This window comes from Lethenteron reissneri, chromosome 10, assembly GCF_015708825.2.
Source record: "Lethenteron reissneri isolate LAM-NWPU_2019-01 chromosome 10, ASM1570882v1, whole genome shotgun sequence".
In the NCBI taxonomy this organism is placed as follows: Eukaryota; Metazoa; Chordata; class Hyperoartia; order Petromyzontiformes; family Petromyzontidae; genus Lethenteron; species Lethenteron reissneri.
Window position 1 is genome coordinate 432,482 of NC_083788.1, and position 144,179 is coordinate 576,660.

At 52.6% G+C, this 144,179-nt stretch overlaps 4 protein-coding genes across 4 annotated transcripts; 1 reads left to right on the forward strand and 3 right to left on the reverse strand.

The window, feature by feature from the left end:
• Positions 1-1,892: 1,892 nt before the first annotated feature.
• Positions 1,893-23,259, reverse strand: LOC133340697 (recombining binding protein suppressor of hairless-like protein). The gene is made up of 11 exons (XM_061549087.1): positions 23,229-23,259; positions 22,060-22,114; positions 21,364-21,428; positions 18,604-18,722; positions 17,468-17,642; positions 16,585-16,722; positions 16,155-16,267; positions 15,413-15,553; positions 14,662-14,850; positions 9,506-9,609; positions 1,893-5,472 (listed from the first exon to the last, which is right to left on the reverse strand). Exons 1-11 carry the CDS (start codon positions 23,257-23,259, stop codon positions 5,073-5,075), a joined length of 1,530 nt encoding a protein of 509 aa, XP_061405071.1. The 3' UTR covers positions 1,893-5,072.
• An 8,287-nt stretch (positions 23,260-31,546) lies between these two features.
• On the reverse strand, positions 31,547-39,734 carry LOC133340783 (large ribosomal subunit protein eL30). The gene is made up of 5 exons (XM_061549171.1): positions 39,650-39,734; positions 39,503-39,550; positions 35,758-35,903; positions 34,932-35,062; positions 31,547-31,750 (listed from the first exon to the last, which is right to left on the reverse strand). Exons 2-5 carry the CDS (start codon positions 39,518-39,520, stop codon positions 31,689-31,691), a joined length of 357 nt encoding a protein of 118 aa, XP_061405155.1. The 5' UTR covers positions 39,521-39,550; positions 39,650-39,734; the 3' UTR covers positions 31,547-31,688.
• Positions 39,735-59,487: 19,753 nt separating this feature from the next.
• Positions 59,488-78,510, forward strand: LOC133340749 (potassium voltage-gated channel subfamily S member 2-like). The gene is given in 6 exon segments (XM_061549137.1): positions 59,488-59,586; positions 74,315-74,824; positions 74,919-75,167; positions 75,316-75,738; positions 76,262-76,994; positions 76,997-78,510. Coding segments are annotated over 5 exon segments (1,962 nt in total). The 5' UTR covers positions 59,488-59,586; positions 74,315-74,402; the 3' UTR covers positions 77,132-78,510.
• Positions 78,511-94,255: 15,745 nt separating this feature from the next.
• On the reverse strand, positions 94,256-112,723 carry LOC133340786 (serine/threonine-protein kinase 3-like). Its single transcript, XM_061549173.1, has 11 exons — positions 112,564-112,723; positions 108,514-108,594; positions 105,918-106,046; positions 104,374-104,488; positions 103,645-103,809; positions 102,779-102,946; positions 101,297-101,434; positions 100,560-100,682; positions 98,950-99,238; positions 98,121-98,293; positions 94,256-97,354 (listed from the first exon to the last, which is right to left on the reverse strand). The coding sequence occupies exons 1-11, from the start codon at positions 112,584-112,586 to the stop codon at positions 97,196-97,198; spliced, it is 1,563 nt and encodes a 520-aa protein (XP_061405157.1). The 5' UTR covers positions 112,587-112,723; the 3' UTR covers positions 94,256-97,195.
• Between the last annotated feature and the right edge of the window lie 31,456 nt (positions 112,724-144,179).

A 144,179-nucleotide genomic window follows, 5' to 3' on the forward strand; every position in this document is an offset into this window, starting at 1 on the left:
TGTGTGTCTGTGTGTGTGCGTGTGTGGTGTGTGGGGAGCGGTAGTGTAGTGCTTAGCGTGCTGTCTGTGTGTCTGTGTGTGTGTGTCTGTCTGTGTCTGTCTGTGTGTGTCTGCGTGTGTCTGTGTGTGTGTCTGTGCGTGTGTGGTGTGTGAGGAGCGGTGGGTGTAGTGCTTAACGCTACGCTGCGCTACCAACCCGGCGAACCGAGTTCGATTCCCGCTCACGGCCACCACCGGTGACGATTATTTGAACCTCCCCTAGGTCGACTCAGCCTCAAACGAGTAACTGGTGTGGCGTATTAACATCGGCACTTGGGAGACAAAGGCGGCCGGGCGTGGTGGATCCAAGTCCCGGGCGAAGCCGGGTAGTACAGCTAGTAGATATACAAAGAGATACATAGATACCTTATAGTCTTCTTGTAGTTCATATAGATGCAGAGCCAAAAATGACTACAATTTCACATGCGGGTGGTCAAGCCAGCAGATAACCGCGTCAGGAGCAGTAGCGGAGTAGTGGATCATCATCATCGCTGTGACGTCTCCTTCGTATTTGTGGATCGGGAGCATTAGCGTGGTTCCACGCTGCACGGTCTTTCGATCTGGATGACCACAGTCGCCACCCACTACTACCGGAGAGTTTTTAATTCCCCATGTGTGCATCATCATTATCAGGTTTATCTACTGCTGCTGCCACGGTTTGTGCAGTGGATGATGCGGTTTAGGGTGGACTGTGAGCAGCGTCGTGGAAGATAAAAAAAACGCAGGGAATCATCTGCGTTGGATCTTTCACAGAAAGGTGGTGTCTGTTCGTGAGTTCTGTTGACCTCTGTTCAGCTCTCCCAAGCTTCATCGTGGAGTTGAACTCGCATCACTGAAGGTTAAGTGTATGGGGTCCAAAAAGGGGGCTTGCTGCGTGACTTCAAGCGATGTCGAGGGATGTTATTGAGGTCCTGGCAGATGGGAAGGGGGCGACTGTTGTCCCTGATGATTCGCAGGGGACTTCCCGCAGGGTTGCTGCGTCGGGCGGATGGCTGGGGGACAGATTTGGTGAGAGCACGGGCAGCCAGGGTGGTTGGGGTCGATCTGAGGGTTACAGCGATACAACACCGCGTTGCGGTGTTAAGTAGTGATGGCTAGTGATGGTGACACGTGGCGATGATGGCACGCGATGTTGTTGATCGTGATGTTCACGATGGTGGTGATGTTGATGATGGTTCTGTTATATATCAACAAGTTGAGTGGAAACTACTTCTGATCCATGCTGGTGCACAGTGCTCGGCTACAGAGTATGCGAGGGCCATCGTTGATGTCCGTAGCGCCGAAGGTGATGAGGCTCCCCGGCTTGTGGATTGCCACACCACGGACCATACAGAGAACCCATAGACTCGGGGAAGAACATAGAGACACGTAGAGACACGTAGAGACACATAGAGACACACAGGGACCTATATCGACTGATAGATGCATGGAGACCCATAGAGATACACAGCAACGCATAGAGAATGATAGGGATCTATAGAGACTCATAAAGAAACACAGAGACCTATAGAAACCCATAGAGATGCACAGTCTCATATATATACGTAGAATCCTTAGAGTAAACTCATTGTGGTAATCTGCGCTCTGTCATTGGAGGAGGAGGAACAGCGACACGACACGATCTCTCTCTGCTGACGTCATCTCGTCGTGGTAGCAGCAACAGCAGTACCTCAACATTGGAATCGAGATCCTGGACCATAACACATCACTGCTGCTGCTGCTATCGCGCGCAAGAGCAAGAAGTGAGTGCGACACAGCGGATAAATAAGATCACGAGTTTAATAAATCCATGGGCGAATCAAATAATTTCATTTTAAATACACACGCAGTGAAAATTATTTACTTTTATTATCTCTAAATCAGAGGGACAATTAACATGTAAACCAGTTTAACACGTATTAGGAGGCTTTCGCGACCAATATCATCCATAATATGGGGGGGGGGGGGGGGGGTTTGTTTAGATCGCGTAAATATAAATGTATTGTTAAAACCCGCCACCAACCGACACAGCCGTCATATTAGTAAGGTTTGTCACGTAAACAGAACACGCCAATTCGTTACAAGTTGTCGCGGGTTTAACGACACATTTATATTTATGCAATCTAACCCAAGAAAAGAAAAACCTATATTATACATGTGTAGTGAGCGACTTCCGAGACACGCCGAGTAGAAGGCTTCTTATTTATGAAGAGCACACTGGGAGATACATTATGTAACACAGCTACACATAGGCGATCCTAATACTCACAGCCCCATCGCCGGCATACATCTACGCAGCTGTCAGACTAGCGTAGCGACAGCAGCGAAGAGGGTCTTGCAGCAGATCAGCCATGTGGTCGGTGAACGAAGAAATGATGCTGGGCAGCCCCGAACCTCTGGTTCGGTCCTCCGTATATCTGCCCCCGGCACGGCCTCTGGCCACGCCCCCTTCCAGAACCCTCGAGCCAGTTCCCGGAGTTTCTAGACTGACTCCGCCTTTCACCTTTACCCCAGATACGCCCCCTTATAATAAGGCATTACGTAATGCACCCATAACCGCAATTACCACTCCAGGCCGACAGATGTCACCCTGTCATTACACATGTGTAGAGGTGGTACGTACCGGGATGTAGCGAGCCATCGCGTAGCCAGTGTCTACATCACGGTCCGCACATGGGTGGCTACACCGACGTCCGCACTAGCCCCGCCCCTCGGGGAGCAGAGGGCTATATAAGGCGATGCGCATGAGCGCTCGGGAGTCGTTGAAGCCAGTGAAGAATGAAGACGGAGTAAGCTACATAGGACCCTGGGACCCCTAGCCCCGCTGCCCTTATCAGGGCCGGGACTCTGTGTGGCTCAGTGGTGAGACCCTGGGTACTCACGGCCCGACGTCCTTATCAGGGCCGGGTTTGATGAGCCAGTGGTTGGGACACGTACCCTGGCTAGGTCGGGTCAGATGGCCTCCTCTAGGAAGGACATAGCCGGAGGACCTGAGAGCGTAGCCGGTGTCAGGCACGCGTAGCCGTAGGCTGTGTTCCTAGGCTGTATAGATGACTGTTCTGTAGGGTGTTATAAATAAATACGTGCTGCCTCCGGCAACTCGTCTCCTGCAGTATTTAAGCCGTTACACATACAAACCGATCGTCATATTTTTTGGTGATTAATCGGCAACGCGGTTTTCCTTCTAGTTCAAAAATATACGGGGGTCAGCGGCCTCTCCAAGTATCTCCAAGTATCATCTTCCCCTTTCTCACTCTAAGAGTAAGCAGCAAATGCGATTTAAACCCAGCGGTATCTCAACCTTTTACCGCTGCCTATTGACTCCTTTGGTTCTCAATCTTTGAAAAAAAATATGTAATGTTCATAAACCACATAGGGTTTGATGGAACAAAGTCTGTTACTTAACGTGTCCGATGCTTAATTTGTGTTTTCGATGATTTACCTTCTAAAAAAGAAATTTGGCCACATCTCACACGCCCACCAGAAAGAGCATCTCGCACCCCCAGGGGACGCGTGCACTTCAGGTGAAGAACCACTGGTTGAAACAAATAAAAGTTATACATCTCATCTAAAGATTTGCAAAAAATAAACCACCCATTGTAAGTTTAACATCGTACCAGCATAAAACATTCCTGGCCAAATATCTAAATATAGGACCACAGAGCTCGGGCTAATTCTTGGCGGCGTCCATTCTGGCTGGCCGCCTTCCACTCCGCTGCCTACGGCTCCCTGCACCGCCCTGCGAAAACTGCGCGCGCTGCAAACTCCCTCCGAGCACTCCGGGATGCAGTTCGCACGAACGGCCCCACGTACATCATTGGTCTACTATCAATTATGACGATTAACTATCGATAATAACTATTGATGATTGTCGTTAAGTAAGCACCTTGTTCGAGACGCAGACGTCATCGCGCCTCCTACTCGTCTTCTCAAGAGCCCCCATCGATCTGCTCCGTCCTATCTCGCTGATCATTGGTGTACCGGCTTCAACGGACCCCAATCGACTCCCGATGACAACCCGCGGGCTCGCGACGACCTCCCACTTGCTGTGCTGTACCCTCTCCTGTAAACACGAGACGGCTTCCGGCCCAAAGACACTGGATCACCGCTACCAAGATCACGTTCGGGATCCATTCCTGAGTTTGAGCCACAGTTTCTGCAACAGACTCAACACGGTTGTTGTTTTAGATCACCTACTTCAACAACACATGAAGTCTCTCTCTGCCCTCTCTCGTCGTGTCAATAGCATCAGCAGCAGACTTCGACATTGGCATCCAGATCCTGACCCCCACGTAACGCTGCCATCGTGATTGTGAATGGAATTGTGGTTCAGGGAGCTGGTAGCGTCGTAGCGGTTCGTGCTGCGCTGCGCTACGATCCCGCGGACCCCCGAGTTCGATTCCCGCTCGCGGCCAACACAAGTGACGATTATCTGAACCGGTCCTGGGGCTCCCCTAGGTCGACTCAGCCTCAATTAATTCCCCAATGTGTTTTTCCTGGTAGGATGTGGATGGTCTAGTTTTCTTTGTTTCTTTTTGTGTGATTTGTTTGCCATTCTCGTACAATGCACTACTATCGTGTTTTTGTACTGTTTGTTTTTACCCCGTGCCCCTACTGGACATCTGTGAAAAAGAGCTTTGTAGCTCATCGGATTCCGCCAATAGAAATACATATTCTGATTCTGAAAAAGTACCTGGTGCGGTGTGTAAATATCGCGACTGGGGAGACAAAGGCGGCGGGGTGTGGTGCTGGCCACCCACCCCCTCGTGTGCCATGCCGGCCTCCATAGGTGCTCACTAACAGCACTTACCCCAAGAGTCTGTTACAGGCTACAGGGGGGGAGGGGGTCTTTGTGTTTGGTTAAGCCGTAGTGGCCGTGGTGGCTGTGTAGGGGTTCCAGTTTTAAAGTTTACAGCCTCATCTTCGGGGGAAATTCACATCTTAAAAAATATATTTTTCTTGCACATTTTTTTTTCTTCAGGATTTTTATGAATTTGTTCGAGACGTTTTTCCCAATGTGTCAGCGCATGAGCGAGCAGACGAAGTCTGCATCTCTAGCTCTGAGCGAGCAGATGAAGTCCGCATCTCGTGAACTCCTGGTGAATGGAGCTCAGGATCGTATCTCCTCCTCCTGATGCTGCTGCTGCCTCCACGACCCCCAGCCCCCCAGAGGAGGCGAACAACGACGAAAACGAGGAGGACAAAGATGGTGGCAACATCGACGCGTGGCTCAGGGCGGGCTCCGCCGTGGGCGGAGGGCCGCCGTCGAGCGAAGAAGCCGCCGGCAGGGCCCACGCAGGCTCCGGTGTGTAGCAGAAGCTGTAGGCTGTTGGGTACAGGAGGCCGTCGGGGCGCCCCAGCGTGAGGGGGACCCGCGTGGGCTGGAGGGCCCAGCGCCACTCGCCGCCGTGGGCCGACACGTCGGGGACCGCGCACAGGAGGCCCCGCGGCGGCCTTTGGGGAGGTGGCAACATTCGTAACCTTTTTTTTTTAATGTACGTTGTGGTAATTAGATTACGGTATTCCCTCATTATTATAAACACATTACGATATTCCCTCATTATTATAATTAGAATACGGTATTCCCTCAGTTTTATAATCGCATAACGATATTGCCTCATTATAATTAGATTACGATATACTCTCGATATTATAATCACATCACTGTATTCCATATTATTATAATTAGTTTACGGGATAATAACATTACGATTTCCCTCATTATTATAATTAGATAACTATATTATAACCACATAACAGTTATGACTATAAAGTCATTTAACAGTTATGACTATAAAGTCATAACTGGCTGTGATGCTTCCATCCTACCTTCCTATGTTTAGCAGTTATTTCTGACTCTCAGAGTTACATTACCTTGTTAAATGTCTTTACATTAACAGGATAAATGTCTCACTAGCGTAGCCGCTGCTCCCTTTTCCTCGATGCGCCGGTGGCGCTCGTTGTTTAATCGGCTGAATGTCTCTCATTAACACAGCCGCTGCTGCGGGAAGCGTCTCACATTGACATGCTCATCTCTAATCTCGAGCAATACAATGGCTTCTTCAGCACCGTAGCCGTGGGGTTACATTAACAGATTGACATGCTCATCTCTAGCAACACAATAGCCGAGGTATTCCTAGCTCTGCGATCTTACATTTACTTGCAAATCCATTTCTAGCCCCGCCCACTTACCCTTGGGTTGTACCCATCTCAAACCTCTATGACCTTTGGCTGCAGCAGCTCTCTCGCTATATTTCTTCCTGACTCAGCAGTCCGCCTGCTGTATTTTTTCACCTGAAGACGATTGCTTGTGTTGCGATCGAAACGTCGTGATTTTATTATTCTTTTTCTATCTACGTGACTTTACCGAAAGACCCAAAGAGTTTGAATTCCTGCAGTCACGAAAGCTTTAAGTCAAGATTATAGTATTCCCTCGGTTTTATAATTACATTACGATATTCCCTCATTAATCTAATTATATTTCGGTACTAGCTGTACTACCCGGCTTCGCCCGGGACTTGGATCCACCACGCCCGGCCGCCTTTGTCTCCCAAGTGCCGATGTTAATACGCCACACCAGTTACTCGTTTGAGGCTGAGTCGACCTAGGGGAGGTTCAAATAATCGTCACCGGTGGTGGCCGTGAGCGGGAATCGAACTCGGTTCGCCGGGTTGGTAGCGCAGCGTAGCGTTAAGCACTACACCCACCGCTCCTCACACACCACACACGCACATACACACACACAGACACACGCAGACACACACAGACAGACACAGACAGACACACACACACACAGACACACAGACAGCACGCTAAGCACTACACTACCGCTCCCCACACACCACACACGCACACACACAGACACACACACAGACACACACACAGACACAGACAGCACGCTACGCACTACACTACCGTTCCCCCTACACAACACACGCGCGCGCGCCCATAGGTACACATACACGCGCTTGCTGCAGACACACACGACTTTCAGGGTGCGTAAGGCAGTAAACGACTGAAATAATAAAGCGGCAATGCTGTGCGAGGAACGCCTTAGACCAGCAACACATTTGTGTAATGCGAGCGTAAACACACAAACACATACAAACACATACACACACATACATACACACACATACACACAAACACATACACACACATACACACACATACAAACACACAGACATACACATACACACAAACACACACATACATGCACACAAACACATACACAATACACACACACATACATGCAGACACACAGACAGACACGTAACACACATACATACACACACATACATACACAGAAACACATACACACACATACATAGACACACACATACATACACACAAACACATGCACACACGTACATACACACATACATAGAGACACGCAGACATACACATAAAGACATAAAAAAAAACCCACATACATACACACACACATACACACAAACACATACATACACATACATACACACATACATAGAGACACACAGACATACACATAAACACAAACACACATACACATGACCCGGCTTCGCCCGGGACTTGGATCCACGATGCCCCGCCGCCTTTGTCTCCCCAGTGACGATGTTCACACACGACAGCAGTTACGCTTTTGAGGCTGAGTGGACCTAGGGGAGGGCCAGGTCCGTTTCAAATAATCGTCAGCGGTGGTGGGCGTGAGTTGGAATCGAACTGGGGTCGCTCAAGCAGCTTAATGACTGTTTGTACAAAGAACATATAAAGAATCGATTATAATAACCAGGCAAGAGTCCACATTATAGACTGCCAGTACACGCACTCAGCTTCATAAGCAGGCTAGAGTGTACATGATAGAGTGGCAGTACGCTCACCGAGCTTAATAAGCAGGCTACAGTGTACATGATAGACTGGCAGTACGCTCACCCAGCTAAATGAGTATTTGTACAGTGAACATTAAAGTAATCGATTGTTGGCGCGTTGGGTTTAAAAGTAATATTAATAGCACACATTGTGGTGGGGGTGTAGTGAAGAGTAGGAAAAACTTTGATGAATTTACCTCAGAGTGGCGTGGTGGGTGTCGAGGCCTAGTAGCGTGCAAAGCCTGCGGCCTCGCCTAAAATTGTCGGCTTGGAAAAGGCAGGGTACGGGTGGCGTTCCTTCCCCCCCCCCCCTAGCGCTCCAACAATATTGTGTAATGGCTATTATTTAATTAAATACGGAGCTTATGAAAGTGGCGAAGGCGTGGCTAGCCGTTGGCAGGGGCAACCGCCGTCCAATGAAACTGCAGCCCTTGGCGAAGGCGTGGCTAGCCGTTGCCAGGTCCAATGAAAGCGGCGAAGGCGTGGCTAGCCGTTGCCAGGGGCAACCGCCGTCCAATGAAAGTGCGTATGGGCCAAAGTCCACACACACACACACAGACAGACAGACATGAACGATTTTATATATATAGATTACGGTATTCCCATGGTATTCACGAAGTTGGCTGTCCGCGGATTGCATCTGGAACTCTACGCGACTGCATTCCAAAGCTTGGTAGCTGCACCAGTTACATTGTACCCACTGTGTGTGTGTCGGTGGGGTTGGCTATGGCAGGAAATCGGAGAACCCGGAGGAAACCCATTGCAGAACTATCACACTCAAAGACAAAAAGACAAAATCCCCCGTATAGTCTTCACAGACTGTTGGGGCAAGTGCTGTTAGCTTGACGACGGGGTGGGTGGCCAACGTCACGCCTGGCCCCCTTTGTCTGCCCAGTACTCATTTGAGGCTGAATCGACCTAGAGGCCCAGGACCGGTTCAGATAACCGTCACTGGTATTGGCCGTGAGTAGGAATCGAACTCGGGTCACCGGGTTCGTAGCACAGCATTCTACCACTCCCCACTATCACACTACCACTCCACACACTCACACACACTCTCACTCTCTCACACACTCTCACTCTCACACACTCTTACATTCACATACATTCACTAACACACACACTCTTACTCTCACACTCACTTACTGGAACACACAGACTCCACATATTCACATACTCAAAAACTGTCATTCACTCTCACACTCACTCACTCACCAGAACACAGACTCCACACACTCTCATTCACTCTCACTCACGAGAACACACATACTCTACACACTCACACACTCATTCACTCTCACAATCCCTCACTGAAACACAGACTCCACACACTCTCACTCACTCTCACTCACTCACGAGAACACACATACTCTACACACTCACACACTCTCATTCACTCTCACACTCCCTTACTTAAACACACAGACTCCACACACTCTCACACACTCTCACTCACTCTCACTCACTCTCACACTCTCTGGAACACACAGACTCCACACACTCTCACTCACTCACACTCTCACTCACGAGAGCACATACAATTCCCCAACACAGACTGGCGCCCGAGAGTCGGGGGACCGACCCCAGGGCTCCTTCTTGTTTGCTGTGAAGGCGTCCACGGAGTGTCGTGGCCCCCTCACCTGTAGAGTGTTTCAGCCTCCACTGCGCCGAACCACACCTTGAGGCCGGGCTCCAGGTGCTCCCCGGTCAGCTCCAGCGTGGCCACGTCACCCCCACCATGCAGCTGTCACGCAACAGCACCCGCGTACTCCCCATGTCAAGTGGTGCACCCACACACCCACACACGTACACAACAACCGCCATTCGCCACTAAGTGGCGGTGACGTCACCACGATGCTTGTGCCAGGCCATGTGCACCTTGAGGCCACGTGAAGTGTCGAATGCCCGTTGGCAGGAGGTCATGGGGCAGACCCAGGTGCCACGGGTCGACTAACCGAGATGACCGAGATGACTGGCTGATGCACCACCTGTGCCCTCTACTGTACCAACTTGCTGTACTTTAGCCACCCGGGGATCCGCTCGTTGTTGTGAGCGTCGCTCCTCCGCCCTCCGTTGTTGTTGGAGGGCGACTGCCTCCAACTGCCCAGTAGCGTCCTTCACGAGCCTCCTCCACAGAGGCCGATCTTGACACCGCTGGTACCAGTCATCGGCAAGTCCACTCAGCTCCACGTCCTCCTGTACCACATCACTCCATCTCTTCTCTAGCCCGTGCCGCACCCGTTTAGCCCCCTCGATCCGGCCGAACAAAAGCTGTTTAGGCATGCGGTGGCTGGGCATGCGGGCTACATGACCCAGCCAACGCAGCCTTGCCTGCCGGAGGAGCTCACCGATGGGACTTTGCCCAGATCTTTCAGGGATTTGTGAGCTCCTCACACAATCCAGCCTGGTTAAATCCAGGATGGATCGTAGGCAGGCCAGCCTAAATGTTTACACACCCACCCACACATACACCCACATACCCCACACACCCACACCCCACACATCCACACCCCACACCAAAGATCCCCCGCATAACCTTAACAAACTGTAGGAGCAAGTGCCGTTAGCGAGCACCGAAGACATCTGGTACAGGACACGATGGGGAGGGTGGCCAACACCACGCCTTTGTCTCCCCAGTGGCGATGTTTGCACACCGCACCAGGCACGAATTTGAGGCTGAGTCGACCTCGATTCCCTCTCACGGTGTTGGCCGTGAGAGGGAATCGAGCTCCAATTCGACGGGGTTCGTAGCACAGCAGAGCGTTAACCGCTGCTTCACCACCGCTCCCCAGTACACACGCACACTCATTCTCGTTCACTCACTAGAACGAGGGGCAGAACGTACAAACTCCACAAAGAGAGAGGCGCCCTGAGTCAGGAATCGAACACAGGCATCTTTCTTGCCACGAGGTTGCACCGACTGTGACCACTGCGCTGCCACCGAACATACTGAATAATAACAATTATAATAAATAATTCAATCATTACCAATAATGATCATTATAATTATAATTACATAATTCTCACGATATATAATGAGACTGATAATCATGCAATCATTGAATTATCATTCTGAATTCAATTGAATTATCAATCGACTATCCTTCAATTTATTATTTTAATTATTGCTTTTCTAAATAATACTTCAACAATGATTGGATTATTATTATAATTATTGTTATTCTGATTATATATCACTATTTAACACAATTTTTGTTCCTGGGTACTAATTGTTATTTTTTATGCCTAAAAAGTATAGAAAATGGCGATTATTCCCCATAAACTTTGCTTTTATGTCTTTCGTGAACAAACTTTGCTTCTATGTCTTTCGTGAACGAAAGACAAAAGCAAAGTTTGTGGGGAATAATCGCCATTTTCTATACTTTTTAGGCATTAAAAAATAACAATTAGTACCCAGGAACAAAAATTCGTGAACGAAAGACATAAATGCACACGTTTTCTCATTAAAAATTGAAAAGTTTGTAGGTAATTTTATGTACTTTTGAGACATAAGCAATTAGGACATGACACTTACTACCCAGGAACAAAAAAAATGTTTTGTTACACAGTGAATTATTGCTATTCTGAATGATACATCAATAATGAGTTAATTATCATATTCTTGGGTCTTTCGGTAAAGTCATGTAAATAGGTTCAAAGAAAATAATAAAAAATTACAAAAAACTACGACGTTTTGATCGGAACACAAGCGGTCGTCTTCAGAAAAAGGGGGGTTAGTTTCCAAGGCAAATTGTTTATAAGGGTTTGAAATGGGCGTAGCCCAAATGTCAGCAGCCATTGATAATGTAAGTGGTGGCTAGCCACCCCTACGGTGGTTGGTTTTCCACCAATCAAAGGGCTGCCAGGTAAAAATTAGCATGTTAAAGAGAGATTAGCATGTTAATGGTAGATCGCAGAGCTGCAACCAAGGGGTCGGCGCGCGAAGTGACTGTGAAAGCGCAAGTTTGAAATGGGTGAAAAGCACAACTAACATCGGAAGGTGGTAGGATGGGATCATAGCCAATTATGACTTAAACTGGTTGATAACGTCCTTCCAATTGTAGTGACATCGGGGATGGCACTGTATGGTGCCGGCCCGGGAGGGGCGTGCATTTTATGTCCTTACGTCGCGGACAGCACCGCGTGGGTTGCTGTGTGATGCCAGCTTTAGTATAGCACGGCGTGCGATGCACCATCATCGCGTACACCCCGTAGATGGGTGTAGTACCAGCCCTAGCGGGGCTTGGTGAGAGCTGGGATAGCGCGGGCACCACGAATCGCGTGTGGTGGGGGCTTCCACAAGGGGGAACGGGAGAGTGTCAGCCCAGGGACAGGATTGTCCCGGGCCATGGCACTCTGGTTGACCCCGTAGACACGTGATCTGGAGTGTCCACAGAGAAGGCTCCAGGTGGGGGGGCTAGGGGTGATCACGTGTCCAGGGAGAGCTCTCGAGGGGTATCGAGCAAAAGCTAGAACGCTCGAGAAGGTGGGCGGGGCCGAGGGCAGAGCCCGCCAGAATATAAGGTGGGTCCCTGAGAAGGACCGGGGTCGCTTTGTTCTACGAGCTGGAAGCTCTACGTCCTACATCTGAGGAGGCATCAATACGTTGCCAGGGACCCGAGTGAGGGTCCGAACCTTCGTAGCTGTAACTCCTAAGTATAGTGTAGTTAGCTGGGTGGTCACCACCCCAGGCTGTATCTGGTAAAGGGGCAGTTACCCCTTTGTACATAAGTGTTACAATAAATGTGTTGCCTCTGAAGAATAACGTATGCGACTCAGACTCACTACACAATGATTGCTCAGTTTGTACCCATCTTCTCGGTTGAAATTGTGTCTGTGTTTATATATATAGATGGCTTCATGAACGAATCTTTGTTGATAGCCAGTGGCCTTGCAAAGTACCTTTGTCTTAGAGAAATACATTTCGTGTGAGCCCACCACATTAAAACAATGATCAGCCACAGCCGAGGTAGTGGTCCTCCCGTGTTTCAGATCAGTTCACGAACACGGTCCGAGACATGTCGCTTAGTTTCCCCAATGTAACTATTGCCGCAGACACAGCTTAGTTTGTAGACACCGGGGTATTGCATGTCAGGGATCACATCCTTCACAGATGGGATCAGATCACGAATTTTATGTCCTGTGTTAAATCGAACCTGAATCTTGTGTTTGCTCATGATTTTGGAGATCTTTTTGGTGACCCCTGCTATGTATGGTAAGGTGATGGTTTTGACTGGGTCCTCAGATGGTTCTTTCCTAACGGTTGGGGTGATAGCTTTACGGATTATGTAGTCTGATATATTCATTCATCTTGACAGCTTGGTGTACGTATTCCAGTTCACTGGCTAGGTGATAACGGTCGGAAATACATCGAGCTCTATGGTGTCGAGTTTTGATGAGGGAATTCTTCTGGGATGGATGGTGGTGGTAGTCAGGTTTTAGGTGGGCATCCGTATGGGTGGCTTTCCTGTAGACAGTGTTCAATTGAGCCATCTGGTCTCGTTTCGATTAAAACATCCAAGAATGGTAACTTGCTATCCTTTTCCACCTCCATAGTGAATTTGATGGCTGGGTGTATGGAATTGATGTGGTTTAGAAATTGGTTCAGAGCTGGTCGGCCATGTGGCCATATGACGAATGTGTCATCTACGCACCTCTTCCACAAGGACTGACGTAGAGTGGATACCTGGATGGCATCTGTCTGAAATTTTTCCATTAAACCATTGGCTACAACTGGAGATAAGGGAGAACCCATTGGGGTACCTTCAACTTGTTTGTAGAATGTTCCATTCCAGGTGAAGTAAGTGTTGGTGAGGCAGTGTCTCACCAGGGCCGGTACATCAGCATTCAGTCTTTGTTGGACCAATTCTTCAATGATTGCAATGGTGTTGGGCACAGGAACTTTGGTAAACAAAGAGACCACATCGGAACTAACGAGCAAATCACCTGGAGATAGTGAGATGTCATTAATTAACGGTACCAAGTGAGCTGAGTTGAGTACAGCTGAGGTGGTCTTACCAGTGAATGGTTGTAAGGTCTCAGACATAAATCGGCCCAGTTTGTCGGTGGGTGAGTCAATGGTGGAGGGAGACGATAGGATGAAGGGGTGTCCCTTCTTTGTGGATTTTTGGTAAGCCATACAATCTGGGTGGTCTAGAACCCAGTTTAAGTCATAATTGGCTATGATGTTCCAATCCTACCACGTTCCGATGTTAGTTTTGCTTTACGCCCATTTCAAACGTGCGCTTTTACAGTCACTTCATGAGCCGACCTCTTGATGCGGCTCTGCGATCTCCCATTAACATGTTAATCTTTCTTTAACATGCTAATTTTCACCTGGCAGCCCTTTGATTGGTGGAAAACCAACCACCGTCGGGTTGGCTACCCACCACTTACATTATCATTGGCTGCTGACATTTGGGCTATGCCCATTTCAAATCCTTATAAACAGTTTGCCTTGGAAGCTAACCCCCCTTTTCCTGAAGACGACCGCTTGTGTTGCGATCGAAATGTCATAGTCTTTTGTAATTTTTTATTTTCTTTTAACCTATCTATGTGGCTTTACCGAAAGACCCAAGAATATTAATTGCTGCAGTCACGATTGAATTATAATTATAATTATTGTTATTCAGAATGATACTTCAATAATGATTGCAATATCATTCTAATTATTGTTATTTTAATTATTGTTATTCTGACTGATACTTCAATAATGATTGGATTATAATAATTATTATCGTCGGGCAGAGTGAGCGCCTGCCCAACAGGCTGCGTGTCTCTGTAAGTAGGGGCACACCTCTAAGCCGGTGATGCTCGGGATGGGGGTGACTGGCCCCAGCTGCGGGGGTGGGGGGCCGCCCCCCCCCGGCCCCACCACCCCAGCGGGCTGCAAGAAGCTGTGCTCCACGCGCTCCGTGCCGATGATGGTCCAGCAGGCTCCGTCGCCCAGCAGCTCCCGTGCCGGGTCGCGGGTGCACGGAGAGGCCTGTGGCGCGCACCACAGGCGAAGGTCCCCATTCCGCTCGTACTCTTTCACGGGCCGTCGGGGAGACGTGTGCTTTTGTGCGTGTACGTGTGTGCGTGTGTACGAGATTCTCGGGCATGTGTCGTGACCGCCCCGGGGTTACCGCAAGATCCGACAGTGTGCGAGACCCACGAGTGCATGTGTAAATGTCCGCCCACGCTCATTACATGCGATAGAGAGGCTCGGCCACAAATGGGCCGCGATGCGCCTTGCACGGTCGCGTCAAGGAGCTTCATCACCACGTGTACTCCGGCGGTCATCCTCGTGGTGACGGAGGTGGGGAGCCCATGGAGGGGTGGGGGGGGGTGACTGAGGGGGTTCACGGGGGATTGGGAGGGAACGATGGAAGGGTGGGGGGGGGGCGACCAGGGGGGGGGGCGACCGGCGACCAAGGGGGTTGGTGGGGCGACGATGAAAGGGTGGGGGGGGCAACTTATGGATTGGGGGGGGCGACGAAGGAGGGGGGGGAGCGACAATGGAGGGGTAGGGGGGGCGAGGGGGTGAGGGGGTGGTGGGGAGTCACCCGGTAGAGGACGATGCGGTCGTTGGAGAGGCACAGGTAGGCACTGGCGCTGCCCTTCACGAGTAGCGCGCACTTGTGCAGCTGGGACACCGGCTCATCCACGGCCAGCAGGGCACTCTGCTTCTCCACCTTCCGAATCACCTGGCGGGCGGGGGAAAGGCAGTGCAAGGGGTTCTAAATGTTGAGATGCACCTGGTGAGGAAGACAGACCAAGGGTTCTCAACGTTGAGATCTAGGATGAGGAAGAGAAACGAGGAGATTGATAACGATGGGAGAGACGTGAGGAGGATGCTGATGAGGAGACAGGAGGAGGGCGACAATGAGAGCGAGGGTGATGACGATGAGGATGATGAGGGTGGTGATGATGAGGGTCATGGTGAGGGTGACGATGAGGGTGAGGGTGATGATGATAAGGATGAGGTGAGTTAGGGTGAGGGTGGTGATGATGAGGGTCACGGTGAGGTTGACGATGAGGGTGATGATGATGAGAAGGATGAGGGGGGTTAGGGTGAGGGTGGTGATGATGAGGGTGGTGAGGGTGATGAGGGCGGTGAGGATGGTGAGGGTGATGAGGGTGGTGAGGGGGGTGAGGGTGGTGAGGAGGGTGGTGAGGGGGGTGAGGGTGGTGAGGGGAGTGAGAGGGGTGAGGGTGGTGAAAAGGGTGGTGAGGGGGGTGGTGAGAAGGGTGGTGAGGAGGGGGGTAAGGGGGGTGGTGAGGAGGGTGGTGAGGAGGGTGAGTCACCATGGTGGGCAGTGCCAGGCCACTCTCTGGGCACACGAGCCGCACACTCGCCCCGTAGCGTACGAAGCCATCACGCAGCGAGAAGCCTCCTTGCATAGGCCTCGAGTCCTCCACTGCTCTCGCACGCGACATCACCACCATCATAAAGACCACGGAACTATCACCACCGTCATCACTACCATCATCATCACCACCATCATCATCACTATGGGACCATCATCATCATCATCATCACGGGACCATCCACACCATCTTTACCACCATCACCACCACTATCATCACCTCCATCATCACCACTATGGGACCATCACCACCAGTCCACCACCATCATCATCACCACCATCACCACCACGGGACCATCACCACCAACATCACCACCACCATCACCACCACCAGTCCAGCACCCCCTGTGGGTGCCCCGTGCCCTCACCCAGGTGCAGGGTGAAGGCGCCCCACTGCTGCCCGCTGGCGACGAAGCCGCCCCCCTGTGTGTGCAGGTAGCGCGTGCTCACAGTCTGCGAGCGCAGGCGGTTGAACAGTGCCACGCGTGATCCCGACGGGATACAGACTGGGGCACCACCACCAACAACAAAACAACATCAACAAACAACCAACATCAACAACAAACATCATCAACAAATAATCGACATCATCAACAAACATCACCAACAAACAACCAACATCATCAACAAACATCAACAACAAACAACCAACATCATCATCAACAAACAACATCAACAACAAACATTAACAAATGACAAAGCATCAACAAACATCATCAACAAACAACATCAAAAACAACCAACATCAACAAACATCATTAACAAACAACATCAACAACAAACAACATCAACAACAATCATCATCAACAACAAACATCATCAACAAACATCACCAACAAACAACCAACATCATCAACAAACATCAACAACAAACATCATCAACAAACATCAACAAATGACAAAGCATCAACAAACATCATTAACAAACAACACCAACAAACAACCAACATCAACAACAAACAACCAACATCATCAACAAACAACCAACATCAACAACAAACATCAACCAACGACAAAGCATCAACAAACATCATCAACAAATAACCAACATCATCAACAAACATCATTAACAAAAACATCATCAATAACAGGATAAACAACATCAACCAACATCACAAACAACCAACATCATCATCAACATCGCCAACAAACCATACACAGCCCCAGTGGCGATGTTGACACACCACACGCAGGTACACATTTGAGGCTGAGTCGACCCAGGAGGGCACACACACAGACAGAGCCACGCACGCTCAGCGTTCTTGATCGATTGCTTCTTCTTCGATGGCTTGGAGATAACTTTGATGGTTCGGCTGAGGAAGGAACCGATCTCCTGCCCGTCCACCAACCCCAGTGTGAGCTCCAGACGGAAGTGCTTCCTCTTGTCCTGGTCCGACACGAACAGGGTCTTGGCACAGCCGAAACTCTGCGGTGGTGGAGAGACAAACGGGGAGAAGGGAGAGAGAGACAAAGAGAGAAGAGAGACAGAGAGATGCACAGAGAGAGATCTAGATAGATACAAATATACAGATAGATACAGAGAGACACAAATAGAGAGGAGAGACACAGAGAGATACAGATACACAGATAGACACACAGAGAGACAGAGATAGACACAGATAGACAGATACAGAGAGACACAGATTGACAGACAGATAGGAAGACACGCTATGCGCTAACCACTGCGCCACCACTCATGTGCATGCCTTAATACGGGTGTTTGTGTGTGGGTAAGGAGTGGTAGCTGATGATGATGCTGATGATGATAGTGATGATGCTATGATGATTTTAACGACAGTGATAACGATGGTGATGATGGTCGTGATGTTGATTTTGATGATAGTGGTGATGCGTATAATAGCGATGGTGGTGATGACGATTTTGATGAAGCTGACAATCTTGATAATTATGTTGAGGATGCTGATGATATTGATTTTGATGCTGATGATGCTAATATTGACGATGTTGATTATGCTGATGACGATGTTGATGACGACAATCCTGATGACGACGATGTTGATGATATTGATGACGATGATGCTGATGATATTTACGATGTGATGACGATGCGTATGATGACGACGGTGCCAATGTTGATGACGACGATGCCGATGACGATGTTGGTGACGACGTTGTTGATGACGACGATGCCGATGTTGCCGATGTTAATGACGACGTTGTTGATGACTATATTGATGATGACGATGTCGATAACGATGTTGTTGCTGACGATGTCGATGATGATGTCGATGTTGATGACGATGATGGCGATGTTGATGACGACGATGCTGATGATGATGTTGATGACGACAATGCAGATGACGATGTTTACGATGACGACGATCTCGATGATGCCAATGACGATGCTGATGACGATGTTGTCGTACCATCCCCGCGTGCTGCTGCTGCAGCGGTATTCTCTGCGCCTCCTCGCATCGCGGCCCCGCAGCTGCCGCCCCCTCCTGCAGGATCCCCATGCAGGCCACCACAGCCACGGGCCCCCCATCTGGGGGGCACAACACACAAAGACGTAGCCTTAACAGACTGCTGGGGCAAGTGCTGTTAGTAGCGAGCAGCAGCTTCTATGAGGCCGGCACGGCACACGAGGGGGTGGGTGGCCAGCACCAAGCCCAGCCGCCTTTGTCTTCCCAGTGGCGATGTTTTTACGCGCCGCACCAGGTACTCATTTGAGGCTGAGTCGACCTACAGGAGGAAGGTTCAGATAATCGTCACTGGTGTTGGTGGCCGTGAGCGAGAATCGAACTCGGGTTGCCGGGCTTTAACCGCGACACTAGCGCCCCCCAAACACACTACACACACACGGACAAACACAGAACAATACCAATACAGCCGCCATTCGCCACTAAGTGACGGTAACGTCACCACGGCACCTGTGCCAGGCTATGTGCACGTTGAGGCCACGTGAAGTGTCGAACGCCTGCTGGCAGTAGGTCATGGGGCAGACGCAGGTGCCATGGGTCGACTGACTGAGATGACTGGCCGATGCACCACCAGTGCCCCCTACTGTGCCAACTTGCTGTGATTTAGCCACCCGGCGCTCAGCTCGTTGTTGTGAGCGTCGCTCCTCCGCCCTCCGTTGTTGTTGGAGGGCGACTGCCTCCAACTGCCCAGTAGCGTCCTTCACGAGCCTCCTCCGCAGATGCCGATCTTGACACCGCCGGTCCCAGTCATCGGCAAGTCCACTCAGCTCCACGTCCTCCTGTACCACATCACGTCATCTCTTCTCTAACCCGTGCCGTATCCGTTTAACCCCCTTGATCCGGCCGAACAAAAGCTGTTTAGCCATTCGGTGGCTGGGCATGCTTGATGGGACTTTGTCCAGATCTTTCAAGGATTTGTGAGCTCCTCACACAATCCAGCCTGGTTAAACCCAGGACGGATCGTAGGCAGGCCAGCCTAAATGTTTCTAACCGATGAAGATGTTCCATTAGGGGCGCCGCGTTTCGCAAGCATAAAGAAGGGAGGGCATGACTGTGGCCGAGAAGACCTGAAGCTTCATGTGGAGTGACAGACCAGGTAGCTTCCATACAGCATTACGCAACCGATGAAAAGATAATGCCGCTCAACTGATTCGGAGTGAGACCTCTGGCTGTCAAACCGGAGCCACTCATGAGCACACTGCCCAGGTATGGGAAGCTCTCCACTCTCTCCACAACTGACCCATCACCAATTGGGAGTTGTGGGGGTGGAGTGTCCAATGGTACAAAATACCCAGGCAGGCGCTTAGTTTTGATGGGACTGATGGTAAGGCCCCACCTCTTAGTTACCAGATCATCGACATACGTAACATGCTTGACCAATAGGGAGCCATCCCTTGACCGCACCCGGGCATCGATGAGTCTCCCATTGTATCTGTACTAGATGGAAATTCCTCCGGTGCAGCAATTGAAGGATTCACGAACTACGTAGTCAAAATAGATGTTAAATAATGTGGGACCCCTGTCGCACACCAAGGTGTACAGGGAATGGCTCCGACTCCCGGACATGTAGTTTTACCCGGGCCCGCTCACCATCATGAAGGTCCTTAATGATCGTGAGCAGAGGGTCAAGGACTCCGAAAGCACATATGATTTCCTGCAGTCATGAAAGCTTTAAGTCAAGATTAATCCTTGCCAGGACCTTTCCCGGCACACTGAGGAGTGAGATGCCCCTGTAGTCGTTACAGTCTGTGCGGTCCTCCTTCTTAAAGAGGGGGACCTCCAGGGCATCCTTCCAATCCTGTGGAACCCGTCTAGTGGTCCAGAATGTTATGTCATGTAGGGCAGGATATGTACAAACGCCACCCTCCCTCAGCATTTCGCTTTGGAGATCATCTCTGCTCAGTGCCTTTCCTGGTCTCAGACTCTGGATCGTCTTCAGTAATTCCTCAACAGATGGTACCTCAGCCAGCCATTCACAGGGAGTGACTTTTTCCTCCAATATTTGAGGCACCGCAGCCTCGGCAGAGTCATCCCCACTTTGCCCCATGATATTTTCCATGCTGAGGGATTTCCCCTCCCCAGGACCTCACAAAAATGCTCGGCAAATCTGCAAACCTGTTTCTGGGGGTCGGAGATTGGATAACCATTATTTCCCCTAATGATGGTAATAGGTGTTGCGCTGCAAGTTACTATTTTTATGGAATTAAAGAGCGATTTGTGATCACGGGCCACTGAGGCAGATTCCATCTCACATACACACATGGACACACACACAAGGACACACACACTGATATATACACATATACACATACACACACGGTCCCACAGTTCTAAAGTCTGCGAGGCTCAACCGGGACACACGGAAGTGAGCTGCCACGCCCCTCCCCCTATTACACAGCCCCGCCCACTGCTCCTGTAACCCCACCCACTGCTCAGATAGTTCTGCCTACTGCACGGGCAACCCCGTCTACTGCACGGGTAACCCCGCCCACTACGCACGTAGTCCCGCCCACTGCCAATGTAGCACCGCCCACAACACCAGGAGCTGTTCACTGCTCGTGTAGCCCCGCCCACTGTCCGCATCACAACCAAACGCTGTTATTTTCCAGGGCTCAGCCCCCTGGGGTTGAGAGGCTCCCATTCAAAGCGAAGCCTCCCAAGCGGTGATTTTGGCCCCCAGTGAGCCGCGTGCAGCCCAGGCCTCACCGGGCCCCTGGTGTCTCCTCCAGCCAGGCCCGTGCAGGTAGACACAGGGTGGTGGGCAGAAGAACCTGCTCGCTCGCACAATGCGTACTTTTTACAGATGTCCAGTAGGGGGCACGGGTGGTCGGAACGTTAAAACGACAAATACTACACAGACACGAAAGGAGTGCAAAATATAGGCATTGTAAACAAATCGATAAAAAAATATATACTAACTAAACTATTTTTTATTTTACCAGGTAAGGGCCCACTGAGCTATGTTGCTATTTTTTCAGAAGTGACCCTGGCTATCAAAAATGAGCCCAACCAAGTCGCTTATGATCATCATCATCATGTGGAAATGTATAGTAGCAAAATAATCTACATAATCTAGACAGAATCAGAATATTTATTGACACTGGAAGAATCCGATGAGCTATGAAGCTCGTTTTCACAGATGTCCCCAGTAGGGGTACGGGGTAAGAACGTTACAACAACAAACAGTAAACAGATCACGCAAATACATACACGTAAAACTAAACCATCCTACCAGACAAAGCCCACTTATTAACTTGTTTTGTAACTTATTTAAGGCATTAACTTATTTTTCAGAAGCGACCTGGGCATCACAAATGATAGCTGCTCCACAAAGTGGCCTATCATTTGGGCATTTATAGTAGCTAAATAATGAAAATAATCTAGAGCGGTGGTTCTTCTTACCCTGGGGTGCACGCCACCCCAGGGCACCCCATTGGGGTGCTGCGGAATGCCCTCTCTGGGGGGGGGGGGCGGGCGGGGGGAGAGGGTGTAGCGAGACGTGGCAGATTATTTTAGATGGTAAATCATCGAAAACACAAATTAAGCATGGGCACGTTAATGATGCCAATGATATTGATGACGATGTTGATACTGATATTGACGATGTTACAACTTGCGTTGTTTCATCAAACCCTGTGTAGTTATTAACATTGTACATTTCTGTTAACGACTGAGAACCAAAGGGCTGCAAGGCTGCAGTAAAAGGGTAAGAACCACTGGTCTAGTCGTAGGTTTTTAAATGTGTAGGGAAAAACGGAGGACCCGGAGAGAGAGAGAGAGGTGTGGTTGCTCATCAGCAGGCCAGCCCAGAGACAGACCCTGCACCAGAGCTCAGTTGTACACGCACCGCACCTTTCGTTGATCCACTGCTGGATGAGGAACCTCCCGAGCCTGACAACGCCTGCTGTAGACACCTTTATTTAAGAACGGCACAGGAGGAGGATGTATCCGCAACTCTCTGTGGCTGTCCGCCTGATGATGATGATGATGGTTGTTGTTGGAATTATCGGCAAAACGTCATGTTTTAGTGGGTTTACTCTCCAACACACACTGGTGTAGTGCTGTACTAGTAACGAATCGGCCATATTTTGTTAACGTGACAAACCTTAATTAAATTGGCTGTGTCGGGTGGCAGCGGTTTAACGACACATTTATATTTACGCGATCTAACCCCCCCCCCAAAAACCTAAATTATGGATATTTCGAGTTTGCGTGTCTCTCTCTCCGTGGTCGCGTGGATTTTTCTCCGAGTCCTCCGGTTTTTCCCCTCCACATTTACAATCCACATCACGCGTTTAGAGTATTTGGGCTGCTGCTATACGTTTGCACATGATGATGTTGAGCTATCTATCATCCGTGATGGCCAGGAGCTGCATAGCTCACTGGGTCTTAGCTGGTAAAATAAAATAAACAAGTTTAATTGTTAGCTTGGATTCTTCCAGGACTAATGGAGATCGGAGCATAGATACGTTGCCACATAGTACAGTACAACATTGGGTTTTTGTTGTTGCTGCAACTGTCCCCTGCCGCCTTCAACAACCAGTCTGTCTTACACTGCACGGTGGCCGCACCTGACTCGGCATGGTCCAGGTTCCACCCCATCTGAGCTTCCGAGACGCGGTGAGAGGCGAGACGCACTGCTGGGTAACTTAGCCACAAGTAGTGATGTGTGGGAGTGTGGTCGTGCTCATGACGCGTTATCAGTGTATTTACGGTAGTGATGGGTGGCGCTGCGGTTGGTGGGGCGACTCACCGCTTCTCGCTCCCGTACGACTTTTGAGCGACGCGCGCGTGCAGGATGAGAACCGAGCACCACCCCAGAGCGCCGGGCCACGGCGAGGCCCCGTCACACAACCCACTGCACCCAAAGACAGACAAAGATCCCCCGTGTAGCCTTCGACACACTCTCGTGGTCAAGTGCTGTGAACGAGCAGCAAGTACCCTGTGGCACACGACGGGGGCTGGCGGGCAGCACCACGCCCGGCCGCCTCGTCTCCCCAGTGGCGATGTTTAACACTCGAAGTTGAGTCCGAGTCGACCTACGGGAGGAGGACCAGGACCGGTTCAGATAATCGTCGGTGATGTTGGCCGTGAGCTGGGATGGAACTCGGGTTGCCGGGTCTCTTGCGTAGCGCAGCACGCTAACCGCTGTACCACCGCTCCCTATTGCACCACCATTTCCACCATGTACACCACAGCACCATTGCCGCCGCCACCATCATCATTACCACCATCATCATTACCATCATCATTGCGATCATCTTAACCAACATCATCATTACCACCACATCACACGTAACCCAGCATCACTAAACATCACCCAACATTAACTAACATCACCCAACACCACACAAGAACATCACCAAACACACACCTAACATCACGCAACTCCATCTAACATCACCCAACATCACCTAACATCACACATCACCCAACATGAACTAACATCACCGAAACACCAGTTAACATCACCCTACATCACACATCACCCAACATGAGCAAACGTCACCGAACACCAGCTAACATCACCCAACATCACCTAACATCACATATCACCCAACATGAACTAACGTCACCGATCACCAGCTAACATCACCCAACATCACCTAACATCACACATCACCCAACATGAACTAACATCACCGAACACCAGCTAACATCACCCAACATCACCTAACACCACATATCACACAACATGGACTAACATCACCGAACACCAGCTAACATCACCCAACATTTTAACACATAGGCTTGCATACTCTTCGCGACCAATTTAATATATAATATAGTTTTTTTGGGTTAGATCGCGTAAATATATACATTTTTCGTTAAACCCTTACGAGCCAACTAGTAAGGTTTGTCAAGTAAGCAGAACATGCCAATTCGTCACTGGTACAGCACACCGGTGTGTTGGAGAGCCAAGCCACAACATTTACAATCTGAGTACGACGTTTCGCCAGTAATTAGGCTCCCCTGAACGTCCACTATCGAGGGAGGTACAGCCTCCGGGATAACGTGACCTCACACTGGGTAACCTGGCTCTTAGCCCTCCGGCTATCAGTGGCCTAGGGGATGCTATCTGACCCGACCCAGCCAAGGTACGGGTCCCGTCCACTGGTCCCAGCTCGACCCGGCCCTTACAAGGGCAGCAGGCTCGAGGTCCCAGGGTCCGAGTCTCGCTGCTCTTCAGTCTTCGTGCCCGGGGTGCCCCTTTTATACACCTCCAGGGGACCCTCCGCCCCTGGTACCACCCCCTTTCTGGAACCTTCCAGAAGATCCTAGAAGGCCCCCTCCCAGCCCCCCACCTGGGGTAGGGGAGGGGAACCCCGCCTCTCTTGGGTCCGGCTCCCTCTCTATCCCCTTTGTACTCGCTAGCACACCCTACCGACCTCCTGCTGCAACTGCAGGTAAGTGTATACGGCGAACGGCAGGTAAGTGGATACAGGCGGTATGTGCATATGCGATCCGACGCTACTTCTGCATACGCGATCCGACGCTACACATTGTGCATTATGCGAGCCCTTTGAACGTGTCCTTCCTGTCTATTGTGTGTATTAAAATAGCCGTACCAACGGTAATCCATATTGAAGTATGCTGCCCTTTGTAGGCGCAAGAGCACAGAAGGGTGGTCACCACATCTACGCCTCTATATAAGGAACGAAAAGACTTCTCCACAAATCTGGCTGTCGCCTGATGAAGCTAGTTGTAATTACTGGCGAAACGTCGTACTCAGATTGGAAATGTTGTGGCTTGGCTCTCCAACACACCGGTGTGCTGTACTAGTGACGAACTGGTCACGTTCTGTTACGTGACAACGCTTTACTCGTTGGTTGTGTCGGGTGGTGGTGGGTTTTAACGACACATATATTTACGCGATCTAACCCAAAAACCTCTATGATGGATCACCCAACATCACAAAACCAGATAACCGAACACCACCTAACATCACCCAACATCACCGAACATCACCCATCAACATCACCTAGCATTACCCACCAACATCATCGAACATTACCTCCCATCACTACCCAACACCATCACCGAGCATATCACCCTGACCGTCATCAGTCACCTTTGGCCATCAACCTCTGCCCACGCACCCACCGACCTGTTGCCCCAGGTGAGCGCGGGCAGTGCAGCGTGCACGCAGGAAGCGGCCGGCTCCTCCATGCAGGCGAACTCGGGTTCGGCCTGCAGCATCTCGTACCGAGCCATGGTGGGGGTGAGTGGGGGTCCCGCCAGCGAGGGGCCCAAGGGGAGCAAAGACCCCGCCGCGGACGGATCTGTCTCCTCGTCCGCTGTTGGCAACAAAAAAAGAGGCAATGCAGATAGGCAGGTGGGGAGGATGGCACGGGTGGCATCGTCCCGCCTACCCTGTGTCCACGTCCGTGTACCCACGAGTACCCATATCCATGTACCCACGCGTCTCCAGGTGTACACATCTCCGTGTACACACGTGTACCCACGTCCATGTGCCCACGGCTAGCCGTGTCCTGGGTGCCGCGTACTCGTCGAGAAATGGGGGGCCTCCATTTCCTCGTCCTCGCGGGGCAGCAGCAGCAGCTCCTCCATGAAGCTGAGCTCTCGGGCCATGGTCGACACGTCTCGCTCTCGACCGCCTTTGTATCTCTCCTTCCCCTCTTACAATATCCTCGTCTCTCTCCGTAAGTCTTCCCCAATCTCTTGCCTACTCTACGCGCTCTCTCCCCTCCACTCTCTCGTTGTTTGTTTTTGCCCCCCCCCCCCCTCTCGTTTATGACCTCCCCTCGTTATCAGCTGAGTCTCCAGATGCGCGTCGCCCTGGGGTTCCCACGCGCCCACCCCTCCACTACACCCCCCCCCCACCACAAACCCCTCCCCCCACTACAACCCCCCCCCCACTACAAGCCCCTCCCCCCACTACAACCCCCCCACTACAACTCCCCCCCACTACAAACCCCCCCCACTACAAACCCCTCCCCCCCACTACAAACCCCTCCCCCCACTACAACCCCCCCACTACAACCCCCCCCCCACTACAAACCCCCCCACTACAACCCCCCTCCCCCACTACAACCCCCCCTACTACAACCCCCCCCCCATAGCCTTAAGTGTTGTTAGCGAGCACCTATGACGGCTGGTACGGCACACGATGGGGTGAGTGGTCAGCACAACGCCTTTGTCTCCGTATTGTCAATGTTTTTACGAGGCACTCAATTAAGGCTGAGTCTCCCTAGGGGAGGCCCAGTACCGGTTCACACATTCGCCACTGTTATTGGTCGTGAGCAGGAATCAAACTCGGGTCGCCAAGTTCGTAGTGCAGCACGCTAACCGCAACACCACCACTCCTCACCCACCCACTCTTGCCTACTCCTCCCCTCTCACTCCACTCTCCTCACTCTCCCGCCTCTCCCCTCTCATGTCACTCCATACACTCCCCTGCCTCTCATCTCACTCAACTCCCCTCCACGCACTCTCCTACCTCTCCCCTCTCATCTCACTCCACGCACTCTCCTACCTCACACCTCTCATCTCACTTCACTTCCTTCCAGGCTCCCTGTGCACTCCCCGAGTTACCCTTCATTGACTCAGTGATGGGAGGTCGCTCATTCTCCTCTGCTGCTCCTGTGTCTGGAACTTCCCTCCAGCCGTCCGTGCTCTAAACTCCCGGGCTCCTTCCAAGACCTCCCTCTGCCTACGACCTCCACTGTTCTCTTTCCCACTCACACGGTGATCCACACAGACACCTACCTACGACTGACTACCCCTCTCTCACTGCGGTGGATAGATGCTACCTCGCCTGGTATACAGAAGGTCGTGGATACGATGCCTGCTGTATATTTGGAGTCTGCGGTGTCACTCTCTCCCCCCGTGGTCGCGAGGATTTCTCTGTGTCCTCCGGTTGTTCCCTCCACATTTAGAAACACGAATTTAGAGTATTTTGGCTGCTATAAATTTTAGACACGAGAAGCCACTTTAATGGGCTATTATTTGTGATAACCAGGTGGCTTCTGAAAAAAGAGCTACATAGCTTACTGTGCTTTAGCGTGGCAAAATTGATTCATATCTAAAACCTGATTCCCACCACCATCTGGCACAGAATTCCCTCATCAAAACACTACACCATAGGGCCCATTGCATTTCTGACCAACACCACATAGCCAGTGAATTGGAACACGTACACCAGGCCCTCAAGATGAATGGATATTCGGACAGCATTATCCGCAAGCTGTTTTTCCAACCATGGAGAAACAACCCCCTGAGACGCCGATCAAAACCATCCCGTTACCATACATAACAGGCGTTACTAAAAAGATTTACAAAATCTTAAACACTAGATCCAGGTCCGATGCTGTACATTACACAAAATCCGTGACCTAATCCCATCTGTGAAGGATGTCATTCCTGACATGCTGTCATTCCTGATATCCTGGAGTCTACAAACTAAGTTGCACCTGTGGTGATTGTTACATTGGGGACACGAAACATCATGTCTCGGACCGTGTTCGTGAACACAAGGCAGATCTGAAACACAGCAGAACTAATTCCTCCGCCGTGGCTGACCATTGCTATAACGTTGTGGGCTCTCATGATAGTTTTTTTTCCGAGACCAAGGTGCTCTGCAAACCTTCGGGCTACTATCAAAAGATATATAAACATAACTTCAACCGGGAAGATGGATAGATTGAGCAATGTTATACAGGTAGGAACAAGGTAGGAACAATGTTCCACACTGCCCATCAGGGATTTTTTGTCTGTCTGTCGTGCATAGATATAATATAAACAGCTCTTTGATTGGTGGAGACCTACTGCCGGGTACGGAGAGGGGAGGTGCCTAAGGGAGGAGGGTCAGGGGAGGGGCCTAAGGAAGGGGGGAGTCAGGAGAGGGGCCTGAGGGGGGGGGGGGGGTCAGAGGAGGGGCCTAAGGGAGGGGGGGGGGTCAGGGGAGGGGCCTAAGGATATGGGGGTGGTTAAGGGAGGGGCCTAAGGGAGGGGGGGGGGGGTCAGGGGAGAGGCCTAAGGATATGGGGGGTGGTCAGGGGAGAGGCCTAAGGGAGGGGGGTCAGCGGAGGGGCCTGAGGGGGGTCAGGGGAGGGGCCTAAGGGAGGGGGGTAAGGGGAGGGGCCTAAGCAAGGGGGAGGGGCCGAGAGTTAAGGGGGCTGGCTACTTGGCTGGCTACCTCAAGTCATCTTTTATACAGGTAGGAACAAGTTCCACACTGCCCACCAGGGATTGTCTGTCTGTCGTGCATATTTGTCTGTTGTGCACGAATGCGCTGTCCAACCAAGTTCCTACCTGCCCACTCTGAAGGAACGTGTTTAACCAGGTAAAACCATAACTGCTTTTGGCCTGCCTTCATATCCGCATCTCCAGTTTCCTAACGCTCCCATTCCCAGCCCCGCCCACTTCCCCTCCCCGACATTTTCTGCCGTGCTTGAGTCTTACTTGTCGCATCCACCCTCCCTGGCTCCTCCCCCCCTTCTCTTGCCTATATGGCCTCTTGTAGTAATAGGTTTTACTGGTAGGAACGAAGTGAACCAGCCTACAATAGATTATATCGTCCGTCCGTCCGTGTAGCAACATCGCCCCCTACTGCAAACACTTGGCAGGACCCTACAAAAACCTTTAGACTCAGTGACGCTTTCCTGGCTAAACAAGTGTACACATTCCCTTATAATTCCCTGAGATAGCTTTTTAATTAAAAAACCTTTAGACTCAGTGACGCTTTCCTGGCTAAACAAGTGTAACATTCCCTTATAATTCCCTGAGATAGCTTTTAATTAAAACATTTAAATTAAAAATTAACTCACAGCGGCCTCAAGCCTACAGCTAGGCCTAAATCCTAGAACTAGGACTCAAACTCTCCCTTCGTATCGTACCCCCGCGTGTGTGAAAGGGAGTTAATGTTTAACAATGTTACATTCCCTGATGTTTTTAAATAGAAACATTTAAATTTAAAGCTTTTACATAAATAATTAAAACATTTAAATTAAAAATTAACTCACAGCGGCCTAAAGCCTACAGCTAGGCCTAAAGCCTAGAACTAGGCCTCAAACTCTCCCTTCTTATCGTACCCCCGCGTGTGAAAGGGAGTTAATGTTTAACAATGTTACATTCCCTTATGTTTTTAAATAGAAACATTTAAATTTAAAGCTTTTACATTAATAATTAAAACATTTAAATTAAAAATTAACTCACAGCGGCCTAAAGCCTACAGCTAGGCCTAAAGCCTAGAACTAGGCCTCAAACTCTCCCTTCGTATCGTCCAATTAGGTGTAGCAACATTGCCCCCTACTGCAAACACTTGGCAGGACCCTACAAAAACCTTTAGACTCAGTGAGGCTTTCCTGGCTAAACAAGTGTAATAATACATTGTTTATATTCTTTGGTTATTCGTTTCTACCAGCCCACCCCGCAGGGTCCGGTTTACCCTTTTAACTGGTACAAAATCTGACACCTTTATACAAGGCATCATGTTTGCAATAACCTCAACACAAGAAGTCAAAATGTAAACAATTACTATATTTTGCCACTGGTAAAGGAGATCTCATAGTGTAAATGCTTACCCCGAGCTCTCAATACTCTTGATAGTGCACTGTCATTGAGTTGTACGCCTTTTGGCGTCATCTGGTCCAACACCAATGGAGACTAGAAAGCTGTCTCGGGTGTGGACCAATCAACTTCAAGGACAGTGCATATCATTATCATCAGTTCTTTTTGTTTGCATTTTGACTTCTTGTGTTGAGGCTATTGCAAACATGATGCCTTGTATAAAGGTGTCAGATGTTGTACCAGTTAAAAGGGTAAAAACCTATTACTATATTTTGCCACTGGTAAAGGAGATATAGTATATGGCCTCTTGTTGCAGCAGCCCCTTTTGCCCACTTCAGGAATTGTTTCTTGCCGTCCCACCTGGTGACGGACACTTGTTGCGCCCCAAACGTGATTTAATTTATACCTATGTGATTTTACCGAAAGAACCAAAGAGTATAAGATAAAGGAGTTTAAGTTTAGGCTTTAAATTTATGTTCCCAACGCTTTCTGCGCATTAAGATCCCGTTGCATTGAGATAGGCGAGGCGACAAAACCCCACTCGGCAGTGTTGTTCACCTCATCGCATCTACCAGTCTCCCGTGTCCCTGGAAGCGCCTCGTTCGTCTCCGTTATCCGCGCTGCAAGCGTGCCCGTGTTCGAGCATGGATCAAGCTTTGTATCGTTCGATTCTCGCTTAATCGATCGTTAAAAACGCAATTCCATTTGCAGTATTCCTTAGATGGGCAAAGCTACGCCCAATTACTCCATACATGTGCCTACAACTTCCACAATGTATCAGTCGCGAATGCACTGCATTCTGTAGCAGCGCAATCATTCGCTGGCAAACCTCTGTCCGCGTCTCCTGCGTGTCCATTTGCCCACAATAGCGCATGCTCGATCGAGGGAGTTGAGGGCCGGTGGGCTGGGTGAAGAGATGGCGTGCAGGGAGGAGCATGTGGAACTAAGTTGGGGCTCGTGTACCCACGTGTACCGAGTCGGTCTGTGGCAGAGGCTCGTGAAGGACACCGCTACTGGGCAGTTGGAGTAAGTCGCCCACCAAGTCACAGCACCCACTCACCACACTGCAAGTCATAACATCCACTCACCACGATGCAGGTCCCAACACCCACTCGCCAAACTTTAAAAATTCACTCCCATCAATTATTTTTCCCTCCAAGTTTCTTACAGCCACCTCGTGCTCCATTCAAGGCATGTACACAACACTCTTACAGACCAGAACCTCGCAAAAGCCGCGAGTCACCGCCGATGCCGGTATCTCCCCTTTGCGGGGACGGGAAGCCGGATAAACAAAAACCGGCGCTAAAAGTCAACAGACAAAACCTGGCCAGCCACCACTCAACCGCTCTGCAGCGGGTCGCAAACGCCGGCAAACGCCATCTTTTATTCCAAGCGGCGTTCACGGTACGCGAGGAACGGAGGCAGAAAGCGAACTACGGGACTCGATGGGGGGGCTTTATTGGTGGTGTGGGGGGGGGCGCCGTGGGACCCCCGCCGCTTCACTTGTCCCCGGGCTGCGGCTGCTGCTGCTCCGGCATGGAGCGGATGATGTCCGAGTCACCTGGAGCACGGACGAGACGCACGCGGGAGGGGAGACACGGTGGTGGGGGAGACACGGAAGTGGGGGAGAGACGTGGGAGAGAGGACACGGGGGGAGGGGGATAGACAAGGTTAGCATGCACGTGGCACAATCATCACTCATAGGCCACAACGGTGCAGTCAGGGTTCAAGTTCGCCACATTTTTGTTCAACTACTCCACCAGAGACTCAATAGGGATCACTCAAAAGCCATCACCTCCCCCCACCCTCCCCGACAATGAAAACCTGTTCAGGCCCTCGTGACTGCAGGGATTCATCTTCTTGGTTCTTTCGGTAAAGTCACGTAGAAGGGAAGTAATAAAATAATAAAAATAAAACATAATAAAATTATTCTCACGACGTTTCGGCCACAACGCAAGCAGCCGTCCTCAAGTGAAAACCAGGTCCGTCGAGGCGATAGAGTCTGAATGAAACAGCACACGAGGCTGGAGCATATAAGCTGGGCGCATTGACAAAGGAATTTGCATATCAAGAGGAATATAGCATATTTATGGGAAATGCAGGAATGTGATTAGCACTGCATATGCATGTGCATTATGCAGGATTAACAGCATCAAAGGGAGCTGCAGTTGCTGCTGCTGCAGTTGCTGCTGCTGCAGTTGCTGCTGCAGTTGCTGCTGCTGCAGTTGCTGCCTTATCCATTTTAATATAACACTATGTATTATTCTACCCACCCTAATGTGTATCACACTGCTATATATTTACTATACCATTACGACACCATACATTACTCTGCACACTGCACCATGCCAGTGAGTAGAACGCGGTCTGAAAGCCACCGTAAACGTGAACACAATCAGTTAAGATCCGAAATGGTTTATTACGTCCTTCCAATGATTGCTAAGCCAGAATCCATCTTCTCGGTTGAAAACACTGAGACAATTTCAACCGAGAAGATGGATTCTGGCTTAGCAATCATTGGAAGGACGTAATAAACCATTTCGGATCTTAACTGATTGTGTTCACGTTTACGGTGACTTTCAGACCGCGTTCTACTCACTGGCATGGTGCAGTGTGCAGAGTAATGTATGGTGTCGTAATTGTATAGTAAATATATAGCAGTGTGATACACATTAGGGTGGGTAGAATAATACATAGTGTTATATTAAAATGGATAAGACAGCAACTGCAGCAGCAACTGCAGCAGCAACTGCAGCAGCAACTGCAGCAGCAACTACAGCAGCAACTGCAGCAGCTGCAACTGCAGCTCCCTTTGATGCTATTAATCCTGCATAATGCACATGCAGTACTAATCACATTCCTGCATTTACCATAAATATGCTAAATTCCTCTTGATATGCAAATTCCTTTGTCAAGGCGCCCAGCTTATATATATGCTCCAACCTCGTGTGCTGTTTCATTCAGACTCTGTCGCCTCGACGGACCTGGTTTTCACTTGAGGACGGCTGCTTGCGTTGTGGCCGAAACGTCGTGAGAATAATTTTATTATGTTTTATTTTTATTATTTTATTACTTCCCTTCTACGTGACTTTACCGAAAGAACCAAGAAGACTGTTCAGGCCCCTCCTGAGAACAAGTCACGAGACTTGGCGAGGCTTTCTCCTGGGTCAGACGAGCGGCATGACAGGAAAAGTGCAAAACGACTCTGCATTGAATGACGCTGATGGCGTGGAGCAGGAGTTGTCCGGACACACACAGCAGCTGTGGCTCCCTTCGCACGGTTGGCGAGATGTTAACTACCTCGCCTGGTATATAGGAGGTCGTGGGGTTCGATCCCGACCAACATCTGTTACGTTTGCATGTTTCCCTCTCCCCATGGTCGCGTGGATTTATATTCCGGGTTCCCTAGTTTTGTTCTCCAAATTTAGAATCAACATCACGCGTTTAGAGTGTTATTTGGCTGCTGCTATAAACTTCCACACAATGATAAGCTGCCATTTCGTTGAGCCATCATTTGTGGCCAGAGCCGACCCTCGGGCAACGAACGTTACCCTCGAGTGGTAACGCTGGTAGGGTAAGTGCTGCCCCCTACCGTGAAGGACCAGAGGTTCGCTCTCGTATGGTAGGGCAGGAGAAGTCCTGCCCCTACCGAGGTGGACCAGAGGTCACTCTCGTATGGTCGGGTAAGGGGTAGGGGAAGTGCTGCCCTCTCCTGGGGCGGACCAGAGGTCACTTGAAGGGATCTCAAGAAGGTAGCTCCGCAAGATCCGCTTTCTGCGCTGCTCTGCCTGAGATGTGAATTGTTTCCCTCTCGTCACGAGACAAAAGAAAAAAAACCCACCATTGGTGGAGGGGGAACGTGAAACCAGACGAGTAGCAATATGGCCATAGAGACGACAGCTGGACCAGCCGACCCCCCCTTAAACTTCGGCACGTTGCGCAGCGGCATCGGTCAGAGACCCTCTCGTCTCCTCTGTTCCCACCCCATCACTCGCACCTCAATTCTTCTCATCAATTTCATGCACGATCACTTATTCGCGGAGTTGGACAAACATCACAGCTGTCACCTTCCCCGCTTGTCTGCGGTTTCTGGCGACTCAAAATCACTCTCTCCTCCCTCTCACTGTATCATTCTCTACTCTTTAAATCACTAGACTCTACCCCCAAATCATTTGTTTTAGTTTATCCTTCCCTCAGTACCTCCGATTAGCACAGTGCAAAAGAAGTTAAATATACGTTCCCTTAGGAACCATTTTCTCCATCCCTATTATTCTCTCTCCGACTGCGAACATGAACCGACCTCGTCACAAATGTGTTCAAACCTTTTCAAGCGACTTCACCAGGTCTCGCACGAACCTCTCGGCTATCGTATCATTCTCTACACTTTTTTAATCATTCTGTCTCTCTCTCCCTCTCACCGTATCATTCTCTACACTCTTCGAATCATTCTGGACTCTCCCTCCGAATTATGTGTTTAGTTTTGTTGTCCTTCCCCCGTGGCTCCGATGAGCACGGTTGGCTGCGTACGGTGCAAAACAAGTTCAACATACGTACAATCTCTAATGAATCACTCTCAGGAATCAATCCCTTATCAATCATTCTCTCCCTCACAATTATTCTGTCTCCGACTGCGAACATGAACCGAGCACGTCACAAATGTGTTCATTCGTTTTTCAGCCACTTCATCAGGCCTGGCACAAACCTCTCATCACCACCCGTGCCCCCCCCCCCCCCCTACTCACCGGGGTCGATGATGGCGAGCGTACACACGCGGTAGTATTTGCCGCACGCCGTGCCCATCTCGATGTTGTTGCCGCTGTAGTGGTGGACGCCCGTCTTGGCCAGCATGGCGTAGTACTCAATCTCGGACTTCCTGCATGCAGCAGTAGGGTGGGAGGGCAGTCAGAACTCAAGACTCGAGAGACGCTGGCCAGGAGTCACGACCCATGTGCCACGGGCCTGGGAGCCATGGGGCTGGGAGCCACGGATCAGGAGCCATGGATCAGGAGCCACGGATCAGGAGCCACGGATCAGGAGCCACGGCTCGGGAGCCAAGGGCTCGGAAGTCAGAGGCGACATACGCACGTGTGGAGGGGAGTCGTCATCACCACCACGATCCATGAGCAGATAGCCCCTAGAGTAGGTGTGTCCACTGCAAATTTCGTCATTTGTTGTTTCCACTTTCCTCTCTATGGAGTGCCAAAATGGCTCAAGTTGTGGACTCATCTTTCAATCACCAATCTCTCAAAGTCGTCATCATCAAACCATTATCTGTCAAGGCCCTCCCTCTCTTTCCCGTTCCTACCATTTTTTCCTCTCCAAACGCCACACTTTTCATTTACCCGTTGTTGTCCATCCTAACCTATGTGCCTCCACACAGTGCCAAGTTTCCTTCTCATCACTGTCTGAGGAAGTGGGGGGGGGGGGGTAGGAATAAGCTATGAAGGTAACGGCCAGCACACTTTCTCATCTAGCAGTGGCATCGACGGAGGGGTCCGGGAGGGGGACGGGAGGGTGACAACCATGCACACGCGGAGCCGAGGGGCCTGGGCGCGGTTCGCCACACACCTCAGTGCCGGGCAGTTGTTGGCGAGCAGCACCAGCTTGGCCTTGCCTTGCCGGATCATCTTGAGCGTCTGTCTGTATCCCAGGCAGTATTTGCCACTCTTCATCACCAGCTGGAGTCGCGAGTTGATGGACTCGATGGCCTTTTTCTGCACGCAAGAGAACAACGGCGGCAGCGATGACAGGAGGACTGACGCACCACAGGACACAGCAGCACAGCGACGGACACCCAAACGCCATCACCGCCACGCCAGCAGTGCTACCAATACAAAAGCGCCAACACACAAAGTATGGACAGTAGAACCCCCCCTTAACGACCATACATAAATGACTGATCGCTTAACGACGGGCCTCCATACAGCCCAATGTGTTCACTTACCGACTATTCTTGTGTTAACGATGGACTGTTGTAGGTACAGTAAATATTAATGAATGCATTGATTAACAGTGTTACTTTTAATATTATCTGCTTATGTTGTATAAATATTATGAAGTACTTTTTTGGGTGACCCAATCACCGTCGTTACTACTGTATGCATGCCAAACTTCTTTTGCACCGTACATAGCCCCCAACCGTGCTAAATGGAGGTGCGGAGGAAGCACGACAAGCTAAACACAAAACAGCATTAACCATGACCAACGACCACCACCAACCTCTCTCTCTCTCCATCTCACTCTGCTCCCTTCCCTGGTGGCTGGGCAGTAAACAGAGTGGCTCGCAATTCATTGTAAAGTTGTTTTGTCAAGTTCAAAACTTGCTGTAGGGAGCTTGTTGTCTCAGCCCAGAATCCCTTTGGGGTCGATAAAAAAATCGGTGTGCGGGAAGTCAACAGCAGTCATCTAAACGGATAAGACTCACCCCCCTGTTATAGTAATGCTTCATCCATGTTTATCGGGCAAACTCTGATCACGCTCGCAGCAGCATCGCCTTCTAGGCTAACCATCGAACAAAGACGGTGGTGTGGTCACTGCATCGCGCGGCGTTTTCAGATGCACTTCTGCGACTGTCTGTAACGGTCTGCCTTCCGATATTAGGAATCCACTGTGAGCGATGCAACCTTTTAAAATCATCATCTAGATTGACAAAGTAATTTCGAACTGCTTGTTTGTGTTCAGTTTGTTGTCCTTCCCCTGCACCTCCGATTAGCGCGGTTGGCTACGTATGGTGTGAAAGTTCAACATACATACTTCATGGTGGTGATGTGGATAATGCGGCCGTCTGGAATGCTCTTCCTTCCGATATTAGAAAGACACTGGGTGCTATGCAACTCAAATCATCGAGATCGACAAACTAATTTCTTTAGAACTGCTTGTTGGTGTTGTTTAGTTTGTTTAACACGTAGTAGGCATTCGAACCAATATTTTCCATAATACAGGTTTTTTTAGTTAGATCGCGTAAATATGTGTCATTAAACCCACCCCCACCCGACACAGGCAATTAGTAAGGTGTGTCGGGTGGTGACTAACACTGCAGCTCCAATTTGTACGGTTAACTACGTACGGTGTGAAAGAAGTTCAACATACATACTGCCCATAGACGAACACTGACAATCGACTAACACTGCGCCTCCGATTTGCATGGTTGGCTACGTGCGGCGCAAAAGACGTTCAACGTACACAAAAAAAATGCTGAATTCCCAAAACTGCCTTTAGAGCTATAAATGGGAGACTGAGTAACAACCGAATGTCCATTCGAAGGGAAATTACTTACTTTCTTCCTAGGTAAAGCGTGGTAATAATTAGCGAATAATGCAATCAGATTCAAGTTAAGTGGTCATTGGCTTCTGTCAATCCTGCCTCAATTTCACTTGATCAGAGGCAGCGGTGGCTTCATCAATCCCCTGCATGACCAAGCCTCCCTCCCACCACCCCCACTCTGCCTTCACCAACCCGAACTGTGTGACAAGCACGGGTGAAGTATGGTCAAAAAATCCCCACGACCCGCTCCGAGGGGTCCCTCATCTAGCAGTGCATTGACGCGCAGTGAACGGCTGAGCACAACCGGCCGCTACCCCCCTCGGATATCTTCCGGGAAACGACAGCTCGTGCAAACCTCGCCACGTGTCTCCAACCCTCTCTCATATTTTCAAAAAATACCCCATTGTGAGCAATATCTAAACTTGCATTCAGGTAAGGGCCGGTCCACTGAGCTATATTTCATGGCTTTTTTCACAAGTGACCTGACCAAGTTGCTTATCATCGTGTGAAGGAAAAAAAATAAACCCCGGAGGACTCCGGAGAAAAATGCACACGACAATGTGGAGAGGGAGAGAGGCAGACACGCAAACTACAAATATACAGGTGCCAGGGTCGCGATCGAACCCAGTCTCCTGCATACCAGGACGAGGTAATTAACACTCATAAGCCAAGATCCATCCACTGCTGGATATTAAGCCCCGACCTCCCTCACCACGCCCCGTCAAAGCGTCGCTGCCTCTCAGGATCCTGAGAGGCAGCGATCCATCCAGCACACGCGCCGACACCGGCCTCATTTTCACCGCTCAATATCCGCGGTGGACTTTGGGGTTTAAAAAAAAGCAAACAAATTACTGCACTGTAGTAGTAGCACTGGATTGCGGAGACGACGAACCGGGGAGGCGCCCCAGAGAGAACCATCGCAAGTTCTGGGCAAATTCCCATTCCCCAACTTCATGAACCCGCAACGACTAGCGTGAAGTTATGGCGAATCCCCTCGATTGCCGACATGGCCTTCATCCAGCAGTGGATTGACAAACATGCTGTAGGGATAGTGACGGATAGAATAGAATGCTCGCTGTACCGTCTGTTTCTATTTGCAGTCTTCAGTGGGGATACGGCGCGGAGGTGGCCAACGTGGCGGGCTGAACCACGCGTCTGTCTGCATTCACAGCGACCATCCCGAGACCCCGGGAACACTGAACAGCTCGAAACTATTATAAATTTCACCAGGAAATGCCCACTGAGGCACACAGCTCTTTTTTTAGAAGCAACCAGGCCATCACGAATGATAGTGGCTTATCGTCATCGTGTGGAAATCTGCAGCCAAATAACCTTAAGCGCGTGGTGTTTATTCTAAATGTGAAGGGAGAAAAAAAACCGCAGTACTCGGAGAAAAATCCACGTGACCACGGAGAGACACAAATATAAAGCAGCAGAGACGGGATCGAACCCACGACCACCTGTATACTTGGCGAGGTAGTTAACATCTCGCTACTCAAGGCACAGACGCAGGGGCGGAGACACGAGTGAATATTTCGGGGGCCGCCGCTTGTGGAGATCTTGGTACGAGGGTGGTGAAGACGATGGTGGGGAAGGGGGAATGAAGACCCCGGTGATTTCAGGGTTGAGGGGACCCTGGCACCACCACCATGACACAGAGACGCGGGAGATACCCGGGGATGAAGATCTCTCCCATCTATCGGGGGGGGATCCAACGCTACACGGGGTGGAGGCGCTAGCTCGGACCGCCAGGGAACACGATGGCTGAAACCCTCGGCGCTAACTTGGTTACAGGCGCTTAAAAGACGCCTAGAAACACGGGGGGCCGAGTGTGTGTGGGACCCGGGCTAACGAGGGCCAGCGCGCTGGGGAGAAGTGAAGAGGGTAGAGACACCGAGACCACAGGGCTCCCGTGGCCAAAGTCCCGAGCGGCCACGCGGAGCTGGTTGGTACGCGGGACCCCCACTGGTGGGGGACACGTGGGTAGGCCGCAGGCTTTTTCCGGCCTCGCCTAGGCGACGCCCCCCAAGCCCGCCTCGCGGCAACTCACCGTCTTTTTGGCGGACATTTTCAGTGAGCGTCAAGTGTCCGTCCGCACCTGCAAGGTGACAAAAAGGGAAGCGGAGGCTGCGTTAGGGGGGTAAAGTTCGTCGCGTGAGGGTGGGGGGTAACGCCGAGTATGCGGTGCGTGCCTCACCACGGAGCCGCTGATGCTGCTGCCTCAAGATGGCGAGAGAGGGGAAGAGAGAGAGCTCCCGGCGTGCACCGCGACCCCCCCCCCCCACGTCGCCAACTCTCGCGAGACTCGCGCCATCCCACCCCAACCCCCTCCCCATCGCCAACTCTCGCGAGACTCGCGCCACACCCGCCCCCACCCCAACCCCCCGCACCCCCGTCGCCAACTCTCGCGAGACTCGCGCCATCCCCCCAGCCCCCCCCCAAAAATCGCGAGAGTTTTTTGGGTAGCGTTCGAGGGAGGGGAGGGTTGAGTGTCGATGAATCGATTAATTGTAATCGAAGGATATGTGAGTCTAAGAATTGATTATTAAAGACGCCTATCAAAATAGTTATACTTGGAGGAATCCGATGAGCCAAACAGCTCTTCTTTTTAAACAGATGTCCAATGTGGTCACGTAGATCAGAGACGTTACAACAACAAACACAACGACACGAGTACAAAGTATAGGAAAGGTAAAATAATCACTTAAAAAAAAACTAAAACTATATATATTTCTAATATTACCACGTAAATCCACACTGGGGGTATTGACTTATTTTTTCAGAAGCGACTTGGCTATCACAAATGATTCATAGCTGTCACAAGCCACGTAGTTTACTCCGTATTCTTAAACAGGGAAATTGAGTTTGCAGGTCCATACGGTGCACAGCCGTTTCAATAGAGCAACATTAAAATACTGTAATTCTAGATTTGAAGCTTTCGTGACTGCAAGGATTCATACTCTTTGTTTTTTTCGGTAAAGTCACGTTGGTAAAACATAAAATAAATGAAAAACTATATTAAAACTGTTTTAAAACAGTCTGCATCAGCAGTAGGCCATGCTCTCTCACCTGATGACGGACGCTTGTGTTGCGCCCAAAACGTCGTGATTTAATTTAGTTGTTTTCATTTATTTTATTACATTCTATACCTACGTGACTTTACCGAAAAAAACAAACGTTAAAATAATGTGTCTATTTGTTTGTCCATAATTCATGTTTTTTGGGTTATATCGCACTCAGGAGCTCAGAGTCGCTGTCCCAATGCATTCTTTCACACACACCCCCCCACCCCCGTGATATGGAGAAAAACCGGCCCAGCACTCCCCACCTGAACTTCACGTCTGTTATATTCTTTGGGTCTTTTGCATTCCGACCACAGGTATTGTGGTTAATGCAGACATAATTCGCCGAGGTATTCCTAGCTCTGCGATCTTACATTTACTTGCAAATTTCATCTCTAGCCCCGCCCACTTACCCTTGGGTTGTACCCATCTCAAACCTTTATGACCTTTGGCTGCAGCAGCTCTCTCACTATATTTCTTCCTGACTCAGCAGTTCGCCTGCTGTATTTTTTCACCTGAAGACGATTGCTTGTGTTGCGATCAAAACGTCGAGATGTTTTATTATTTTATTATTTTACCTATCTACGTGACTTTACCGAAAGACCCAAAGAATATTAATTCCTGCAGTCGCGAAAGCTTTAAGTCAAGATTTTCTCACGTCTGTTGTTTGTTCATGTTTGTTCATGTTGTTGTTTGTTGCGGTTGCACCCAAGTGAAGAGCCGCATGGCTCACAGGGCTATCTATATATATAAAATCGTTCATGTCTGTCTGTCTGTGTGTGTGTGGACTTTGGCCCATACGCACTTTCATTGGACGGCGGTTGCCCCTGGCAACGGCTAGCCACGCCTTCGCCGCTTTCATTGGACCTGGCAACGGCTAGCCACGCCTTCGCCAAGGGCTGCAGTTTCATTGGACGGCGGTTGCCCCTGCCAACGGCTAGCCACGCCTTCGCCACTTTCATAAGCTCCGTATTTAATTAAATAATAGCCATTACACAGTATTGTTGGAGCGCTGGGGGGGGGGGGACGAAGGAACGCCACCCGTACCCTGCCTCTTCCAAGCCGACAATTTTAGGCGAGGCCGCAGGCTTTGCACGCTACTAGGCCTCGACACCCACCACGCCACTCTGAGGTAAATTCATCAAAGTTTTTCCTACTCTTCACTACACCCCCACCACAATGTGTGCTATTAATATTACTTTTAAACCCAACGCGCCAACAATCGATTACTTTAATGTTCACTGTACAAATACTCATTAAGCTGGGTGAGCGTACTGCCAGTCTATCATGTACACTGTAGCCTGCTTATTAAGCTCGGTGAGCGTACTGCCACTCTATCATGTACACTCTAGCCTGCTTATGAAGCTGAGTGCGTGTACTGGCAGTCTATAATGTGGACTCTTGCCTGGTTATTATAATCGATTCTTTATATGTTCTTTGTACAAACAGTCATTAAGCTGCTTGAGCGACCCCAGTTCGATTCCAACTCACGCCCACCACCGCTGACGATTATTTGAAACGGACCTGGCCCTCCCCTAGGTCCACTCAGCCTCAAAAGCGTAACTGCTGTCGTGTGTGAACATCGTCACTGGGGAGACAAAGGCGGCGGGGCATCGTGGATCCAAGTCCCGGGCGAAGCCGGGTCATGTGTATGTGTGTTTGTGTTTATGTGTATGTCTGTGTGTCTCTATGTATGTGTGTATGTATGTGTATGTATGTGTTTGTGTGTATGTGTGTGTATGTATGTGGGTTTTTTTTTATGTCTTTATGTGTATGTCTGCGTGTCTCTATGTATGTGTGTATGTACGTGTGTGCATGTGTTTGTGTGTATGTATGTGTGTGTCTATGTATGTGTGTGTCTATGTATGTGTGTGTAAGTGTGTTAATGTATGTGTGTTATGTGTCTGTCTGTGTCTGCATGTATGTGTGTGTGTATTGTGTATGTGTTTGTGTGCATGTATGTGTGTGTTTGTGTGTATGTGTATGTCTGTGTGTATGTGTTTGTGTGTATGTGTGTGTATGTATGTGTGTGTATGTGTTTGTATGTGTTTGTGTGTTTACGCTCGCATTACACAAATGTGTTGCTGGTCTAAGGCGTTCCTCGCACAGCATTGCCGCTTTATTATTTCAGTCGTTTACTGCCTTACGCACCCTGAAAGTCGTGTGTGTCTGCAGCAAGCGCGTGTATGTGTACCTATGGACGCGCGCGCGTGTGTTGTGTAGGGGGAACGGTAGTGTAGTGCTTAGCGTGCTGTCTGTGTCTGTGTGTGTGTGTGTCTGTCTGTGTCTGTCTGTGTGTGTCTGCGTGTGTCTGTGTGTGTGTCTGTGTGTGTGCGTGTGTGGTGTGTGGGGAGCGGTAGTGTAGTGCTTAGCGTGCTGTCTGTGTGTGTGTGTGTCTGTCTGTGTCTGTCTGTGTGTGTCTGCGTGTGTCTGTGTGTGTGTCTGTGCGTGTGTGGTGTGTGAGGAGCGGTGGGTGTAGTGCTTAACGCTACGCTGCGCTACCAACCCGGCGAACCCAGTTCCATTCCCGCTCACGGCCACCACCGGTGACGATTATTTGAACCTCCCCTAGGTCCACTCAGCCTCAAACGAGTAACTGGTGTGGCGTATTAACATCGGCACTTGGGAGACAAAGGCGGCTGGGCGTGGTAGATCCAAGTCCCGGGCGAAGCCGGGTCATGTGTATGTGTTTATGTGTATGTCTGTGTGTCTGTATGCATGTGTGTTTGTATGTGTGTGTATGTGTTTGTGTGTATGTCTGTGTGTGTATGTATGTCGGTTTTGCCGCCGTGGTGGATCCAAGACCCGGGCGAAGCCGGGTCATGTGTATGTGTTTATGTGTATGTCTGTGTGTCTGTATGCATGTGTGTATGTATGTGTGTGTATGTGTTTGTGTGTATGTCTGTGTGTGTATGTATGTCGGTTTTGCCGCCGTGGTGGATCCAAGTCCCGGGCGAAGCCGGGTCATGTGTATGTGTGTATGTGTTTATGTGTATGTCTGTGTGTCTGTATGCATGTGTGTATGTATGTGTGTGCATGTGTTTGTGTGTATGTATGTGTGTGTGTATGTATGTGGGTTTTTTTGTATGTGTTTATGTGTATGTCTGCGTGCCTGTATGTATGTGTGTATGTACGTCTGTGGATGTGTTCGTGTGTATGTATGTGTGTGTCTATGTATGTGTGTGTATGTGTTTCTGTGTTTGTATGTGTGTGTATGTATGTGTGTTATGTGTCTGTCTGTGTGTCTGCATGTATGTGTGTGTGTATTGTGTATGTGTTTGTGTGTGTTTGTGTGTTTACGCTCGCATTACACAAATGTATAATGCGGGTCTAAGGCGTTCCTTACACAGCATTGCCGCTTTATTATTTCAGTCGTTTACTGCCGTATGCACCCTGAAAGTCGTGTGTGTCTGCAGCAAGCGCGTGTATGTGTACCTATGGACGCGCGCGCGTGTGTTGTGTAGGGGGAACGGTAGTGTAGTGCTTAGCGTGCTGCCTGTGTGTGTGTGTCTGTGTGTGTGTGTCTGTGTGTGTGTCTGTGTGTGTGTCTGTGTGTGTGCGTGTGTGGTGTGTGGGGAGCGGTAGTGTAGTGGTTAGCGTGCTGTCTGTGTGTGTGTTTCTGTCTGTGTGTGTCTGCGTGTGTCTGTGTGTGTGTCTGTGTGTGTGTCTGTGCGTGTGTGGTGTGTGAGGAGCGGTGGGTGTAGTGCTTAACGCTACGCTGCGCTACCAACCCGGCAAACCCAGTTCGATTCCCGCTCACGGCCACTACCGGTGACGATTATTTGAACCTCCCCTAGGTCGACTCTGCCTCAAACGAGTAACTTAACTACTGTAGCGTATTAACATCGCCACTGGGGAGACAAAGGCGGCCGGCCGTGGTAGATACAAGTCCCGGGCGAAGCCGGGTAGTACAGCTAGTACCTAATAAAATAAACTGAACTGAACTGAACCACCCGACACAACCAACTAGTAAGGTTTGTCACGTAAGCAGAACGTGCCAATTCGTTACTAGTACAGCACGCTGGTGTGTTGGAGAGCAAATCCACAACATTTACAATCTGAGTACAACGTTTCGCCAGTAATTACAACTAGCTTCATCAGGTGACTGCCAGATTTGTGGAGAAGTCCCGTTTCGGTCCTTAAATAGAGGCGTAGTTTGATGACTAATTGGCTATGTCGGGTGGCGGCGGCTTAACGACACTTATATATTTACGCGATCTAATCCAAAATAAAACCTGTATTATGGATGATATTGGTCGCGAAAGCCGACTAGGTATTCTTGGTTCTTTCTTCAGCTAACAGACTGTTGGGGCAAGTGCTGTTAGCGAGTAACACCTATGAAAGCCGGCAGGGCTTTCCGACCGCTTTTGTCTCCCCAGTGGTGATGCTTACACACCGCCACCAGGTACTCATTTGAGGCTGAGTCGACCGAGGAGAGGCCCAGGACCGGTTCAGATAATCGTCAACAGCGTTAGCCGTGAGCGGAAATTGAACTCGGGTAGCCGGGTTAAGTAGCGCAGCACGCTTACAGTTTACACCGCTCACCACCCAAGGCCACGCACACTCACACACAGACACACACTGTGCTATAATAATATAATATCAGAGCATGTTTTTTTTCCATGTGTAGTGAGCTCAACTTTAGTTGCAGACGTTATTTTGGAAGAAACACTATTTATTATACAACAGCACGCAACATAGTATGATCTACACTCGGGTCTCGAATGCCCATCTAAACACGCTACGGCAGAACTTGACACGGTTCGCTATCCTGGTCTGGACCACAAGCTCGGTCCTGGACCACGTGTGGATCTTCGTAACACCAGCACACGAAGAACCCCGAGCTCCTCACGGGTTCCTCGTTATATGCCCCCGGGCTGGGGCTGGCTCCGCCCTTCGCCCTGCCAACCTTCCAGGTCTCTTGAGCTTTTTCTCGAAGGTTCCTGAGAGCTCTTTTGGACCACGTGGCCACCCCGTGGCCCCCGTCCACCGGTGACCCCCCTCCAATATCACCCGGTCACGTGTCAGCAGGTCAACCAGCGTATCATGCCCCAACGTAACCCTGCCTGGCTGACGCTCCCTCTCGCTCCCTCACCGGGAGCTCGCACCACACACTGCTCGCGGTGCCTCCGCGCTAACCAGCACTCACCCAAGTCCCGCTAGGGCTGGTACTACACCACGTAACCTGGGCTGCCCATAATGACAACACATCCGCCGTGGCTTCATAAGCCCCGGCACCATACAGTGACCACCACAGTCACTACACGTGTAGTGAGTCCAACTGAGTTACAGACGTTGTTCTTTAGAGGCAACACTTTTATTGTAACATCAACCCGTTAACACAAAGGGGTAACTGTCCCTTCACCAGATACAGCCTAGGGTGGTGACCACCCAGCTAACTACGTAGGAGTTACATCTACGAAGGGTCAGACCCTCACTCGGGTTCCCGACCACGTGTTGATGCCTCGTAGGACGTAGAGCTTCCAGCTTGTAGACGTGGAGCTTCAGCTTGTAGGATGCAGCGACCCCGGTCCCTCTCAGGGACCCACCTCATATCCTCCCGGGTCGGGGACGCTCCACCCTTGGCCCCACCCGCCTTCTCGAGCGTTCTAGCTCCTGCCGATCCCCCTGAGAGCTCTCCCCGGACACGTGATCACCCCCTTGCCCCCCCACCTGGGGCCTTCTCTGTGGACACTCCGGATCACGTGTCTACGGGGTCAACCAGAGTGCCATGGCCCGGGGCAACCCTGCCCCTGGGCTGACACTCTCCCACTCCCCCTTGTGGGAGCCCGCACTACACGCTATGCGTGGTGCCCGCACTATCCCAGCGCTCACCAAGCCCTGCTAGGGCTGGTACTTCACCCGCCTAAGGGGTGTATGCGACGACAGTGCATCGCACGCCGTGCTGTGCTAGAGCCGGCCTCACAGCAACCCACCCGGTGCCGTCCGTGATGTAGGGACATCGCATGCCACGACCCTCTCGGGCCGGCACCATACAGTGACATCCCCGATGTCACTACACATGTTCACCACGAGTATATGTGGTTAATGCAGACATGATTCCTTGCAAAAGGTTTCAGTTTAGTGTTATAACATCTTAACACCTGTTTTATTGCCAGAAAGGGCAAAACCTATTCTTATATTTTGATAGTAGTGTAATGACAGGGTGACACCTGAAGGGAGATCACGGGTATGGGCACGGTTAAGTAACAACCAATCAGAGGAGGAGGTGTATCTGGGGTAAAGGGGAAAGATGGGGTTAGCCAAGAAACTCTGGGAACCTGCTCGAAGGTTCCACAAGAGGGCGTGGCCGGCCTAGCCACGCCTGGGGGGAATATAAGGGGGAGCGGACCTGGGGCTCGTGTGGGGTCTTGGGTCCTGGCTGCGTTGCTGCTCGCCGACATCTCTCTCTGTTGTCCGGCCACGTGGAAGATCTCTTGCGTGGTTTCCATCGCTGTCATCGTCACGCCAGCCAGCCAGCGGCGTTGCCGAGTGAGGGCGATGGGACCACGCCAAGTGATGGGCTGTATGTAGCCAGTAGAGACGTTAATACCTAGTGTTGTACTCAGTGTGAGAATAAATAAGTATTGGCCTTACACGACGTGTCGCGGAAGTCGCTCATTACAGTAGCAAGGGAAGTTCTATGACACACGGTGCTATTGACGAATAATGTTTAGTTAGAGCACGTAAATATATAAATGTGTTATTAAACCCGCCACAATCAATTAATAAGGTTTGTCACTTAAACATTACATGCGAATTCGTTACCAGTTCAGCACGCCGGTGTGTTGGAGAGCAAATACACAACGTTTACAATCTGAGTACGACGTTTCGCCAGAAATTACAACCGGCATCATCAGGCGGGTTTAACGACGCATTTATATATTTATGCAATCTAACCCAAAAAAAACCTGTATTATGGATGACACTGGTCACAAAAGCCTACTACGTGTTAAACGGAATAATGTTGAGTTTATTTTAGGCACAATAATAAGGCCGTGGGGGCTGATTTGATGTGTAAAAGAAGATGGAGTGCTATCACATTTACAGTCACATTTGCGAATGTGGCCTTGTAACGTTGATCATTTACCTGCAGTATAGTCATCAATCGTTTATTGAGGGACTACTGCTGCAACTGCTGTGTGGTGTTATCTTGTTGTTCTTATTGTTTTTGCTGCCTTGCCCAATCTTGATAAATCGGACTCATAAAAACAATTATGATCATTTATTACTTAATTATATTTCCTGACTCGAATACCATTGTCTCTTTTTTGTACCCCTACTAGTGTGTTGTATTGTGTTGTTATTTGTTGTATTGTTTGCTGCTGTGAGTGTTTGCCGATACGCCGCCCATACTAAACGTGTGTGCAAAAAAATCTTCATAGCTCATCGAATTTCTCCTGCAGTCTAAATAAAGTCCTCCTGCAGTCTGCTCTCCGCCTGATGATGCTGGTTGTAATTACCGGCGAAACGTCGTACTCAGTTTGGAAATGTTGTGGATTTACTCTCCAACACACTGGTGTGCTGTACTAGTGTAGTGACTGACTTGGAGACGTAACTTCTCGGAGGCAATTCTTTAATTAAACACCGAGCACACTTTGCACATTATATACAATACACTCCCTACACTGTTACACACTCTCTGTCTCTCGCTTATACGCAACTCTACACTGGTTACTAGCCTACACACAATTATTGCCGTCTGACACTGATGGCGCATAACTAAGACAGCCAACTACGTCTAGCAGCGCAATTATCAAGTGGAGACGATAGCGACAATGGCGATGATCTTCAGTAGCAACGACGACGAAGGGATCCCACTCCAAACAACAGCCCCGAGCTCCCACTCGGGGTCCCCTTTTATCCTGTTAGCGTAGCCTCGCTCCGCCCTGGCCACACCCCCCCCCCGCCTTCTTGACGTGTCCCTTCCGTAACCTTTCCACTAGATCCCTCTCGGGTCTATCACGTGGCCTGCTGTCAGTCAGGGCTGCTTCAAGCTTCAGATCCCCTTCCCTGCCGGCAGCCAGTGCTATGCTACGTAGTGACAAATTCTATGTCATTACACTAATAACAAATTGGCACGTTCTGTTTATGTGACACAGCCTTACTAATTGGATGTGTCGGGTGGTGGCAGGTTTAACGACACATTTATATTTACGTGATCTAACCCAAAACAACCTCTATTATGAATGATATTGGTCGCGAAAGCCCCCTATGTGTTAAACATCTACAATTCTCTATTACCCACAGCGGCTCCTCGGTAGAGCCCCCGAGTTCACATCCCGGTTGGGGTGGGGTGCCTTGATTCAGCCAATCATCATCATCACCACCCCCCTCCCCGCACGTCAACAACAGTGGTTGTCTCATGGGTACGACTCAGCCCTGTCATAGGAATGTGGAATTTCCACCACTGGCCCAGCAGGGCTGTGAACAGGAGGATGAGCACCTATGGCTCGATGCTCGTTTGAGCAGCAAGAACTCCAGCTGACATTTTCACGGAATACAAAGTGGGGCTATGTACCACGTGGAGCTATGTACAATGTGGAGCTATGAACAACGTAGAGCTATGTACAATGTGGAGCTATGTACAATGTAGAGTTATTTACAATGTAGAGCTATGAACAATGTGGGGCTATGTACAAGGCATCGTGTCGCCGTTGGGTAGAGGTGCACGCGGTGCGCACGCCGCGTTCCAGTGCCGGGAGCTCGGCTGTTGCCACGCTCAATTATTGACGAGGCTGCTGCGCTAATGGCCCCTTTGGCTCGCAGCCCCCCACGGCACTCTACGCCCAGTGGGGGGGGGGGGGGGGGGCTTCCGACGGTCTGTGACCTTGTAGGGGGTGGGGTTGGATGTGGAGCAGTGGCGCAGCGGTCAGCGCTCCGCCCTACGGACCAGGCGACACTCGTGCGCTATTCCGGCCTTCATTGGTGGTACTCGCTCACAGCATTGGCCCCAACAGTCTGTTAAGGCTTTATGGGGGATCTTTGTGTGCTGTGTGAATGTATGCGATGTCCTGCACTGATGCCTTATACTATGTCCGTCTGCTACAGCAGAGGTGTAAGGGATTTCAATGGAACTCACATCACTGCTTTATTGACGTGGTCAAGGCCTATGGTGCTATCAATAGATCAGGACTCTGGGTTGTTCATCGTGCTTTCGGATACCCAGAACCTCTTCTCACAATAATTAAGGGCCTTCATGATGGTGAGCGGGCCTGGGTAAAACTACGTGACCATGTAGTTGGAAAATCGATCCATGGCTATACCGGAGGAATTTTCATGTGGTACAGATACAACGGGAGGCTGATCGATACCCAGGCAGGTAGTCGGAGGCAATCGCCCTCCAGCAACGGAGGGCAGAGGAGCGACGCTCACAACAACGGGCAGAGCGCCGGGCGGCTAAAACACAGCACGTTGGCACAGTAGGGGGCACAGGTGGTGCATCGGCCACTCATCTCAGTCGACCGACGGCACCTGCTGGGTCAGTCCCGTCCTCCTCCTGCCAGCAGCTAGCCTTCGACGCTTCACGTGGCCTGAAAGTGCACCTAGCCTGACACAGTTGCCGTGGTGACGTCACTGCCACTGAGTGGCGAAGGGCGGTTGTTGTTGCTGTGTGTTGTGTATAGAGCTGGCATCGTGTGCCTGAGAGTGGGCGAGGAGGGAGCGGTGGCGCAGCGGTTAATGCACTTCCTGATAACAAAAACAAATACTGTACCTCCCGGCCACGGACAAACATCGCTGGCCGCATGTTAGCGGCAGCGTGCCCAGGCCCTAAGCGGACAACTCCCACGGCGTTGGGCGGTGGAACTTCATCCGGGCAGTTGCTCTCGGCACGACGATGAAGGTCTTCGTGGCGCGCCCCGCCATGAAGTCGGTGTCTCATTGGCCTGGCCGGGACGAGTCCGCGCACCCACAGCAGGTGAGGAGGGAGGGGCGACCGCGCCGTTGATTTGGCGGTCGTTGTTGGCGGCGCGGAGACTCGGCCCTGGGACACGGAGAGCCTCCCCCCCTCAACTCACGAAGAGAGCCCCCCCCTCCCCCACTACTCACGAAGAGAGCCCCCCCCTCCCCCCACTACTCACGAAGAGAGCCCCCCCTCCCCCCACAACTCACAAAGAGAGCCCCCCTCCCCCCACAACTCACAAAGAGAGCCCCCCTCCCCCTACTACTCACGAAGAGAGCCCCCCCCTCCCCCCACAACTCACGAAGAGAGCCCCCCCTCCCCCTACTACTCACTCAGAGAGCCCCCCCCCCTCCCCCCACAACTCACGAAGAGAGCCCCCCCTCCCCCACTACTCACGAAGAGAGCCCCCCCCTCCCCCCACTACTCACGAAGAGAGCCCCCCCTCCCCCCACTACTCACGAAGAGAGCCCCCCCTTAACTCACGAAGAGAGCCCCCCCCTCCCCCCACTACTCACGAAGAGAGCCCCCCCACAACTCACAAAGAGAGCCCCCCTCCCCCCACAACTCACTCAGAGAGCCCCCCCTCAACTCACGAAGAGAGCCCCCCTCCCCCCACTACTCACGAAGAGAGCCCCCCCTCCCCCACTACTCACGAAGAGAGCCCCCCCTCCCCCCACAACTCACTAAGAGAGCCCCCCTCCCCCCACAACTCACTCAGAGAGCCCCCCCTCCCCCCACAACTCACAAAGAGAGCCCCCCTCCCCCCACTACTCACTAAGAGAGCCCCCCCTCCCCCCACTACTCACTAAGAGAGCCCCCTCCCCCCACAACTCACGAAGAGAGCCCCCCTCCCCCCACAACTCACAAGAGAGCCCCCCCTCCCCCCACTACTCACTAAGAGAGCCCCCCTCCCCCCACAACTCACAAAGAGAGCCCCCCCTCCCCCCACTACTCACTAAGATAGCCCCCCCCCTCCCCCCACTACTCACTAAGAGAGCCCCCCTCCCCCACAACTCACAAAGAGAGCCCCCCCCTCCCCCCTCAACTCACAAAGAGAGCCCCCCCTCCCCCCACTACTCACTAAGAGAGCCCCCCCCTCCCCCCACTACTCACTAAGAGAGCCCCCCTCCCCCCACAACTCACAAAGAGAGCCCCCCTCCCCCCACTACTCACTAAGAGAGCCCCCCTCCCCCCACAACTCACAAAGAGAGCCCCCCTCCCCCCACAACTCACAAAGAGAGCCCCCCTCCCCCCACTACTCACTAAGAGAGCCCCCCCTCCCCCATCAACTCACAAAGAGAGCCCCCCCTCCCCCCACTACTCACTAAGAGAGCCCCCCCTCCCCCCACTACTCACTAAGAGAGCCCCCCCTCCCCCCACTACTCACTAAGAGAGCCCCCCCTCCCCCCACTACTCACTAAGAGAGCCCCCCCTCCCCCACTACTCACGAAGAGAGCCCCCCTCCCCCCACTACTCACGAAGAGAGCCCCCCCCTCCCCCCACAACTCACGAAGAGAGCCCCCCCTCCCCCCACTACTCACGAAGAGAGCCCCCCCTCCCCCACTACTCACGAAGAGAGCCCCCCCTCCCCCCACAACTCACTCAGAGAGCCCCCCCTCCCCCCACTACTCACTAAGAGAGCCCCCCCTCCCCCCAATACTCACTAAGAGAGCCCCCCCTCCCCCCACAACTCACTCAGAGAGCCCCCCCTCCCCCCACTACTCACTAAGAGAGCCCCCCCTCCCCCCTCAACTCACGAAGAGAGCCCCCCCCTCCCCCCACTACTCACTAAGAGAGCCCCCCCTCCCCCCACTACTCACGAAGAGAGCCCCCCTCCCCCCACAACTCACAAAGAGAGCCCCCCTCCCCCTACTACTCACGAAGAGAGCCCCCCCCTCCCCCCACAACTCACGAAGAGAGCCCCCCCTCCCCCTACTACTCACTCAGAGAGCCCCCCCCCCTCCCCCCACAACTCACGAAGAGAGCCCCCCCCTCCCCCACTACTCACGAAGAGAGCCCCCCCCTCCCCCCACTACTCACGAAGAGAGCCCCCCCTCCCCCCACTACTCACGAAGAGAGCCCCCCCTTAACTCACGAAGAGAGCCCCCCCCTCCCCCCACTACTCACGAAGAGAGCCCCCCCACAACTCACAAAGAGAGCCCCCCTCCCCCCACAACTCACTCAGAGAGCCCCCCCTCAACTCACGAAGAGAGCCCCCCCTCCCCCCACTACTCACGAAGAGAGCCCCCCCTCCCCCACTACTCACGAAGAGAGCCCCCCCTCCCCCCACAACTCACTAAGAGAGCCCCCCTCCCCCCACAACTCACTCAGAGAGCCCCCCCTCCCCCCACAACTCACAAAGAGAGCCCCCCTCCCCCCACTACTCACTAAGAGAGCCCCCCCTCCCCCCACTACTCACTAAGAGAGCCCCCTCCCCCCACAACTCACGAAGAGAGCCCCCCTCCCCCCACAACTCACAAAGAGAGCCCCCCCTCCCCCCACTACTCACTAAGAGAGCCCCCCTCCCCCCACAACTCACAAAGAGAGCCCCCCCTCCCCCCACTACTCACTAAGATAGCCCCCCCCTCCCCCCACTACTCACTAAGAGAGCCCCCCTCCCCCACAACTCACAAAGAGAGCCCCCCCCTCCCCCCTCAACTCACAAAGAGAGCCCCCCCTCCCCCCCACTACTCACTAAGAGAGCCCCCCCCTCCCCCCACTACTCACTAAGAGAGCCCCCCTCCCCCCACAACTCACAAAGAGAGCCCCCCTCCCCCCACTACTCACTAAGAGAGCCCCCCTCCCCCCACAACTCACAAAGAGAGCCCCCCTCCCCCCACAACTCACAAAGAGAGCCCCCCTCCCCCCACTACTCACTAAGAGAGCCCCCCCTCCCCCATCAACTCACAAAGAGAGCCCCCCCTCCCCCCACTACTCACTAAGAGAGCCCCCCCTCCCCCCACTACTCACTAAGAGAGCCCCCCCTCCCCCCACTACTCACTAAGAGAGCCCCCCCTCCCCCCACTACTCACTAAGAGAGCCCCCCCTCCCCCCACTACTCACGAAGAGAGCCCCCCTCCCCCCACTACTCACGAAGAGAGCCCCCCCCTCCCCCCACAACTCACGAAGAGAGCCCCCCCTCCCCCCACTACTCACGAAGAGAGCCCCCCCTCCCCCACTACTCACGAAGAGAGCCCCCCCTCCCCCCACAACTCACTCAGAGAGCCCCCCCTCCCCCCACTACTCACTAAGAGAGCCCCCCCTCCCCCCAATACTCACTAAGAGAGCCCCCCCTCCCCCCACAACTCACTCAGAGAGCCCCCCCTCCCCCCACTACTCACTAAGAGAGCCCCCCCTCCCCCCTCAACTCACGAAGAGAGCCCCCCCCTCCCCCCACTACTCACTAAGAGAGCCCCCCCTCCCCCCACTACTCACGAAGAGAGCCCCTCCTCCCCCCACTATTCACTAAGAGAGCCCCCCCTCCCCCCACTACTCACTAAGAGAGCCCCCCCCTCCCCCCACTACTCACTAAGAGAGCCCCCCTCCCCCCACTACTCACGAAGAGAGCCCCTCCTCCCCCCACTATTCACTAAGAGAGCCCCCCCCTCCCCCCACTACTCACTGAGAGAGCCCCCCCCTCCCCCCACAACTCACTAAGAGAGCCCCCCCCCTCCCCCCACTACTCACTGAGAGAGCCCCCCCCTCCTCACACTACTCACTAAGAGAGCCCCCCCTCCCCCCACAACTCACGAAGAGAGCCCCCCCTCCCCCCACTACTCACTAAGAGAGCCCCCCTCCCCCCACAACTCACGAAGAGAGCCCCCCTCCCCCCACTACTCACTAAGAGAGCCCCCCCCTCCCCCCACAACTCACTAAGAGAGCCCCCCTCCCCCCACTACTCACTAAGAGAGCCCCCCCCTCCCCCCACTACTCACTGAGAGAGCCCCCCCCTCCCCCCTCTACTCACGAAGAGAGCCCCCCTCCCCCCACTACTCATGAAGAGAGCCCCCCTCCCCCCACAACTCACGAAGAGAGCCCCCCTCCCCCCACAACTCACTCAGAGAGCCCCCCTCCCCCCACTACTCATGAAGAGAGCCCCCCTCCCCCCACAACTCACGAAGAGAGCCCCCCTCCCCCCACAACTCACTCAGAGAGCCCCCCTCCCCCACTACTCACAAAGAGAGCCCCCCTCCCCCCACTACTCACTCAGAGAGCCCCCCCCTCCCCCCACTACTCACAAAGAGAGCCCCCCTCCCCCACTACTCACGAAGAGAGCCCCCCTCAACTCACGAAGAGAGCCCCCCTCCCCCCACTACTCACGAAGAGAGCCCCCCCTCCCCCCACTACTCACAAAGAGAGCCCCCCTCCCCCCACAACTCACGAAGAGAGCCCCCCTCCCCCCTCAACTCACGAAGAGAGCCCCCCTCCCCCCACTACTCACAAAGAGAGCCCCCCTCCCCCCACAACTCACGAAGAGAGCCCCCCTCCCCCCACTACTCACTATGAGAGCCCCCCTCCCCCCACTCTTTCACCTCCACCTCCCCACCCCGTCACCACGTGCCACCCTACCACGCGTAATCTTTCCAATGTGTTGAATAAACCAAACGAGAAACTATTTTGTATTTGACCAGGTGTAAGGCTCCACTGAGCTTTTTCAGAAGCGACCCGATCACAAATGATAGCAAGCTCAACCACGTGGGCTCAACGCCATCATCATCGTCGTCGCGTGGATATTCATAGCAGCAACCAAATATTCTTAGGTTTTTTCGGTAAAGTCACGTAGGTAAAAATTTCAAATTAATAAAAGTAAATTAAAATAAAAAATCACGGCGTTTCGGAGGCAACACAAGCTTCCGTCTTCAGGTGGAACCGTCACAGCACGATAGTTGTATCAAGTGAGAGAAATTCCAAGAAACAGTCTTTGTATATATGTGTGATGCCGCCGCCACGAAGCCGCTCGGCGGGCGCCCCATTCCCGACCTCGCCACCACCAAGTGACGGAGCCGACCCCGCTTCCTCCTCACCTCACCTCACATAAACACACCCGCACGCATTCCCCCCACCCATAGAGCTCCGAGGGGAAGTCACCTGGCTGACCGGTTTTAACCCGAGAAGCCCTTATCGGGATAATCTTCACGGTTTCCGGCGGCCAGAGAATTGGACGACCTCCCCCGGTGCTACTTCGCACCGTGGCGCTGTAACCTGAGTTGAGAATACATGGTCACGGCGGGGGCCACCCAGCCCCCACGGTTGAAACGCACCCCCCCACACACACACGTATCGACGAGGCAGGCAGAGGAGGAGCGAGATGGCTGATTGACATAACAAAGGCACCGTGCACCGGCGCAGTCAAGCCGACCACCTATTATTATGGGGGCATGAGAATGGGACTAATTAGAGTGCGCGCCGCGCGTAAGCGCCGGAGGAGCGAAAAGGGCTCAGGAGGCGGGGCCCTGGGACGGGGAGATAGGATAAAAAGCGAACGTAGCGAGGTAGAGAGGTCTCTCACTCCAAGAAGCCAGCGTTCGAGGCAGCTCCCAGCAAGGCCATCCGGACGTCCGTGAGACGTGTCGAGGTGAGCATCGAGGAAAACCCACGGAACGCCGAGTGCTTCAAACCGTGAGTAAGAAGGTAAAAGCGTATCGTAAGCAGATAAATCGGGAATAGACCCAGGGGTATCAGAGTAGGCCAGGCTCGTCGATTCACACTGATTTAACAACAATTCACAGGCAGCCGATAATAAATCATTAATAGCTGATCGTGGCCTCGTGTGATCTCGCTGAGAAGTGTGAACGCGTGTGGTGCTGAGTATACATTTTCTCGCCACATGTGAGCGCTGCGCAGAGCGGCGCAAGAGAAGGTGTCGTGTTTGGAGTGCGCGGAGCTGGGTGTGCGTGCCTACGCTCACCACGTGTATGATCAGCGTTATACAGGTGCGCAATTGTAACGTGGTTATTCGACGTGGAAGTGGGTGCCACGCGGAGCTGTGTGTGGGTGTGTGTGTACGTTCACTACGTGTATGATACAGGTGCGCGATCATAACGTGAGTATTCAGTGTTGAGACGAGCACCGTGTGGGGCTGTGTACGTACGCTCGCAGCGTGGGAGCGCTGCGCGAGGCTGTATGAGTAGGGGCGTCGCGTTTGAATGCCGGTGAAACCCGAGCGGGTATTAGGGCGGTACGGTAACGCAAACGGAATAGGGGATGCAGGCGGGGGAGACCCCGGGGGCCAACGGCCCCCACATATACTGGTTGAGGGTGGGAGGAGCCAAGGTAGGTAAAATAAGTGTTGGTGAGGCAATGCCTAACCAGCGCAGGTACATCCGAATTCAATCCATGTTGGACCAAGTCCTCAATTATTGTTAGGGTGTCAGGTACTGGGACCTTGGTAAACAGAGATACTACATCAAAACTGACGAGGATATCATCAGGAGATAGTACCATGTCCTTGACCATAGAGACTAATTGGGTTGAATTGAGTACTGCCGAAGAGGTCTTGCATGTGAAGGGGAGCAGAGTATCTGATAGAAACCGGGCCAGTTTGTACGTAGGAGAGTTGATCGTCGACACAATGGGTCGTAGCGGGGTTCCTTCTTTATGGATCTTGGGAAGACCATAGAGTCTGGGAGGTCTTGCCGCCGATGGTTTTAGAGAGGGACGTTTGGTTGGTTCGATTAGGGAAGTCGAACTCGTGATGATTTTGTTAGTTTTTGTCGTTAGGCTGTTAGTAGGATCGTTTTTAATTTTGGAGTAACTCCCATTATTAAGTAGGTCCAGGATTTTGTTGTTGTATGAATCTTTATCCATGATGACCGTGGCATTGCCCTTGTCTGCCGAGAGGATGACAATATCATCTCTCTTTTTTAGGTCCGCGAGTTCAGAGCGTTCGTTTTTGCTAATGTTACTAGTGGGTTTCTTAGCATTCTTAAGAATAGTGGCTATTTCAGCTCTTGCTACATCCGCATGGATGTGTCCTATGCCTCTGAGGGCTACATCAATCTGAGAAATCACATCCTCTACTGGTATATATTTAGGGGTGACAGCGAAATTTAGTTCTCTGGCTAGTACCGTCTTCAGATTGTCAGAAATTGGGATGTTACTCTGATTAATAACGGTCTTGTTGACATCCAGCTTTGTGATGTGTGGCTCTGGTTTCTTCTTAGATAGGAGGTTGAATTTAGAAATCAGGTTATCTTTGCATTTGGCTGATATTGAGTCAGCAGAAACAGAAGTCAGGTTGTCAACGTGGTTCCAATCGGAAGGGGATCAAAACTATTGCGTTACCATAATAGCAGGCATGACCAAAAAGATCTCAAATTCTAAACAAACATAAGATTCAAGTCCGATTCAGTACAGTACATAAAATCCGTGATCTAATTCCATATGTGAAAGATGTCATTCCTGACTTACAATACCCTGGAGTCTACAAACTGAGTTGCAGTTGTGGTGATTGCTACATTGGAGAAACGAAACGTCATATCTCTGATCGTGTCCGCGAGCACAAGTCAGATCTGAAACACGGCAAAACTGATTCTTCCGTTGTTGCCGATCATTGCTACAACGCTGTGGGCTCTCATTAAATTGTCTTTTCCGAGACTAAGGTGCTCTGCAAGCCTTCTGGCTACCATCAAAGGTTTGTACACGAGGCCATCCAAATATACAAACACAGACATAATTTCAACCGTGATGATGGGTACAAACTTAGTAATCATTGGAAAGATGTTATTAACCATGCAAAAAATATTTAACTACACATATTTGGAGCATTCCTGGCAGCGATTTCAGCCGCACCACCTCTACATAACAATAGGCTCAGTCAACCATTCTACACAACAAAGACTCATTTCCTGGCAGCGATTTCAGCCGTATCATCTCTACATAACAAAAAGTCTCAGTCCCTTTTACACGCACCTTTACATCATCCGCACCTAGTTTACACAAATAAAGGTTCATTCTTAACAGCGTGCTTCAGCCGCACCGAACCTCACAAAAATAATATTCAGGGCCTACCTTGGCTCCTCCCACCCTCAACCAGTATATATACAAATACTGTTTCTTGGAATTTCTCTCACTTGATACAGCTATCGTGCTGTGACGGTTCCACCTGAAGACGGAAGCTTGTGTTGCCTCCGAAACGTCGTGATTTTTTATTTTATTTACTTTTATTAATTTGAATTTTTTACCTACGTGACTTTACCGAAAAAACCTAAGAATATGAATCCTTGCAGTCACAAAAGCTTCAAATCTAGAAGCAACCAAATACTTTACCAACATGGGTGATGTTGATTCTACTTCACCTGGTCCACAGGAGGTCGCGGGTTCGATCCCGACCCTGACGCCTGCTTTATGGAGTCTGCGTGTCTCTCTCCCCTTGGTCGCGTGGATTTTTCTCTAGGTGCCTCCGGTTTTTCCCTTCACGTTTAGAATCAACATCACGCGTGTTTAGAGTATTTTAGCTGCTATAAATGTCCACGTGATAAGCAACTTTGTTGAGCTATCATTTGTGATAGCCAGGTCGCTTCTGAAAAGGAGCTACACAGCTCAGTTGGGGCCTTTACCTGTTCAGATGAAATAAAAAAATGTTGTTTTATCGTTTTAAGAATCCACGCGACCACGGGGAGAGAGACACGCAGACTCTAGAGAGCAGGCGTCAGGGTCGCGAACTGCAAACCTCCAGCCCACGCCCTTCAAAATCACAACCACCACCACCACCACTATCACGCACAAGACAAAGATCCCCCGTGTAGCCTTAACAGACTGTTGGGGCAAGTGCTGTTAGCGAGTAGCACCTGTGAAGGCCGGCACGGCACACAAGTGGGTGGGTGGCCAGCACCACGCCCGGTCGCCTTTGTCTTCCGAGTGGCGATGTTTGCTCCACACCGCACCAGGTACTCACTTGAGGCTGAGTCGACCTAGGGGAGGCCCAGTACCCGGTTCCAACATTCGCCATTGTCTTTGGTCGTGAGCGCGACATCGAACTCGCGTCGCCGGGGTTCGTAGCGCAGCAACAGCGCTAACCGCTGCGCCACCGCTCCCCGCACATCGCCACCCCCACCTCCATCATCACTCGCACCACGAGCATTACCCCCCCCACACACACTGCTCCACCATCACCAACTACGACTCCTACTCCTCTCTCCCGACAGAGACAGAGAGAGATCGAGAGAGGTGAGTGCACACATTGATTGATGCATTCCTCCGTGCCGCTAGCGCTTGGTGGCTTTGTGTTGTTGTTGTTGTTTGTGTCTTGTGTTGAATAGCACCGCGTAAAACCACGGGGGGACTCGTGTCTTCGGGAGGGAGAGGTGGAGGGTGTGATCCTTGAGTGTCTAGCACCTCTACAGTAGTAACATCTGGCGGTTTACCAGCTTTGGTTCGAGCAAAGCCTGACTGCTTCTGATGAGACACTGAATGTGGAAACCTGCCCAACAGTTTGAGCTTGTGTTGAACCAGTGCTGCGAAAATTGCCACGCTCCCAGAAAGGTCGTGGTGCTGATGGGATGAGTCGTCGTCGTTTTATTCAACATTCTCCAGCAACGACGCTCGTGAACATAGCGAGGAGGGTCTGGCGGGTTGATGATGTTGATGTTTCTGTTGATGTTTTTACGCCGTTAATGTTTGTTGCTAGTGATGTTGTTGATGGTATTGATGATGTTGTTGATGATGGTGTTGATGATGTTGCTGATGATGGTGTTAATGATGTTGATGTTGTTGGTAATGTTTTTGTTGTTGTTGTTGATGTTACTCCAAACCGTTGGCGCTGTCCTGCTCGAACGAGAATGCGCTTCGTGGTCGAGTAGCGTGTACGCACTGTGCGTACGTTGTTGGTGCAGTGTTGAGTATATGGGCAGTGTTGCGTCTATGGGTAGTATTGCGTCTATGGGTAGTGTTGAGTCTATGGGCAGTGTTGCGTCTATGGGTAGCGTTGAGTATATGGGCAGTGTTGCGTCTATGGGCAGTGTTAGTCTATGGGTAGTGTTGAGTCTATGGGCAGTGTTGAGTCTATGGGCAGTGTTGAGTCTATGGGCTGTATTCTAGATTTGTACATCGGGCCCTCAGGATGAAATTATACTCTGACCGCACCATCCGCCAAGCTGTTTCTCCCACCATACAGAAACAGCCACTTGAAACTCCAATCAAAACTATCACGTTGCCATACATAGAAGGCATGACCAAAAAGATCTCCAAAATTCTAAACAAACATAAGATCCAAGCCCGATTCAGTACGGTACATAAAATCCGTGATCTAATTCCATCTGTGAAGGATGTCATTCCTGACTTGCAATATTCTGGCGTCTATAAACTGAGTTGCAGCTGTGGTGATTGTTACATTGGGGAAACGAAACGTCATGTCTCTGATCGTGTCCGCGAGCACAAGTAAGATCTGAAACACGGCAAAATTGAGTCTTCCGCCGTTGCCGATCATTGCTACAACGCTGTGGGCTCTCATGATATTGTCTTTTTCCGAGACCAAGGTGCTCTGCAAACCCTCTGGCTACCATCAAAGGTGTGTACACGAAGCCATCCAGATATACAAACACAGACATAATTTCAACCGTGATGATGGGTACAAACTGAGTAATCATTGGAAAGATGTCATTAACCATGCAAAAAAGATTTAACTACACATTTTTGGACCATCTTATTTGACAGGTACTATTCTACTTTACCGGGTGTTGACATCCCCAGCGTTTAACAGTACTCCCCTTTTTTGTATTTGGATTGTCAACCAACACTGGGTAAAACAACATGTGCTTTGTCGTTCTCTTCTAGCATGTGTACCTGTTGTTCTTTTTTAAATCCGTTATATTAAGTTCACTTGCTTGCTTGCGTGCTTGCTTGCTTGCTTACGACCGTGCAAATCTTTCGGTCGTTTTTTAACCCACTTCCCGTGATCCAATCGAGCTGACATTTTGCACACAGACTCGTTGTGCGTGACAATTAATTTTCATGAAATTTTTTTTCCAAAATTGTACACTGTTTAGGGAATTTTTAAAAAATATTTAATTACCAATTGCTTAATAGTGGCAAACAATCATCTGACCCATAGGTGGCAGCCATCTCAAGCCAGAGGATGAGAGGACTCTAGCCGCCCGTTTCATGACTAACCACATGGCATGAAATCCTTGCCCCCACGCTGTACAATGGAGACTTTATAGAGCAGTTAAATTGAAGCCGCCAGGTTCTTGAAAGTGGTAAAACGGGTCAATGCTAGTGCCCTCGGGAATATACGGGGCATGTCAAGAGGTGATCTTAGATATGTAGTATGGTTCCAGGGAGACTTGACACGTAGTTGGAGGCACACGCTTATTTATTAACACCAGCACGTAACTCGGAAGCTTACAGTAACTGAAGGGGTATCGGCCCTTTCACCCGTCTAGCTACGGAACACAACAGCCTAGCTCACAGCTAGCTTACACCTAGGTTACGGCACCCCGAATACCCAGACCCCGCTCTTAGAAGAGCGTCGGTTCCGGGCTCTGGGGGCCACGCCGCTGGCTTGCCTGGTCGGTCCTTAAAAGGACAGCGATCCCAGGGAGTTCCAGGGCCGGTCTAGCTGGTCTTCTTTCTTCACTGGTTACAGCTTAACACACTCGACCCAGAGCCCTTCGGCTCACCGCCTTAAATAGCCATCTCCCCCCGAGGGGAGGGGCTGTGGGGGATCCCAGCGTACGGCGAGGACGTCGCTGCGAGCACCTGCTCCGCGTACCGACGTAGCCACGCCCATTGTGTTTGTTTGCCACCCGCGGCAAGTCTAAATCAGGCCGTCTACAACGGCTACAACGGCTCTACATCACCCCCCCCTGTACAGCTCGCAGCCGTCCCGGCTGCAACAAAATAGCAATAAAGATGCATCCCCCCCTTTGAACCCGTGTGTGCCTCACAAATCTTTAACAACAACAACAACAATAAGAACAAACCAACACGACGCACCCCGACCGAATAAATACCCCATCCCGTAAAAACAACATATATACAAGAACCGAGGGCGGTCGCTCGCAAGGGTCGCGTTGGCGGCCGGCCTCACAAAAGTCTATGCGTTCTGGCGCGCGTCCTTGCAGCGGGGCCGTCACAAGGGACCCCTCTGGTTTGGCCAGTGGCGGTTGTTAGCAGTCCGGGTGTGAAGGTGTCCGGCTCCGCTGCAGAGCGACCCCCGACCCCCCCGGGAGGGGTTGGCGGTCATGAGCGTGTCACTCCTGGTGCGCCTGGAGGTGGAACAGTCGGTGTTAAGTCAGATGACAGCAGAGAAGTCGTACTCTGGGAGTCGGTGGACCCCTCACATGATTGGCCACGCGTGTGTGAAGTAGGAACATGGGGTGCAACGAACGGTTTTAACCTGGAGGGGTGCACAAACCACCGACGTTTCCTCCATCGGATACGCACACATTATGGGCACAAAACCTGCACCACCTCCACGGGCCCCCGCCACGGCCGCACCAGTTTAGACGAGGTTGCTAGCGGGACTTGGGGACAGTGCAACCACGCCTGGTCACCCGGCTTCCACTGAAGCACGTGCACCCGAGCCAGCCTGAGCCTCTCATTTGCCTTCTGGCGGAGTTCAGAGTTCTGCATGGCCGCCTCCCGCGCCTCTGTCAATTTAGCGACGTTGAATTTCACATGTTCGGCCAATTTGGATTTACTATGCGGCGTGGAGATCCGCAGCTGAGTCGGAACAGGTGGGTTAGGCTCACGGCCATACATTAGGAAAAAGGGCGAAAACCCGGTCGCCGCATGGGGAGCCATCCTGTATGCTGCCAAAACCCCCGGGATATGAAGGTCCCAATCGGTCTGGGATTCAGACACCTGCTGGGACAGCATGGACGTGATGGTCCGATGCAGCCGCTCCACCATTCCGTCTGTTTGCGGATGATATGGGGAGGTACGAATCTTTTTCGTTCCCAGGAGCTCGCACACCTCGTGGAGAAGCTTCCCCGAAAAATGTTTACCCTGATCGGTCAGCAGCCGCTCCGGAGCACCTTTGTTGAGGACATAGCCCTGGACAAAGGCCTCCACGATGGCTGCTGCTGACTGATTGGCGAGGGCCCAGGCCATATGCCATCTCGTAAAATATTCTACCCCGGTTAACAGGTATCTATTCCCCCTAGGCGTAGCGGGGAATGGGCCCAGAATATCTAGTGCGACGAGCTCGTTAACTCGAAACTTTTACGGACTGTAAGGGTGGGTTAGACCCCTTGGCTGGTGGCTTCCTTTGCACGCACTGGGTGCATGACCCCAACAGGTCCTCCACATCCCTTGCCATGCCCGGCCATGAAAAATCTAGTTGGAGTGTGGCAAGGGTTTTGTGGGTCCCTAAGTGGAGGAGTCGCTCGTGCGCAGCCCACACGATCCTCCCCCGCAACGCAGAAGGCACCACCAGCCGGTGTCGACGGGATTTGCCGTCCCAGTGCATGAGAAGGCCCTGGACCAACCCCCAGGAGTCGACATTTTCACCCCCCCGCACAATTCCCCTGATGCGATGGCGCAAAGCGAGGAGGGAGGTGTCCTCCATTTGGAGGCGCCCCCACTCCGCAACCGACAACCCCAGCAAGGAATCCCTCCCTTCTTGCTCGATAGGACCGGCAACGGAAGGCGCATCGGCGGCGGCTGCTAAAACCGAATTAGAGCTGACATTCAGAGGTCTGCAACGCCCCGAACCCAGAAGGCAAGCGCACTCAGAGGTGGGTGGTAACCGGGACAGAGCGTCCGCGTTGGTGTGGCAAGTGCCCTTACGATAGGTAGTCGCAAAATCGAAATCCTGAAGGATTTCCAACCATTGAGACAAGTGTCCCGATGGCTGTTGAACCCGCAAAGCATACTGCAGCACCGCATGATCTGTGCGGACGGTGAAACGCCGACCGTACAGATATGGGCGGTATTGTTGAATGAAGTACACGATTGCCAATAGTTCCCTACGGGTAACGCAGTATCTTTGTTCCGCCGGAGACAACACCCGACTGCCGTACGCAACCACATGTTCCACGCCCCCAATAACCTGGGAGAGAACGCCCCCGATGCCCGTGTTGCTTGCGTCTGTATCGAGCAAGAAGAGTTTTGTAAAATCGAGGTAACTCAATGGCGGAGCCCCGACTAGGGCGTCCCGGAGCGAGTGAAAAGCAGCGTCTTTCTCCTTACCCCAATGAAATTTGACCCCCTTAGCTGTCAAGGCATGTAAGGGTTTTGCAATGGTAGCGAAATCAGCGACAAACCGGCGGTAGTATGATGCAAATCCGATGAAACTCCTGACCTCACCCACCGAGGTGGGAGTCGGCCAGGAGCTAACACATTTCGTTTTGGCGGGATCAGTGGCAATGCCTGAGCGGCCCACAATGTGACCCAAATAGCGCACCGATTCGCGGAGCAAGAAACACTTCTGGGGCTTGAACTTCAAATTAGCAGCCCGCATCTTGAGAAAAACGGCACGCAACCTCTGGAGGTGTTCCTCGAATGTTCTACTAAAGACGATGACATCGTCTAGGTAAATCAGACACGAATCCCACTGCAAGCCAGCCAGAACCAATTCCATTAATCGCTGAAAAGTTGCCGGCACGGAATGTAATCCCATCGGCAAGCGATTAAATTGGAAAAGGCCCTGCGGCGTACGGAAAGCAGTTTTCGGTTTTGATTCGTCATCCAGAGGGAGCTGCCAGAACCCGGACAATAAATCCAATGTGGAGAAGAATCGCGCCCCTGCCAGGGCATCAAGCGATTCATCCATCCGGGGAAGCGGGTATGCGTCGGCTACAGAAATTTTGTTAAGCCGACGGAAATCCACACAAAAGCGCAATGATCCGTCGTGTTTTTTAACCAGAACGATCGGCGCGCCCCAAGGGCTGGTGGAAGGGGATATGATATCCGCAGCTAGCATGTCGTCAACGGCCGATTTAACATGCTCCTTTTCGGCGGGACTTAACCGAAAGGGATTTTGGCGGATTGGCGCGCTGTCACCCGTGTCAATATGGTGTTTCAGCAATTTAGTACAGCCAATATCGTATTTATTTAGACTAAAAACGTCTGAAAATTCGCGGAGGACTCGAAGCCTTTCACGCTGTGGACCGGACAGGTCCACCGATCCCGCGCAAAGCGCATCGAGCCATCCCTCATCATGATCTGAATGCGGTAGCGAGGGCGAACCGGCGCTCACCTGAGCAACAACCGGTTCCTCACGAGGCACCGGCATCGCGTGCGCGAGCACGGTCCCCTGAGGAACCACGGCCGTTCGCGACCCCACATTGAGGACTGTGATGAAGGGGTCCTCGTCCCCTTTTACCAGAGTCTGGGCCGCTACCAAGTCGGGTCCGTTGACCCCGGCCCTCGATGGTCCCAATAGAACCCCCCGATCCCCGACGCCCTCCGCAAACGGCCGGCGCAGCCTAAGAGGTACGAGCATTTGAGCTCCCGGTGGTACGCGTACCATCCTCGCGACCAGCGCCGGTACCGTTTCAAACGCCGCATGGACAGTGGTAGCGGGGGATGACAAAAAGGCCATACGTCGCCCCGACGGGAGTTCAATGCATCCTTGGTCGATTAGTATACGAATGGGCATTTTGGCCAAGAAATCCGTCCCCAACAGGCACGGAACCGCCAGCGAGGAGGAGACCAATATCGGGCCGGATAATTTAATGTCCCCAATACAAATTTGCGCGCGGATCTGTCCGATAATGCCCAACGAACCCCCATTAGCAGCGTAACATGGGACATCAACAGGGAGCAAGGGACGACTTTGAATGGGGAGAATGTTGTAAATCAAATAGGACACAATAGTCGCCGATGCTCCCGTATCAATCAAGACCCGTACCTCGACCCCATCAATATGTCCCACAACAACCGATGACGCGGCAACAACACGATGAGTCAACTCGGACCACTGGGTCGGTTGGACCGCACACCCCCCGGAGGTACGTTTTGGCATGACAATGGATAATTTCTGACCCCCGTTAGTTGCGGTGTGTGAGTGAGTGGCAGGTGTGTGTGTGGGCCAATTATGTGGGGTGCCACGACTCGCCGGATTTTGCTGGGGAGACTTGGGTTGAGGCGCGACGTCCTGGCGAGGCGTCGCACCACGCTGCCGAGGAGCCCGGCATCCCGAGGCCACATGGCCCCAGAGGCCACAGTTGTAGCAGCGCGTGAGTGCTGCTGATGACTTGGGCTGATCCCGGTGGCTCGGTCCGTCCCGAGCTGGCCGTACTCCGGACCTCCACTCCGTCGGGCGATCCACAGCGCAGATGTCTTCCGCTGGGAGGGCAGACGCAGCCACGGTATGGCTGGCCGTCGCTTTGCTGGCCTTCCGACGTTGGGCCAGCAGGTTGGCATGAATGTGCCGGGCGGCCCTCAACGAACACATTTCCGCGTCGTCTTCAGCCAAGACGACGATGTCCAAATCATCGGCCAGCAGCAGCAGCTTCTCCGTGACCATGGCGTCCACCCCATCCTCGTCCATCCGTGGAAAAGCCGTTTTCGCCAGGGCCAGGAGAGCCGTGCGGTACGCCAGGGGCGACTCCTTGGCGCCCCGCTGGCGATCGTACAACAGCTGACGACAGTCCGAGGGTGGTCCATAGACCACGGTGAGGAGTTGCAGCGCCATTTGCAGCGTGGCGCGCTTCGCCCTTGGTGCCGAGGTGAGAGTGGCGAGGGCATCGTTGTCAAGCATCGCCGGCAGCGCACGCAACGCCTCGTCGTCGGTCCATTTCGCCATCTCTTGATGGGTGAGGAAGCGCCTCTGGAAGCCACCCCAGTCGCCTTCTCCTCCCACGAATTCCTTGAGAGGTGGCAGTCGCTGTTGCAGCGCAGCGTCCGTAGGCGTAAAACGCTCTCCGTCACTCCGTGCAGCTTTGGCGGGCTGGTCGCGTGGCAACGGCGGTTGCTGTGGTGACGTTTCGCTGTCTGCCGCTGCCGACGTGACTTGTGGTTGGTGAGTATCGGCCACGTGACGTAGCCCCGCCTTGCCGTCAGCCTGCACTGTACTTATGGCGGGAACTTCAAACTCAGCGTCCTTGGAAATGGCGGGAAGCGGCATCTTATGCCGGCCGCCATCGGCCCGCGCAGCTCCACCCGCACCCAGCCGGGTAATTTCTTCCAGCGTCGCGGCTGCAGCATACAGCAATTCTGCCAGTCGAGAGTGTGCCAGCCGCAGTCCTTCAGGCGACGGTCCCCACTCGTCCTGACGCTGCGGTGTAGGTGGACTTGGCTCCTGCTGCTCGGGTCCGCCCGCAGCCATCTCTGGCTCGAAGTCGGCCGTGGTTTCCTCCGCCTCCGTCTCTCTGGTACGAGCTGTGCGTCGCGTCTCCATCCTTGTAGAACCACTCCTGACACCAGATGTAGTATGGTTCCAGGGAGACTTGACACGTAGTTGGAGGCACACGCTTATTTATTAACACCAGCACGTAACTCGGAAGCTTACAGTAACTGAAGGGGTATCGGCCCCTTCACCCGTCTAGCTACGGAACACAACAGCCTAGCTCACAGCTAGCTTACACCTAGGTTACGGCACCCCGAATACCCAGACCCCGCTCTTAGAGGAGCGTCAGTTCTGGGCTCTGGGGGCCACGCCGCTGGCTTGCCTGGTCGGTCCTTAAAAGGACAGCGATCCCAGGGAGTTCCAGGGCCGGTCTAGCTGGTCTTCTTTCTTCACTGGTTACAGCTTAACACACTCGACCCAGAGCCCTTCGGCTCACCGCCTTAAATAGCCATCTCCCCCCTGAGGGCAGGGGCTGTGGGGGATCCCAGCGTACGGCGAGGACGTGGCTGCGAGCACCTGCTCCGCGTACCGACGTAGCCACGCCCATTGTGTTTGCTTGCCACCCGGGGCAAGTCTAAATCAGGCCGTCTACAACGGCTACAACGGCTCTACACATATAAAGGATTTATAGTGAAAAACTTTGTTTTTACGGGTTAATTTTTATCATGTGCACCTGTTGTTCTTTTATCATGTGCACCTGTTGTTCTCTTTTAGCCCCGCCCCCCCCAATACGTTCCATTCATTGGCTACCACATTCAGATAAGCCCCTCCCCCCTCCTCCCCCCTTAACTTCTATTTAAGAACTTGTATCTTGGAATTTTTGCCTCACTTGATACAGTAAATCTAGCTGTGACGGTCCCACCTGATGACGGAGACTTGTGTTGCCTCCGAAACGTCGTGATTTATTATTTTATTTCTATTATTACTTTTATTATTTTTATATTTTTTACCTACGTGACTTTACCGAAAAAACCTAAGTTTGAATCTATGGGCAGTGTTGAGTCCATGGGCTGTGTTGAGTCTCTGGACAGTGTTGAGTCTATGGGCAGTGTTGTGTCTATGGGCGGTCATCTTCTTGGTTCTTTCGGTAAAGTCACGTAGAAGGGAAATGTATTATGTAAATTTTTTATTATTTTATTATTTCCCTTCTACGTGACTTTACCAAAAGATCCAAGGAGATGAATCCCTGCAGTCACGAAAGCTTTAAATCGAAATCTATGGGCAGTGTTGAGTCTATGGGCAGTGTTGAGTCTATGGGCAGTGTTGAGTCTATGGGCAGTGTTGAGTCTATGGACAGTGTTGAGTCTGTGGACAGTATATTCTTGGTTCTTTCGGTAAAGTCACGTAGAAGGAAAATAATAAAATAATAATAACAACCATAATAAACTTCTCTCTGTGTGTCTGTGTTGTCTCTCACAGAAAGAGACACACTCTCACAGAGAGAGACACACAGACACACATAGAGAGACACACAATGTTGTGCGTCTCTCTCTGTGTTGTCTCTTTCTGCTTGTGTGTCTGTCTGTGTGTCTCCGTGTCTGTGTTTTGTCTTTTTCTCAAATTTAGTTCTAACTGATGACGACTGCTTGTGTTGCAATCGAAACGTCGTATTCTATTATTTAATTTATTTATTTTCTACGTGACTTTACCGAAAGAACCAAAGAGTAATTCCTGCAGTCACGAAAGCTTCAAATAATCTATGGGAAATATGTATGTTGAACTTTTTTCGCACCGTACGTAGCCAACCGTGTTCATCGGAGATGCGGCGGGGGAAGAACAACAACCCGAACACAACGCCGACGCCGACGGGGGCCTCTGAAGAGTCGTGGCTCCGTGATGTTGGCCTCGTTGTTCGGAGCGAGGATTTTACTGGCGTGGATTTAAAAAAAAAATTCGCCGATTTTTTTTCTCGGATGAAATCTAAAATCCAAGCGAACGTTTCTTTTCGACGCTAGTCAGCAAACTTCTTCATCATTATCATCATCCGGCGGCTGTTGCTGTAGAACGGCAGCAGCTCTGATGCTACATTGGGGTGGTTGGCGAGCCAGACGATTGTGTCAGGAGGAGTAGCGGAGTGGTGATGACGACGCATGTGCGAGTCCGTGAGTCTCTGTGTGAGTCTATGGGTCTCTGTGTGAGTCTGTGGTTTGTGTGTGAGTCTGTGGGTCTTTGTGTGAGTCTATGGGTCTCTGTGTAAGTCTGGTTCTCTGTGTGAGTCTGTGGGTCTCTGTGTGAGTCTTTGGGTCTCTGTGTGAGTGCGTGGGTCTCTGTATGAGTCTGTGGTTCTCTGTGTGAGTCTGTGGGTCTCTGTATGAGTCTGTGGTTTGTGTGTGAGTCTGTGGGTCTTTGTGTGAGTCTATGGGTCTCTGTGTAAGTCTGGTTCTCTGTGTGAGTCTGTGGGTCTCTGTGTGAGTCTTTGGGTCTCTGTGTGAGTGCGTGGGTCTCTGTATGAGTCTGTGGTTCTCTGTGTGAGTCTGTGGGTCTCTGTATGAGTCTGTGGTTTGTGTGTGAGTCTGTGGGTCTCTGTGTGAGTCTATGGGTCTCTGTGTGAGTCTGGTTCTCTGTGTGAGTCTGTGGGTCTCTGTGTGAGTCTGTGGGTCTCTGTGTGAGTGCGTGGGTCTCTGTGTGAGTCTGTGGTTCTCTGTGTGAGTCTGTGGGTCTCTGTATGAGTCTGTGGTTTGTGTGTGAGTCTGTGGGTCTTTGTGTGAGTCTATGGGTCTCTGTGTAAGTCTGGTTCTCTGTGTGAGTCTGTGGGTCTCTGTGTGAGTCTTTGGGTCTCTGTGTGAGTGCGTGGGTCTCTGTATGAGTCTGTGGTTCTCTGTGTGAGTCTGTGGGTCTCTGTATGAGTCTGTGGTTTGTGTGTGAGTCTGTGGGTCTCTGTGTGAGTCTATGGGTCTCTGTGTGAGTCTGGTTCTCTGTGTGAGTCTGTGGGTCTCTGTGTGAGTCTGTGGGTCTCTGTGTGAGTGCGTGGGTCTCTGTGTAAGTCTATGGGTCTCTGTATGAGTCTGTGGGTCTCTGTGTGAGTCCGTGGGTCTCTGTGTGAGTCCTTGGGTCTGCGTGAGTCTGTGTGTCTCTACGTGAGTCTATGTGTATCTGTGTGAGTCTATGGGTCTCTGCGTGAGTCTACGGGACTCAATGCGAGTCTATGGGTTTCAGTGTGAGTCTACGGGTCTCAGTGTTGTTGCTGCTGTTAGCACGGATGAAATAAGCGGCACTTTACTGTAACGCCTCAGTTTGCGTCGGGGATGCGTTCCTGAGAAGCGACGGATAACGAGAAAGGGCGGAGGACGAGGCTTGTCAGCGATGCAAGTGTGAGATTTTAGCCGACGCAAATCTGGTGGCGGTGTTAACAAAGTGGCGACGCGTATTTGAATCGGGCCTTGACTGCGTTATCGTCATGACACTATTTAACCAGGCAAGGCGCACTGAGATGTGCAGTCACATTTCCGGCCTTCGTGGGTGTTGCTGCTCGCTGACAGCACTTGCCCCAACAGTCTGTTGAGACTATACGGGGAGGGAATTTGTCTTTGTGATGACTTCCGCTGGCAAGGCAGCCTCTCAATCTTTAATGGGATTCACAAGCAGCTGCCCCAAACATGTCTATAACGCACTCCAATTAAATGTAATTTAATATAAATATTTAAAAAAGAAATGTAGAAAACATGACTTTATAACCCTTTGCCAATCCACCGCTACAAAGTCATGCTGTCAACACCGAGGCAGTCATGGATGGGGGGGGGGGGGGGGGGGGGTGACCATACTTCACCACGCTGATCGGTGCGCGAGTTGGTGCAGGGAGGAGAAGGTAGAGACAGCTGGTGGTGGCCGTGGCCCGGAATCGAATTCGGGTGGCCGGGGGTTTGTTAGCGGAGTGCGGTAACCGTTTCACCACCGCTCCACCCCACCACCCCCACACATAAAAAAGCGAAATGTGCGATTAACTTTTTTTAAATTGTAATTAAATTAAATTTAAGGCGTAACCAATGGGGCGATTTTTTCTTAAATCCCCCACCCACAACCTCCACAATCAGCTCACGCACCCCAGGTCGAGTGCAGTGGGGTAAAGTGTGTGTAATCCGACGCTGCATTGCCCTGGCTGCTACGAGGACGTCTGGCAAGGGTGGAAGAGGATGCCAAGGTTCCATCCGGAGGGACTCTTCCTAATCTAAACTAAAACGGCAAACTGTTTTATTTTACCAGGTAAGGCCCCACTGAGCTGTGTAACTCTTTTTCAGAAGCGACCTAGACATCACATATGACAGGTCAACGAGTAGCCAAATACTCTAAACGCGTGATGTTGATTCTAAATGTGGAGGGAAAACCCAGGAGAAAAATCCACGCGGCCACAGGGAGAGAGAGAGACACCGCAAACTCCAAATTTACAGCAGGTGTCAGGGTCTGGATCGAACCCACGACCTCCTGTATACCAGGCGAAGTAGTTAACATCTCACCACCGTGATGATTATAAGAGACGCAAGCTCCAAATATATAGCAGGGGCCAGGGTTGGGATCGGACCCACGGCCTCATGCATACCAAGCGAGGGTGATAACATCTCGCCACCGCAGTAGTGGTGTTAAAGCGTGCACTTGCAGCGCTGCGCCTTTACCTTCGTGATGAAGCGCAGGGTGCTTCGTGTACAGAGAGACGGTGGCTCGTCTATCAGCATCCTGGGCAAGTGCAGTGGTGCTCAGTGGCGATCGAGCGAAGATGGAGCATGGCGGTCACGCAGCCCGGCCGTATGTCATGCGCTCCGACCGCCTTGTTCCAGAAGTCCGCGGCTCGAATCCGGCAGGCCGCCCTCATTAATACGGCGGTGTGTGGCTAGGAGATGTTACCGACCTCGCCTGATATGAAGGAGGTTGTGGGTTCGATCCCGACCCTGCCACCTGTATATTTGGAGTCTGCGTGTCTCTCTCTCTCCCCGTGGTCACGTGACATTTTCTCCGGGTCCTCCAGGTTTTTCCTTGCACATTTAGAATCAACATCACGCGTTCCGAGTCTTTGGCTGATATAACTCACCACGTGATGATGATAAGCCACTTCGTTGAGCTATCATTTGTGATAGCCAGGTCGCTTCTGAAAAAAAGAGTAATATAGCTCGGTGGGCCTTACCTGGCAAATAACAAAAACAATCGATGGTTGACATAGATGAGGCTTCTTCCGAGACATCTGGGCAGCGTGGAAAAGTAGACCAAACACCCTCTAGATCAGCGGTCCCCAACTTTTTTGGCACCAGGGACCAGTTTCGTGGAAGACAATTTTTTCACGGACTGGGGGGGTTCATCATTGGGTCTTTCCCCCTTTTCAAAGAAGCTCTCCAGCGGCGTTTGTTTTTTACTAATTTTGGCCAGGGGTTAGAGCGTGTGGGCTTACCAACACTGTGACTGTGACAAGTGCGCAGTGCGGGAAAGAGGCGCAGACAGAAGTGGTCAATAATAAAAAAAAAATGGGGGCGGGCCACACGCGGACTCACCACTCTCATCTCCTGCTGCGGTACCGGTCCGTGGCCTGGGGGTTGGGGACCTCTGCTCTAGAGTCCAGAGAGGGGCTACTCGAGCGCTCCCTCTCAGAGTGTTGGAGGCACCTTCTGCCAGCAGTGGCCAGAGCGAGCAATTGCAAACGTCTGGTCCAATCACAGTGGCTGTTGTTGGCCAGCCTATGACCAATGAGAGACGCGCTTTTGTCGCCGCTCGTCATGGCGCTGGAGCGGCCACTGTGGCTGCCGGCTCCCTGAGTGTGAGACCAACAATTACAACACAAACGATTATTAGGCAATAAAAAGCAAGATTTTCAATGCATGCACACTTTGATTTTCAGTCAAAAGCAGCAGATACATGATTTTGACCCCGGAATAAATCAAAATTGATGTGCTCAATGAAAGTGTGATGGCCTTCTATCAAGCCACCCCACTTTATAATTAGGCCCTGTCCAAATTATATGATGATGACGACAAAGAGCTTGGTACACGGGGATAAAAAAAGCTGTCCTTTCAATTCGATCGGAAGCAACACCTATCCAAGTAGTGTCCAGGCATTCCGAGTAGCGATGTTCATTCTTTACGTGTCCGTTTTGCTTACCGCGCACGTTCGAAGGCCCCGTTGGCTGCCTGCTTGCCAACCAGGTGTTTTGAAACGAGAGAGCTTGCCTTTAACCTCACCCAGATTGCACACCTGTCAACCCCTTATCAGTGCCTACCTTATTACAGACCAATTCAGAACTTACTGGTCACCATGTGTCCTTATAATTCTCAACGTTCATCCTACAAAGCCCATATTGAAATGGTCGTACGCCATATGGACCTGAAAACTCAATTTCCCTGTATGACAATATGGGGTAAACCGTATGGGTGGACAGCTATGAGACTGCAGCCTCAAAACTGTTGTAGCTCAATCGACAAAGTCTGCGACCATCTCCCAGCTCTCCTCAATCCTGCCCCGACCACGTCCACCCCATTGCCACGGGGCTTTCTCTGCTCTTCACACATTAAACGGGTGGTTAACAGAAGCTGCCACCGTGACCCCGGCTGTCCTCTCTCTGGTCTCAGGTGATAACTAACCCAGCCACCCAGTCAGTCGCCCACTGTGACACTCATTCAGCCACCCGACCACTCGGCAACCGTGACCACACCACCTCTAACCACACCCCCCCCTTCTCCCAAGGAGCACAACCCGGGACGAAGTCCTTCCCCACAACCTCAAACCACCCCCTCCCCCGCCACATCTGGCGTGCGGTCGCCACATCGTCACAATGGGTGACGCGGAGCCCACTCCATTGCCAACCGCGGGGGTCGCCACCGCCACCTCCATCGCCTCCTTCGGCAGCTCCGGCAGCTCCGGCTCGGGCGGGGCAGGATCGTCGGCGCCGCTGCACGTCAACGTGGGGGGTCTCCGGGAGCGCCTGGCACGCGGGAGCGCCCGCCGGTTCCCGCACTCGCGCCTGGGCAAGCTGGCACGCTGCGAGAGCCACGAGCAGGCGCTGCGCCTCTGCGACGACTACTGCGACGCCGCCGGCGAGTTCTACTTCGACCGCAACCCGGCGGCATTCCGCGGCGTCCTCAACCTGTACCGCACGGGACGCCTGCACCTCATCGAGGAGCTGTGCGTCTTCTCCTTCAGCCAGGAGCTCGAGTACTGGGGCGTGCAGGACTACTACATGGGCTCCTGCTGCAGGTGAGCAAGTAGGGACACGTACACAAGTCCTAAGTGAGCTCCTGCTGCAGGTGAGGACCGCTGTGGGGGCTCTCTCTCCATCCGCCCCGCACAGCTACAAGTACCACGAGCGCAAGGAGAACTGCGGGGACAGCGGGGAGTTCGACGAAGATGACGACGACGAGGAGGGATTCACTCACGATGACGATGACGACGGCGGCGGAAGTGGCGGCAGCGATGACGGCGGTGGCGGTGGTGGCGCCGGGGGGGAGAGGGCCCCACCCAAGGGCTCCCCCGAGGAGGAGATGGCATCCGTGGAGAGGGACATGGAGGAGTTCACGCGCAAGTGCTGCGGCCAGCGGAGGTGCGTGCACGTACAGACTTGTATATATTGTTACCTGTGAGCTCACCTGTATACACTCACCTGCATAGGCACTCGTGTACAAACTCCGACTCGTGTAAGCTCTCACTTGTCTAGTCTCTGCCCACCCCCCACCCCCACCCCCCCGCAGGCGCCTGCTGTGGCTGACCCTGGAGAACCCGGACTTCTCAGCCTTCGCTCGCGTCATCGCCGCCGTCTCCGTGCTTGCCGTGCTCACGTCCGTCGCGGCCATGTGCGTCAACAGCATGCCCGAGTTCCAGGCGGCCGCGCGCCGGCGCGGCGCCGTCAGCGCCGGTGGCGCCACGGCGGCCGAGGAGCCCGAGGAGGAGAGGGGCGCGCTGGCGCAGGTGGAGCGCGTGTGCATCGCGTGGTTCACCGCCGAGCTGGTGCTGCGGATGGCGGCGGCGCCGCGGCTCGACCGCTTTGTGCGCGAGCCCCTGAACGTCATCGACGCCGTCTCCGTGTTGCCCTACTACGCCACCGAGGCGGTGCGCGCGCTGCTCTCGAGCGGCGTGCGCGTGCGCGACGTGGGGCGAGTCACGCAGTCGCTCAGGTGAGCTGCTGGGGCAGGGGGAGGGATGGAGAGCGAGCAGCTCACTCGGGGGGGGGGATGTGACGGGCAGGTGAATTGTTGGCTGACGCGGGGGAGGGACGGAGTGAGGAGCAGGTGAGCTGAAGTCGCTGCCCAATGTCGACCCTTCCCGTTGTCCACCCGTACCCACACACAAGCACCAATGCACTCTTACCTACTCTGACCCACTCTCCCCCATCCACACACCTTCTTACCCACCCACTCACCCACCCTCATTCTTACCTCCACGCACCCACTCACTCTCACCCCCACGCACCCACCCACTCTCACCCACCCAACCACTCTTACCCCCACGCACCCACTCACTCTCACGCACCCACTCACTCTCACCCACTCACCCCCACTCACCCACCCACCCACACCCCCACTCACCCACCCACCCACACCCCCACTCACCCACCCACTCTCACCCACCCAACCACTCACCCCCTCGCACCCACCCACTCTCACCCACCCACCCACCCACTCACCCACCCACCCACAGGCTGTTGCGCGTCTTCCGCATCCTCAAGCTGGCGCGCCACTCGGCGGGCCTGCGCTCGCTGGGCGAGACACTGGCGCACAGCCACAGCGACATCGGCGTGCTGCTCCTCTTCCTCGTCACGGGCATCCTCATCTTCGCCTCGCTCGCCTACTACCTGGAGCGCGACGACGGCGAGAACATGGGCACCATCCCCCTCTGCTACTGGTGGGCGACCATCAGCATGACCACGGTGGGCTACGGCGACGCGGTGCCCACGACGCCCGCCGGCAAGGCGGTGAGCGTCTGCTGTGTCCTCTGCGGCATCCTCATCATGTCCATGCCCGTCACCATCATCTTCAACAAGTTCATCAAGTACTACCGGCGACAGAAGGCGCGCGAGGTCACCCTGCGCCGGCGGCTGGCCCGGGACGCTCTGCCGAGGGAACTCTTTGAGTCGCACCGCGACGACGACGACGACGATGACCTTGACCGCGACCTCAGCGACGGCAGGACGGGGAAGGTCCACAGGGTGGTCGTGGGGCTGGTCTCCGCATCTGCGCTCGGGGTGGGCCTCGGAGTCGGCGCCGACCCGGGCCTCTGCGTGGGGCCACGCGGATCCTTCGCCTCGGGCTCGCGGGGCCGCGGGGGGCGCAGGCGGCCGTGCCTCGCGTGGGCAGCGCTGGCCGAGCGCCTCCTGCCATCGTCATCCGGCACCGGCGGCGGGGGGAGGCGGCGGAGTGGCGGGACGCCCGGGGGGACGCCCGGGGGACGCCCGCGTCCCCGGCTCACGGCCGCGGGGACCTCGAGCTGAGGCCGTTGGGGGACGCCGTGGGCCTCGCGCAGGCACGGGACATCGGGCCGGGCCGGAAGGTCTACCAGCCGGTGGAGTGAGAGGGCCGTGGGCCGCAGGTCGTGAATGAGCCCAACGTCTGTGGGAGGCTGCTGCGCTCCCTCCCTACTGCCACCACCGCCACCACCACCACCGCCACCACTACCGCCACCACCACCTACACCGCCAACCACCACCACCCACAAGCACCCACCACCACCCTGCCGAATTACAGCTACAGCACTCACCTGGCTCAGACACCCCCTTAAGCTCCGGAATGCCAACAAACCTTCATGCCAAGCTGCCGCTGCTGCCACTATCGCTCGTCGGTGGTGGAGCCTCCACCCCAACCTCGACTACCATAGCCTCAGTAGCTTCGCCAACTTGGTGTCAGAGTCAACCCGTGGAAAATGACGACGATGATGATGATGGCAGTGGTGTTTGATGCAAGGGTTGTGTTTGACCTGCATCATTCACCATGCCGGCTCCATGGACAGGAGGGGCCCGAGGGGGGCCACAACGAGGAGTTTTGACGTCGTCGTTTACGCCGTTGCCGTTCAACCGTGGCCGGGAAACCACCCGCAGGTCTCTCCCATCCGTGGGCGCAGATGCACCGACCGATGCGCTGCCACTCCTGCGGGGAACACGGCAGGGCCGAAGCACAGCATGACCGGTCGTCGTCGTTGTCATGCTCGTCAGCCATTTTCAACCTCTGACACTCACCCCCGCACTACCGATTAGCACATTCAGCTACATGCCGTGCGACAGAAGTTCAACATGCACACATATGTATGTCAGTGCAGATATTGGCAGGTCGCAAAAAATGTAGGGGGTCCACGCGGCACGCAAGACTAACCGATGGGATTACTCGATCCAGGGATCGCTTTGGCAATGAAATCGATGCGGTGATTAAGCCCTCGATTACCCTTCAAATCGGGGACTCGAGACCGTAACATGGATGGGGCAAAAACGCGCCCGTCCAAGGATGTGATGCCAAGCACTATTCCCTTCCATTTATCTCGCTGACCGCAGATGCCGTCTGCTTCTGTCGCGTTACAGGCTTGGTTGAGAGTAACCCAAACGCTCGACATTCTCTCTGCGGCCAGTTGCTGCCCCCCCCCCGCACGTGGCGAGAAAGATGAACGGGCGCCACCAGTCGAGCGTTGATCCTCTCAACGATTTGTGGTGACGCATTTCACCGCCACCAATGCAGATGCACACGCACAACTGCAATTGGGTGGGGGGGGGGCAGGGGGGTAGTCGCCCTCCAACAATGGAGGGCAGGGGAGCAATGCTCACAAGAACGAGCAGAGCGCCGGGCAGCTAAGATGCAGCATGTTGCCACAGTAGGGGGTACAGCTGGTGGTGCATCTACTGGTCATATCAGTCTGCCAACCCGCGACCTCCTGTTAGCGAGCCTTCGACACTTCACGTGGCCTCAAAGTGCACCTGGCCTGGCATAGGCGCCGTGGTGACGTCACTGTCACTTAGTGGCAAATGGTGAGTAATGGTACAGGTACTACTTTACTTACGAATATTCGACCTCTCAGAGATACGAAACAAACCTGTCCGTATGTCCAGTTGCCCATTCAAACCGAGAGTCGTAAGTTCAACCGCCGCGCAATAGATGGCGGCGGTGGCATCTACATCTACAGAATCTGAAGAACCAGTGGCATCTACATCTACAGAATCTGAAGAACCAGTGGCATCTATATCTGCAGAACGTGAAGAACCAGTGGCATCTACATCTACATAATCTGAAGAACCAGTGGCATCTACATCTGCAGAATCTGAAGAACCAGTAGCATCTACAGGAGATGAGACAACTTTTAAAGCCATACAACGTGTTCGGAATCGACAGGAGTAAAGTTAGGCTTACGAACAGGCCTCTGGAATCTAACTCAATTGTAATTAGAGGAGTCCCTGTATTGGAGGGTGGGGCAGGTGGGAGTAGGTGAAGCTAGGGGCGGGCTATCCTGTGAATAAGGGCATGGCTGGACCACGCTGTAGCCATGCGCAGAGGAGTTTCCCAACTGCTCGCTCAGAAATGGACAAAGCAGTTGCAGACGACGACGATCCAAAGCGAAGGAGGCGTCGAGCGAAAACAATTTCCCCGCCAACGATCAAGTTTGGCAAATGTACGATGTTGCTACTGTGCACACCATGCGGTGAGATGGCGGATACTGGGGCTACACCGCCGCATTACTGTATCATTCTGCATTACTGTATCATTGTAACCGCTCAGCCACGCAGCTCAAGAAAGTAGGTCATCATTGACCGCTCAGAAACTGCCCTATAATGGCGCGGGTTCCAAGTAAAAATGGTGCGCGTCCCGTGTTATAACAGCGCGTGCCCCGTGTTATAACGGTGCGTGTCCCGCGTTATAACAGCACGTGTCCCGTGTTATAACAGCGCGTGCCCCGTGTTATAACGGTGTGTGCCCCGTGTTATAACGGTGCGTGTCCCGCGTTATAACAGCACGTGTCCCGTGTTATAATGGCGCGTGCCCCGTGTTATAACGGTGCGTGTCCCGCGTTATAACAGCACGTGTCCCGTGTTATAATGGCGCGTAAATATGACCACGCAACTCATCTGGCGTCCTCGTCACGCACCAATGCTCGTTTCGAACATTGGTGGTAGGGAGAGACAAAGGCGGCTGGGGTGTGGTGCTGGCCACCCCCACTCAACCTCGCTCCTTGTTTGCCGCGTGTCCGGCCTTCGCAGCCCACAGGTGCGTGTTCAAAAGGCTACCCGGGGGATCTTTTTCTGTAGTGTGCGCTGTTGGTGCGGGGAGGGGGGGTGCATTAGTGGGGGGCTGGTGGGGGGGCTCTGATTGCCTCGTGCATAATGCACGGAGACTCCCACGGGCGTAGCAGACGGCCGCACCACTTTAACGCTGCTAAAATCCGTGCACTCCGGCTACATTCATAATACATGGGCGCCACGGTGGCTAGATGTTAACTCCCTCGCCTGGTATTCAGGAGGCCGAGGGTTCGATCCCGACCCTGACAATGCCTGCTGTATATTTTGAGTTTGTGGTGTCTTTCTCTCATCATCACGTTGGCTGGAAGATGTTAACTCCCTCGCCTGGTATGCAGGAGGACGTGGGTTCGATCTCGACCCTGACGATGGCTGCTGTATATTTGAAGTTTGCAATGTCTCTCTCTCCGTGGTCACGTGGATTTGTCTCCAGGTCCTCCGGTTTTCCCCCTCCGCATTTAGAATCAACGTCACGTGTGTTTAGGGAGTATTTGGCTACTGCTATAAATATCCACATGATGATAAGCCTGATAAGTATCGTTGAGCTATCATTTGTGATACCCAGGGTCGCTTCTAAAAAAAATAGAGCTACACAGTGGGGCTTTACCTGGTACAATAAAAAGTTGAGTTTAGTTCGTAGTTTGACAAATCTGAATAGATGTTAAAACACGACAAATACATTTTAGGAAGGAGTTTAACACGTCGGTTTTCACGACCAATAGCCATAATATAGGGTAATGGATACCCATTGTAATTTATAGTTTCATTAATCCCCCCCCCCCTCTTCGCACAAGAAGGGCTCACAAGTGACGTTACCACATCTACCCCCCCTATTTAAGGAACGAAACAGGAGGCTTTCTCTACAAATCTCGCTGTTGCCTGATGAAACTGGTTGTAATTACTGGCGAAACGTCGTACTCCGATTGTAAATGTTGAGGATTTGCTCTCCAACTAGTAACGAATTGGTATATTTCGTTTATGTGACAAACTTTACTAATTGGTGTTGGCGGGTTGAACGACACATTTATATTTACGCGATCACACCCAATATACATTATAAATATCATCCATAATATCAGTTTAACACGTAGGCTTTCGCGAACAATATCATCCAGAAGAGGTTTTTTTTGGGTTAGATCACGCCACCAATCAATGCTTCATGAACTGCACACAGTAATTGTGGTGAACATGCAAACAAATATGCTCTGATAATGAATGGCATTGTCTTCGAAAGTGATTGGCCTACACCAGATACATCAGCTTTCCTTATGGCTCAGTATCACCACCAGTGACGGACCAGAGAAAGACGCCATAACGTCGTGATTTTTATTTTATTTTACTTTTATTAATTTAAATTTTTTACTTACGTGACTTTACCGAAAAAACCCAAGAATACGCCATACTTCACCACGCGTGCGACGCGTGCGGGTTGCGCATCTCTAACAACTCGGGCTATAAAAAAAAACACCGGTCCTTTCACATAACCGGTAACCGCGTGATTAACCGGTAAGACAAAACAAAAACCGGCTTTTGCCGGACACACAAATGTCTCGAGAGGTAAACCTGTGACACGTGCAGGCTCGATAGAGACGCGAGGGCAGCTGCCACACAACAGTTATAGAGGCGGTCCACGACTTACGAACACAGTTGGATCCCGGGACGCGTTCGTAAGTAAGAAAACTCATGTACTTATCTATTTACGAACGCGTTAGGTTCCAGAGGTCTGTTTGTAAGTCGATTTTTTTGAAAGTCCAACTTTACTCGTGTTGATTGCAAACATGCTGTACAGCGTGTACACTAAACAGGAGAAATGGCTTTACAAGTTGTATAATCTCCTGTAGATGTAGAAGCCACTGGTTATTCATGTTCTGCAGATGTATATGCCACTGGTTATTCATGTTCTGCAGATGTATATGCCACTGGTGTCTTCATGTTCTGCAGATGCCAATGGTTCTTCATGTTCTGCAGATGTAGATGCTACTGGTTCTTCATGTTCTGCAGATGTATATGCCACTGGTTCTTTATTTTCTACAGATGAAGATGCCACTGGTTATTACTGTTCTGCAGATGCCACTAGTTCTTCCTTTTCTGCAGATGTAGATGCCACTGTTTCTTCATGTTCTGCAGATGAAGATGCCACTGGTTATTCACGTTCTGCAGATGCCACTAGTTCTTCATTTTCTGCAGATGTAGATGCCACTGGTTTTTCATGTTCTGCAGATTTAGATGCCATTGGTTCTTCATGTTCTGCAGATGCCACTAGTTCTTCATTTTCTGCAGGTGTAGATGCCATTTGTTCTTCATGTTCTGTAGACGTATATGCCACTGTATCTTCACGTTCTGCAGATGTAGATGCCACTGCTTCTCCATGTTCTGCAGATGTAGATGCCACTGGTTCTTCATGTTCTGCAGATGTCGATGCCACTGGTTCTTCATTTTCTGCAGATGTAGATGCCACCACCGCCATCTATTGCGCAGCGGTTTAACTTACGACTCTCGGTCTGAATAGGCAACTCGACATATGGGACAGGTTTGTTCGTATCTCACAGAGGAGTCCTGGTAATGTATGTAAAAGCCCATATGTCAGTGTTATGAAATGCATAATGTTTCAAGGAAGAAAATGAAGCATCGTTAAACTCATAAATGAGAAATATTGTAAAATTGCATGTAGAAACTCTAAAAAAGGAATACTGCACAAGTGAATAAAACAAAATGAAGTAACATGAATATAAGAAAAAAAATATGCTTTATTATCACTTACCTCGAGTCCTGATCCTGGCTTGCTTGTCGGAAAGGGGGGGAAATGAGTCACCACAATTACACTACAGATACACGCACACATAGACACAACAACCGCCGTTCGCTACTAAGTGGCGGTGACGTTACCACGGCGCTTGTGCCAGGCGATGTGCACCTTGAGGCCACGTGAAGTGTCGAACGTCTGCTGGCAGGTCACGCGGCAGACCCAGGTGCCATGGGTCGACTGATTGAGATGACCGAAATGACTGGCTTATGCACCACCTGTGCCCCCTGTGCCAACTTGCTGTGTTTTAGCCACCCGGCCCTCCGCTCATTGTTGTGAGCGTCGTTCCTCTGCCCTCCGTTGTTGTTGGAGGGCGACTGCCTCCAACTGCCCAGTAGCGTCCTTCACGAGCCTCCTCCACAGAGGCCGATCTTGACACCGCTGGTATCGGTCATCCACTCAGCTCCACATCCTCCTGTACCACATCACTCCATCTCTTCTCTAGCCCATGTCGCGCCCGTTTAGCCCCCTCGATCCGGCCGAACAAAAGCTGTTTAGGCATGCAGTGGCTGGGCATGCGGGCTACATGACCCAGCCAACGTAGCCTTGCCTGCCGGAGGAGCTCACCGATGGGACTTTGCCCAGATCTTTCAAGGATTTGTGAGCTCCTCACACAATCCAGCCTGGTTAAACCCAGGATGGATCATAGGCAGGCCAGCCTAAAATGTTTCGAACTGGCGAAGATGCTCCATTAGGGGGGTCCACGTTTCGCAAGCATAGAGAAGGGAGGAAATGACCGTGGCCGAGAAGACCTGAAGCTTCGTGCGGAGCGACAAACCAGGTAGCTTCCACACAGCGTTACGCAACCGATGAAAAGATATTGCCGTTCGACTGATTCGGAGTGAGACCTCTGCTGTTAAACCGGAGCCGGTCATGAGCACACTGCCCAGGTATGGGAAACTCTCCACTCTCTCCACAACTGCCCCATCACCGATTGGGAGTTGTGGGGGTGGAGTGTCCGATGGTACAAAATACCCAGGCAGGTGCTTAGTTTTGGTGGGGCTGATGGTAAGGCCCCACCTCTTAGTGGCACGCTCCAGTCTCAGCAGCAGCGTCTCCAACTCCTCCTCTGAATGAGCAGCTATTACCAAATCATCGGCATACATAACGTGGTCGAGCAATAGGGAGCCATCCCTTGATCGCACCCGGGCGTTGATCAGCCTCCCATTATATCTGTACCAAACTGAAATTCCCCCGGTACAGCTATTGAAGGCTTCACGAACTACGTGGTCAAAATAGATGCTAAATAATGTGGGAGCCAGAGGACATCCCTCTCGCACCCCAAGGTGTACAGGGAATGGCTCTGACTCCCGGCCACGTAGTTTTACCCGGGCCCGCTCACCATCATGAAGGTCCTTAATGAGCATGAGCAGAGGGTCAGGGACTCCAAAAGCACGAAGAACAAACCAGAGCCCGGGCCTACTGATGGTATCGTAGGCCTTGACCAGGTCAATAAAGCAGAGATGCAGGTCTTGTTGGAATTCCCTACACCTCTACTGTAGCAGACGGACAGAAAATATGGCATCTGTGCAGGACCGCCCTTTCCTGAAACCGCATTGGGGCTCCGCAAGCCTCTCCTCAGCGTGCCTAGCAAGGCGATGTTGAATAATCCTTGCCAGGACCTTTCCCGGCACACTGAGGAGTGAGATGCCCCTGGAGTTGTTACAGTCTGTGCGGTCCCCCTTCTTAAAGAGGGGGACCACCAGGGCATTCTTCCAATCCTGCGGAACCCGTCCAGTGGCTCAGACTGTTGTTATGATGTCATGTAGGGCAGTCTGTGCACAAACGCCACCCTCCCTCAGCATTTCGCTTGGGAGATCATCTCTGCCCAGTGCCTTTCCAGGTCTCAGACTCTGGATCGCCTTTAGTACTTCCTCAACAGATGGCACCTCAGCCAGCCACTCACAGGGGGTGACTTCTTCTTCCAATACTTGAGGCACTGCATCCTCAGCAGGGTCATCCCTACTTTGTGCCACGATGTTTTCCTGGCTGAGGGATTTCCCCTCCCCCAGGACCTCACAGAAATGCTCAGCACACACGCGCATGCACACCCACACACGCACTCCCAGCGCGAAGCTGACTCACTACATCTGGCGGAGAATTGCTCCGCTAAACTAAATAGTTCAGTGGTTTAGTTTGCGAGTTCGCGTTTTAAGTCGATGTCAAAACCTTTATATATTTCATGGAAGTTGGTTCGTAAGTGCGGGTGTTCGCACCGTATGTAGCCCACCATTCTAATCGGAAGTGCAGTGTTGAGTCTATGGGCAGTCTTAGTCTATGGGCAATCTTAGTCTATGGGCAGTGTTAGTCTATTGGTAGTGTTAGTCTATTGGTAGTGTTAGTCTATGGGGACTGTTAGTCTATGGGTAGTGTTAGTCTATGGGCAGTGTTAGTCTATTGGCAGTGTTAGTCTATTGGTAGTGTTAGTCTATGGGGAGTGTTGAGTCTATGGGCAGTGTTAGCCTATAGGCAGTGTTAGTCTATGGGCAGTGTTAGTCTATGGGCAGTGTTAGTCTATGGGCAGTGTTAATATATTGGTAGTGTTAGTCTATTGGTAGTGTTAGTCTATGGGGAGTGTTGAGTCTATGGGCAGTCTTAGTCTATGGGCAGTGTTAGTCTATTGGTAGTGTTAGTCTATTGGTAGTGTTAGTCTATGGGCAGTGTTAGTCTATTGGCAGTGTTAGTCTATTGGTAGTGTTAGTCTATGGGGAGTGTTGAGTCTATGGGCAGTGTTAGCCTATAGGCAGTGTTAGTCTATGGGCAGTGTTAGTCTATGGGCAGTGTTAATATATTGGTAGTTAGTCTATTGGTAGTGTTAGTCTATGGGGAGTGTTGAGTCTATGGGCAGTCTTAGTCTATGGGCAGTGTTAGTCTATTGGTAGTGTTAGTCTACTGGTAGTGTTAGTCTATGGGCAGTGTTGAGTCTATGGGTAGTGTTAGTCTATGGGCAGTGTTAATCTATTGGTAGTGTTAGTCTATGGGTAGTGTTAGTCTATTGGTAGTGTTAGTCTATTGGTAGTGTTAGTCTATGGGGAGTGTTGAGTCTATGGGCAGTGTTGAGTCTATGGGTAGTGTGAGTCTATGGGCAGTGTTAGTCTATGGGCAGTGTTAGTCTATGGGTAGTGTTAGTCTATGGGCAGTGTTAGTCTATGGGTAGTGTTAGTCTATGGGGAGTGTTGAGTCTATGGGCAGTGTTGAGTCTATGGGTAGTGTGAGTCTATGGGCAGTGTTAGTCTATGGGCAGTGTTAGTCTATGGGTAGTGTTAGTCTATGGGCAGTGTTAGTCTATGAGCAGTGTTAGTCTATGGGTAGTGTTAGTCTATGGGTAGTGTTAGTCTATGGGCAGTGTTAGTCTATGGGGACTGTTAGTCTATGGGTAGTGTTAGTCTATGGGCAGTGTTAGTCTATTGGCAGTGTTAGTCTATTGGTAGTGTTAGTCTATGGGGAGTGTTGAGTCTATGGGCAGTGTTAGCCTATGGGCAGTGTTAGTCTATGGGCAGTGTTAATATATTGGTAGTGTTAGTCTATTGGTAGTGTTAGTCTATGGGGAGTGTTGAGTCTATGGGCAGTCTTAGTCTATGGGCAGTGCTAGTCTATTGGTAGTGTTAGTCTATTGGTAGTGTTAGTCTATGGGGACTGTTAGTCTATGGGTAGTGTTAGTCTATGGGCAGTGTTAGTCTATTGGCAGTGTTAGTCTATTGGTAGTGTTAGTCTATGGGGAGTGTTGAGTCTATGGGCAGTGTTAGCCTATAGGCAGTGTTAGTCTATGGGCAGTGTTAGTCTATGGGCAGTGTTAATATATTGGTAGTTAGTCTATTGGTAGTGTTAGTCTATGGGGAGTGTTGAGTCTATGGGCAGTCTTAGTCTATGGGCAGTGTTAGTCTATTGGTAGTGTTAGTCTACTGGTAGTGTTAGTCTATGGGCAGTGTTGAGTCTATGGGTAGTGTTAGTCTATGGGCAGTGTTAATCTATTGGTAGTGTTAGTCTATGGGTAGTGTTAGTCTATTGGTAGTGTTAGTCTATTGGTAGTGTTAGTCTATGGGGAGTGTTGAGTCTATGGGCAGTGTTGAGTCTATGGGTAGTGTGAGTCTATGGGCAGTGTTAGTCTATGGGCAGTGTTAGTCTATGGGTAGTGTTAGTCTATGGGCAGTGTTAGTCTATGGGTAGTGTTAGTCTATGGGGAGTGTTGAGTCTATGGGCAGTGTTGAGTCTATGGGTAGTGTGAGTCTATGGGCAGTGTTAGTCTATGGGCAGTGTTAGTCTATGGGTAGTGTTAGTCTATGGGCAGTGTTAGTCTATGAGCAGTGTTAGTCTATGGGTAGTGTTAGTCTATGGGTAGTGTTAGTCTATGGGCAGTGTTAGTCTATGGGGACTGTTAGTCTATGGGTAGTGTTAGTCTATGGGCAGTGTTAGTCTATTGGCAGTGTTAGTCTATTGGTAGTGTTAGTCTATGGGGAGTGTTGAGTCTATGGGCAGTGTTAGCCTATGGGCAGTGTTAATCTATTGGTAGTGTTAGTCTATTGGTAATATTAGTCTATGGGGAGTGTTGAGTCTATGGGCAGTCTTAGTCTATGGGCAGTGTTAGTCTATTGGTAGTGTTAGTCTACTGGTAGTGTTAGTCTATGTGCAGTGTTGAGTCTATGGGTAGTGTTAGTCTATGGGCAGTGTTAATCTATTGGTAGTGTTAGTCTATGGGTAGTGTTAGTCTATGGGCAGTGTTAGTCTATGGGGAGTGTTGAGTCTATGGGCAGTGTTAGTCTATGGGTAGTGTTAGTCTATGGGTAGTGTTAGTCTATGGGCAGTGTTAGTCTATGGGCAGTGTTAGTCTATCGGTAGTGTTAGTCAATGGTTAGTGTTAATGTATGGGTAGTGTTAGTCTATGGGCAGTCTTAGTCTATGGGCAGTGTTAGTCTATTGGTAGTGTTAGTCTATGGGCAGTGTTAGTCTATGGGTAGTGTTAGTCTATGGGGAGTGTTGAGTCTGGGCAGTGTTGAGTCTATGGGTAGTGTTAGTCTATGGGCAGTGTTAATCTATTGGTAGTGTTAGTCTATGGGTAGTGGTAGTCTATGTGCAGTGTTAGTCTATTGGTAGTGTTAGTCTATGGGGAGTGTTGAGTCTATGGGCAGTGTTAGTCTATGGGCAGTGTTAGTCTATGGGCAGTGTTAGTCTATGGGAAGTGTTAGTCTATTGGCAGTGTTATTCTATTGGTAGTGTTAGTGTATGGGTGGTGTTAGTGTATGGGTAGTGTTAGTCTATGGGCAGTGTTAGCCTATGGGCAGTGTGAGTCTATGGGTAGTGTTAGTCTATGGGAAGTGTTAGTCTATGGGCAGTGTTAGTCTATTGGTAGTGTTAGTCTATGGGCAGTGTTAGTCTATGGGCAGTATGTATTATGTTGAACATCTTTCGCACCGTACATCGCCAACCATGCTCATCGGAGGCGTCAGCGATCGTCCCGAGGTCGCAGGTTCGACTCCATCTCCCAGGCTGAGATTCCGCATTCACTCCCGAGCTAGAACCCACTGCACTTCCACCGCAAACTGTTGCCACCCGGTTGCCAGACTTCCCCGAACCCGGTAACCCAATTTTGCGAAAGAAAAAAAGGTTACCGGTTCAACAAGCCTCCTCCTCCCCGGCAACGCAATGGAGCGATTCTTCTTACGATGGCGATCATGACAGGGCCAATGATGATGACTACGACGATGATGAGGATGACGATGACCTTCACGAGGTCTTGTTCTGTTTGTTGCAGGACAGTGCTGACGGGAGTGTAAACGGAGACCTGGGGGGGGGGGGGGGGTTGAGAGCCAAAAAAAATTTGCAAACGATGCGCGGAACGTCGATAGACGCTCCACCCGATACCGCCGATACCGCCATCATGAATTATTGAGCACCAACATTGCGCAGCGCTCGCTTCTAATTAGATCAATTACCCCCCCAACCCCCCCCCCCAACCACCCACCCCCCCCCAACCACCCCCCCCCCCCAACCACCCCCCCAACCACCCGCCCCCCTACCCCCCCCCCAACCACCAGGCACAAGCCGGCGTGAGTAGGTTAAACGTTGAGTTTTATAAGGGCACCACGGGGTGACCAGCCCCTCCCCACCCAGCCCCACCCCTCCCACCCCCCACCCAACCGCACCCTCCCCACCCAGCCCCTCCCCATTCTCCCCACCCAGCCCCTCCCCACCCAGCCCAGCCCTTCCCCACCCTCCCCACCCAGCCCCTCCCCACCCTCCCCAACCAGCCCCACCCTCCCCACCCAGCCCCTCCCCACCCATCCCCTCCCTGTAACCAGGAGGTTCCTACCAGTATAACCCAACCGGCAATGGATTCCCATTGTCATGTATACGACGTCATCACATCTACGCCTCTATTTAAGGAATTAAACAGGAGGAGGATGTCTCCACAAATCTGGCTGCTTGATGATGCCGGTTACAATTACTGGCAAAACGTCGGACTCAGATTGTAAATGTTGTGGATCTTCTCTCCAACACACCGGTCTGCTGTACTAGTGACGAATTGGCACGTTCTGTTTACGTGACAACCCTTACTAGTTGGCTGTGTCGGTCGATCTCACCCAAAAAAACCTGTACTATGGGCTCCCTCTGTCTCTACGCGAGTCAAACATTTTGGTTGTTGTTGTGAACTAATTGGCTGTGTCGGGTGGTGGCGGGTTTAACGACACATTTATATTCACGTGCTCTCACTAAAAATAAACTACATTATGGATGATATTGGTCCCGAAATCCGACGTGTTAAACTGACAAAAGAGATCCCTTTTGCAAGGCATCGAGTCTGCGTTGACCACGCGCAGTACTAGCGGAGGGGGGGGGGGAAACTTGCAAACAAGTCATACTGTAATTGTTAGCCAAAATCTGGTTCCGCATTTTATTTGGAGAAAACAATATTCCAGCGCTGAGAATAAAAAAATATCAGGCTCCTAAATGCCCGATTTTTCTCCAGGACCCAGAGGAAAATCCACGCGACCACGGTGAGAGAGAGACACCGCAAACTCCAAATACACAGCAGTAGGTGTCGGGATCGGATTCCTCACGTCACGACGCCGATAATGACGGCGCTCGGTGATCGAAGAGGGGAGCGAGGGAAGGAAAATGCAAAAAGAGAATCCTCGGGAGAAACCCACATCACCCGATCCTCCTCTGACCCCGTAAGCACAAGCAGAGTTGAACTGATCGTGCATATTAACGGTCACACACAGACAAGACAAAGATCCCCCGTATAGCCTGAACAGACTTGGGGGCAAACGCTGTTAGCAAGGAGCACCTATGAAGGCCGGCACGGCACACAAAGGGGTGGGGGTGGCCGGCATCACGCCCGGCCGCCTTTGTTTCCCTAGTGGCGATGTTTACAACACACCACTACACCAAGTACTCATATGAGGCTGAGTCGACCTAGGGGAGGCCCAGGACCGGTTCAGATAATCGTTTCTGGTGTTGGCCGGAATCGAACTCGGGCCACCAGGTTCGTAGCGCAGCGCGCTAACCGCTACACCACCGCTCCCCATCAACAAAAAGAACCGCCATTCGCCACTAAGTGGCGGTGACGTCACCACGGCGCTTGTGCCAGGCTATGTTCACGTTGAGGCCACGTGAATTGTCGAACGCCCGCGGGCAGGTGGTCACGGGGCAGACCCAGGTGCCACGGGTCGACTGACGGAGATGACTGAGATGACTGGCTGATGCACCACCTGTGCCCCCTGCTGTGCCAACTTGCTTACACACGAACACACACGGTCAGTATGACGCCATGATGACGTGCGGCATTGTAATCACGCACACCCCGCGTGTACACAATCGACGGCACGACGTTACGACGCCAATCGGCTCCTCAAGAGGCTCCCGGCACGTGGAGAGAAACGTCGGACACAGCACAGAAGATGTAGAACCCGACGATAACACGTCAGAGAGCCAGAAGCTAATCTCTCCATAATCGCGAGGTCGTTAACATCTCGCCACCATTGCGGGATGTTGACGACCTCGCCTGGTAGAGAGGTCATGGGTTCGATACCCACCCTGACGCCTGCTGTCAGATTTGGGGTTTGCGTGTCTCTCTCTCTCCGTGGTCGCGTGGATTTTTCTCCAGGTCCTCTGGTAATTCCCCTCCACATTTAGAATCAACTTAATGCGTTTAAGAGTATTTGGCTGCTGTAAATTTCCACGCGAAGCCACTTCTCGTTCACCTATCATTTGTGATCGCCAGGGTCGCTTCTAACAAAAAGAGAGCAACATCGCTCAGTGGGGCTTTGCCTGGTACAATAAAAGTTGAGTTTAGTTCGTAGTTTGAATAATCAGAATAGATGTTAAGATGTTCAAACACCTAATATAAACACCATCGCAATCATTGAAGACTTGGTTCATCAAGGACTGAATGCTGGGGTACCCCCCCTGGTGAGACACTGCTTAACCAATACATACTTCACCTGGAATGGAACCTTCTACAAGCAAATTGAGGGCACCCCAATGGGCTCCCCCCTATCTCCGGTTGTAGCCAACATCTTCATGGAGAAATTTGAGACGGACGCCATCCAGACTGCCACTCTACGCCCGACCTTATGGAAGAGGTATGTAGACGACACTTTTATCATCTGGCCACATGGCCGGCCTGCTCTAGACCAATTTCTCGACCACATCAATTCCATACACCCAGCCATCAGATTCACCATGGAAGTCGAAAATGATGGCAAGCTACCCTTTTTGGATGTCCTAATCAAAAGGAGACCTGATGGTTCAATGAGCCACTCTGTCTACAGGAAAGCCACCCACACGGATGCTTATCTAAAACCGGATTCCCACCACCATCCATCCCAGAAGAATTCCCTCATCAAGACTCTATATCATAGAGCCCAATGCATCTCCGACCATGAACACATTTCCAGTGAACTCAAACACGTACGCCAAGCTCTTAAGGCTAATGGTTACTCCGACTACACAATCCGCAAAGCCATCACTCCAACCATCAAGAAGGATCCTGTTGAGGAGCCTTTCAAGACCACCTTACCCTACATTGCTGGGGTCACAAAAAAGATCTCCAAAATCCTGATTAAACACAAGATCCAGGTCCGATTCAACACAGTACATAAAATCCGTGATCTGGTCCCGTCTGTAAAAGATGTGGTTCCAGACATACAGTACCCTGGCGTCTACAGACTAAGTTGCCTCTGTGGTAGCAGTTACATTGGAGAAACCAAACGACATGTCTCGGACCGCATCCGTGAACATAAGGCAGACCTGAAACACGGTAGGACAAACACCTCAGCCGTGGCAGATCACTGTTACAATTCAGTGGGCTCACATGACATTGACTTCTCCAAGACAGAGGTTCTCTGCAAGCCATCTGGCTATCATGAGAGATTCGTTCATGAGGCGATCCACATATACAAACACAGAGACAATTTCAACCGAGAAGATGGATTCTGGCTTAGCAATCATTGGAAGGACGTAATAAACCATTTCGGATCTTAACTGATTGTGTTCACGTTAACGGTGACTTTCAGACCGCGTTCCACTCACTGGCATGGTGCAGTGTGCAGAGTAATGTATGGTGTCGTAATTGTACAGTAAACATATAGCAGTATGATACACATTAGGGTGGGTAGAATAATACATATGTTATATTAAAATGGATAAGGCAGCAACTGCAGCAGCAGCAGCAAGTGCAGCAGCAGCAGCAAGTGCAGCAGCAGCAGCAAGTGCAGCAGCAGCAGCAAGTGCAGCAGCAGCAGCAAGTGCAGCAGCAGCAGCAAGTGCAGCAGCAGCAGCAACTGCAGCAGCAGCAGCAACTGCAGCAGCAGCAGCAACTGCAGCAGCAGCAGAAACTGCAGCAGCAGCAACTGCTGCAGCAGCGGTGGCTGCGGCAGCAGCAATTGCAGCAGCAGCAGTAACTGCAGCTCCCTTTGATGCTGTTAATCCTGCATAATGCACATGCATATGCAGTACTAATCACATTCCTGCATTTCCCATAAATATGCTAAATTCCTTTTAATATGCAAATTCCTTTGTCAATGCGCCCAGCTTATATATATGCTCCAAGCTCGTGTGCTGTTTCATTCAGACTCTGTCGCCTCGACGGACCTGGTTTTCACCTGAGGACGGCTGCTTGCGTTGTGGCCGAAACGTCGTGAGAATTGTTTTATTATGTTTTATTTTTATTATTTTATTACTTCCCTTCTACGTGACTTTACCGAAAGAACCAAGAAGATAAACATTTAGGCAATGAATCAAGTACTGCATTAACCACAAGTACTTGAGGTTAATGCAAACAAAACATTATCTGATTGGCCGACACCAGAGACCGCAGCCTTCTTGATGGCCCAGTCTCACTACCACCAGTGTCAGGCCAGAGGATAACAAAAGGCGAACAGCACAAGGAAAATGCCACACGTATCGGAGCATTTACAGCTCGGGGTGAGCAGCTGCATTATGGGACCTTTTTTGGCAGTATCAACGAACAAGCCCGTTCAAACACCAAACTCCACAATAGGTAGTTGCCGTTTAAACACCTCAACACCTGTTCCATTGACAGAAAGTGAAAAAAAATATATTCTGAATTTTCATTTGATACTTGCAAAAAAGGTCCCATAGTTAATAGTTCAGTTTAAATACTGACCCCCGGTAGTCTGACGTCAACGTTGCATCGCAGCGATGTTTCTGGCTACTCCTAAAAGTCCGGAACTCCCTTCCCCCAGACGTCCGCGCCGTCGGCTCTCTGCCCCTCTGTTCCAAGCCCGGGCTTATGACTTCCCTCTTATTCTCCTCTCTGTCGACAAAAACACCGACGCACGAATGGAAAATTAAAATCTCTCCAGCGGTGTGCGACCGTGGTCATCCAGAACAGAGCGCACCACTTGTGACGACGCAATGGCTCCCATCCGCAAATACGAGGAGACATTGCAGCGGTGACGGTGATGATACACTCCGTGGAGACACAGACACCCATAGAGATTCTTAGACACCCACAGACTCACAGAGATCCATGGAGGCTCAGAGAGACCCACAGAGATCCATTTTCCCATAGAGACATCACAGCGATGATACACTCTGCTACTGCTCCTGACGCGGTTGTCTGCTGGCGTGACCACCTCAAAGTGACATTGTAGCTGTTGCTCTGCCATCTACACCAGCAGCTGTACGACAAGAAGTCGAACAAGTGTGACTACCTCTCACCATCTCTGTGCAAAAAAAGCGCTCGCTATGCTTACTGCAGGCAACGACAGGCGCTCCCCGTTCCCTACCACTTGCCTTTCCTGTACTTTGCACTCCCCTCGTGTCTGCATCGTGCTTCACAGCTCATCGGATTCCCCCTGCAGTATAAATACTGCAGATTCTGATTCTGTACAAAGTAGCGAGTGGCGTGGCGAAAGCTTGGGAGAAGACATTCCCAACGCACGGGCGAAGACCGGAAAACCGCGCTGGGAAACGGGGAGTGGGGAAAAAAGAAATGGTCCTTGAGAGGCGTCACGTGACCACCGAGGCGTCACATGGCTGCGGGACGTCACGTGACCGAAACGTCAAGTGACCGCGTGACGTCACGTGACCGCGAGACGTCACACGGCACCGTGCCCAATCTAAGAACAGCTGAGTTTGTTAAACGAGCAGAATCGGATTTGACGAAAACAAAATATTTATTCAAATGGTAGAAGATAACAAAATAGATGGTGCTCATTCATCGCGTTGCCATCAGGAAGCAGTAGCAGAGAAGGATAACCGAGCAATATCAACGACGGTCATGAAGACAGTGACGATGACGATTACGAGTCAAGATAATGACGACGACGATGACAATGAGGACGGCGATGACAGTAATGATGAACACGATGGTGCGGTGACTGATGATGAAAATTAAGAAAACTTTTAATGACAATAACGATGCTGATGAATTAACGGTGGCAATGGTGGCGACGATGAAGACTGCGCATTCACCGCGCGGCGTCCGCTCCTCCGCCCTTGCCGCCCACGCCTGCCGCGAGGTTTATTCACGGCGGAGGAGCGCCCCCCCCCCAAGTGGTCACGAGCCAGACGCCAATTCAAAAAAGCAAAGAAAGACCACGGGACGGCGACTCCGCCATCCCACCCAGCCCCCAGTGGGGCGATTCTCCACGAGGAAGCGGAGCCCGACAAAGATTACACGCGATGGATATTCACAATAACATCGCGGAGTGGTTAAATTACCACCACGAGCGGCCCAGCGCACGGCTCCACGATGCAAGACCCCCCCCCCCAAAACCCCCCGACCATTCCACCCCAACGGACCAAGCGAGCGACTCGCTGCTCCACCGGCGAGTGAGCAACCACAGACCGACCTCCCCCCCCAGCCGGCTGGTAAGCGACCGTCAACCCATCGACGTCGAGACGTCATTGCGGGGAAAGCCGCCTCCATCCTCCGTCCCTCCCTTCATCTCCGGCTGGGGCGGGCGAGCGAGTGAGCGAGATATCCGTCAGAATCTTCATTTGTAGACTGGAGGAATCCGATGGGCTAAGCAGCTCTTTTACACACAGACACACGTCCAGCAGCGAGCGAGCGAACTAGCGACCACGCGGCTACCACCGCCGCTGCGCCAGCAGAAGCGAGGTACGGCTGGCATGATGGTGGCGCTCGCTCGCTGGCGGAACCACGAGGCGCGGCGGGAGACGTTCATCGTCGCACCTTTGCAGGGAACGCAACCCCCACGTAAACCCTGGGGGGGGGGGGGGGGGATTATTGCACAGTGTCTATTGTATCGCTCGTTGCTGTAACGTCCTGACCCCGTGCTTCTACTGGACAGCAGAGAAAAAGCTTTATAGCTCATCGGATTCCTCCTCCAGTCTGAATATTCTGATTCGAACGTTGCGGGGTTTGTTCCCAGGGTGCCGCCAGTTACTGCCGCTCGGCCCCTCTCCTCCACAAGATTCGTACACCCGGGAAAGCGTCGCCGAGTCTCAAAGACTTTTGCCGGGAGGGGTCCTGCCAAGTAATTTTGTAGAGGTGGAAGGGGGCGGTGATGTCGCTGCTGTGCGCGTGCGATCCCAAGCGAGCGAACGAGTGATCTTTCACCACTGGGATGTGTGCACCCCCACACCAGTCACACCGTTGCGCACCGTTTTAGACCCCGGAGGAAATCCCATGCACGACATGGGTATAGCTGTCAGCCCATACGGTTTACCCCGTATTCTTCTACAGGGAAATTGAGTTTTTTCGGGTCCATATGGCATTACAGCCGTTTCAACATTAAAAATAATGTCGATTTATTTGTGTTTCTCTCCTTGTGATGGGACTTTGTAGGATGAACGTTGAGATTTATAAGGGGCACGGGGTGACCAATAAGGTCTGAGTTGGTCTGTAATACGGTAGGGCTCCGATAAGGGGTTGACAGGTATGCATGGGGAAGAGAAGCAACACACAGACTCCAAGTACACACAGCGCCGCCCCGAGTTGGGAATCGAACCCGGACCCCCTTTGCCGCCTCGTTGCGCCATCGGGCGTCATCGTCAGTCTCATTACAATCATTACCTCCATTGCCTGGGGTCAAACTCCCACATCGGGGAGTCGGATGGCTCAGGGTCACGGGCGCTAGCGATCCCCTGCGGGAACGTCGTCCCCTCCTGCGCACGGTGGTCAGGAGATGTTAACTCCCTCGCCTGGTACGCAGGAGGTGGTGGGTTGGATCCTGACCCTGAAGATGCCTGCTGCTGCTGTATATTTGGAGTTTGCTCGCCTATCTCTCTCTCCCCATCGTGGTCACGTGGATTCTTTCCTCCGGCTCCTCCGATTGGTCCCTCTCCTCCGCATCGAGAATCGACGCATCACGCGTGTGTTTTGAGAGTATGATGATTAGGATATCGGCCAATTTCGTCGAGCCATCGCTTCCTAAAGAGAGCCACGGAAAGCTCAGCGGCGGGCCTCACCTGGTGGTCAGGTAGAATAAAATGAAAACGAAGTTTACTGCGAGGGGCGGCGAGCGCAGCTGCCGAGCGGAGCCAGGTGGACACCCCCGAGGGGAAAGGGGGGTGGAGGTTGAAAGATAAACAAAAACACGGCGAGCAAAACTAAATAAATAAAGAAAACAGACATACAGAGCAAACACAGGAAGACCGACGATGACGATGATGGTGACGATGGTGACGATTGTGACGACGACGGTGACGACGATGACGATGATGACGTTGTGGCCTCTCGAGGCACAAAGGATGTGGGTCAGGAACGTTTTTTCCTTCCTCCCACCCACGAATCGACCGACCGACTGCTGCGCCACCGCCGCTTGCTGCACCAAGGCCACTCGAGAAACACCGGCACCGGATGCCGGCACGCAGATTGGCACGGCCGCCACCGCCACCGCCACCGCGCCGGGGTCCGGAGAGGAGAGATGGCGGGGGGGTGGGGTAGGAGGATGGGGGGGGGAGCGGCAGAGGCCAGGGGTCAGAGGGGAGTCGTGCTCCAACGATGATGCAGCAGGAGAGTCTGTCGTCGGCGAGACTTCCAGGGCGAGTGGGCGGGCAATTACGCCTGAAGGCGCCAAGGACGAGGGCAGGGGCAGGGGGGAGGCTGATCGGCGCGGGGGGGGGGGGCTCAGAAGTTCTGCTGGCGACGCTTCTTGGCATCGATGGCGTCCAGGATGGGCTGCCGTTTGGCCTGGTAGCGGAGGCGCAGCTCCTCGATCTCGCGCTCCATCATCGGGTCGAGCGCCGACAGCCGCGCCTGCAGCTCCTCGTAGCTCATCACCTTCAGCTGCGGAGCGCCATATCGACCGCACAGCATGCGCGGGGATGACGAGGAGGTGGACGAGGTAGAGGACGAGGAGGTGGAGACGATGGAGAGGTCAGCGATGTCGGCGGCGGTCGACGAAGCAAGGGGTGGGGTGGGGGGGGGGACGATCAGAGGCGCATGAGCAGCAGGACAAGAGAAGCAGCGTAGCGGTGACATCGGCGGTCAGTGACAGCAGCAGCAGTGTCAACACCACCACCAGCAGCAGGGGCAGCATCAACACCAGCATCATCGTCGTCATCATCATCATCATCAACACCACCAGCATCGTCATCAACACCAGCATCATCGTCAGCATCATCACCACCAGCACCATCATCATCATCGTGTAGACATGAGTGTATCTGCGCCCGCGTGTCTGCGTGCCTCTACGCCCGTGTGTGTGCGTGTCTGCGCCTCCGCGTGTCTGCGTGCCTCTACGCCCGCGTATGAATGTCTGTGCCCGCGTGCGTCTGTGCCTCCGCGTGTCTGCGTGCCTCTACGCCCGTGTGTGTGCATGTCTGTGTCCGTGCCTCCGCGTGTCTGCGTGCCTCTACGCCCGTGTGTGTGCGTGTCTGCGCCCGCGCGTGTCTGTGCCTCCGCGTGTCTGCGTGCCTCTACGCCCGCGTGTGCATGTCTGTGCCCACGTGTGTCTGTGCCCCCACGCGTGTCTGTGCCCCCGCGCGTGTCTGTGCCCCCGCGTGTCTGCTTGTCTGTGTCCGCCTAAGCTCGCGCGTCAGTGCGGACGTACGAAGTCGAAGTCTCCGTCCGTTGGGATGCGGAAGTCAGCGTGGGGCCCGCTGGCCTTGCGCCCGTTGCTGGCCGCCCCCCCCGAGGCCGGCCCAGATTTGTTCTCCCGGTCCTTCGCCTCGAAGTACTCCATGAAGGAGGGGCGCTGTGTGCGGTGGTCCGGCGTGTCTATGCCTGGCCGGATAATCACATAACACCACCATCACCACCACGACCACCATCACAACCACCATGATCAACCACACACCAGCACCACCACAACAATAACCAACTAGCACCACTATAACAACCACCACAACAACCACACACCACACCAACAACCACACACCATCACCACCACGACCGCAACCAACCCACACCACCAACCCACACAAAGATCCCCCGTATAGCCTTATCAGAATGTAGGGGCAAGTGCCCTTAGCGAATAGCACCTACGTACATCGGTACAGTATACGAGGGGGTGGGTGGCTAGCACCCCACCTGGCCGCCTTTGTCTCCCCAGTGGCGATGTTTACACACCGCATCAGGTACTCATTTGAGGCCGAGTTGACCTACCGGAGGCCCAGGAACGATTCAGATAATCGTCACCGGTGTTGGCCGTGAGTGGTAATCTAACCCGGGTCGCCGAGTTCGCTGCACAGCACAGCGCTAACCGCTACACCACCGTTCCCCACCACCGTCAACACAGCCACCACGGTTGTCACCACCACCACCACCACCAAAGACAAAGATCCCGTGTAGTCTTTAGCAGACTGTTGGGGCAAGTGCTGTTTGCGACCACCACTACCTCCACCACGGCCGCCCCCCCCCTCCCCCCCCCCGGGGCTCACTCTTCATGGTGCCGTCGACGACCTCGCCATCACCGTCGTCGTCGTCTCCGTCGCGGCCTTCCTCTTCCTCGTCGCCGTCCTCGCTGCTGTTGATGACCATGGTGCCCAGGTCGGAGCCCAGCATGGTAGCGGCGTCGCCACCGGCGTGGGAGATGATCATGGTGCGGGCGCCATCGCTCAGCGCCGTCGTGCCGCCCACCCTCATCGTTCTGCCGCCGCCCGCCGCCGCCGTGGCATCGCTGCCATCCTCCATGCGCAGCATCGTGCGGCTGTCCACCGCCTCTTCGTCCTGCACAACGTCGACCCGGTCCCGTCCGGTCGTCGGCCAGCGGCATCGACAGAATGGGCAGCAAAATTGGTGGCAGCATCATCAGCATCAGCATCATCAGCATCCGCAGGAGCATCAGCAGCATCGTCGGCGGAATCAGCGGCATTGCGAGCAGCATCCTCAGGGGAATTGTCAGCATCGTCGGGGGAATCGTCATCATCATCATCAGCAGCATCATCATCAGAGGAATCAGCAGGATCATCGGGGGAACCGTCAGCATCATCATCATCAGCAGCATCATCATCAGAGGAATCGTCAGCATCATCGGGGGAATCATCAGCATCATCGGGGGAATCATCAGCATCGTCGGGGGAATCATCATCATCATTATCAGAATCGTCAGCATCATCAGGGGAATCGTCAGCATAATCAGCAGTATCATCAGCAGAATCGACATCGTCTGTATTATCGGCGTCATTGGCATAATCTGCAGCATTGGCCACATCATCATTAACAATTACGAACTTGCTTCCTTTCCTCCCTTAAAAAACCCCCATCTCTCTCCCCTAGCCCGGCATCATCAACATCCTGCTACTGCTCCTCCCTGCCCCCACTCCCCAGCTAAGACCAGGCCTACTCATACCCCTATCACTACCCCTGTCACTACCCCAACCCCTCCTTGACCGCTCCCCACCTTCTTCGTCACCGTCACCATGACTCCACCACTTTTAATGACAAATCCACTACTCTTTATCTCAATCAATGTAATCTTTTGTACAATTTAACAATTGCTGTTATGCGCCTTGGAATAAGGCGCTGCTCTATAAATCTACACGAGATGAGTTCAGGCTTTGTCTCTCCGGTGGCGATGTTTACACCGTCGCACCAGGTACTCATTTGAGGCCGACCTAGGGGAGGCCCAGGACGGGTTAAGATATTCGTCACCGATGTTGGTCGTGAGCGGGAATTGAACTCGGGTCGCTGGGGTCGCAACGCAGTGGCGCTAATCACTACGCCAACGCTCACCCCAATCGGCACCAACACCACCGCCACCACCACTACCAGACAGCTGTGAAAAAGAGCTTCATAGCTCATCGGCTTCCTCCAGTCTGAACAAACATTCCCATTCTGACATAAACATTCCGATTCCGATCAACTCATTGGCACAGGGCAGTGGGAGAGACCAGGGCAGCGCAGGGCAGCAGGAAAACGGGGCAGCTCAATGGCTGGAAGGGTACTACAAGGCAGCGTGGGGCAGCGAGGTGGCCCAGCCACCGCCCAGCGGGGGTCATGTGGCGGAAGGGCAGCGAGGTCGCGGTGAGGTCGTGGCGAGGTCACTCACGGAGTTGTCGTCCTCCTCGTCGAGGTCGTCGTCCATCTCCTGCCTCTTCACCTTGATGGCCATGGCCTCCCCCACCAAGCTCTGCAGGATGGACACTGGCTTGGCGGCCTTGATGAAGGGGTGCTGGAGAGGGGAGGGGGGCACACGCGGCACGCTCACTCCACCTGGCTCCTCACTCTCACTCTCATCTCCATATGGTCTCCCCCCTCTCCCCTCTCATCTCACTCTACTCCACGCACTCCCCCGCCACTTATTCTACTTCCCTCTACGCACTCCCCCGCCTCTCCCCTCTCATCTCACCCCACTCCCCTCCACGCACTCTCCTACCTCTCACCTCACTCCACTCCACACACTCTCTTACCTCTCCCCTCTCACCTCACTCCACGCACTCTCCTACCTCTCCCCTCACTCCCCTCCACGCACTCCCCCACCTCTCCCCTCTCATCTCACCCCGCTCCCCTCCACACACTCCCCCGCCTCTCTCTCCACGCACTCTCCTGCCTCTTCCCTCTCATCTCACTCCCCTTCACGCACTCCCCCACCTCTCCCCTCTCAACTCACTCCACTCCCCTCCACGCACTACCCCGCCTCTCCCCTCTCATCTCACCCCACTCCCCTCCACGCACTCCCCCGCCTCTCCCCTCTCATCTCACTCTACTCTACGCACTCCCCCGCCTCTCCCCTCTCATCTCACTCCACTCTCTCCACTCGCTGCAGGCGGCCGCGCGCTGCGTTACCTGCAGGAGCTGCGTGGCTGTTGCGCGGTGCTCCGGGTTCTTGACGAGACACTTCCTGACAAAGTCCGTCAAGTCATCAGACCAGTTCTCGGGCTTGCGGAACGTAGGCGGGGGGTTGGTGGGGATCATAAAGATGGCCTGCGGTGCCACGCACGCACGCCCACGGGTATGCAGAATCAGAATATTTATTTATCCTGGAGGAATCCGAAGCTCTTGTCACAGATGTTCAGTGTGTAGGTGTGTATGTGGAACCTCTTTCGCACCATACGTAGCCAACCGCGCCAATCGGAGGTTAGGGGGAAGGGCAACAGCAGGGGCAGGTACAGAAATGTACAAACAAGAGAAAAAGACTCGCTGCTACAGGAGTGCAACGTATAGGAAATCTCAGCAAATCCGGTAAATAAGTAATGAGATAGTGACATCTACTGGTTGAAAAAGGGAAGCACGGGTACAGACACCATTATAAACATTATCCAATCCCCAAAAGGGAGAGGTATCTGGGCCAAAGGTGAAGGGCAGGGCCGGCCGACAAACTCCGAGAACCGGCTAGAAAGTTCCACGAGAGGGCGTGGCCGGAGGCGGAGCCTCGCCGCGTCTGCGGCAATACAAGCGGAGGCGGAGGGGGACTCGGGGTCGGTGTGTGGAGTCTTGGGTCCGGACTGCGTCGCTGCTCGCTGTCATCTCTCTCCGTTGTTCGGCCACGTGGCGGATCTCCTGCGGAGCTCCACCGTCCTCCCCAGCACGCCGTCAGCCAGCGGCGAGACCGGGAGCGGACAGGCAGAACCGCCGTGCGATCAACCGTGTGTGTAGTCCGTAGAACGTAATAGATAAGTGTGTACTTGGAGAGGAAGCCGATAACGTTGGCCTGTGCTGTGCCCGTACGTGGAATAAAGAAGAACACCCTCTACACGACGTGTCATGGAAGTCGCTCATTACAAATATATGCAAATAGGTAGGCACAGAGGAGGGAGGTGGAGAGGGGGAGAGTGGGAGGGGGGAGTGGAGAGGGATGAGTGTGGGGAAGGGAGAGTGGAGAAGGAAGAGTGGCGAGCGAGGCAGTGGGGAGAGTGGCGAGTGAAGGGAGTGGTGAGCAAGGCAGTGGGGAGAGTGGCGAGTGGTGAGTGGAGAAGGGAGTAGTGAGCCAGGCAGTGGGGAGAGTGGTGAGTGGAGAGTGATGAGTGGAGGCAAGGGGAGGGGAGAGTGGGAAGGGGGGGAGAGTGGAGAGGAATGAGTGTGGGGAAGGGAGAGTGGAGAAGGGAGAGTGGCAAGCGGGGCAGTGGAGAGAGCGGTGAGTGGAGAGTGGGGAGGGCAGTTGAGAGGATGAGGAGAGGAGAGAGTGGGGGGAGTGAGCAGGGGGGAGAGGCATGAGTGCGGGGAAGGGAGATTGGCAAGCGGGGCAGTGGGGAGAGTGCCGAGGAGGGATGAGTGGGGGAAGGGAGGAGCGGGGGGAGGGAGGAGTGGGCGAGAGGGGGGGGCACTCACCCGCATGGGGTGGATGTCGGCGTAGGGCGGCTTGCCCTCGGCCATCTCGATGGCGGTGATGCCCAGCGACCACACGTCCGCCAGGCAGTTGTAGCCGATCTCCTGGATCACTTCGGGCGCCATCCAGAACGGCGTGCCAATCACCGTGTTCCGCTTCGCCATCGTGTCCTGCGGTGACCACCGCCGCCGTCAACACCACCATCATCATCATCACCGCCACCACCACAGCCAACATCATCATCACCACCACTACCACCATCATCACTGCTAACACCACCACTGCCACAATCACCGCGACCATCACCACCATTATCACCGCCACTGCTACCGCCACCATCACTGCTACCACCACAATCACTGCTACCACCACAATCACCACCACCACCACCATTGTCACCACCACCACTACTATGACCAGGAACAAGAAATTGCGTATTTATTGGGTACTTGCTAACATTCCCCATTTCCGTGCTGATGCTCTTCTGCAGTGTGGCCAAGAGAGCCCCCTATTGGCAACTGTCCCTTGTGCAGCAGTAGAATGCAGCAGCATTCTCGTGGGCATTAGTCAGCCACTAGAGGGCGATGATGATGCGTGACAATCATATCACCACATCCCATATCGCTCATACCAATGACACAGGCCGTAGTTTCTGTTCCTAGTGTGGAGGGGTGGCGATGTAGCGTGATGCGCGGTACCAGTGGTAGAACTGATGTGTGGTGTGGTTGAGCTGTGGTTGTGCGCCATGCTAGAGCATGGCGCGGTGTTGTGCGATTGAGCGTGGCAGCGTAACGGCGTCGTGGCGTGTGCTGCGTCGCGCGGTGTGATGCGCTGTGTCGTAGCGGTGCGGTGGCCCGGCGAGGCTCACCGTGAGCTGCCCGGCCACGCCGAAGTCGGCGAGCTTGGCGTGGCCCTCGGTGTTGAGCAGGATGTTGCCGGCCTTGATGTCGCGGTGGATCTTGCGCATGAAATGCAGGTACTCGAGGCCCTTGAGCGTCGCCTTCAGAATCGCGGAGATCTCGTCCTCCGTCAGCTGGAGAAGCGGGACACGGAGGGGGATACGGAGGGGGACACAGGGGGGGGTCACACGGGAGAAGCACATGAGGGGGGACACAGGCACGGCGTGAGTGACGAGTGACCCCCGGGGACAACCCGAGACGCACGCCCACACACATGCAGGACAACCCCATCGACACGCGCGCACAAACACAGGAAGGCGCATGCACACGCAGGGTAGACATGGAGACGCACACGTGCACGTAAACGCACATGGACAAACGAAGACCCGACGATGATGCGGATAACGATGATGATGACAATCACACCAACAATAATGATGCTGAGGATGATCATGCTAACAACGATGATGATGCTGATAATAATCAGGCAAACGATTGTGATGATGATGACGTTCACAATGATGATCAGGCTAAGAATGATGATGCTTACCACACTAACAATAATGCTGACGATGATCACACTAACAATGGTGCCAATAACGATGATGACAATGACAAATCATCACCGCGCTAACAACGACGACGACGCCGACGCTAACGATGACGACATAACGAGGGCACCGCTCCGCCGTTCCCACCGTCTTGTTGCGCAGGCGGATGATGTCAGAGACGGAGCCGGCTCCGCAGTACTCCATCACGATCCACAGGTCGGTGTTCTTGAAGTAGCTGCCGTAGTACTTGACCACGTGGGGGCTGCGAGGACGGAGCGGCGTGAGCGCGTGTCGGGGGTGGGTGGTTGGTGGGGGGTTGGTGGGGGGTTGGTGGGGGGGGGTTGGTGAGGGGTGGAACAGAAACTCCGCAGACAACAACCCCGGCAGGGCTGAGTGCCCCAGGGTTGAGAGATTTGGGCTCCCTCCGCCGCCACCCAAGTGGGCAGCATGAGAATGTTCATACGGGGAGGGAAGGATGCGGTGGGGGGGGGGGTAAAGATTTACTATTTTACTATTTAACTCAACAATTGTTTATTTACATGAAGGGACAAAGGGTGATGGAGGTAGTGGGGGAAGGAAGGAGAGGGGAATAGGGGTCACTGATTTTGTTTTAAACCCAGGGGAGAGAACTCGGGAGGTCAGGATCAGGATCCGAGTCGTTCGTGAGAGAGAGGGAGAGAGTGGAACCCGGCGGGAAAGGTCATTGCCAAACTACCGAAAGCAACAACAACAAATAAAACTGGTAAAAAAAGGTAACAGCGACGATGCGAAATAGAAATCGGGGGGGGGGGGGGGGGCAAATTGACCGCGCCACGCAATACGCCGAAAAATGCATCGCACAAACGCGACAAGGAATACATTCCCAACGTAAGCGAGAGTCACGCTCTGGCAGAATAATTTTGTTCAAACATATCAAAGGTACAGGCCACAACACCCACCGGTTCACGGCCTCCGCCCCCACCCCCCCTGGAGATACGCTCCCGAAAACAAGGGGGGTGGGGATCACAAGGACTTGAATCGAAGTGAAGGAGATGGGATGGAGGATAGTGGCGCAGAACCTCCGACTACTGCTACTTCTCGGAGCAGCAATTGTCGGTACTACAGAGATTGCTCGGTAAGCCATAGTGCATCGACACTGTACAACCACCGGTGTGCAAATTACGTGCATAATATTGATATAGAGTAGGACCCCCCTCCTCCTAACGATGGTAATTGGTAACCTCGAGACCGGTCGTTCAGCGATTTGGTCGTTAAGCGATTTGGTCGTTCAGCGATTTGGTCGTTAAGCGATTTGGTCGTTCAGCGATTTGGTCGTTAAGCGATTTGGTCGTTCAGCGATTTGGTCGTTAAGCGATTTGGTCGTTAAGCAAGTATAGGAAGTGCACGTTGAAGGCTGAATTCGTTCCGAAAGTTACCCCCTTTTTCACCCCAAAAATGTACTTAATAATATTTAGACAATTGACATTAATGCATGAAGATACTAACAACAGCCCGGCACAAGAGGTGCGGGGATGAGTGGGTGGTTGAGTGGGTGGTTGAGTGGGTGAGTGCAAGTTTAACTTCTATCGCACCGTACGTGGCCAACCGTGCTAATCAGAGGTGCGGTGCTGTGCGAAGCGAGCGAGCCAGCGAGTGATCGGTGAGTGAGCGAATGAGTCAACAAGTGAGCGCAACGCAAGCGCAGGCAGCACCTGTCGCACTGCTGCATGATGGAGATCTCTTTGATGATCTCCTGCAGGTCGGACTCCACGGGCACCTGCTTGATGGCCACCACCTGGCCCGACTCCTTGTGCATCGCCTTGAACACGCTGCCATAGGAGCTGTGCGTCCATACACAGAAACAACAACAAAGAGAAAGGGTTACCAGACTGCTGGAGGCAAGTGCTGTTAGCGAGCAGCATGTATGAACGCCGGGCACTGTGGCACACGACGGGGGTGGGCGGCCAGCACCACGCCCGGCCGCCTTTGTCTCCCTAAGTGCCGATGCTTACACACCGCACCAGGTACTCGTTTGAGCCCGAGTCGACCTAGGGGAGGCCCAGGACCAGTTCAGATAAAAGTCAATGGTGTTGGGCGTGAGCAGGTATCGAACTCGGCTCGTCGGGTTCGTAGCGCAGTGCTTTAACCGCTGCACTACCGCTCCCCACAACACACACAATCACACAGAACACAGGCAACACAGCTGGTGCATCTACCGGTCATCTCGGTCAGCCAACCCATGGCACCTGCTGGGTCCGTCCCGTGACCTCCCGTCAGCGAGCCTTCGACACTTCACGTGGCCTCAAAGCACAGGTGCCGTGGTGACGTCACCGTCACACAGTGGCGAATGGCTGGGGTATTGGTATTTATTATTGAGTTTAGTTCATTGTAATCTCTCCCCCTGGCCTGCGTGGTTCTCCTCCGGTCTCCTGCCACAGCCAAACCAAATGCGACTGCGACTGGCGTCGGTCCAAACATCCCAACGCCGGATACCGGTCAGCTTTTGCCGTTGGCAAAACACCGACGCGCCGGTCGTTATGCAATGCCCAGTTACCGAGATGCGTGCACTGGGGGGGGGGGGGGGGGGGCTGGGGGGGGGGGGGGGGCTGGGGGGGGGGGCAGGGGGGCGGTTCCCACTCGTGGTGGCGGCTGGAGCTCAATAGAGTGGACGCATCTGTGGAGGGAAAAATAAAGAGCTTAACAGCTCTTCGGATTTCTGCAGGAATAAAATAAAGGATTCCGATTCTGGGGATTTGGGAGCTCTGGCGTTTGCCTTGGCACGGGAGTTTCACCCGTCTTTATTTATTTACCAGGTAAGACCCCACCACTGAGCTACGTAGCTCTTTTCCAGAAGCGCGACCTGGCCACCACAAATGATAGCTCAACGAAGTGGGCTTATCATCATCATCGCGTGGAAATTTATAGCGGCAGCCAAATATACTCTTAAACACGTGACGTTGACTCTTAATGGAGGGAAAAACCGGAGCACCCGGAGAAAAATCCATGTAACCATGGGAAGAGAGAAAGAAATCCGTAAACTCCAAATATACAGCAGGCGTCAGTGTCGGTATCGAACTCAAGACCTCCTGTATACCAGGCGAGTCAACATCTCGCGCCGCAGGGCATCCTTATCTCTACTAACGACCAGCGCTCCAGATAAGGTTTGCAGCGCTTGAGTAATTGTCCCTCCGATTTCAACACTGCGAGTTAAATGTATTAACGATGTACGAGCCTTAACTGGAGCCTCATATTTTTACTTCAAAGTTACTCTTAATTGATTGACAAAAAACGTTGCCTTTTAATAAAAAGACAAAAGGGCTCAATAACATTAAATGTTTCTCAAAGTGAACCTTAAAATTATATATTATTCCAGCAGTGGCTTATGACGATGAAGGTATGTTGGTGTGCATGTGTCATTGTGAGACGGAGGCTCATGAAGGACGCTCGAGGGCAGTGCCAAGCTAGGTGTACTTTGAGGCTATAGGGCAGATGGAGGCAGTCGCTCTGCAACAAACAGCGGAGGGCAGAGGAGCGACGCTCACAACAACGAGTGGAGCGCCGGGCGGCTAAAACTCAGCAAGGTGGCATAGTGGGGATCACAGGGGGTGCATCTGCCAGTCACCTCAGTCAGTCAGCCCATAACACCAGGGTTTATTCCCTGGCCTCCTACCAGCAAACCTTCGACACATCACGTGATGACTTCAAAGTGCACTTAACCTGGCGCAATTACTGTGGCGATGTCACCACCCATTCCCGCTCCGAGACGTCTGCAAGTAGCAGGACGGTGGATGTCCTCGTTCACCGCTGAATCTCGGAACGCGTGAGCGGCTTGGGGTTCTCATTTTATTTAGAGAGGCGCAGTAGTCACGCCAATGTTTTTAATTAACAATGTTACTAACTGCAGAGAACCGCAGCGACACAACCGCCGCCACTCTACGATAGCTGTCAGCCAAACTGTGTCACGCACGGCCCCTCCTGCATGGCCTTGTGGGAGCCTCGGCACCGATGACGTGATTTTATTTTAGTTTTTTTTCTTCTTCCGGTTCCGTCTCTGAAGCGGGAAAGGGGTTCAGCGCGGGATTCCTGTGTTGGCAGCGCAGGATGTGACGGCAAGGAAACGGCGGCCGTGCCCACACAGATCGCTTTCATGCACCAAGTATGCCATCGGAACGGAATTGGAAGAAGAAAAGACCGACGACGCACACGTACGTACATCGCGTACATCATCAGGATGGGTTATAAGGGTTAAGTGACGGGTTGGCGGCTGCCGTGGGCCGTGGTTGTGAGATGGAGCGGGGGAGCTCTCACCCTTCTCCGAGCTTCTCGAGGATGTCGAACACTTCCTCGGGCTGCTTCGTCAGGCTGTCTTCGCTCAGCTTCTTCAGCGTACTGCGGGAACACGACAGGGCCGAGCTCAGCGTGACAGCTCATCGTCGTCATTGCATCATCATCATCGTCGTCATCGTCGTCGTCAGCCATGGTCAACCTATTACACTGACACACACGAAAATCGAAACACAAACTCACGCATTTTCATTGCCGTCATCATCAGCCGCGGCCAACCACTAAGAAGTTCAACGTACGCACGCGACTGCTCGAAACCGACCACGCAGCATCATGAGTATGTGTGCCGAACGTCTTTCGCACCGTACGTAGCCAACCATGCCAATCGGAGGTGCGGGGTAATGACAACAAAGTGACACTGACACACGTGACTGGGGAAACACAGACCATGCAGCAGCTCACGGAGGTGTGTACCGTGCAGAACGCCCTCGGGGCTACAGACCGGGCCACATCATCATCACGAGCCCGATACGAGATAAACGTGCGACTCTGGTGGCAGCACATGAGAAGTCGAAGATCCCTTCCCAAGCTATCATCGTCGCTCACGATCCCGCGATGCAGCAACCGAATCTAGCACACCAAGGCGCTGGTTGCATCGCTTCATCTCCCTGCTAGACGTTCTCTCGGATGTGTTCCATACCTTGGCTGCCGCTCCCGTTATTAATATTCATCCACAGTCCAACATCCCTTCTAGTGACACGGTCGTGGAATGTTAACTACCTCGCCTGGTGTAATAGGAGATAGTAGGTTAGATCCTGACCCAGGCGACTGCTGTATATTTGGAATTTTCATGTTTCTCTACCCATGGTCGCGTGGATTTTTTTCCGGGTCCTCCGGTTTTTACCTCCACATTTAAGAATCAACATCACGCATTGAAGATTATTTGGTTCCTGCTATAGAAGTATACGTGATGATAAGCCACTTCGTTGAGCTATAATTTGCGATTGGCAGGGTCGCTTCTGAAAAAGAGCTATGTAGCTCAGTGGGGCCTTTCCCCGTTAAAACAAAACATTGCTTCGTTCGTAGTTTCGCGACGAGTCCTAGCCAAGCCCACTCACTTCCTTTCGTGATTATCAAATGCTTAAATATCCTTCACATTTGTACTGCGTGAAATTAAGTGACCGATTACTGTCCATGCAGATGCAGGAAGAGAAACTGAGTCTCTGCCAATACTGTTTCCACCAAGGTCCCACCAATGCCCCGCCAACATCTCAACAACTTCGCAGATATATTTAACCAATCACAGACCATATGTTCATCCAGCCATGGTCTCAGCTTTGTGAAACACCGTAAGTAAATACAGAATATACATTTACCCAAATGTATTTCCAATTGTTGCAAGATATTTACACATTTCACTCTGTGCCACTTCATTAAACGATTTCACGAGGTTTTATTTATTTGATCAGGTAAGGCCCCACTGAGCTATGTGGCTCTTTTTCAGAAGGGACCAATCACAAATGATAGCTCAACTCAGGGGCTTATCATTATCACGTGGAAACATATAAGCAGACAATACTCTAAACGCGTGTTTCTAAACTTGGAGTGAAAAACCGGAGGACCCGGAGAAATCCACGCGACCATGGGGAGAGAGTGAGACATGAAAACTCCAAATATACAGGCATCAGGGTCGGGATCAAACCCACGACCACTTGTATACCAGGCAAGGTAGTTAGCATCTCGTCACCTTGTCTCAAAGAGGTCTGTGAGAGATTGAGAGAGTCTCCTATTCGCTTACGCTCAGACTCGAACTCATCCTAGTGGTTAAGAGTGACTCCAGCCACCGGGATGAACTTAGATTAGAGTGTTGCCTATACTCGGAATCCAACTCATCCCAGGGAGCTCGGGTGCCTTCCCCTTGTTCGTGCCAGGCATTTAACCGTATGAGGCAGAATCTTAACTAACAGCTGTCACAGCCCATACGGTTTACCCCATATTCTTTTACAGGGAAATTTAGTTTTTAGGTCCATACGGCGTACAGCCGTATCAATATGGGTAAACATTTATTTTTCTCTATTTGTTTGTGTTTCTCTCCTTATGAAGGGACTTTGTAGGATGAACGTTGAGATTTATAAGGGGCACGAGATGACCAATAAGGTCTGAATTGGTCTGTAATACGGTAGGGCACTGATAAAGGGTTGACAAGTATGTTAACTACACTTCATATTAAATCAAAAGAGGAAAATGCGGGCAGGCTGCGGTGAAACTGATCGAGCCGACGACATGCAAAAGGTGCGATGGGGAAGGATATTGACATAGCGGACAACAGAACCACAAATGCTGTTGAGAAACAGCGGCATGCCTGCGCGTGTGTTAGAGCAGTGGCTGCAGAGCGGCGTCCTTCACTAATTTTAAGAGGCGGCGGACACTTTGGCCGATAACGCATCAATCAGTGTGTTAGTGAGGACCGCCACAAATTTGAACCCATTGGGGGTTTGACAGCAGCACCATGAGGATAATGACGATGGGGGTGTTTTCACGTTATGTTGTGTATTATTGGGGGAGAGGGGCGGCACTAAAGGCCACCCAGGGGCCGCCAGTGGGCCCGCAGCGGCCTTGAAACTTAGAACACTGGCCTAGAGAGTGACCGCCGGTCCTCTACCGGGTATGTGACCCATCGCAGTACCTCGAGTGCGTCAACTCGAGCTACTGGGATTGCGCTGGTGGTGGTGGGGGTGGTTAGGATTAGCTGGAGCATAAACAGAGGCACAGGGCCGCCTGTACCCAGTACCCAAATCATCTCATTTGTTAGAACGTCTATAAATAGGCTCTAATCTATACCATAGGACCTTTTTTGCAGGCATCAAAGTATAAAAGAAATAGAATAGGTTTCACCCTTTCTGGCAATAAAACAGGAGGTGTTAAGATGTTCAAACACCAAATGGATTATACCTTCTGCAAGGAATTAAGTCCTGCAATAAGCACACACAAGACTTGTGGTGAACATGCAAACCAACTCTTATAACGACGCATTGTCTTTGAAACTGATGGTCATCGTGCTGCTGTCAAATCCCCAGACACAGCAGCCTCCTTTATGGCTCAGCATCACCAGTGTTGTTAGACCAGAGCAATCTGAATCTTTACTTGTATCGGAAAAATCTGAAAGGCTATGAAGCTCTTTTCCACTGGCTTTCGCGAGAAATATTATCCATGAGGTTTTTTTTTTCTCGGGTTAGATCGCGTAAATATACAAAGCGTCGTCAAAACCGCCACCACCCGACACAGCCATATTCGTAAGGGGTTATCACGTAAACAAAACGTGGCCAATTCGTTACAGCGCACACCGGTTGTGTTGGAGAGTAAATATCCACAACTTTTACAATCTGTAAATCTTTAGATTGTAAATGTTGTGGATTTACACTCTAACACAACGGAGCCTATGGGTAGACTTGGTTGTGTGTTGAGTCTATGGGTAGTGCGAGTCGATGAGCAGTGTTAGTCTAGGTCAGTATGTATATACAGTATGTTTATACAGTATGTATATATGTAGTGTTAGTCTACAGTATGTATATACAGTATGTATATATGTAGTGTTAGTCTACAGTATGTATATACAGTATGTATATATGTAGAACTTTTTTCGCGCCGCACGTAGCCAACCGTGCCAACCGGAGTCAGCCTATGAATGGTAGCCAACACCACGCCCGACCGCCTTTGTCTCCCCACTGCCAACTTTACGGGCCGCGAGCGGGAATCGAACTCGGTGGGGGGTGTTTGTTTTGGCCGAGTTCGTAGCGGCTAACCACTGACGGACACACACAGGGGGAGAGGGAGATAATAGAGACACACACAGGGGGATAGATAATAGAGACACAGGGGGGGGGGGAGATAATAGAGAGACACACACGGGAGAGAGAGATGAGAGAGCGATGAGAGAGAGACACACACAGGGGGGGAGTAGGAGCGGGCGAGGTGTCGTCAACCAACAATTCTGGGCAATTTCCGCGCCGGGGAAGTCGCCCCGGGCGCATCGGGGCCTACTGGCGCCCAGACAGCCGAGCCGAGTCGCTCTACCTCCTCTGCCCGGGCTTGTCCATGGCTTTCTCGCGTCGTCAAGGCTGCCTCTCCTCCTCCTCCTCGCCTCCTCCTCCTTTATTCGCTCGCCCGTGCCATCGTCTCGTCCACCTCGTCCACCTCGTCCACCGCCAAACCTCCACTTCTCTCGCTACTCCACAACCAAAAAAAACCACCCCCTTCGCCTCGAATTTCCTAACACGGATAAGCGCCTTGGACCAATGGGGCGCCGCTTTGCTGGCGCGAGGCGACGGCGCTCCGGCCAATCGCGAGCGTCCGTGGTGGGGGGGGGGGGGTGGGGGGGGGTGTGGGGGGTGTGGGGGGGGGTGTGGGGGGGGCCGAACCGCGATGGGAAATACAAAGAGGAAGAGTTGGCCGGGCCCGGATCGATTGCTCGATCCGTGTGTCGATTCGTTCCCACCGCGCTGGGTTCGATTACTGATGCCAATCCCCCCCACCCGGTCGGTCTCGATTCGGTATCGATTTCATGAAATAACGATTAATCGATTATCACGTCCGTGCGTTACGTATTTGAGAATCCGAATCTTTAATCCTAAAGATCTATTTTATGATCACAGATGTCCAGTAGGGGGCACGGGAGAGGCGAATACAACAACAAAGGCACCACAATTCGTTGTCACATCGCGAACACGATCGCCTTTGGCGCGTACGGGAACGGCAGACGAATCACCCCAAACACACAAACATCTGCTTCTGATCTGCTCCCCAAACGTTCATTGCAACAAATCTCAGGTTGACGAACGCATTTCTTTAGAACTGCTGCTTCTTGTTGTTGTTGTTGCTGTCCTTCCCCCCTCCGCACATGCGATTAGCACGGTTGCCTCGTACGTTGCAAAATAAGTTGAACATGCATACACGATTGTGGTAATGGTGATGGTGGTGAAGGTAGTGATGATGTTGATGGTGGTGATGCTGATGGTGGTGATGTTGATGGTGGTGGTGATGTTGATGGTGATGTTGATGATGTTGATGGTGATGATGTTGATGATGCGGCCGTCTGGAACGCTCTCTCTTCCAATATTAGAACGCCACTGGGCGCTATGCACTTGTAAATCATCAAGATTGCCAAACTAATTTCTTTATAACTGATGTTTGTGTTTATTTTCCTTCCCTTCCCCCGCACCTCCGATTGGCAGTGGCGTCACTGGGGGTGCGGACCGGCCCGCGTGACACCAACGCGACTGCCTGTAACATTTCTCTGCAGTGTTTCAGCAGAAATGTATTATTTTTTATTTAAAAAATATCCCAGTTATAACAACAAAATTTGTTTTCGTAAGCCCAGCTTACATGTGCTGTATCAATATACCTACAAGGCTAAAACTCTGTGCTAATTTACGTTTTGAACCTTCTAATGCGCTCCGGTCAGAGCTGTCATTGTTACCCAATCACAGTGACGCTTCGAGTCGCTGATTTTGTCAAATTTTCTGGTGTTTTTGCTACAATATTGTGGTAATTCGTATTTGTGAACCTATATCAATAACTTTTTGAGAATGAAATAGTAATTAAAGGAAAAGGAGAAAAATATAAAAGGCTTCTGCTCAGTTACTAATAATGTTGTAACTAAATTTCGATTTAAAGCTTTCGTGACTGCAGGGATTCATCTTCTTGGTTCTTTCGGTAAAGTCACGTAGAAGGGAAGTAATAAAATAATAAAACTAAAACATAATAAAACAATTCTCACGACGTTTCGGCCACAACGCAAGCAGCCGTCCTCAGGTGAAAACCAGGTCCGTCGCCTCGACGGACCTGGTTTTCACCTGAGGACGGCTGCTTGCGTTGTGGCCGAAACGTCGTGAGAATTGTTTTATTATGTTTTATTTTTATTATTTTATTACTTCCCTTCTACGTGACTTTACCGAAAGAACCAAGAAGATGTTGTAACTAATAATGTTATAATTCAATGTAGAAAGATTTAACAAAACTATTTTGTTGTTAGTATTCATATAATCTAAGAAATTATTACATTTAAGCAATTTACAACTATATCAGATTATTCTATGATTAAAATTTACAATAAACTTACATGTAGAACAATTATTGATTATATTACTCTTTGATAACTAAATAGAGAAATTGACAATTTAAAACATGAAGGGGGGGGGAAGTGTTGTTTCTTGATACATGTTTATAATATAACTTAAATCTGAAATTCAGTTATTTTGATTTGAGTCTTTTTAAATTTTCTTGATAAACATCACTGTCTTGCAAATATATCTATCTGATTTAATGTAGTTCTTAAATGTTGACGTTTTTTTTACTTCGAATTCTCTTGTGTTCTTACCGAATTTTCACTTTAACCACGTGAAACTATGTAAAAGTACATTTAGGCTGTACGTATGATATTACAATTTAAAGGTGTAATTTTAATTTTGCTAGTTTATGTCACTACTAAAACACGTTTTTATGATTTATTATTACTTATTCAGTATTATGTATTTTACCAGGTAAGGCCCACTGAGCTATTAGTTCTTCTTCAGAAGCGACCCTGGCTGTCACAGATGATGGCTCTACCAAGTGGCTCATCATCATCATCACCACCTGGTGGAAATGTAGAGCAGTCTAGCCAAATACTCCAAACGCGTGGTGATGACGATTCTAAAATGTGGAGGGAAAAACCAGAGGACCCGGAAAATAATCCACGTAACTATGAGGAGAGAGAGACCGCAGACTCCAAATATACAGCAGGTGTCGGGGTCGGGATCGAACCCACGACCTCCTGCATACCAGGCGAGGTAGTTAACATCCCCTAGCCACCGTGATGATGATGAGAGAGAGAGACACGCAACTCCAAATGTACAGCATGCATTGTCAGGGTCGGGTATTGAACCCACGACCTCCTGTCGACCAGACGAGGTAGTTAACATCTCCTAGCCACCGTGGCAGGGATGCGTTCCTGAACGGCGTGACGGCGGATAATCGAAACGGCTCTGCAGAGCGAAGGGGCTGAGAGGCGACCGACAGTTGTAGGGCGGAGGGCCACGATGCCGCCAGCGACGAGACGTCAACGCAGGTTTCGTTGAACTTCCTCCGCACCGCACGTGGCCAACCGGGCAGATTCCGGCTTGTTCAGAATGCAGCCCGCTCGAGTGCCTACACGACGTGACGCCGTTCCGTGAGCTCGTTGCACCCCAGGTCCTCTTTATCTCTTCACTCGCTACCGGTCAAATTTCGAGTGGGTTTAATGCACTGCTCTTCACCTACGAGGATTTAAAAGGGCTCACAACCCCACGTTACTTGCAGGAACTAATATATTGATGTACCCCATTATCATCATCATCAACATCATCACCATCATTATCATCAATATTATAATTATCATCATCAACATCATCATCATTCTCTTCCGCAATGTCGATGGGCAGCTTCAGTGCAGCGTGGCGCGTGGCGGCCGCTAGAGGCCGCTCGAGGCGAGAAGTGGAGGGCGACAAGAGCCACGGAGAGTTGGCGAGGTGGCGCTGGTGTTTGGTGCGGCCCTAGCCACGCGTTATCGGGCTATATCGGGCGATGACCGACGTTTCGCTCCACGTGCCGTGTCTGTTCTTCTTCGAGCACTGGCGTGGCGCTCTACCAATGGGCTCTCGGGTTTTACCCGCCGTGCGCTCGTTGTTGTTTCTCTTGGCACGGTGTCCGACGTTTCAGCTCCACGTGCTCGGAATTCAGTTCCTGGAGGTGTTCTACCCCAGCACGTGGAGCGTGTGAACGAACCCGGGCGTAGCCCATCAGCCTCATCATCACCACCAATACCATCATCACCACCGAGTAATTATCATCACCACCACCGAGTAATCACCATCACCACCGAGTAATCACCATCACCTCCACTAAGTCATGATCATCACCACGAAGTCATCGTCACCACCACTACCACCAAGTCGTCATCATCCCGTCAGTGACGCCAAGATGCGCGTAGTGGGCGCCTCTTCTTTCCCCACTCGCTCACGGTGATGATGACGATGGAGGAGATGATGACTTAGTGATGGTGATGGAGGTGATGAGGACTTGGTGATGATGACTTGGTGATGATGATGGAGGTGATGATGATGACTTGGTGATGGTGATAATGATGGAGGTGATGATGATGACTTGGTGATGGTGACTTGGTGATGATGACTTGGTGATAATGATGGAGGTGATGATGACTTGATGATGATGATGGAGGTGATGATGTTGATGATGATGGTGGTGATGATGACTTGGTGGTGATGACGATGGTGATGATGATGATTTGGTGATGATGATGAGTTGGTGATGGTGATAATGATGGAGGTGATGATGTTGATGATGATGGTGATGATGATTTGGTGATGATGATGATGACGATGGTGATGATGATGATGACTCGGTAATGATGACTTGGTGATGGTGATAATGATGGAGGTGATGATGTTGATGATGATGGTGATGATGATGACTTGGTGATGATGATGACTTGGTGATGATGATGACTTGGTGATGATGATCACTTGGTGATGATGATATGGTCGTGATGATATCGATGATGACAATGCATTGGTGACGATGACGCTATAGTGATGACGTGATGGTGATGCTGACTCGATGGCAATGATGATGATGACTCGATATTGATGATGATGACTCGATCACCACGATGAAGGTGATACTAACTTGATGATGATGATTATGATGACGACTTGGTAATGATGATGGTGTTTATGGTGACGCTGACTGATGATCATGATGATTATGATGATGACTTAGTTATGGCGATGATTATTGTGATGACTTAGTGATTATTGTGATGACTTAGTTATGGCGATGACGCCGACTTGATGATGATGACGACGACGACGACGTCGATGACAACTCGGTTCCTGCTGCTGCTGCTGCTGGTGGTAGTGGTGGCAAGAGGCGTCGTTAGTATTTCGCGCGTCACCCCCGCGTCTGCCTCCTCCTCCTCGTCACACGCGGCCTGGAGGAGCGAGATAACGGAGCAGCAGCAGCAGCAGCAGCCACCGCACGTGCCGCTCGTCGCCTTCACAATTCGATGGATCGCCCGCGGGAGGGGGAGGGGGCGAGTTCTGTTCGGAGGGTGGGGGAGGGGAGGGAGGGGATTGGTTGGGGCAGACTGGAGGGGTGGCTGCGTTGGCATGAAGATTGGGCAGGAGGGGAAGGCGGGGGGTGAGGAAGGAGGGGGGGGGGGGTGCAAAATGTCTGGAACCAACATTGCCAGCACGTGATCACTCCACTGCTGGATGGAGGGAGGAGGCCAGCCAGAGGCAGCCCCAGCGCGCGATCCGATTCCATGGCTCCAGCTTCACCCTCGGGGAGAGGAGAAGTTGGTGAGCAGAGGTGAGAAAGAGCTTCATAGCTTATCGGATTCCTCCAGCATAAATACCTGCTCCATGGGACCTCGATTTCCAGTATCAAAGTATAAGAATGGGTTTTTCCCTCTCTGGCCACACTAAAACAGTTGTGGTAAGATGCTAAAACACCAAACTGAAACCTCTTGCAAGGAATCACGTCTGCATTAACCACACGGTATTTGTGGTAAACACCTGTTTTATTTCCAGCAAGGGTAAAACCTATTGTTATACACAAATATCACTCCTACTGAGCGGTCTTGTGTTTGACCAGGTGTAAGGCCCACTGAGCTGTGTCGCTCTTTTTCAGAAGTGATCCCTGGTTGTCACAAATGACAGCCCAACCAAGTGGGCTTGTAATCATCGTCAAGTGGGAATTCATAGCAGCAGCCAATATACTCTAAACACGCGTGGTGGTGTGGATTCGAAACGTGGAGGGAGGGGGGCAAACCGGAGGACCCGGAGGGAAAAGTCCACGAGACCATGGGGAGAGAGCGAGAGACACGCAAACTCCAAATATACAGCAGCAGGCATCGAACCCACGACCTCCTGTACACCAGGCGAGGTAGTCAACATCTCGTAGCCACCGTGATGATGATGAGAGAGAGACGCAAACTCCCAATGTACGGCAGTCATCGTCAGGGTCGGGATCGAACCCACGACCTCCTGTACACCAGGCGAGGTAGTTAACATCTTGTCACCGTGGGGGGCGGGGTGATGGGGGGCACGGTGGTGGGAGGTGTGGGACAATGGAGGTCGTGGAGGGAGATTGATGCTTCGGGAGTGCAGGGAGAGAGAGGGGAGGTGGGAGCCAGGGATGAGGGAGGGGGGAGAGAGGGAGGTGGGAGCCAGGGATGAGGGAGGGGGGAGAGAGGGGAGGTGGGAGCCAGGGATGAGGGAGGGGGGAGAGAGGGGGAGTCTGGGCTTGATGTCTGGAAGCGGCTGTGAGGTTGGGGGCTGATTGAGGAGGAGGCGGGGGGGGGAAGGGGGGGGTAATTGCGGAACGTGCTCCTCCCGTCCTGCTCGCGCGTCACGGGGAGCGCAACGCGCAAACTCTCACAAAGACAAAGATCCCCTGTGTAGCCTGTAACAGACTGTTGGGGCAAGTGCTGTCAGCGAGCAACTATGAGGGCCGGCACGGCACACGAGGGGGTGGGGGTGCCAACACCACGCCTGGCAGCATTTGTCTCCCCGGTGACGATGTTACACATCGCACCAGGTACTCATTGAGGCCGAGTCGACCTAGGGGACGCCCAGGTCCGGTCAGATAATCGTCACTGGTGTTGGCCGTGACCGGATTCGAACCCGGGTCGCCAGGTTCGTAGCGCAGCGCGCTAACTGCTACACTACCGCTCACACACTCGCACACACATTCACTCACACACTCACACACCCATACCTCACCCACACACTCACCATACTTACCCAAATCACATGCTCCTCATTCAATCACCATCAGCGCACTCACTCAACCCACCTACTCATTTCACACCAACCATTACTCACCCACACACTCACTCGCAACAATTATCACACAACTCGCTAACCCACTCATTCACTCACTCACTCACCCACATATCACCCACTCATTCACGATCTCAATCACTCACTTACTCACCCACTCACATACTCATTCACTCACCCACCAACTCCCCACTCACTCGCCCACTCATTCACTCACTCACTCACCCAACCACCCACCACTCGCCCACACCTCACTTATTCACTCACCCACAAATCACCACCCACTCACTACTGTATCTCAACAAATCACTCACCCACTCACATACTCATTCACTCACCCACTAACTCACCCACTCAGTCACTCTCCCACTCACCCAACCACCCACCCACTAACCCACACCTCACCCATTCACTCACTCAGCCATTCGCCCTCCCCTTCACTATCTCAGCCACTCAGTCACTCACCCACCAACTCTCTGTCTCTCACACTCATTTGCTCACTCAGCCACTCACCCACTCTCTCAATTACTCATTCACTCACTTGGCCACTGACCCACTCAGGTCTCTCTCCGTCAATACCACTCATCCATGCACTCATAAGTCGCACTCTCACGCACCCACTCTCTGACTCATTCACACATTCCCTCCATACCCACTCATTAATCTCACCTTATCCACTTATTCACTCGCCCCAGGCTGACCTCACATACCCACCTATCTCAACCACGTATTCACTCACCTCGCTTACCACTCAGCCACCCGTCACTCACCCATTCACTCACCCACACCGCTCACTCTCTCACCACTCATAGACTCATTCGCTCACCCACTCACCACCCCGCCCGCCTCACTCTCTCACCCACCCATTCCATCACTCACCCATCTGCACACTCACTCACCCACTCGTTCACTCGCTCACCCACTCATTCACTCACTCACCCACCCGCTCACTCACTCCACCCACTCATTTGACTCACTACTCACCCACCCGCGCACTTCTCACCACTCATTCACTCACTCATCCACCCACTCACTCTCTCACCAATCAATTCATTCACTCGCTCCACCCACTCATCCACCCGCCGCTCACTCTCTCAGCCACTCATTCACTCACTCACCCTGTTACAGGCTACACGGGATATCTTTTGTCTTTGAGTGAGTGTGAGCGCGCGTGCGAGTGAGCGAGCGTGCGTGGATGGGGTGCTGTGGCGTAGCGGGTGAGCGCACTGCGCCATGAGGTTGTTGTTGCCATGAGAGATTGGGAGGGGATTGCATAAATAAGCGGCGCGTGGGCAAAACAACTCAAACCTAAACAATGTTGTTTTTATTGTACCAGGTAAGGCCCCACTGAGCTGTGTAGCTCTTTTTCCAGAAGCGACCTGGACATAGCAAATGACAGCAGCTCAACGAAGTGGGCTCATCGCGTGGACGTTTATAGTAGCAGCCGGACACTCTAAAAGCGTGACGTTAATTCTAAATGTGGAGGGAAAACCCAGAAAAAATCCACGCGATCACGGGGGTAGAGAGAGAGGGAGACACCGCAAACTCGAAATACAGCAGCAAGCGTCAGGGTCGGGATCGAACACACGACCCCCTGTAGACCAGGCGAGGTAGTAACATCTCCTAGCCACCGTGACGCCCACGAGTGTCCTGAATGTATTCGCGGGACTCTGGGTACGTGTCGGGTCATATGTTAGCCAGGGGGGGGGGGGGGGGGGGGTCGGGGGGGGGGTCGGGGGGGGGGATCATTTCTCATTGACCCGGCCTGGGTCTCGATGTAGCCCTCCACTGTTATCACCTTAATTACCTGCTCGGTCAGATTGTAATTGTATCAGATTGTGATGAAGTAAGATGGAATAGAGAGGCTCTGTCTGGGTTCCCGGGGCATCTATCACGATCATCAGCATCAGCAGCAGTAACAAAACATCCATCCTCGATGAAATAATGAATAAGACCAGAGGCTTTACCCCTTTCGAGGTGGTGTTGAGATGTTCAAACACCAAATGGCATCAAGTCCCCGTTAACCGCACGCACTTTTGTGGGCAAAAAACATTGAACGCGCTCTGAAAATACACCACACTGTCAGATCGGATAATGACCACAGCGTTTCGTGATCAACATCACGCGTGGCTATGAGATGTAACTACCCTCGCCAGGTATGCAGGAGGTCGTGGGCTCGATCCCGACCCTACATATGTTTATTTCCCACCCTCCTCCCCCATTTAGATAAAAAAAAACGCGTTCATAGAGTGCTTGGCTGGCATTGACACGTGGTAAGCCACTCTTCGTTGAGCTGTCATTTGGTGGCCACGTCGCTTCTGAAAAATGAGAGCTGCATCGCTCTGTGAGGCCTTTAACTGGTAAAATAAAAAAAAAATTAGGAAGTGCCCCACCGGGTGGAAATTTGGCCTACTCTTCCACTTGGCCTACTCTTCCACTTGGAGTCGCTGAGCCGGCTCCACGTGGAGTCCTTGAGCCGGCTCCACAGGCCCACAGACTCACACGCAGACCTGGCGACTCACGTAGATCCACACAGACTCACACGCAGACCCCGAGACTTGACACAGACGCTATGATGACGACGCTGCAATGATAATTGTGGCAATGAGAGCACGAGCAGCAGTCTCTAAAAATAAAACTCCATAATAATCATCATCATCACCATCATTACTGCTGCTGCCACCACAGACGTGGGTGTGACTGCTTCCAGCGCGCGCGTCATGAAGAGCAGAGTCATTAAGGGGGGTAGGGGGGCGTTAATGGCTCCAATTCATTTCTAATGGAAACACATCACAGATTAAAGCGCTAAATTGATATTGAGGACTTCGCCGGCGGTTTGCGGGCGGTTGAATTTGAAGCGAAATTCACGCCGTGAAGTCGGCGCCGAGGGGGCTGCGGAGGCGGAGGAGGTCCCCCCCCCACCGCTTCCGCCCAGAGCGGAGACGTCACGCGCTGTCTGGGCCGGGTGGGGGGTGGGGCAAGTGCTGTTCGTGAGTCGACTGGTGGTGTGGCCATCACCACTCACCCAACACTCACGACTCACCGCCAACCACCCAACCACTCACCCACCACCCAACCACTCACCCACCACCCAACCACACCCAACCACTCACCACCCAACCACTCACCCACCACCCAACCACTCACTGCCAACCACCCAACCACTCACCCACCACCCCAACCACCCAACCACTCACCACCCAACCACTCACCCACCACCCAACCACTCACCCACTCACCCAACTCACCCAACCACTCACCACCCAACCACTCACCCACCACCCAACCACTCACGTGCCAACCACCCAACCACTCACCCACCACCCAACCACTCACCGCCCACCACCCAACCACCCAACCACTCCACCACCCAACCACTACACCCACCACCCAACCACTCACTGCCAACCAACCCAACCACTCACCCACCACCCAACCACTCCCGCCCACCACCCAACCACCCGCCCACCACCCAACCACCCACCGGCCCACCACCCAACCACCACCGCCCCCACCCAACCAGCTCACCCACCCACCACCCACCCACCCACCCACCCACCCCAACCACCCACCGCCCACCACCCAACCACCCTAGACACTCACCGCCCACTACCCAACCACCCACCCACCCACCCGCCCACCACCCGCCACCACCCAACTACCCGCCACCAACCCAACCACCCGCCACCACCAACCACCCACCCACCACCACCCAACCACCCACCTACCCACCACCCGCCCACCACCCACCACCACCCAACCATCCATCCATCCACCAACCACCACCCACCACCACCACCCGCCAACCACCCACCCACCACCCGCCCACAACCCACCACCACCCAACCACCTACCCACCATCAAACCACCCACCGTCCACCACCCAACCACCAACCACCCGCTCACCACCACCCACCCACCACCCACCACCACGCGTGGACCGTGTTTTAACACCACGTGTTTTACACCCACCACGTGTGTTACACCCACACCGTATTTTACACCCACCACGTGTTTTACACCCACACCGTGTTTTACACCCACACCGTGTTTTACACCCACACCGTGTTTTACACCCCACACCGTGGTTTACACCCACAACCGTGTTTTACATCCACACTGTGTTTACACCCACACCGTGTTTTACACCCACACCGTGTGTTACACCCACACCGTGTTTTACACCCACACCGTGTGTTACACCCACACCGTATTTTACACCCACACCGTGTTTTACACCCACACCGTGTTTTACACCCACACCGTGTTTTACACCCACACCGTGTTTTACATCCACACTGTGTTTTACACCCACACCGTGTTTTACACCCACACCGTGTGTTACACCCACACCGTGTTTTACACCCACACCGTGTGTTACACCCACACCGTGTTTTACACCCACACCGTGTTTTACACCCACACCGTGTTTTACACCCACACCGTGTGTTACACCCACACCGTGTTTTACACCCACCACGTGTTTTACACCCACACCGTGTTTTACATCCACACCGTGTTTTACACCCACACCGTGTTTTACACCCACACCGTGTGTTACACCCACACCGTGTTTTACACCCACACCGTGTTTTACACCCACACCGTGTTTTACACCCACCTCGTGTGTTACACCCACACCGTGTTTTACACCCACCACGTGTGTTACACCCACCTCGTGTGTTACACCCACACCGTGTTTTACACCCACCTCGTGTGTTACACCCACACCATGTTTTACACCCACACCGTGTTTTACACCCACACCGTGTTTTACACCCACCTCGTGTGTTACACCCACACCGTGTTTTACACCCACACCGTGTTTTACACCCACACCGTGTTTTACACCCACACCGTGTTTTACACCCACACCGTGTTTTACACCCACCACGTGTTTTACACCCACCTCGTGTGTTACACCCACACCGTGTTTTACACCCACCTCGTGTGTTACACCCACACCATGTTTTACACCCACACCGTGTTTTACACCCACACCGTGTTTTACACCCACCACGTGTTTTACACCCACCTCGTGTGTTACACCCACACCGTGTTTTACACCCACCTCGTGTGTTACACCCACACTGTGTTTTACACCCACCTCGTGTGTTACACCCACCTCGTGTGTTACACCCACACCGTGTTTTACACCCACACCGTATTTTACACCCACACCGTATTTTACACCCACACCGTGTGTTACACCCACACCGTGTTTTACACCCACACCGTGTTTTACACCCACCTCGTGTGTTACACCCACACCGTGTTTTACACCCACACCGTGTTTTACACCCACACTGTGTTTTACACCCACACCGTGTTTTACACCCACACCGTGTTTTACACCCACCTCGTGTGTTACACCCACACCGTGTTTTACACCCACCTCGTGTGTTACACCCACACCGTGTTTTACACCCACCACGTGTTTTACACCCACAACGTGTTTTACACCCACACCGTGTTTTACACCCACACCGTGTTTTACACCCACCACGTGTTTTACACCACCACCGTGTTTTACACCCACCACGTGTTTTACACCACCACCGTGTTTTACACCCACCACGTGTTTTACACCCACCACGTGTTTTACACCCACACCGTGTTTTACACCCACCACGTGTTTTACACCCACCACGTGTTTTACACCCACCACGTGTGTTACACCCACACCGTGTTTTACACCCACCACGTGTTTTACACCCACACCGTGTTTTACACCCACCTCGTGTGTTACACCCACACCGTGTTTTACACCCACACCGTGTTTTACACCCACACCGTGTTTTACACCCACACCGTGTTTTACACCCACCACGTGTTTACACCACCACCGTGTTTTACACCCACCACGTGTTTTACACCCACCACGTGTTTTACACCCCCACCGTGTTTTACACCCACACCGTGTTTTACACCCACACCGTGTTTTACACCCACCACGTGTTTTACACCACCACCGTGTTTTACACCCACCACGTGTTTTACACCACCACCACCACCACGTGTGTTACACCCATACCGTGTGTTACACCCACACCGTGTTTTACACCCACACCGTGTTTTACACCCACCACGTGTTTTACACCACCACCGTGTTTTACACCCACCACGTGTTTTACACCACCACCACCACCACCACCACGTGTGTTACACCCATACCGTGTTTTATACCCACACCGTGTTTTACACCCACACCATGTTTTACACCCACCACGTGTTTTACACCACCACCACCACCACGTGTTTTACACCCACACCGTGTGTTACACCCACACCGTGTTTTACACCCACACCGTGTTTTACACCCACACCGTGTTTTACACCCACACCGTGTTTTACACCCACACCGTGTTTTACACCCACACCGTGTTTTACACCCACACCGTGTTTTACACCCACCTCGTGTTTTACACCCACACCGTGTTTTACACCCACACCGTGTTTTACACCCACACCGTGTTTTACACCCACCTCGTGTTTTACACCCACCACGTGTGTTACACCCACACCGTGTTTTACACCCACGCCGTATTTTACACCCACACCGTGTTTTACACCCACACCGTGTTTTACACCCACCTCGTGTGTTACACCCACACCGTGTTTTACACCCACACCGTGTTTTACACCCACACCGTGTTTTACACCCACCTCGTGTGTTACACCCACACCGTGTTTTACACCCACACCGTGTTTTACACCCACACTGTGTTTTACACCCACCACGTGTTTTACACCCACCACGTGTTTTACACCCACACCGTGTTTTACACCCACACCGTGTTTTACACCCACCACGTGTTTTACACCACCACCGTGTTTTACACCCACCACGTGTTTTACACCCACCACGTGTTTTACACCCACACCGTGTTTTACACCCACACCGTATTTTACACCCACACCGTGTTTTACACCACCACGTGTTTTACACCCACCACGTGTTTTACACCCACCACGTGTTTTACACCCACACCGTGTTTTACACCCACACCGTGGTTTACACCCACCACGTGTTTTACACCCACCACGTGTTTTACACCCACCTCGTGTGTTACACCCACACCGTGTTTTACACCCACACCGTATTTTACACCCACACCGTGTTTTACACCACCACGTGTTTTACACCCACCACGTGTTTTACACCCACCACGTGTTTTACACCCACCACGTGTTTTACACCCACCACGTGTTTTACACCCACCCGTGTTTTACACCACACCGTGTTTTACACCCACCACGTGTGTTACACCCACACCGTGTTTTACACCCACACCGTATTTTACACCCACCACCGTGTTTTACACCCACCACGTGTTTTACAGCCACACCGTATTTTACACCCACACCGTGTTTTACACCCACACCGTGTTTTACACCCACACCGTGTTTTACACCCACACCGTGTTTTACACCCACCACGTGTTTTACACCACCACCGTGTTTTACACCCACCACGTGTTTTACACCACCACCACCACCACCACGTGTGTTACACCCATACCGTGTTTTATACCCACACCGTGTTTTACACCCACACCATGTTTTACACCCACCACGTGTTTTACACCACCACCACCACCACCACGTGTGTTACACCCATACCGTGTGTTACACCCACACCGTGTTTTACACCCACACCGTGTTTTACACCCACCACGTGTTTTACACCACCACCACCACCACGTGTTTTACACCCACACCGTGTTTTACACCCACACCGTGTTTTACACCCACCACGTGTTTTACACCCACCACGTGTGTTACACCCACACCGTGTTTTACACCCACACCGTGTTTTACACCCACACCGTGTTTTACACCCACACCGTGTTTTACACCCACACCGTGTTTTACACCCACACCGTGTTTTACACCCACACCGTGTTTTACACCCACCACGTGGTTTACACCCACCACGTGTGTTACACCCACACCGTGTGTTACACCCACACCGTGTTTTACACCCACACTGTGTTTTACACCCACACCGTGTTTTACACCCACCACGTGTGTTACACCCACACCGTGTGTTACACCCACACCGTGTTTTACACCCACACTGTGTTTTACACCCACACCGTGTTTTACACCCACCACGTGTGTTACACCCACACCGTGTTTTACACCCCACCGTGTTTTACACCCACACTGTGTTTTACACCCACACCGTGTTTTACACCCACACCGTGTTTTACACCCACACTGTGATTTTACCCACCCTACAACTGTGTTTTACACCCACACCGTGTTTTACACCCTACACGTGTGTTACACCCACACCGTGTGTTACACCCACACCGTGTTTTACACCCACACTGTGTTTTACACCCACACCGTGTTTTACACCCACCACGTGTGTTACACCCACACCGTGTTTTACACCCACCACGTGTTTTACACCCACCACGTGTGTTACACCCACACCGTGTTTTACACCCACACCGTGTTTTACACCCACACCGTGGTTTACACCCACACCGTGTTTTACACCCACACCGTGGTTTACACCCACCACGTGTGTTACACCCACCACGTGTTTTACACCGCCACCACCACGTGTTTTACACCCACACCGTGTTTTACACCCACACCGTGTTTTACACCCACCACGTGTTTTACACCACCACCATCACCACGTCTTTTACACCACCACCACGTGTTTTACACCCACACCGTGTTTTACACCACCACCACCACGTGTTTTACACCACCACCACCACCACGTGTTTTACACCCACACCGTGTTTTACACCACCACCACCACCACGTGTTTTACACCACCACCACCACGTGTTTTACACCCACACCGTGTTTTACACCACCACCACCACCACCACGTGTTTTACACCACCACCACCACCACCACGTGTTTTACACCCACACCGTGTTTTACACCACCACCACGTGTTTTACACCACCACCACCACGTGGTTACACCCATGCCGCGCCAGGCGACGATGCGGAGGAGCGAGCCCGGCCTGGGGGTCGAGCTGCATTCGTTCAGCGTCGTTGGCCGCGAGCCGCAAGTCGAACTCGGGTCGCCGGGTTCGCGGCTCACCGCCGCTCGATTGGGATCGCACCACAGCAGCAGCAGTAGCAGCCGCGAGGGCAGTAGCAGCAGTAGATTCAGCTGCAGCAGTAGCAGCTGCAGTAGCAGCATCGGTTGCAGTAGTAGCAACCGCGGATGCAGCTTACTGCAGCTGCAGCTGTAGGTGCAGCAGCAGCAGTAGCAACATCGATAGCAGTTGTAGTAGTAGCAGTAGCAACAGCAGTAGCAGCAGCAACATCAGTAGCAACAGCAGTAGCAGCTGCAGTGGTAGTGTAAAGTAGTAACTCGGCAGGAGACGACTTCACGGGTAGCACACTCTTTATTTTCACCAACTTGTAGTTACACGGATGACTAACACCCTACTTCGTTACACGGGTGACTAACACCCCACTTAGCTACTCGGGTGACTAACACCCACTTAGCTACACGGGTGACTAACACCCACTCAGCTACACAGGTGACTAACACCCACTCAGCTACACGGGTGACCAACACCCACTCAGCTACACGGGTGACCAACACCCTCCTTAGCTACTCGGGTGACTAACACCCACTCAGCTATACTGACACGGGCTCTTACGCCCCGTAGCCTTCCGGGACACACCCAGCCGGGGTGCCCGTCTCGGCTCTGGGTACCACCGTCCCGACCCACACGGGCGTCGGACTACGGTCCCCCAGTCTCGGCTCCGAGCCGCACAGGGCCCCGGTCCTCACAAGGACGGCGGGACTAGGGGTCTCGGGCCACTACCTCCTCCACCCCATCTTCGGTCTTCAACTGGTTAACACTCCACGAGTGCTCTCGCGCGTCTCCCTTTATACCCCTCCTGCGGACGTCGCTGAGAGCACCCACTTATCTGACCAATCACTGCGCACTCGCTACGATCCTCTTTTCCCAGCTTGTGTCAGCGCGCCTTACCACCGGCGCGCACGTCCATACCACGCCCACATCGCGTGCCCAATCCCGCGCCCCGTGATCCATCACTGTCGGTGCACGTCAATACCACCACTACATCACCCCCTACCACATAGCTCGCAGCCGACCCGGCTGCTAATAAAATATACAACACCCCTTCACCCCTATGTGTGCCCCGTAACATAACAACAAAACCCTAACAACACAACATGAACACCGCAATCCGCAAAACCCAGCAACCGCCACGCCCACAACAAGAACAATATGCGCAATCCGGCGAGTGGCAACGATAATGTGTATGCGGAAAGAGTAACAATAAAAATAAAAAAAAATATTTTTCATTTTCTCTTCTTTTCTCTCCGACTCGTGCAGCGTCCCAATATGTCCGAGCGTCCCTTGAACGGGACATTACCCCGGCAGAGGGGGACCCCGGCAGCGAGGTCGGGCTTTAAACAAAAAAGGAAAATTATCTTTTTTTTTTTTTTTTTTTTTTCCCATTCATGAAAAGTGTTGCGTCCTAGCCCGAGTCCGCCTTGCCGGTCCGTCGTACGGCACCAGACGCAGTTGGCCATCCGGTGGCGCCGGCAGTTCAGGAAGGCATGGGCCAGGCATCGGGGCTCCGCGCGAGCCGCGGGGTTCCGGTTCCCGACGGTCAACAGCCGTCAGGTCCGAGACACCTGGGGGTGGGTCAGGTGGAGACACGTGAGGATCAGCCTGCGACACATCCCTCCCCGAGTCGACGGTCACATCACACGCTCGGTCGTCACGGCACAACCCGGGGTCACGCGGCGCCGCGTAGGGTTTCAGTCGGGAGGGGTGCACGTACCAACGGCGTTTTCCCCATTTAATCTGTATACTCTGGGGTCGTGCAACCCGCACAATTTCCACCGGTCCCCTCCATGGTCTCAACAGTTTGGGGGACGTAGCCAACGGTGCGTGTGGACAATGCAGCCAGGCCTTATCGCCCGGTTCCCAATTGTGCGTATGCACCTTCCGTCCATGCAATCGCTCGTTCGCGATCTGCCGAGACCGCGAATTCAATCTCGCAGCCTCTCGCGCTTCAGCCAATTTGGCGATGTTAAACTTGATATGGTCTGCCAATTTAGATTTTGCACGTGGCTGGGAAATCCCCAGTTGGACGTCCATGGCCGGATCGGCCTCCCGCCCATACATCAGAAAAAAATGGAGAAAACCCCGTCGCCGCATGAGGTGCCATCCGATAAGCCGCTAGTACCCCCGGTACCTGTAAGTCCCAATCCACCTGGTCATCGCATACCTGTTGGCACAGCATAGACGTAATCGTCCTGTTCAGACGTTCAACCATACCGTCAGTCTGCGGGTGGTACGGGGAGGTACGTACTTTCTTTGTACCCAACAGGTCGCACACCTCGCGCAACAAAACACTCGAAAAATTTTTCCCTTGATCCGTCAGCAAGCGTTCGGGGGCGCCTTTGTCCAAAACATAACCTTGGACAAAGGCGTCCGCCACTGCCGCAGCCGACTGGTTGGCGAGTGGCCATGCCATGGGCCAGCGAGTGAAGTACTCTACGCCAACCAGCAGGAACTTATTTCCCCGAGGCGTAGCGGGAAAGGGCCCCAAGATGTCCAGCGCGACCAATTCGTTCGTGCGCGAAACCTGAATGGATTGCAGCGGTGGATTAGCCGCTATTGGTGGTGGTTTTCTTTGGGCGCACCCTACACATCCCTCAAGAATGTTCGCCACGTCGTTGCCCATCCCCGGCCAATAGTAGTCTCGCTGAATGAGGGCGAGCGTTTTGTGAAACCCCAGGTGCATGAGTCGTTCATGGGCAGCCAGGACGACCCTACCCCGCATAGCAAACGGCACCACGAGCACGTGACGCCGGGACATGTTGTCCCACCTCATCAAAAGGCCCTGTCTGCACACCCAGGAACCGACCCGCGTTTCCCCTCCCTCGGGATCGTCAACCTTCCGACGTAGCGTGAGTAGGGAGCTGTCGGACATTTGCAGACGGCCCCACTCGATGAGAGGCAACGCTAACAGCGAGTCCCTCCCCGTGGGAGCGTCGACCCCCGTAGTATCCGTGGCGGCGAGCACAACTTCCGCGGGGACAGCGACAGAGGGTTTACACCGCGCCGATCCTAACAGACATGCGCATTCCGTACGCGGCGGCAACCGCGACAATGCATCCGCATTCGAGTGGCGCAACCCCTTGCGGTAAATCGTCGTGAATTGGTAGTCCTGAAGGACCTCCAACCATCGGGACAATTGGCCGGATGGCTGCGCCACCCGCATAGCGTATTGGAGAGCCGCATGGTCCGTGCGAACCGTAAAATGACGGCCATAAAGATACGGCCTGAATTGCTGTATAAAAAACACAATCGCCAGCAATTCACGACGTGTCACGCAGTAGCGTTGTTCCGCGGGGGACAGAACCCTGCTACCGTAGGCGACCACCCGTTCGACCCCCCCGACCACCTGTGAGAGCACTCCCCCGATACCCGTGTTACTGGCATCCGTGTCGAGCACAAACGGTTGCGTGAAATCGGGGTAACACAAGGGGGGAGCCTGCACCAAGGCGTCACGAAGGGAGCAGAACGCGGCCTCCTCTTCCGACCCCCAGTGAAACCGCACCCCTTTAGCCGTCAAAGCGTGCAGGGGCCTGGCTATGGTGGCAAACTGCTTGACAAAACGACGGTAATAGGAGGCGAATCCTATGAAACTGCGGACTTCAGTGACAGAGGTCGGCGTTGGCCATGAGCTGACGCATTTCGTCTTAGCAGGGTCCGTCGAGATCCCTGAACGGCTAACGATATGGCCCAAATACCTGACCGATTCCCGAAGCAGAAAACATTTAGCCGGTTTAAATTTAAGCTTAGCGGAACGCATCCTGAGAAACACCGCTCTCAGTCGCTGGAGGTGCTCCTCAAAAGTCCGGCTGAAAACGATGATATCATCGAGGTAAATCAAACAGGTGTCCCATTGGAGGCCTGACAAAACCAATTCCATGAGCCTCTGGAACGTGGCAGGAGCGGAATGTAAACCCATGGGTAATCGGTTGAATTCAAATAGGCCTCCCGGTGTCCGGAAAGCGGTTTTTGGTTTAGATTCGTCATCGAGGGGTAATTGCCAAAATCCCGAAAGCAAATCGAGCGTCGAAAAAAACTGTGCTCCCGCCAAGGCATCCAGAGACTCATCCATCCTGGGGAGCGGATACGCATCGGCCATTGAGATTTTGTTTAGGCGGCGGAAATCGACACAGAACCGCAAGGACCCATCCTGTTTTTTAACCAAGACGATAGGAGCACCCCACGGACTGGAAGAGGGCGCAATGATGTCGGCCGCCAACATGTCATTAACTGCCGACTGCACATGCTCCTTCTCGGCTGGACTGAGCCGGAAGGGATTCTGTCGAATAGGGGCCGCGTCCCCAGTAGCTATGTGGTGGCGCAACAGGTCTGTGCAGCCAATATCATACTTGTGCCTGCTAAACACGTCAGCAAACTCGAGTAGCAAGCCCCTCAATGCACCCGACTGCACACTGGACAAGTTACTGGACCCGGCACACAACGAGTCCAACCACTCCGTCCCCTCCTCACTATGAGAATGCGTATCGGCACTCGAATCGGCGTGAGCAACGAGCTGTTCCTCGACGGGTAGCGGCGCGGCGTGAGCCAGCACCGTTCCCTGCGTAATCACGGCCGGCCGCGACCCCGTATTCAGGACCATAACGAACGGCTCACTGTCCCCCCTCACCATGGTCTGGGCCACCGCTAAGTCGAGGCCCCCTTTAGCTCTGTTAGACGGCCCCAACAGAACTCCCTGTGCCCCCGCATCTGCCCCGAGGGGTTTCCTCAACCGAAGGGGTACCAACATTTGCGAACCCGGGGGCACCCGTACAGTCTGGGTTGCCAGCGCCTGCACCGTCGCACAAACCGTGCGTATCTTAGTAGGACTCTTCAAAAACTCAACCCGCCGTCCCGACGGAAGCTCAATGCAGGCCTGGTCTATGAGAATTTTGATGGGCATTTTAGACAGAAAGTCCGTGCCTAGTAAACAAGGAACGGCCAACGAAGATGATACAAAAATAGGACCCGCCAATTTTATATCGCCAATACAAATAGTCGCCCGAATCTGGCCGATGATTCCCAAAGATCCCCCGTTTGCCGTGTAAAATGGTACGTCCACCGGCAGAAGGGGTCGACATTGGACGGGAAGAATGTTATAAATAAGGTCCGAAATGATAGTGGCCGACGCACCCGTGTCCACAAGCACCCGGACCTCAACCCCGTCAATGTACCCCGTTACCACGGACGACCCGGCCGACGCAGCCACTATCCTGTGGGCCAATTCGGACCATTCGACTGCTTTCGGGCCGTGTACGGACCCCTCTCGCCGAACCGAACCCCCGGTGCCCATACGCGGTCCCCCCACCGCTAAGCGGCGACCCGAACGTGCCGTGCATGTGGACCGAACGTGTGAGGTGCCGCGACTTGCCGGGTTCAGCTGGGATGTCTTTAGGCCCTGGTCGTCGTCCGGACGTGGTCCCGCGGTACGCTGACGTGGGGCCCGGCACCCGGACGCGACGTGGCCCCGAAGGCCGCAGTTGTAGCAGACGACGAGGGACGTCGTAGGTTTCGGTTGCTCCAGCTTGCGGTGTGAACGTGTGGGCGAACGACCTCCCGTTCTCCACTCCCCCGGTCTTGAAACGGCGAAGGCCTCCTCCCGCGGCACAGCAGGCTGAGGGCCGATGATCGTGGCGGCCGGTGCCCCGTTCCCCACCGATGCGCAGATGACCGTCGGCTTTCGCTTTAGGATTTCGTAAGCGTGAATACTTGTGGCAATCGCCAGAGAGCAAATGTCCATCTCGTCCGCCGTATTTATGGGAACTCCCAATCCGTGAGCCAACGCCAGCAGCTGCTCCGTCACCATGGCGTCCTTCCCCTCCTTGTCCATGTGGGGAAAAGCTGAGTCTGCCAGGGCGAGCAGCGCCGTGCGATAGGCGAGCGTTGTTTCTCCAACCACCTTCCGCCGATCGTAGAACTGGTGGCGACAGGTCGAGGGTGGCCCGAACACCTTGGCCATCAGGTGTAGCGCGGCCTGGAGCGTTGAGCGGGACGACCTCGGGGCCGATGTGAAGGCTGCAAGCGCGTCGTCGTCGAGCATCGCTGGCAGCGCGCGCAGGGCAGTGGTGTCGGACCACCCCGACATTTCTTGATGCGCGACGAACCGTCGCTGGAAGGCTCCCCAGTCGCCCCCGTCCGCCTTGAACACCGACAGCGCGGGCAATCGTTGCTGGAGGACTCGATCGCCGTCGTCGTCGTTGGAACGATTTTCCCGCGCGCCGCTGTGGTTGTAGAAGATGTCGGCTCCGTCTGCAGGCGCATAATGGAGATCTCCGGCGCGCGCCGATGACGCGGGCTGCGCTGTGTGGAGATCTCTGGCCACGTGGTGTCCGCGCTTCCCGCCAAGCGGTGGCGGGCCCTCAAAAATGGCGCCAACTCCAAAACTTTTGGCGCGAAACGCCGTCTGGCGGGATCCCTCCAGCCGCGCCGCCTCCTCCAACCCCGCAGCCGTCCCTCCGCCCGCTGGAACGGAGATTTCCGCCAAAATCGCAGCGGCGGCGAGCAGCAACTCCGCCAGGCGGGAGTGTGCGTCCTGCAGGCTGGTGTCGGAGGCAAGCGGAGCATCGGCCATTTCTGCGAAGTGCTGCATCGGCGGCAACTCCTCGTCCTCTCCTCCCGAGGGTGGTGTCCCTGGTACGCCGTCGTCTCCCCGGTCTTGCACGTGGGAACGAGAAGTCTTCCTTGTGTCCATTCTCCTTGAAGACAGGTTTTACTTCTGACGCCAGTTGTAAAGTAGTAACTCGGCAGGAGACGACTTCACGGGTAGCACACTCTTTATTTTCACCAACTTGTAGTTACACGGATGACTAACACCCTACTTCGTTACACGGGTGACTAACACCCCACTTAGCTACTCGGGTGACTAACACCCACTTAGCTACACGGGTGACTAACACCCACTCAGCTACACGGGTGACTAACACCCACTCAGCTACACGGGTGACCAACACCCACTCAGCTACACGGGTGACCAACACCCTCCTTAGCTACTCGGGTGACTAACACCCACTCAGCTATACTGACACGGGCTCTTACGCCCCGTAGCCTTCCGGGACACACCCAGCCGGGGTGCCCGTCTCGGCTCTGGGTACCACCGTCCCGACCCACACGGGCGTCGGACTACGGTCCCCCAGTCTCGGCTCCGAGCCGCACAGGGCCCCAGTCCTCACAAGGACGGCGGGACTAGGGGTCTCGGGCCACTACCTCCTCCACCCCGTCTTCGGTCTTCAACTGGTTAACACTCCACGAGTGCTCTCGCGCGTCTCTCTTTATACCCCTCCTGCGGACGTCGCTGAGAGCACCCACTTATCTGACCAATCACTGCGCACTCGCTACGATCCTCTTTTCCCAGCTTGTGTCAGCGCGCCTTACCACCGGCGCGCGCGTTCATACCACGCCCACATCGCGTGCCCAACCCCGCGCCCCGTGATCCATCACTGTCGGCGCACGTCAATACCACCACTACAGTAGCATTAGCAACAGCACCAGTAGCAGTAGCAGCAGCTACAGCAGCAGTAGCAGCAACAGTAGCAGCAGTAGCAGCAGCAGCGCTGCTTTGACATCGCCTCCTGTTGCGAATACGCTGCAGGACCCTCCTGAAAATGTAGGAGCTCTAAACACCGTCGCCACGGTAACAACTCCGCTCTAAACACCATCGCCATGGTAACAACTCCGCTCATCCTCGCAGCAGCAGTAGCAGCGGCCTTTGGCTGCGAGCCGTCAAAATAAGAAAGTGGTGGTCACCGCTGCATCGCGCGCCGCTTTCAGGCGCGCTTCTTCTGCGGGCCGTCTGGAACGCTCTTCCCTCCCGACATTAAGAAGCCACTGGAGCAGCGATGCAACTTGTAAATCGTCTAGATTGATTGACAGACTCACTTCTCTAGAGCCGCTTGTTGTGCTTAGTGTTGTTCTTCCCCCACCCCGGCACCTCCAATTAGCGCGGCTGGCTACGTACGGTGCGAAAGAAGTTCAACATCCATACACGATGGTGGTGATGGTGGTAGTGATGATATTCTTGGTTCTTTTGGTAAAGTCACGTAGATAAAAAAATAAAAGTAAATACAAAAATATTTACTTTTATTTATTTATCTACGTGACTTTACCAAAAGAACCAAGAATATGAATCCCTGCAGTCACGAAAGTTTTAAGTCAAGGTGGTGATGATGTTGATGGTGGTGATGGTGTTGATGGTGGTGATGATGTTGATGATGGTGATGTTTTGGAGGTAGCTGCATGATGAGGAAGTGGGGAATGTTGACGTTGATGGTGGTGATGATGATGTTGATGGCGGTGATGATGTTGATGGTGGTGTTGATGGTGGTGATGATGTTGATGGTGGTGATGGTGGTGATGGTGGTGATGATGTTGATGGTGGTGATGGTGTTGATGGTGGTGATGATGTTGATGGTGGTGATGGTGTTGATGGTGGTGATGATGTTGATGTTGGTGATGGTGTTGATGATGGTGATGATGTTGATGGTGGTGATTGTGTTGATGGTGGTGATGATGTTGATGGCGGTGATGTTGAGGTAGCTGCATGATGAGGAAGTGGAGAATGTTGACGTTGATGGTGGTGATGGTGGTGATGATGTTGATGGTGGTGATGGTGTTGATGGTGGTGATGATGTTGATGGTGGTGATGGTGTTGATGGTGGTGATGATGTTGATGGTGGTGATGGTGTTGATGGTGTTGATGTTGGTGATGGTGGCGATGATGTTAAGGAGGTAGCTGCATGATAAGGAAGTGGAGAATGTCGACGTTGATGGTGGTGATGTTGTTGATAATTCGGCCGTCTGGAACGTTCTTCCGTCCGATGTTAGGAAGCCACTGTAGCAGCTACGCGCTTCGAAATCATCAAGTAGATGAACAAACTAATTTCTTTAGAACTGCTTGTTGTGAGTTGTAGTGTTGTTGTCCACCCCTGCACCATGAATTAGCGCGGTTGACTAAGTAGGCGACGAAGGAAGTTCAACATACACAATGGTGATGGTGGTGATGTTGAGGAGATAGCTACATGATGATGGTGGTGGTGATGTTGTTGATGTGATGCGGTCGTCTGGAACGCTCTCCGTTCCGACATTAGGAAATCATCATCGTCTAGATGGGCAAACTCATTTATTTCGAACTGCTTTTAGTGTTTAGTTTGTTGTCCTTCCCCCGCACCTCCGATTAGCGCGGTTGGCTACGTGCGGTGCGAAATAAGTTCAACTTGCGTGCGTCCGTACGTAGGAAAACGAGTCTTGAGACTCAGCAGAGGCGTTCTTGTGTCTCTGTGCTCGCTACCAGCACCAGGCAAGTCGCGCATTTACAGAGTTTGGCGTAGAGCCAGGTCCCACATCTAACAGGGAGGGGGGTCCTTGCCTACAAACAGACTCTGCTGATGAGACCCTGAGTGTCAAAACCGGTCCGGAGTTTTGCTTCTGTTGACCGAACGGTTCAAGCAGAGCCTGACTCTGCTGATGGAGCACTGAAAGTGGGAACCGGTAACCCGAACGGAGTTGGCCATGCGTCGCGAACGACGCCGCTCGAAGATTACGCACTGCCGGAAGTCCGCGGTAGTGGTGGGTTGATGGGATGCGTCAACAAAAAAGAGAAATAGATCAAAATAATTAATAATGAGATCGCTTCTTCTATTCGTCAAGTGGTGGCACAGACACGTGGCGGATATATGAATTGTCCTCCTCCCTTACGTCACGTCCGTGTCTCTGTCTCCGTGTGTCTGTCTCTGTCTCCGTGTGTCTGTCTCTCTGTGTCTCTCTCTGTCTCCGTCTGTCTGTCTCTGTCTCCGTGTCTCTGTCTGTGTCTCCACGTGGCGAGCGGTGGTGCAGCGGTTAGCGCGCTGTCCAGCGACCCTTCCACTCCACTCGCTCCACTGCCCCCGCTCCATTCCACCCCCTCCACTCCACTCCACCCTCTACTCCACCCCCTCCCCTCCACTCCACCCTCCACTCCACCCCCTCTACTCCACCCCGCTCCACTCCACCCCCTCCACTCCACTCCCCCTGCTCCACTCCACCCCCTCTACTCCACCCCTCCCCTCCACTCCACCCTCCACTCCACCCCCTCTACTCCAACCCGCTCCACTCCACCCCCTCCGCTCCACTCCACCCTCCACTCCACCCCCTCTACTCCACTCTACCCTCTACTCTACCCCCTCTACTCCACCCCCTCCACTCCACCCCCTCCACCCCCTCCACTCCCCCCGCTCCACTCCACCCCCTCTACTGCACTCCACCCTCCACTCCACCCTCCACCCCACCCCCTCTACTCCACTCCACCCTCCACCCCCTCTACTCCACCCTCTCTACTCCACTCCACTCCCCCCCTCCACTCCACCCCCTCTACTCCACTCCACCCCCTTTACTCGACTCCACCCTCCACTCCACCCCCTCTACTCTACCCTCTCTACTCCACTCTCCACTTCACTCCACCCCCTCCACTCCACCCCCTCTACTCCACTCCACTCCACCCTCCACTCCACCCCCTCTACTCCACCCCCTCTACTCTACTCCACTCCACCCTCCACTCCACCCTCCACCCCCTCTACTCCACTCCACTCCACCCTCCACTCCACCCCCTCCACTCCACCCCCTCTACTCCACCCCCTCTACTCCACTCCACTCCACCCTCCACTCCACCCCCTCTACTCCACTCCACTCCGCTCCACCCCGCTCCACTCGCTGCACTCCAGCCGTTCCTTTTCACACCTCCCCGCCTGCCTCCCACCCCACACTTTACCCCACGCCTCTCACTTTCTCCATCAGAAAACGAAGCGATGTCGTTCCGCTTGCTCTGGTCCACCTCTGGCTCCGGTTGTTGTTGTTGTTGATGATGTTGTTGTTCTGCTCTGATTGTTGTTCTGTGGCTATGACCTCGGCGGGCCACATTGAAGGGTTTTTTTTCGATTGTTTCGAGAATAATGCGGAACGTCACAGGCACCGGGCTGGAGACGAATTAAAAATATCTAAAATAATTCAACCACATCCACAGGCGCAGCCACCCGTGCAAGTGCCCGCTCACGTCAATGCAAGGGCGGTGTTTGTACTTGGCCTACTCTTCCACGCTGGCCACTCGTCTCGACAGAGGTGGGGGGGGGGGATACCCACACTGGTGAACCCATCGATACCGTCCCTCGGTTAGAGAGGCCGTGAGACCAACATCAGTGATAGCGATTGTCGGAAGCGATCCTGGGCTTCCCCTAGGTCGACTCAGCCTCAAATGAGTACCTGGGAGCGGCGTGTAAACATCGCCTCCTTGGGGGGCAGTGGAGGGGGGGAGGTTTAGTTGCCGCGCCGGGAGATCTCCCACGAAGCATAAACACAGAGAGAGCGATGCTGCCGCGGTGCCCTGGCGGTGGTCAGCGCACGGCACTCGCGATTCAGAGGCATCTGCGTGCCTCTGAATCGTAGGCGGTGGGGTAAAGTGTGGGGAGCTATTTCAGGGCCTGCGCCTTTATCGTGTTTACATAAGGAAGGCGGAATGGGGGTATCGGTTACAACTCCCCGCTCACGGACAACAAAGGTGACGAATGTTTGAACCAGTCCCGGGACTCCCCTAGGTCCGCTCAACCTTAAATGAGTAGTACCCGTGGCTTGCTGTATGTACAATATTGGGGGCGAACAAATACGGTGGTGCTGTCCACACCTGGGCCTCCCCCTAGGTCGACTCAGCTTCAAATGAGTACCTGGGTGCGGCGTGTATAACATCGTCACTGGGGAGACAAAGGCAGCCGGGCGTGGTTGCTGGCCACCACCACCCCCTTCGTGTGCCGTAGGTGCTGCTACTCGCTAACAGCACTTGCCCCAACAGTCTGTTGAGGCTACGCGGGGGATCTTTGTCTTTACTGTGCACACCACCCCCACTGCGCGTGCGCCCTCTGCCTCGGGGCGTTCATGTGCGTGTGTCTCGCTATCAGCACTTGACCCGAACAGCATGCACGTCTATACGGGGCATCTTTGTCTTTGTGCGGAGTTACAATTCGGCTGACGTAACCCCCCCTACCTCCCCCCCATCGCTTCATCCACCCCGTTCACCCACCCGTCCACCCAGCCACCCACTCTCCCGTTCTCCCACCCACCCGTCCATCCACCCACCCGTCCAATGACCCGTCCATCCATCCACCCAACCATCCACCCGTTCACCCACCCGTCCACCCACCCACCCACTCACCCATCCATTCATCCACCTGTCCACCCGCCCACCCGCCCACTTCACGTGGCCTCACAGTGCACCTGGCCTGGCACATGCGCCGTGGTGACGTCACCCTCACTTCGCGGCGAATGGCGGCTGTATTGGTATTGGTAGGCACGTTTAACTTCTTTCGCACCGTACGTAGCCGACCGTGGTAATCGGACTAATTTCCGCAACGCCTCCTGAGCTGATAACAATGTAGCTACTACGCCACTGGCTCAGCATGTCGGTTTGGTCTTTGATCAAATAAACTTGGGATCACCCCCTTCCTCCCGGTGATGCACTGCTCACTGCGACTTGAGACCCACGCGTCCGGTGGCCATGTCACGTGGGCAACGATGGCAAATTGCGCTTCGTGATTGATGGAGTCGGGGGTAGACGAATTCGCTTCTCTGTCACCCCCCTACCACCACCACCAAAGACAAAGACCCCCCGTATAATCTTAGCAGGCTGTTGGGGCAAGTGCTGTTAGCAAGCTGATGATGACGATGACCGCGGAGGGTCCCCCGCACGTCACAGCGGCGAGAGTTCGGGGGCGACGGATCGAGGCTGATGGACGGCGCGTGGCCAGCCCGGACTATCAGCCGCTCTCAGCACGCGTCCCCCTCCCTCCCTCCCTCCCTCCCTCCCTCCCTCCCTCCCTCCCTCCCTCCCTCCCTCCCTCCCTCCCTCCCTCCCTCCCTCCCTCCCTCCCTCCCTCCCTCCCTCCCTCCCTCCCTCCATCTCTCTCCTTGCACTCCACTCTCCTCCTCCACCAGCCCCCTTCTTTACGATCAGGACAGAATGATGCTCGGTTCTTCGGCACTTTGCTTCGTTCATCACGTCGGTTTTTGTCGTTGCTTTTGTGCCCCTATTTTTAAATCAAAGACATCACCTGTGGATTCCCCGTGAAACACAAATCCCATTGCGTGCTACTGCGCACACCTCTCGCCCTCCTACCCTATTTACGGAATTAAACAGGAGGAGGATTTCTCCACAAATTTGTCTGTCCGCCTGATGATGCCGGTCGTAATTACTGGCGAAACGTCGTACTCAGATTGTAAATGTTGTGGCTTGGCTCTCCAACACACCGGTTAGTGCTGTACTAGTGACGAATTGGCCACGTTCTGTTTACGTGACAACCCTTACTAGTTGGCTGTGTCGGGTGGTGGAGGATTTAACGACACATTTATATTGACGCGATCTAACCCAAAAAAACCTGTACAATGGGCTCTCTTTCTCTACGCGAGTCAAACATTTTGGTTGTTGTTGTGAACTGAGCTGAGAGCGTTCACTCGCGAAAACAGGACACGGCAGTCCCTCTCGGGCAGCCTTCCGGCTCGCCGTCTGTGCGTCATGCCCAGCCACGCGCCACGTGCGACTTTGCACGAGCGAAGACGATGACGAGATATGCAACTCTTCATGAGGTGTGAGTCTTTGGGTCTCTTTGTGAATCTATGATTGTATGTGTGAGTCTTCGGGTCCTCTGTGTGAGTCTGGGTACTCTGTGTGAGCCTCGCAGTCTCTGTGTGAGTCTGTGGGTCTTTGCATGAGTCTGCGGGTATCTTTGTGAGCCTCTGTGTGAGTCTCTGGGTACCTGTGTAAGTATTTAGGTCTATCTTCTTGGTTCTTTCGGTAAAGTGACGTAGAAGGGAAATAATAACATAATAAAAAATAAAACATAATAAAATAATTCTCACGACGTTTCGGCCACAACGCAAGCAGACGTCCTCAGGTGAAGAACAGGTCTGTCTGGAAGACAGCGTCTGAATGAACACCACCAGGCTTGGAAGCGTATATTTAAGCTGGGTTGGAGGGGGAAGAGCGCCTTGACAAAAGAATTTGCATATCAAGAGGAATTTAGCATATTTATGGGAAATGCAGATATGCGATTAGTCACTACTAGTGAAATGCGTAGGAGGTGGGCGGGGGGTTTCATATTATGCCCGTGCATTATGCAGGATTAGCAGCATCAAAGGGAGGGAGTAGGGGTAGCATCAATAAAGGGAAGGAATGTTAATAGTATGTAGCTGCAGTAACTAAACCACCACGTAAAAAACTAAAGTATAAAGTACATAGTATCATCAGTAAACTAAATATACTCTCCAATAAGCTGAGCTACTGACAGTAAGTAATACATTACAATTCTGCGTGAGTTTATGGGTCTCTGCGTGAGTCTATGGGTCTCTGCGTGAGTCTATGGGTCTCTGCGTAAGTTGATGGGTCTCTGCGTGAGTCTATGGGTCTCTGTGTGAGTCTATGGGTCTCTGCGTGAGTCTATGGGTCTCTGCGTGAGTCTATGGGTCTCTGCGTGAGTCTATGGGTCTCTGCGTGAGTCTATGGGTCTCTGCGTGAGTCTATGGGTCTCTGCGTGAGTCTATGGGTCTCTGCGTGAGTCTACGGTGGCATCAGCGGCTTTGGCCACCATGACCTCCCAATCTTCACCTGAACCCTCATGCGACACGAAGGAGCCACGTCTCCCTCGCTCCGATTAGTATGGTTGGCTACGTACGGTGTGAAAGAAGTTCAACATACATACATAATCTTGGTGATGGTGGTGACGATGTTGATGGTTGTGATGTTGAGGGGGTAGTTGCATGATGAGGTGGAGGATGTAGACGTTGATGGTGGTGATGTTGTTGATGATGCGGCCGTCTGGAACGCTCTTCCCTCCGATATCAGGAAGCTCTGCACTCTTAAATCATCATCGAGATGGACAAACTCATTTCTCTAGAACTGCTTTTTATTGTGTCTTAGTTTGTTTTCTCCCCCCTCACGCACCTCCCAACATTGTTGGGCAGAAAGGGGGGGGGGGGGCTACTCTATAGCGGCCTCTCGTGGATGCCCCCCCCCCTTTTCATACAGCAGTGGCGCGAGCAAGGAGCACTTCAACAATACTTTTGTTTTATTTTACCAAGTGTAAGGCCCCCACCGAGCTGTGTAAATCTCTTTCAGAAGCGCCCCTGGCTGTCAACAAACGAAAGTGGCTTGTCACACTATGTAACACAATTTTTTTTCATGGGTAGTAAGTGTTACTTCGTTATTGCTTATGCCTAAAATGTATAGAAAATGGCCATTATTCCCCACAAACTTTGCTTTTGTGACCAGGACAATGATATTTTGAAATTTACCTATTTTCAATGAGAAAACGGGCGAAATTGTGTCTTTTCGTTCACATAAAGTCGAAAAAAAAACATACGAATCCACATTGGCATGTATTTATACGAAAGTGATGCAAAAATTACTGCAAAAGATTTAGACTCCAAGGCGCACGACCACAGGCGGGACTGGCAGCAGCCAAATGACTTCTGACCGCGTGGGTGACGTCGTTTCTGGAATGTGAAGCGACCTGGCGGTGGGGGCTGAACGCGAGTGACTTTAGCATCATCATCATCATCACGTGCAAATTCATGGCAGCCGAATACTTTTAAACGCGCGATGTCGATTCTAAATGTGGAGGGGGAAAATCCGGAGGAACCGGGAGAAAAATCCACGCGACCACGGGGAGAGGGAGAGAGAGACACGCAAACTCGAAATATACAGCAGCAGGCA

Bases quoted from the DNA above. Each gene is read 5' to 3' on its own strand.
- LOC133340786 (XM_061549173.1), bottom strand. From the start codon at position 112,586: ATGGACAAGCCCGGGCAGAGGAG. The intron at 106,047-108,513 runs GTGAGAGCTCCC...ATGGACGCACAG, and splicing joins CTCGAGAAGCTCGGAGAAGG to CTCCTATGGCAGCGTGTTCA. The intron at 97,355-98,120 runs GTACGTCCGCAC...GGCGCTCCGCAG, and splicing joins CGGACGGAGACTTCGACTTC to CTGAAGGTGATGAGCTACGA.
- LOC133340697 (XM_061549087.1), bottom strand. From the start codon at position 23,259: ATGGGGTGGAACCTGGACCATGCCGAGTCAG. The intron at 21,429-22,059 runs GTAAGAAGAACC...GCGAGCGAGCAG, and splicing joins GGGGTGGCGTGCACCCCAGG to GTTCTTCTGCCCACCACCCT. The intron at 17,643-18,603 runs GTACGACAACAT...CCACCACCGCAG, and splicing joins AGCAGCAGCACGCGGGGATG to AGTTTCGGCTGTGCCAAGAC.
- LOC133340783 (XM_061549171.1), bottom strand. The intron at 35,063-35,757 runs GTGTGTGGCGAA...TGCTGCATGCAG, and splicing joins AACAACTGCCCGGCACTGAG to GAAGTCCGAGATTGAGTACT. The intron at 31,751-34,931 runs GTGAGTAGGGGG...TCCGTGCTCCAG, and splicing joins GCTCGCCATCATCGACCCCG to GTGACTCGGACATCATCCGC.